The sequence below is a fragment of the Uranotaenia lowii genome, chromosome 3 (assembly GCF_029784155.1).
Source record: "Uranotaenia lowii strain MFRU-FL chromosome 3, ASM2978415v1, whole genome shotgun sequence".
Taxonomy (NCBI): Eukaryota; Metazoa; Arthropoda; class Insecta; order Diptera; family Culicidae; genus Uranotaenia; species Uranotaenia lowii.
Window position 1 is genome coordinate 174,570,596 of NC_073693.1, and position 136,948 is coordinate 174,707,543.

The following is a 136,948-nucleotide window of genomic DNA, read 5'->3' on the forward strand; positions in this document are numbered from 1 at the left end:
ATTTTTGAAGCCTAATAACTTTTTTATTTTAACTCAAATAGATTTGCAGTTTTCGGATAAAATGTTTGTCATAATTTGGACTTCAAGAAAATCCATTTTCAAAAGGAATCGGCCGAAAAAAACCAAAGTTATCTATGAAAAACTGGTTTTTCATGTTTCTCCCGAACAAAAAGTCTAAAAATCCCATACAAACTTCAGGCTCGTTGAGCGACCCCTTCCCGTGATCCGATCTGGCCCAAATTTGGCGTGAGATCTTGCACTAGGCTTAGGATTAATTTAAGCCTGTAGCACATAACTTTTTCAAAAGTCGGGTCATTTGGGGCACTCTATGGTAGCTAGCACGAGTATCTCCTCCCATCACCAAAAGAAAAGTTAGAGGATGCAATCAAATCTATCACTAGTTTTTCGTAGCAGTCATTACTAATTACATGCATCGAAGTAATTGATTACATAAATATGTCGTGAAATATGTTCAGTAGTTTTATTTGGTTGTGCTACCATTTAATAAAATACACATTTCTCATATGGACCCTTTCTTCCTCTCATTTCGCAGTGATCTTGAGTACAGGAAATACAAAGCTTGCACCTCACCGCTGATTCCGATTCCACCGGCGATCTATTCGGAAGTTCCGCGAGCGCTCAAGTTCATACTGTGCTGCGAATTTCCACTATACGATTCGCTGGACAAGCGGCGCAAAGAAGACGGCCCATTCGCCATGACTACCTCTATATCAGTGGCCCATTCGCACTCGACGCATACCTAGCAATCGGGAGGTGGCCACAATCATCCGGTGGTATCCTCATCGTCGGCTTACCACCACCATTACCACCATCATTCGCAGCATCATCACCACCATCAGCAGCAGCAGCAGCAGCATTACCATGAAGGAGGAGGAGGAGGGGCTTCCAATTCTAAAGATAGGAACTCGATCGGGCGAGCGGCCAGTTACTCGTCGAGCCATCGGAGTGGCCATAGTGAAAGGCGCGGAGAAAAGTCCCACCACAGCAGCCGAGACTTTGACGATATTATGCCGGAACGGATAACCTGCATCGCAAGCAGCGATGGGAACTATATCACCGGCTCAGCACAGATTACTACCATTTTGTGATCTCGTTCACTGTTCGACGTTAACTACTACTGTAAAACTGGTATACATTTAGGCGACAAAGGTATATAGAAAGTGTGTTACATTTCTGTTAATTAATGGTTGCAGATTCGCGTTTCAATTCGCCAAAAATTAATCCTTCCGTGGAACAAAAACGCAATTCTTGAATTGTCAGTTGTGTGCGCGCTTGTTTTAGTAATTGCCAAACACCTATGATGATGTTTAGGAAAAAAAGTTAACATAGCGTAAGGTGACCCCGGACACCGTTCGCGCTCATAATATAAAGTCGGTTGATCAACACTTTACCGAAGCCCGATTAATTTTGCCCACGAACAAGTGCTAATAGTTCTCACTTAACTGACATCTCTAGCGATGCAATAATCAAACCCTTTCGAATCTTTTCCTACGCATAGTTTTCTAGGCATTTAGAACTGACACATGAATCTGATTGAGTGAAGATTGAATGATTGACTAAACGTTCCAGTCATGAGTGAATATTTTAAATTCAGCAGGAAATAATGATTTTTTGTTAGTGTCAAACGTTTTGTACTAAGTCTGAAATATGACATAGACATGTTTTCTTAAAAAACTTTTCAACATAAGGGAATTTTATTAATGCTAACCTTTAAAAGCCTTGAATTTGAATCTCAAACCACTCAATTAGTTTCATGTGTATGTTAGCTCCAAAAATATACAAATGATATTACAAAAGTATTTAGCCCCGCATAGCATGTACACTCTACTAAAATGTTTAAATGTGATTTGAATGTTTCGAAAGATTTATGTAGGTACCTGTTATTAATAAACTTCGAATTGTTTCCTACCAGGCCTTTTTTTCTTTATTAAAAATATTCAAAATGCATTCAGTCAAATTAGAAATCCACATTATTATTTCCATAAAATTCTGTTCACTTCCATAAAGGCAAAATTCGAAAATATTCCAACAATTCATACCTTTTAAACGCGTTTGAAGAATCCTCGTGTTTTTGTTTCATTCCGACGGTTGCTAATTACGATAAAAATGCTAGTTTTTCAATGGTTTAACATAGCATAACATCGCAAGATCAAAAGATTTTTTTTAACACAAATCTTCCCTACGCATATCTTTTCCATTAAAACGCCACTTGATTGCCAAATAATGTTCTTAAGTTTTTATTCAACCATTCGGAATAAATTCGACTTTTATATCAAACTATCATAACATGTCAACCACGTCCACGTCTGAGTTTTCTCTATAATAGTCACAATTTATCTTGGCGTATGTCAATGTTTCCTGCTTCTTCTCGATAGTCTGGGTCTATTACCAGTTTATTCCAAAAAAACCTATGCCAAGCACTTTTTTAGCTTATATTTATAGTGAATTCATCTATTTTCAACTTTTTGCCTGATAGAATAATTCATATTAAATTCAAATAAACATCCATACATTCAAACTTTATCGCTGTCTGTGTCAACAGAAAATGGCTCAGTCTAGTTTCGTAGGATGTCGTTACGAATATTCGCCCTTCCAAAGGTTAAGCTCGTAAGAGCTCTCATTAACGTCGATTGTCGGGCAAATTGGTGGATTCACACACGTAGGGCTCGCTCGCTCCGAAGCATTCAAATCACAATTGGACTCAGTTGGTTGCTCTTGAAATCTCTCTTGTCTTTCTATCCATCTTTCCGTCAACTTCAGCACCTTTCTCAACAATCCCACCATAAAGAAAACCCTTAACGTAAGTAGAAGTTATAGTAGCATGTAAGGAAAACCATACTGAAACAACAAGCAAAATCAAACAACCAAACATTGCACCCTCATTGCAGAACAAAAATGCACAAAAATGTAATAGAATCAATCTGTCTATATAACCACAGGTTAACGAAAATGTACGTAGTTTGTAGAGCTATTCTATGGATCCTTTAACTACCAAAAGAAAAAGAAAACAAGTTGTACTACGAATTTACACTCACCTTATCCCAATATTTAGTCCAATCTATATACACTCTTACCTTCCGACTTTAACTAACAAATTCTTTCCTTAACTTGCTCCATAGTGTATAGAACGACTCGACAATGTTATATTAAATTGCAAAGAGGAATCAAATAAACTAAATAGTTAATTCTACAAAACAGTAACTAAATATATATTAAATTGAAGTAGTAAAATCGGTAAGAAAATATTTGTATAGCCAACTTTGCGGTGTTCAATATACAAACAATGTACTTGTTAAACTATAAAATACAAAATAAAGAAACAACAACTTATAATCCTAGCATACACAAGAAAATGAATATCAAAATCGCAACATAATAAGCAAGCAAAACGTCAAACCATGCTCAATCAAAGTGATTTTTCTTTGGTCAATTGAATGATAAAATTTCAGATTACAATATAAACCAATTATATCCTTGCACCTAACGGCGAACGAATGCAATAATGCACCGCAGCGAATGAATTTGCAAATTTTTGAACATCCCTGTCGTAGCGAGAAAATAGAACACGTGTCCTCAATTACCCTCATAGATAGGTTTTCGAAAAGTATGCGTCTGAAAATCAGGAATGGAACAACACAATACAAGTTAAGCCGAAGTTAGGAACAGGGCACAGGCCACTCAAGACAAAAAGATTGAGATGGCCAAAGCTACGCTTACACACTAGCTTGAAGACAGAAGTATTTTATTAAAGCCAAGAGGTATATTTCTTACGATAATAAGCTAAAAAACAACAGATAAAAAGATCTAGTCTAACAAAAGTAGCATAAAGATTGTGAGAGCTGATCATTCATTACAAGGGATACTGAGAAGCAAATGCAAGAATATATTATTAAATAATTTCAGATAAAATAATAACATTTAAAAGACTAATTGAAATTAACAATGTTACATTGACGATAGAGAGATGAATTATATTTAAATATAATGCGGAAGAACAAAATGTACCTATATAGTAGCATATATATTATGAATTAAAAAGGTGACTAAAGAAACTGGAGAATGAGTATATTGAATCAATTCCTGGTAGTCGTATGATGACTTTCCATTCTGAAGCCTCGAAGGAAAATTCCCTAGCAGCTGAACTTCTATTGAAGTAATTGCACCTACAGAACAAAAAACAAAGCTGAATATCGCATCATGGCCTTCTTGAGGTTGCTGAATAAAATCAAAAGCTGTATGATATATACGTAAACTCATTTCTTGGGAGCTGTCGCATAAATCTAAGCAGAAAGCCAAGACAAATTTTATACGCCACTAGCTGATCCCGTACGAACTCCGTTTCGCTTTTTATTTTTATTTTTGACGAGAAGTTGAGAAGTTAGTGTTTATATGGCAATTGAGATGCAATTTTTTCGACTATACATATTGTATTATGTGTATAGCACCAAACCGAATAGCGACAGTAGGACTAGCGACGCTTTTTTACTAGCGAGATTTCTGTCACTCGCAGGTTTGTTTTTCTTTTTTCAGTCCAGTAGGCGATTTTGCTGTGGTACTCGAACATTGTTTATGTTATTTACTGTATATTTTCCATAGACCATGCATGCTCTAGGTCTCCTAAGAAACTTGCGGTGCGCCGTTATTATTTTCAACGTCGCGACGTATGCGACGTGTCGCTAGTAGGCAAAGCTGCTTTGATTATTAGCGCTCATATTTTGGATTTTTTCTGCATGCATAATATAAAATACTAAACAGCATCGTACCTAGAAAACACGAAAGTTCTATCAGAAGTTCAACGCATCCCGCAAAGGCTCCATGTCGCAAGCCCAAATGTGCCGCGATAAAGACAGAGAAATCCTGACAGACAATCGTGAAGTGAATGAAAGGTGGAAGCAGCCTTTCGATGAACACTTGAACGGCACACATGCAGGAGGTGGTTAAGGCTGGCCGCATGGTTGGTCCGCACTTCTCAAATCAGACAGTGCGCTGTGTAAATCACACCGTTATCTTCTACGATTTATAGAGCACCACACTTTCTTCCGAAATGCTCTACACTCGTTTCCGAGTAGAACCGAAGCCGAGTGCCGAGCAAAACCGGTGCTCCAATAGCAACGCTACGGTGTGAGAAGGAGAAATCCCGAAACACACAACTGAAGTGCAATTTTTTCCTTCTCTTCCTACCACAGTAGGCAAACAAACAGCACGCAACGATATTGCTTCTTCTTCTTCCCTTTCTTGTTGGGAACGAATCAAACCTACTGAGTTGCTTTAGCGCTGCTCCCCTACACTTAATGTGATGATTTTTTTCTCTTGCTCTCACCCTGGCGAAGCCTTCTCTGCTCCTAGATTGGGTGTGCGCCTAGCGTCTTAACAGAGCAGGGTAAGTGTTTCAGAACGAAAAGTTCACTGAGTTGCACTTTTCAAGCCGCTCGGGGAGGAATGGACAACCATGGCTGGCCGAATACGTTGGGCAGGACATGTTGAAAGAATGCCGGACGACTGTCCTGTAAAACAGGTGTTCGCTGCCTATCCGGTAGGAACGAGACGAGCAGGGGTGCAACGAGCGAGGTGGTTAGACCAAGTGGAGCGTTATCTGGCGTATGTGGGTCACTCGAATAATTCGAGTGTGCGCAGGTCCTCCTCGTGCAATATCCACGCCTCGTGCCCTTAGAAAACAACCGGTCTAATGAGCGTCGTTTACAGTTTACCCTTTGTTCAGGGTCTAAGTCTTCTCGACCGCAGTTGCTTCTGGAGTCCATATTAGGCACGATTTTCGCTGATCATGGCTTCCCACGCTTCTGTTTGCTTGTGGCGTTAGGTGACGGAGTAGGATTCGGGACAACACTTTGTAGGAGACATTGAGCACATTGACCGCTCGGTAGTTCTCACAATCCAATTTATCGCCCTTCTTGTAGATGGGGCATATTACTCCCTCCTTCCAATCCTCCGGTAGCTGTTCTATGTCCCACATCCGGACCATCAACCGGTGTAGGCAATCGACCAACTTGTCCGGGCCCATTTTGATGAGTTCAGCTGCGATACCATCCTTCCCAGCCGACTTACTTCTATTCAGCTGGCGAATGGTATCCTTAACTTCACTCATCGCTGGGAGCGGCTCCTCTACGCCGTTGATGTAGCCCCCACCGTCTTGGTCTTCTGCATGTGTGCCGTTCCGGTGTTCATCGAAGTGCTGCTTCCAACTTTTGATCACCTCACGATTGTCCGTTAGGATGCCTCCGTCCTTATCCCGACACATTTCGGCTTGCGGGATGCGCTGGGCTCCTAATAGAACTTTTGTGTTCCCTGGAAACGATACAGCGGCTCCTCCTCCTCCTTTTTCACCTGGGAAATTCGGACTCGCTGCCTCTCCCGCTGTCGGTGAATTTCTACGTTTCAGCGAGTGCTTCTTTGCACTACAATTCACCCGATTGTGTATTCACAGTACATAATCCATCTGGCCTGCTGTGTTTAGGAATGTGTGATCAAAAGTCTAGCATGCTTCCTATACGAGTAGTCTGTGGAAGGCAAAGGCGTACCACAACACTTTCATACTTTCCAATACAAAATGCCCTTGACTTACAATTTTCAACACCTATCCAACGAAGCTCATCTGATGCTTGCCTATCCGCCTGTTCTTCATTCCTTTAGAAATTCTTCTACCTGTCATTTCATCTCGCCGCACTTGTCACTTAAATTGATAAATTTATCGGCGATAAAAACTTATCATCGACCGAAAAAACTTTCAATATGAACCCGTAGTTAAACGTACGAATTTTTTTTCGAAATGATAACAAAGGCAACATAAGTTTATCAGACTTACATTCCCAATCAATATTTTCCTCAGTTTATTGTTCTATTTGTCATTATTTTCTCCTCTGCATCAACAACTCCCAAAGCGAAAAAAAAATTGGATGAAATTCTACAACAATTATCTTAATATCTGTGAAGAAAGAAATAGAAAGGGTAAAGTTTCAACCGAGAAATCTACGAAAGTTTATAAAAATCTTTAAAGCCGTTTTTCTGGGTTCGTTGTTTTTGCATATGGGACAGCCTTGCCAGCAGCGGCAGTGAATTTATATTCTCGGGTTGTAATTTGCCAATTTTTTGATCAGGAAATTTCCATGCATATGAAATATTCATTCCACTTATTGCAATATTTATTTGTTCCCAAACAATAGTGGTCTCTATAGATGAAGGTAGTTTCGAACCTGTAATGGATGTTGTGATACTAATTTATGTACCTTCTTGAATAAAAGTAAAAAAAAACACATTTTATAAGAAAAAATTGTTGTATTTTACGTTTTTCATAGCTTCAAAAAGAGATATGCTCATCATTCTAATGTTAAAAAAATGTATAGCTTGTGAAAGAGTGGTACTTTTTTGATAAATTTCCATGCAAAATATACAATGCAAAGAGAGACTCTAAAAACTGAGAAAAAACTTCATTCAATCGAGGCTGGATGCTTTTTTCAACACAATTTTAATATCCATTGGAGGGAAGTTTTGCAGCAGCTTGACATTACAAGCAAAGTCATTGTCTAAAATTTGATCCCGAAGTAATCTGCAAAAAGATATATGCTTGAGTAACGAATGAGTTTTTTTTTGGTCTTAGATAATCTTACACTATCATCGCGCAGCAGACTTTTACCAGAAAATCGTAACGGTTTTCATCGGCAAAAACCGAATCCCAAATTCGTAGAACGTCGGGCAGTGGAAATTCTTGCGACAGTAACAGTGTTAGCCAACGGAAACTATAGTATTGCGGATAAAGCTCCTGATCCTTTAACCGGTTCCACACTTCGCAGTCTTTATCCTTCAACATGTTGGACAACTTGGCCATCATCCCTTTGATACCGCCTTCCGATTCGTCCAAAGTTTTGATGAAAAAGTCTCTTATTTCTCCCATGAGAGCCGTAAAACAGAAGAAACAATCAGCTTCCGCGTATTGTCTGTATTCGAGGTTTGGATCTGAAGCCATAACGTAGTAGATGGGCCCGATTATTTCATTCATACCCTGTACATAACCTTGACCTGGATTGAGCTTTGCATACAGAAAAAGAATTCTTTCAACAACTTCCCAGTGTGCTTCACGGCCTTCGTCCATAGCTTCGTAGCTCTCTGTTGCACGTTTCGTGATCAAGTTTATCTACCGGCCGAAAAATTGATTAGTTGGATAATTATTTCGCACGAGATACTATTTTAAAAAACGATTTAAACTTACTTGCTATAATTAATCATGTTTTGTTAATGAAAAATAAAACACGTGTTAGAATAATGTTAGCTGGTATATTGAAACTTTTGTTAAATGTACTAACCTTAGTGACGCCCAGGCCTTTTCGCTCTACATTTGCAGAGCTGAGTGTACTTGGAGCGACCCTTACATGAAGCTTTCGTTCTCGATTATAGTTAACGACAGATTCGCAAGGAAATTCCGTGGCCTTTAGAGTGAGAATAGTATGTAAGATATGATGGTTTTAACCCCGATTAATATAGCAATAACATGAATGAATTGATGATGACTTAGCATAATTTCAATTCATGATATTATAATGCACACCAAGGTTTAATTTGGTTCCTTCGAACTTTCTTGACCTTTTATTTAAGACGATGAATAAATAAAAAATAAGTTGATGATTTTTAATCGATTTTTAAAAAAGTTATCGACAGATAAAACAGAAACTCAGCGGATGGTTTTGTGCAAAAACAAAAGATAAAATATCGAACAAATTACACATTACCTGTTGAAAAAATGAAATATCCGGACACAGTCGCCTAACGTCCTTGTCGATCTGGAGCAGTACTTCGTTGTCTTTGAAAAATGTGTTCCAGTTACTTTCGGGTCCGTCACTAAGCGGATGATCCACACAACTTTCTCCATTCTGTTCACCAGGTGGAATGACCATTTCTTCTGCAAAGGGAACATAATTTGCCCATCGTGTACACCAGGAGATGCTGTTTTTGCAATAATTATTGTACTAACCTATAAACTGTTTGTACAGTTCACGTTTTTTAGCTAACGTACTAGACCAAGTGTTCCGTTTGGGTCCTAGATAACCTAACAAGAGCTTCCAGCAAAGCGATCGGAGACCGCTGCAATCCGGAATTCCTGTAATGAAAGGTTTAAAATGAGATCATTTAATCAAATAATTAATAGATATCGTGTTTTTTTTTAAATGAAATACACCAAAATTTTAGAATTAATCGGTATAAATCAAAATGAATTGTCTTCCAGAATCTAAATTTGACTATGAAAAAGGGGCGTTGATTTACTGGATGCAAGACAGGGTAACATGAATTAATCGAACAACAAACTGTTTTATAAATTGTCAATCAATTCAGATGAACACCGAGTATTGTAATTTACTTTTACCAAGAGATTTTTATAACAGCAGTCATCAATAAAATAACAGCAATTTGTGTTATAAATACGAACCATAAAAGCAAAAATCTCGGAGAGCTTTCATATCAATTTCATCTTGTTGAATGATGTCCTCCAGGCCAGCAACTCTACAACAAGAAAAAATACCGACTTTAATTGATCGATAAATTTGTTTGATTATTAATTGATTTACCTTATCTTGTAAAGAGACATTTTGTGAGACGAACATAAAGCTGGAATGTTTGACGAAATCTATATTTTCCTACAGTATTCACTCAAATTTCCTTTTGAGAAGCTAAATCAATAAAGCTTCATAGTCAAGATTTTTGCATAACGATTCTGAAATGTTTACAAAAGTATATTCTTTTATAAATCAAGTAATAACAACCAATTATAATCCGATTTGGCAATCAGCTGCTTCACTACTATAATAAACTTTCACGATACAAGGGATACAAAACACAAGTGTTGATCGTGTTGAGTTGTTTTGGTTCATCTGATTGTTCATTTTGAGAAAATATATTACTCACACTACTGCATGCCTGAATCTCCCGAATCGAATGGATCTTCTTTTCCTTTTTCTTGGCTGGAAATTGGTACGCAATTACATCACTCTAAGCGGCTACAACCCAAAACCAAGTTGTAATGCCGCAAAATCGGATGAAACTGGCTCCCGACGAAAATGAGTTTAAGGGGGTTTTCCCAAACTTGAGAATGAAGTCCTATTCTCACACCCCAAAATCGAGAATGCCGTTTGAACGGAAAACGATGTATATTTTAACTAGACAAACATACAAAAAGAGTAATAAATGTCTTCAATGCAAAAAATGTTTTTCGTTTAAAACATATGTTTATTGAAATATTAATTTTAGCTTTTCTTGTAAATATTTTCCGAAACATATTCTCTTCAACTTTTTTTAAGAAGATGGTTTTAATTTCTTGGCCGAGGATTCGGATGCATTTCCGGAACTTTCACTCCTTAGAACTGTTGCGCATCTTCCGGATTCATATTCTCGTTTCTCTACGAGACAGCTGGTAGAACATTCAGTTACGAATAGTCAACCCGGTTCTGGAAAAATGCCACCGTATGAAACCGGACGATTCTTCTCTTGAGCTGTTCTAGATACGGTTTTAAAAAGGAGATAGATGCCCGGTGGAAGAGTGATTTCATCGTTTAGTAAAACATCGAGTAGTTCCGCTCGGGTTTTCACAATTTTGATTCCCTCTAGCTGCAGTAATTCAGCATCACAAACCTAAAAATAGAATTCACATTGAAATTTATAAAGAATATTGTAAGCCAAGCAGTTCTTTACTTGTTCTAATGTGGTTTCGGTCGGCGAGTTCTTCATAATTCGTTGGTTGTGTATGAGTATGACCGTTTTTTAAAAAAATCATCAACTTGGTACTCAAATTGGAAATCTTCTAATGTTGTAGAGGCAGAGTTTATTCGATTATGATCTGAAAATACATCATATAACGTAAACTAACTGAATTAATTATACAAATTAAAATTTACGTACCTATTTCAATCGCAGTTTTTTTTTCTTTTTTTCTCCAGGGAGACTCAGATCAAACAGCAACCGATAAAAACAGCCAACAAAAAATATAACGTTTTTTGGGGTGTCGAGTTCAAGCTGTGAACTTTCGTTTTGGACTTTCTTCACCACACCAAAATCAAGAAAGCAAACTGAACTTTGTTTTGGTGCGTTGGCGTTCTTAATTTTGGGTTGTTTATGTTCTGAGTGATCCTCGTTAACTCATTCTTCTGCCTAAGCAAACAGTTTAAAAATAATTGTTATAATCAATTTGGTTTAAATCAAACCGTTTGAACAACATCTGTCGCTAGCTTTTCGGAGCACACTTTAGGCAAGTGAACGGACACTATCAAAACATCATTCATCCCATTCATCAGATGAATGTTCATTTCCAGAACTTTTAATACCGACCACCAGAGCAATATAAAACACGATTCGAACTGACGGTTGAGAAAAACTTGCTGCTTTCAATATCACAGAAAGATTTTTTTACTTATTTTTATCAAAACAAGTAAGGTACACCGGGGTAAGTGTGGACGCGGGGTAAGTGTGGACGATGGCTATAAAAACAATACTGTGCACTATTTTTTCAAACTTTTGATGCAGAATGTTCAATTTACTTGTAATCTATCCAATAACTGTGAAAAAGATACGATTCAGACAATAACGGTTGTTTACAGGGACTTTTTCGGAATTTTCTATTTTCAACTACGATGTCGAGTTGATGTGCATCTTTTTCAATTGCAAATTTCTCGTAAATTAGCTGGCTCTCGATGAAAAACTCTACATTGAAACAATCCTTACATTCCAAACAACCAGTTAGGAAAAGAAACGGCGATTAAAAATTAAGAAAAAAGAGTTTATTTACAAAAAACTAAAATTTTGTCTCCAACCCCTACCTGGGGTAAGTGTGGACGGCTTTAAAAAGACTTGATGTTTACACATTTTTTCAATTTTCTGTCCTTCATCCTTTATGAGTTGTATTATTTAGCTATATTAAGCATTCGGATCATGAAAATTTGAGCAAAGTACTTATTTGTTCTGTGTTTTTGATGGAATCGGATCTCGTGTGTTGTAACATAAATTACACACTATAATTATAGTATCATGAACTTTTTTCAAAATTTTGGACAGTTCGAGCAATAAAGTAACGTATTCAACGAAGAAAACACAAATTTTTTGAAAATTTCCTGAGAAATCAAAGGGAAAATCTACCGTCCACACTTACCCCATAAAGCGGGGTAAGTGAGGACACCAGCCATCCATAACGATTTGCGTGATAACTTTTTTCGCTTTGCTTCTATCGAGCTCATCTCTTCAGCTTTTGTAAAAAACATGTTCTGCATCACATTGATCGTCAATTTATCAAAATTGCTCCACTGCTGATTTTTTTATGATTTTTTAAAGTTGAACTATACGAAAACCCGTCCTTACTTACCCCGGTGTACCTTATTTCGTATTTTTCATTTAACCTTCGTTTAGTTAAAATATTTCATACTAATTATCATTCGAGTAAGACGCAAAATAGACATAAGTAGGTGTCTACTATATTTCGAATATAAATTAACAAAAAAAAGTTTAAAATTACGGATTGAGACTTCAGATTCACATCATATATGAGATTCTGACTTAAGATTTAAAGAAATAGATTTCGAATTCTGTAAGGGCGTGAAACACCCTACAACAAAACCGCTGGGCTCACTGCTGGCAGTCTATTGTCAGCTGATCGACGCGCCAACCAGCGGGATGTAAACACTAATTAATGTGCTTTTATTATTGTTGTCCAAGCGAGTCGCACGTCCCATTTTTAGTCCGTCAATAAAAGTCCATTTTTAGTATGTAAATCTCGCGTCTTTTTATTTCGTGTATCCGCATTTCCCGGTACATAACAGTGGCGACGAGTCGGTCGTGTAATTTACGCGAAATTCGTAAAATTATCGCGAAATTACTTCCCCCACGCGGAAACGACGTCGGTGTGAAATGAATACGAGTGATTCTAACCACACTCCCGATCCAACGGTTGGATCAAATGGGTCCCTCAACGGTCTCCCTAGTGGACAGCAGTTCCACCCGGCTGGCATGCAGCAAAGTTTTATTCGCCCCACACAGTTCGGTCAACAGCCACCGACGGGACTTCTTCTACAGTTTCCCGGGCAACAGCAACAGCAGCAGCAGTCGGTGCAATCATCATCATCACACCACCTCTCAGCATCCGATGCAATTCTCACCCAGCTCCTACAACAGCAACAAGCATTTGCCACACAAATGCTCAACCAGCAGCAGGAATTTATGCGACAGCAGCAGGAAATGTTCCTCCGTGCGATGTCATCGCTCAGCGTACAGGTGCCGTCCAATCCTGAAGTGATTCTTGATTCGCTGTCAAATCACATCAAGGAATTCAGGTACGATCCGGACAACAACATCACTTTTGCTGCTTGGTACGCGAGATATAACGATCTGTTCGAGCAAGATGCTTCCCGTCTCGACAACGAAGCAAAAGTCCGTTTGCTTCTCAGGAAGCTGGGTGCTGCTGAACACGAACGGTACGTGAATTTTATTCTCCCCAAACTGCCGAAAGATCACCCATTCGACGAAACCGTGCGAAAATTGGGAATCTTGTTTGGTGCGGCTGAATCACTGATCAGCAAACGATATCGATGCCTGCAGACAACAAAATTACCCTCCGAAGATTATGTCACGTTTTCGTGCAGGGTAAACAAAAACAGTGTCGATTTCGAGCTAAGCAAATTGACCGAGGAGCAATTTAAGTGCTTGCTGTTTGTTTGCGGGTTGAAGTCGGAGTGCGATGCTGATGTACGTACCAGACTGCTAGCAAAAATCGAAGACCGGGACGACGTTACCCTGGAGCAGCTTTCGGAAGACTGCCAGCGGCTGATGTGCCTCAAACGGGATACAGCCATGATCGAGGGAACCACCGGACCAGCAGTGCAGTTCGTGAAGCAGAGTAGGCAGCAATTTTCTAAAAACTCTCCGAACAAAGTGCAGAATCATAGTGCGAACAAAAACATTCCCCCAACCCCTTGTTGGAAGTGCGGCGCAATGCACTACACTCGTGTGTGCCCCTACAAGGACCACAAGTGTAGTGATTTTGGCCAAAATGGACACCGTGAAGGTTATTGTGTAACCGAAAAGAAAAGTGAGAAGCCCTATTGCAAGAACCAAAACAAAACTTTTCGGGCACAATCTGTGAAAATTCTATCAGTGCAACAAAAACGAAAATTCGTGCATGCAACAATCAACAGTGCTGAAGTGCAGCTCCAGTTGGACACTGGATCCGACATCAGTGTTGTGTCGAAGCGTGTGTGGGAGAAAATTGGGAAGCCTTCCACCACCCCAGCACTAGGCAAAGCATCCACTGCTTCTGGTGCCCCCCTTCAGCTGCTTTTCAAGTTCGCGTGTGACGTCAACGTCAATGGCCAGCAGCGCCGTGGCACATTCTACGTGGTCGACAAATCGCTCAACGTGCTTGGGATCGATTTGATCGACGCGTTTGGACTCTGGTCGGTGCCGATTTCATCTTTTTGTGACCAGATCACCAAACCGTTCACATCTTTGAAGCAGCATGAACCAGCACTTTATCACAGCACTTTTCCACCCACAATCTAACGGTTTGGCCGAACGATGTGTGGACACGTTAGCGAGCCATTCGGGAATTACAAGAGGGGAGAAGTTCGGTACCAATGATACCTCCAGCGACACCGAACAATCTTGGTCAAGATCCAGGGCAGTCTCCAAATTTTCCACCGATGTCCCGTTGCTCTTTACATCTCCTTCTCCTCACCACCAAGCTCTGCTGATATGGTAGGGTTCCAGTCAGCCACCGATCAAACAGCTGTCCAGGTGCCTCGTCGTTCTTCTTGGACCAGAAGACCGCCGATTCGGATTAACCCGCACCAGCTGTATTAAGGGAGGAGATGTAAGGGCGTGAAACACCCTACAACAAAACCGCTGGGCTCACTGCTGGCAGTCTATTGTCAGCTGATCGACGCGCCAACCAGCGGGATGTAAACACTAATTAATGTGCTTTTATTATTGTTGTCCAAGCGAGTCGCACGTCCCATTTTTAGTCCGTCAATAAAAGTCCATTTTTAGTATGTAAATCTCGCGTCTTTTTATTTCGTGTATCCGCATTTCCCGGTACATAACAAATTCAGTTTTCATAAAAGAATTGAGATTTCGATTTAATATTCCATTTGTCGCTTAGATTTCAGATTAAAACAAAATAAACAGGCCCATTATTAAAATTACAGATTCTTGATTCAAATTCAGAATTTGATTATAGTATTCAAATTTCAAATTTCCGGTTCAAATTGAAGATTGAGATTTCAGACTGAAATTTTGGATTTAGATTTCAGTCTTCTTATTTCAAAATCAAGAATCTAAAGATTCCAAAAATTTTAATTCAGATTTCCGATTTAAATTTCATATTTCAGATACATTATTCAAATATCAGATTTAGGTTCGAAATTTTAGATTGAAATTCAGACTTCAGATTCAGAGTCAGATTTTAAATTAAGATAACAGATTCAGATTTCATATTCAGATTTCAGACTTTGATTTTGGAATCGGATTCAGATCAGATTAACTTAGATTTTTAAGATTCCCTTCTAGAATTTCAGATTCAGATTTGAACATTCTTCTTTTATTTTTTCTGGATTAAGATTCTAGCTCTGAATTTCTAATTCAGTTTCAGATGTCGACATTTCGATTGGATTTTGTTGCAATATGAATAATGTATCTGAAAATTTCTGAATAGCTTTTATTCAAGCAAATCTCAATATCAACCAAAATTTTGTCGTCTAATGTACTTAACGCAGGAATGAATGAAGTTCTTGAATTCCGTTATGCAATGCTCGAAACATGTTGTTGGTTTTTATTTGTGTGTGCAGAAAACCGCCTATAACATCTATCACCTAATCCGTTTGTTGTTTAATCTTCTCTCACCGAAGAAGATCCATTGAGGAGCTTCGACGACGTGCTCTAGTTGTTCACACTGCTGCTTGCTAAAAATAATCCGTCGATTTTGTCCACGAAACTCTGTTTTTAATAGACGTGCACCATGACCGTCGAGAATCCAACATTTCTTGTGCTGCACCATCGGATCTGTTTTTGTAGTGTTATTTATTTTAATGTGTTCCTATTTATAACACAAGTTGTTGGAAGATCACGACGATGCTTGAATGTTTGAAAAAATTGCTTTCAGTTTGGGAGTAGTTGTTCACTTTTGGTTTTTTTTTTGTTGGGAAACTTTGTACAAACTAAAAATGCAGTAAAATAAATGTTTAAGACTTTTCGATAGTAATTTCACCCAAAAAAATGACCTTGAGCGCAAATCTTTCAAAATTCATAAATGTATACAAAAAGTGTCTACGTATCCAACCTCAGAATGGAACTTAAATTTTTAAGATACAGAATCATGAATCTGGAATTAGATGATACTGAAAGTATAGAAATATAAATGTTTAGAGAATCTCTCAATTAAATTCGCTTTTCAATTATGAGAGCGTTTTCTCTGATATTTGTAAATTATCTTAAAAGTTTTCTTTGATTATGATAATTTGAGAATGGTCATTTAAAGTATGATATGCTGAATTTAGGGCTTTTTTCTTAAGAAGAAGATAATGGAAAAAAGTACATCAGAATCAAAGTTTGAAATTTGGGCTTAATCAGATGGAAAAGTTTGAATTCGAATTTTAAATCTTAGATTCAAATTGGAATAAAAATTCAAAAACGGAACTCAGTTTTGACGATTGATCTTTTTTAGTCAATTACAGTTACCTTTTTTTAAAAAACTAAAAGCGGTGTAGCGCATTGGTGGCCAAACCATGGCCCGCGAATCTTTTTTTGAAAATATCAAATTTTTCTGGGCTAATATTATTTGGAAAAAAATGTACCTTAAGCTACATCAACTTAATTCGCAATAAATATCGGAGAAATCTACATGATTTGATATAATGTAATTACATATACAAAAAGGTTACCGTCACTGAATGAAGGAAATTATACACCTTCTTTGTAGTTACCGACACATTCTTGCAGTCTATTAAAATTTCTTGAAATTTTAGAATTAATTTCTTTCAAAGCGTTGAGATTCTGAAAAAAAATATTCAAGCAAAATCTCATCCTTCATAAAATAAAGAATAATACCTATATAGATTTTAAATCTGTTTTTATTTTAAACGTAGGTTCATTAGAATCAATTTTCAAAAAAATTCACAAAATTCCACATGCGATATCACCAATATTGAAGATGATAGGTAAAATCTTACAATTGATTTGATTTCAGGGCACCACAATCTTTCAAAAAAGCCAAAATAATCACCAAAATTTCTATTCTCTTGTTTAATTAATCTTTCAAATGACGAGCGCTGTTTTTTTTTATTTTTTTTTTAAATATCAAAATGGTAAACTTGACTCAAATCGACTGAATGCCTACTGTCATAATTATTTGACATTTACGGGATACAGAAAAAAGGTTTCAAATCGCTTGAAAAGAATGTAAGACATTTGATATATAATTAAAGAAATTTGTACTTTACTGTAGCGTAATTCGTTTGTTAGTTCATAAGCTATATCTCAACAAGTTCTTGACTAACTATTATTCAATAAAAAAAACTAATATCAAAATGCATGAAACTAAGATGAATCTGTACTTGAGGTAACCCAGGCATATGCAAAAGTTGTTAATTTTTCCAGAGGACTGAACCAGCTGTCAAATCGCATACAAACGCACCGTACCAAATTTTTGGTACCAGAACGTCAGTGTGGTTCCCGAAATTAAACACTTCACCCCATAACAGACTCGAAATAGGGTAACATTTTGGTTACCAAACGCACCTGTTGTTGTCATACTGCAGATTTAGAATCAATTTTAACAAGGATTATGCTGAAAACTCTGCATTTAGTGCCCAACCATAATTTATTAATGCTACCAAAGATCCCTTTGATTGACATTCCCGAGCTGCAGATATCATTTTAAGGATTATTAAAAAATTGCCTCTGGTTGAAATTTTTGCAATGAGGACGCCATGTTGCCTCTATACGTGTTTCACTCGTTTCATTTTTCTTCTTCCTGCGGGTTTCTTGACTGAAAACTTGGTACGGGAATTTTTGTTTTCTTCAGCCCCTTGAATTTTTCATTGCGTATTCACAAACCTGTTTTTTTGTTTTTCTTCAAAATAAAAAAAAAAGTTGTGTGACCCGCGAGTGAATCTCATTTCAAAAATTTGGCCCGCCTGTTGGAAATGTTGGCCACTCATGGTGTAGAGTGTATAAATCAACGCAGATTTCAATAATAATCGAGAAACTAACATTAATTTTGCCTTATTCATACTCATACTTATGTTTTTAAAGGGAGCATTCCAGATTGCCTGGTTTTATTCCTAACAATTCTATGTTGAAAAATTCAGAATTAGAAGCCCAGATATTGCCAAAAAATTGTGCTAGTTTGTCCAGCCAAAAATATATGCGAGAAAAAATCTGCAATGTTTACTCTAAGGGCGGGGCCATTAACTTATATTAGGGTGAAACTATTCAAATTATTTTTTCAAGGGAGCCGATTACCTGTTTTATTAATTTTGTGATAATCAATTAATTAATTATATTGCAGGGAAGATTTCAAGATCAATCGTTTTATACAATTTACTTAGTAAAATTGTTGTTTTTTTATGATTTCTTTTTTAAAGTTTTCAGTATTGTCTAAAAAGTGAAGTTTCCATCAACGAATTCCAAAATAAATATTCCAACAATATGTAGAATCTCAAATTGAAGATATTTTAGCATACCCTGTCGATCGGGACCTTTTTTTCCCATTCGGCAGTAAACAACACAAATTGAGAACCATAGCAACATACTTTACTACACGGAGATAAGCTGAAGTAGGCTGAAATTCCTATGTTAAAAATAAAACATAAACAAAATTTTCTGCGTGGTCATAGAAATGCAAGCTCCGACACGACTTTTTGTAGTTAAGACGCGAACCTACGGTTGATGAAAAGAATATTCAGAGTTGCCTCAATTCCTTAATGCCTGAAATTTCCTTCTAGTAAGAACTTTCTACAGGAGGTGGTGCTGATGTACATATCTATGCTGAAGTATATGAAACATGCTGAGAGTTACCAATGTTGATTATAATATGTTTTGTTTTAGTAAAATTACCATAACTTCTTCAATTTTCAACCGATTTTGATAAATAACCACTTGAAATCTTTGTTTTAAATTGACATTTACGGTCCATAGAGTCGAGTCTAAAACTGTCGATAAAACAAAGTTTACTGATGATCATACGCAAAAATGAAGTTTAGATGATCGATTGCCCCGAACCATTAATAAATACAAAAACAGATTTCAAATTAATGTTATGCAATTCGAGATATTTGAATATAAGTATAGTTTTTTGTATTTTTCCTACATTTCATAGCATAACTCAAAAACTGTTCTACTTAGATTTTTTTAAATTTCATTTTCAGATTCAACGCCCGATTTTACATTAAAAACTTGGGTCAGTCGATGAAGTTCAAGATTTAAAAAAAATTGTAAACCTATTGTATGCCTATCAAAATAAGAAGAAATAATAATATTTTATAAAAATCTGAAACAAATGTTTTTTGGATAATATATAAATTGCTCATTTTGATATGCTCTCCTTATCGGGGATATACACCCACTACTAACTGGTAACTAAACAATATAAAACAAAAATAAAAAAACATATATGCATACATACGTACATATCAACTTTAATCGACCTTGAATCGTCCAAGAATCAAGAAGTGGGGTAAAGATTCAAGAGGTTGATCTGCTCAAGGACTCGACATATTTCAAAGTTAGAATGCAAACGAACATGAAATTTATTCTCTCGCTCTCTTTCTCTTCAAAGATTAAAAAACGGAATGCTTAGTCCTGAAAACTTAAACATTTTCTCTACCCATCTCGTAAAATGCTGGGTTTAAATGCTCACCTAAATAATGATTTTCATTAAACTAAACTCTCGTTCAACATTTTTCGAGATCCTGCTAAACAGTACACATCCCATAAGCGTTAGCCGCTTTTCGAAAAAGAAAAGCTGCGCGCGTCTTTTCACACTTGTAAACCGGATGAGAGGTCCTCGCGCAAAAAGAAAATAACCCACCCCCTTCTCGTCAAGCAGAACCGTTTTGAGTGATCTCGTACCGAATGGTGAGCATGGTTGTTGAGAATCTACTAGCGAACGATATTCGAGCCCCAAAATGCTACTAACTGTATAGCAATCTGAGCTCGGTCCAAGCCATTCAAAGATACGGATATAATTTACTCTGTTTCTTCGGGCGCTGAGATTTGCACACAAAATCGCCGTTTTCGCGCTCAGATAGACGGATTTTTTCCCCGCTTGATTTCTTAGCGCCTATCCTTGTTTTTATTTCGTTACGCTTCCATCCATCAACCCACGTGTCTCCGGAGAAGGTTTGCGTTTAGTCGCATACGAATCGGCGCTTCACAAATCTTCACGCACGCGGGGCCTTCAGTTGCGGCTGTGTCGTATCTGAGCAGGTCGTTCGAAATCACGCACGTATCAGTATAAGACGGTCGGTCGTGACACAGTTCCCGGAGTGCAACGCATCGCTTACTGGGAATGATCCTGAACAGGTGTCCTGGTCCAGTGATGGTGATTGTGGATTATTGATATCGATTCAACGAGTTTTTCTCGAGAAAAAAAATTGCTTCAATCAAGCTGACCGTACGAGATATTTTTGACGTTGAGCCAAAGTGTGCAAGTGTGTTATAAAAATTGTAGAAAACGAAATTTGTGCTCGTCCACGAGCGAATTCTGCAGCAAAGAATTTTTGCTCAGTGCGACTAACGAGGGGAATGCGTCAACGAAAATTTTGCTATAAATAAGAGTGATACCATATAATTCAAACGAAGGTGAACATAAGAAAAGACCGGTACGATAGCCGTTAAACAGTTACACCTGATATGATTAGCTGCTAACAACTTTATCAAAAATGGACAAGGACAAAGGCGACACCGAAAAAGGTGAGTGATAACACTGCCGACTTTATTCTGTTAGCAATTACCCATCTCCCGAGAGAAAAAAGAATTAAACTTCCAACAGCAGTTCCCGCTAGTGTTTTCCTGCCCCAATCCCGATGCTTGATCCCAAAAATGAACCAACCCAGCCACCGTTTGAGAACTTCTTTAGTTCAAATGCTTTTATTAATGGCACCTGTTATGGGTAAATATAAGTAACGCGTAACGAATTTTCGATTTATTCGTTTCGTACTTTTCGTCTAACCGTTAACTGTTCTCATTTATTTTGTACAATTTTCAAGTCACTGACTGATTTTACCACTGCTCTTGGTGGTGTTCACATCACATATGTTCTAAAATTATCCCCGTTCTCTCGATCTGTTCACTGGTGTCAGTTTTTGTTTCGCGTTTGGTCATCCACCAGCCCCTACCCCACTAGAGAGGTTACATCAACCCTGAATTTGCTGATGCTCCAAGCAAAGACTGGGCAAGAAAGGCAGAATAATTTTCCCTCAACTGCAGATGCCCAGGATCGCATCATTTACAAACAACACACAAACACCCGCAAATTCAGATGGTCCAGATATGTTACGTCTTTGGCTCTTTCACGGTCTTTCGTTGGAAAATAAAACAGATCATATCATAATATTTTGGAAAGTGTTGTTCAATCTACTCTATTTCTAATTATATTGAAGTTTTCCGTATCCATTCAAAATTTAAATAAAAGAATAAAAAACAATTCAATTTAAAGATTTGAGGTTTTAAACTTTAGTGTTGTGAGGATACAAATTACGATATAGCTTTTTAATTAGTGAATAAAACATTCAGAACTTTTCCTTTTCATAATTCTTAACTTTGAATATTTTTAAGATAAGTTAACCACCGTTAATTGATTTTTGAAAATTTATTTTTCGGCATATCGGTGAGATTTATATTCTTGGAGAAAGGATATCTGGATTGAAAATTGATACGATTACGGACGATTACGAACGGATTACGCTAACTTTTAATAAGAAAATAAGAATTTCAAGAATTTTTCATAAATGTTTGAGCATAATTTTGTGTGTACAGGATTAAGAGAAAGATGTTGCACAAAATAAATCATCTTAGTATTAAATAAAAAATGCCAATACAGCAGCATGGTTTGAGGATCCCTTTCACGAGAGATAATTTAGAAAATTAAACTCTGGTTTTCGAACTTTTGAACGCTCATTGATACATCGACATTTTATGCGAGAACTAGGAAGAATCCATGCTGAAAGAAGTACTGGAGAGAAACCCAATAATCTGGCAAATAAATGATATGATGCATGTAACATGTGATCCGTTGATTTTTTTAACAAATTAACAAATGCATTTTGGGAGTGTGGATCGCTTTTTTCATTTGCTGCATAATTTCTTTATAATTTTAGGTTTTTTTTATGTTTTGATATTTAGTCATTTTAACATCTTTATGGCATTCGCGACTTTATATCAACGTTGCAGTTGGCCGACCGTTATTGAAAAACTTATCCGGTACGACTTTGATCGACTCGAACTTGCGGACAAACTGACTTGCCAACTGAGCTTTATAAGAGCCCATATAAGATAAAATGACCAAATTACATGCAAACTTTATGAATTTTTCTAAAACTGTTATTTCATGATTTATTTTGCTATTCCAAAACAATTTCAGTGAGCAAATGTAAAACAGAGTTGTGTACGATCACATAGTAGGGTAAAACTGTACAAAACGCACCAGCTAAGCATAATTGCTATTTATAGCGATACCAATCATTTAAGAACCAAATTGAAAGTTGACGACGATTCAAGGATGAAATTTACGTATTATTGAAAAGAAAAAATTTGATAAAAACTCGATCTTGACTATATTTTTGTGAAAAAACTAAAACAGCCAGAAAACAAACCACGGGGTAGAATGCCAGAACTAGTGGACAGAACGCACCAAACAGGAAGGGTGGTAAGAAATAGAACAATGATTATACGGAATGTAATTATTGAAACACCAAATGTTTAATTACATGTTCATCGTATTTTTGTAAACTACCATTCTTTGGCTAAAAATCATTTAGTATTGCTAAACTCATCGAAAATTTCGCTTTTCAAAATACACTTTTTAATATCCTTATATATAAAACGCCTTCAAGTAGGCAACGAAATTCAATTTTTTTGACTGATATAGAGATATCGCGGCAAACATGGCGGCCGATAATTTTTTCGAATCGAATATTGGTGCACCGTTTTAACTCGAACAAGGACGAAATTTGTTATAATTATGCATTGTTATCGTAATTTGGGAGTCAGCAAATAAACAGAGTGGCATTTTGTTTTGATATTCGGGTTTTCTCAAAAGTTAACAGCATTCAAAATTTGAGCGTAAAACACGTGGTCTTGTGGGCATTCTGCCCCAATTTTCATATGATTGATTTTTGATAAAATTTGTAGGAAGTTAATAAAATACAACAAAATATTTATAGTCTTCCGAAAGTGCACATGAGTGGTAAAACGATAAGCTGTAGTTTGATCAGATTGCGCAGGCTGTTTTACCATAAAACCTTATATGTAACTTATGAAAAATTACAAGTTTCACGCTGATTCCATTAATTCCTCTGTTTCTTAGAACTAAAGTACATTTTGTGAACTTTTCATCTATTGAATGATGAAAAAGCTTGTTTGCTACAATAAAAATGACAAAAAACATCATTCGAAGCCGTAGGTTAGTATATATTTGTAAAAGAATGACATGGGCCATCTTACCCCGCTGGTGCGTCTTGTACAGTTTTCCCCTACTTTAAATAACCTAACTCGAGAGCGTTTTTGGCAAAGTTCCTTGAGTAGGACTCATGTACGTCTCGATCGCCTACAATAAAATTGACAGAATGTTTCTCATAGGGGGAAGTGTTCCTAAATGCGCATATTGGGTAATATGCGCATACAGCCGATTGACGATATGGCTGGAGATTCATCATATCCAGGGTTGGCAAAATTCAACGGTCAACGGTAAAATGGTCCTTCAAACTCATTTGACTGTTCCTTAACGACCAGTCAATTCGTTTGCCAGTCATTCATTCCCCAGTCATTGGAAGCTAAAATAATGACCTAGTCAAGCAATCGCATTTCAACGACCGATGACGAAAAAGAAACGCATTTATTATTATTGTTGCTCCTGCCAGCAAGCCGAAGACGACCAAAGACGAAAAAGAAACGCATTTATTATTATTGTTGCTCCTGCCAGCAAGCCCGTTTTCAGTTTTTTATTGCTATTGTTGCTCTCTGCCAGCAAGTCGTTCAATTAGTTGTACCTGTCGACAGCAGCCGATCGAGGATGTGTAGGAGCTTCGCCAGTCGCATGACGAAGAAATGTTGATTGGTGTCGTGCTTTATCCGTCATGCGAGTAGTGAGGCTCCGTCAATTGAGTAAGGTGCCGGTCGTTTGATGAAAAAAAAACTAGTCGGGTCAAGCGTGACGGGCGAAATTTACCAACCCTGATCATATCTAATCTCTGCAGTTTGAGGGTAACACGCTTTTAACACATGGCATGAAAAAATTAAGTTGTTATATAAAGTCAAAAAAATTTAAAAATTCAAACTAGATTTTTGTCAGTTTTGTTACAATATATTGAACTTTAATTATCGTGCGTACAGATTCTGTAAACAAAAATTTTAATGGTTTATCTTTCTCATTCATCTGGAAATCGGAAATTTAACAAATCTAAGCTTTTGGCAAAGTTGTGAATGATAAGATATTGGAATAAGAGACATGTTCTGAATGCCCATAACAAGGTAGGTTAAATGCCTATATGAAGAAAAATAGTTTTATAATTTTTTTACTTTTCATCATTTAAACATCAAATCTACGCTCAAATCACGATCTAACAGCGAAAAAAGAAGAACTTTATACTGATCCGATAAAAATACGATATGAACAGGGCCGTAGGAAGAACTGCCTCATACGGGGGGTTTTGGTGGCTTAATTTTTCCTAGAACATTTTTGCTTGAAAAATGCATACATAAAGAATAGTGAAAAAAAATTGATAGTAAAAGTATCTCATTGGTCGGGTTTAAGTTCTTATATATTAATAATTATTCATTTCAAATCATTATTTTCGAAAATAAGTCCTTAAAGTAATAAGCATTTTGAAAGATTCAATTCGGCATAAGAATTAAGAGTAAATATTTCAAATCCAAATTTGAAAATGGTTTGTTATTTTAATCATTATTTTAATATTCCAGAATGATGAGTTTCGAACATGTCAAATGAATTTCATTTTAGTTTTAAATGCAAAACCAAGATTCGGATCATGATTATGTCCCAATGATGAACCAAACTGAAAATCAAGAACTATAAACTGGATTCATATTCCACAATCCGGTCACGGGCGATAAATTGAGATTTATGAAAAAAAAATGGTACCAGAGCATCGGAAGTGATTCAAACCAAAGCTCACCAGACATTTTTCCGCACCAAGGAACATCTTTGCAATTTCATCTAAAAACCTTGCAAAATCCGGGCACATGATTTCAAAATTTACAACCCAAAATCTGGGCAACATCTGGACAAATTTAGGAATTCTTCAATAAAAATCAAGAAAAAAAACTCGAAATGTAGTTTGTTTTCTTCGAAACACATCAGCCAATTTATTTGTATAAACTTTGTTAAAAAAAATATTTTGGACGCCAAATACAAAATTGTTATCACGCAATTTAAATTTTTCTTTGTTTGTACAAATAAGTAAAAACTTTCGGGTAAAATCCGGGCAATCAGGCAACCTTAGTGAGTCTAAAAATTCGATATTGGAGACTAAGGACTATACCCTAAATTTATGCACCAATTTATTATGCGAATAACTTTTGATAGCGTTTTTGGAGTAGAGTTTTTAAGATTCTAGCAACAAGTGAGAAATTTTTGAAAATCTATAGTAGAATTGTGGACCTGGGATAAGATTTCGAAGTTTTGGTCTTAGTTCTGAGTCGAGATTGTTACCCTTGATTAACTTGAGTCGTTCATGGAAATTTTATTATGAATTTAAAATTTCGGGTTTAGAAAAGAACATTTTGCTTGAATTTTCTGGACCCTCATGGGGGGGGGGGGGGGGGTCCCCCGTTCCTACGGCCATGGATATGAACAAAATATTACCATGAAATATGGCCATATGGCATACCTAACTATGTTTCATGCAAAAGAACTAGTGATGTAACAAATTTCACCAAAATTTCGGCCTTGACGTATGTTTAATATCCGTTTCTACCATTTTCAATTGAATAATATTAAAATATTGCAAGTGTTAATGAAATATAGCTGAAAAAATAAATATGCGCATTTAGCCCGCCAGTTTCGGAAATCGGCTATTTTGACTTCTTTTACTATTAAATTATTTTCACAAAAACTACAAGAGATTTTAACAGAAAAATTGCTCTAACGTATACAAAACAGATGTCCGCTCATGTGTATATAGTTTTCAGACTCCTACCTATTGCAATATGGGAGAAAATGAGTGCTTTCCTTAATATGCGCATATAGCCCGCCTCTCCCCTAAGTCTTAATTTGGCAAAGAAAAACAAAACAAAAAGGGAAACAAAATTAAGTCATGAACATGCACAAAAAAACTAAAATATAGGTGATCGACGGTACCCCACATGAGGTGGCCCATGACTTCCCACAAGACATGATTTGTAAATTGGTGGCGTTTGATTAACTTTCATGAAAAAAAACTTTTCCATATGATAGCGCAAGACAAAACTGTGATCATGAGCATAAAAGCACAGACAAACAGACAGGACACTTAGAAAAAAAATCATACAAATTTTCGCAAGAGATTACATTGCTATCTGGTGTCGGTATTGCCAACCAACAGTTTTGTCAAAAAATGATGATCAAACCAGCCTAAGCTATTGTGAAGTAGAAAAAAGTGTAAAAAAACAAATTTTTGATTTGTGCTCATAGTACTTTGAAATATTCAAGGTAGGCTTTTTCGCTCTCAATAAACGTATTGATAAGAGGTCCCGAAAAATAGTTATGAAAAAAACTGGCAAATGTAATTATGGAATTTTTCAGAAAATCACATTTTCCCCCAAATTGATAATTATAATCAACCAAATTATGAGAAAAATTTGCACTGATGCATATTAATGAAATTAACAATAATATGCTTTTCGGCATAGCTAACAGTGATATGCTATTGGCTTTTTTGACGATTTAAAATCACAATTTAATGATATTTCATTCATGTGTGATTTTATCACGCGATTTGAATAAAAAATCATTCAAATTGACTTGTCATCACAAAAATATGAGGTCTAGTAGAACATTTATCCAATCTAAAACATAAGTTAAAGAAAATATCACACTACTTGCTTTCAACATAAAAAGGGACGGCGATGAAAATTTATTTTAAATGCTCATTATCAATGGTTGAGATCCAAAAATTTAATTCAAAAATTGGTTTCCGATGAACCCGAAGAATCAATCTTTAATCCAATGCACTTTTCAAAAGAATCAAATGGCGAGCGTCAGAGGAATAAATAATTTTGGTTGCCATTCTATATAAAGTTGCCAAATTTTCATAACTATTTTTGGTTAGTATACAAGCCTGCTGTGTACATACACGAAGCTTTCAAGTGAGGTTAAGCGCAATGGCCTACCTATTATTTTATAATACCTACTACGATTTGTGCTGAGGTTTTCTCAATTTGATTTTTCGCGGGGATTTCAGGGCCTCCGGAAAATGTATTAATGTGTATTCACATTTCACAACTGCATTCATGAAAAATTCGAACTGCAAAGTGATCGTTACCTATGTATTTATATTCATGAAAGTTCTGGTGCATATTAGTGCTCTAGTTGAAATTGAAGGCTTCACGAGGATATCATAAATTTCATGAACGGCAGCAGCACAGTAGAAGGGAAGGAAAACGGAACTTCATCATACCTCACAATCAGAGTCTATGGATCCGGTTGATTTTAATTGCTGCCTCAATAGTTCGTTAGCGTTTTTGAGTTTTTAAAAACACAATTGTATTTTGCAGAGTCATATCATGTTTCCCCATGTCATCCCCGGAAAAATGATCAGTTTTATCGTCCGGGAAAAAGTAAACCCCTTGAATGCAATGAATCCCATCGACAGATACCTACCATTTATTTTTGAGATTGTTCGAGCCAATGAACAAACCAACTTAAAACTATTAAAACTGAAATTTGAGTTTTTTTTTAAAGAAAATTTATCTGTATTATTATATAAAAATAGGTCTCATTATAACAGGATTTGAATTTGTCCAGTACTCAGATTTTCGTCAGAATATAAATGTTGAGCCTCTTGCTACAATCCTTCAAAAGTCATTTAAGATGATAAACTTCATTTCAAAAATCTTTTCGTGAATATGAACATTTATTGATGGAAGGAGACGGAGAAAGGTTGTGTCGGGTTCCGGCTCCTTCCACCGTTTTGCCTCCTAATTGATCCACCTTGGCCGGATTTGAACCTTTCCGTATGGCAAAGCCAGCCGCAGTTGCTGGATGCGTGTATCTTCGGTCCGTGTAACCGTTGTCGGCATATCGTCGTCTTTGGTGACGCTACAGCTCCGGAACAGGTGCCGATCCTGAATAATATTCATAGAGGCATACAGAATGGCGGTCTTCTATATTCATTGATCTTTCTAAAGATTTAGTAATTCCTCTAGTTACGTTGAGTACTCTAAGCATCAAATGTAAAAAAAAATGAATCGGCTGCGAAACGGGATACGACCAACTGATCCGCACAAATCTTGGAAAAATAACTCCTAAAAATCAAATGCACTGGCTGTCAGAAGCTCGGTCCTGCACAAAGACAGGGAGTTTTGGTCCGATCATTCCTGCTGTTCGTTGATTTTAATCGATCAATTTTCATCGTTGTAACTTCAAAATTGATATCTCTCAAAGCGGGAATAAAAATTTCGCTATATAATAACAAACGTAAATAAACATTCTATTAGCACCATGGTGATGACTATTATTACACAACTATGATTATGAAAATCTCAGGTTAACCTCTTTAGAGCAAGTTCACTGGTGTTGGAAAAAAGTGGTAGAAATTTTAACATTTTGAAAATTTCACCATGCCAAAATGTTTTCAAGATCTTGGGGCGTTATATTTTTTTATAACACTGGTTCTATTTCAGCCGTATGTGATAGAAATATTGTTATTTTAGCATCACAGCATGCGAAAATATAACACGTGTTGTAAAAATCTAGAAGTACACAGATCTTGAAAATGTTTTTGCATGGGAAAATTATAAAAATGTGCCGTAAGTGTCAAAATTTCTCACTTTTTCCCAACACCAGTGAACTTGCTCTTAGTGATTCTAGTGCACTATGGTGTCGACATTTCCTAGCTTCGGAACAGATTTGCGAAAAAAATAAATCCGAGTGCCCCGTCTGTTTAAATGTGATAAAAGCATATTTGGTCACACCTTAAAACATATACATGGAACTTGTGGTCGATGTTTGATAACAAGATGAAATTTAATAATTTAATAAAATTAATAAAATCACCAGTTTCATTTGTCTAACAAATGAACAATTGACAATTATTCTTATTAGAAAGCACGAATAACATACAATGAAAGATATAATCAATACGTCACTTATTTAAGACTTGAAAAAATAAATTAATCAGATTATGCTGAACCTGGAATGAAAAATTGAAAAACGAGATTCCCAAAATCTGCTGGAACCGGAATAATTCACCGGAAACAGCTGATCTGATTTTGATAGGTAAGTTGCGCATAACGCGAAGTACATGCATTCCAGCTGGGTCGACGAGCATTATTAGACCGCCGAAGTCTTGTCCTGAAGCCAACGATTTCGTTGAACTTTCTGCAAAATAGACTTATGGATTTAATTATTAAAGGTTAACTCACACACAACTTATATTTCTGAGCTAGCAATTTGAATTCTAGCGGTTTAATCAACAATTCACTTCACAGAAAGCCTTCAACCTGATCCTAGAGAATGTCGTAGACCAACATTGATCGATTTATTCCAAACACACTTCGAAGGCCCGAAAATTGCTTCTCACAAATGAATAAAAATCTATTTATTTGTTTACACATTTTGTAGCATCACAATATCATAGGCAACCTAGATCATTTTTAAATATGCAAAAGTTATTGATAGACAATGTCGACACTAGGTGTCAGAGTAGGCACGTAGGTAGCCCGTAGCTTGCATAGTTTTGGTTCACCATATCTAGTAGTTAATTTTCGGCTTAAGTCTCCATTTTTTCCCTACTTCTTCAAAACAGACCCATAGAGCTGTTGTAGCTTTAGCGATTACACTTCTTCGTTTGCACGTTATTTGTTTTAAGTGCATAATTAGAGATGTATCGAATATTCGGCGCCGAATACCGCCGAAAAACCGTTAACCCTAATATTCGGCTCACTGAATAGTTGAGCTCAGTATTCGGCCGAATAGGCCGAATATCTACTACAGACTTGTAAATTTTTTCAAATGACTTTGGATAATTTATAAAATATTCAAAAGTAATGTTGTAAAAGCTACACAATCATTAAAAACTTATGGTTTCAGCAAAACATCTAAGGTGTATCAGCGTATTTTTCACTGTAGATCGTACAGGAGAATGCAGACAAGTATCGCTTTATAATTTGATTATATAGTTTATTCCAGATTTTCTGGATATATTCAGGCTTGCCCATAAATCCAGTAAAGATTGTAGAAAAGTCAAATCTGGCCAGGATGTCCAGATATTGTTTAAACTTCCCGAATTATGTCAGATTATTTGCTAAATCAAATAAAAAACTCAAATTTCTCTTTAAAAGCTTTCAACAGGATCCAACTTCACAGTAACTCAATCTCTTTGGGGATAAACGCCCTAGAAGCGACTAGTTATTTGATGTGAAAGTTTTTGACTTGGTCATCTACTTCCTGCCAGCTCAACTCAAATACTTACGTTCTCAGGGTCGGCGCACGTTCTCAGGGAGGACTGAAACGACCAAACACTGTCTACCAAGCGGACCAACACAATCGAACAAGACAAATCACAGGGCTCATTAAACATTTACTAATTATTAACAGATAGGATACGGTTTTACCATTTTATTTAACTTGCCATTTCTGCCGTCACCGGGGTTTTCCGTCCGAAGTTTTCGATGGCCATCGATGGATAAATCGCTTCGTCTTTTCTGGAGCAGCCTTCCACTTTGGTTCCAATACCAACCGATAGGGAACTGGGCAGCGTCCGCTGGATTCGGCTGCTACGGGCCAACCACGCTGTGGTGAATGTTGACCGGGAGCTGATAGACGAACCCCAACAAATGGAGATGTGGGCCGTGGTTCGCCTGGTGTATTCCGGCCTAACCGGGTGTTTTCGTAACGCAGGGGCGTCGTTCGGAGCTGCTTCAGTTGGGGGTCAAGCAGTGCGGTCGGGATAATAAAAAAACCGGGCAAAGCGTGTGGAAACGACGTCACGCTTTCCCAGACGGATGGGGCTGAAACCGGGTACTCACAGCTTACACCAAGTGACGAAGTGTAGAAGCTGTACCTCGACCAATAACGTGCCACAATTGTCGGATCGGCACCAATTATTCGCACCAGCGGTTTCTCCCTTTTTACAGGCCTTCCTGGCCGATCACTCCGCACAAAAACTCCGAAAAACTTTCGAGGATTTTCTTTAGGTAGATGTTCACTGTTTCCGTATCCCGATGTAAGTGCACGAGACATCCGCCTTCGTTCACGCATAAGCCTCCAGATTCCCCCTCTTTTCTCTCTCGGGTTTTCTGGATCCGGTGTCATATGCGTCAAATGACACCTGTCATTTGACGGTCAACCTCGATTAGGGCATATTGGGCAAGCTACTTTTTATGGCTAAATTTAAATTTAAATCTACTTATAATGAGCCAAAACCAAACAAAATAAAAAAAAACAAGACCGCGTAAACAAAACAAAAAAAATATTGCTCCATTGAATTGGTACCGAATGCAAACATTGTTTGAATCGGTAACAATCCTCCCCTAGATCGGCCAGGAAAAATTTCAAATGAAATTTTTCCGTGCAATGTCTCTTTCGATCAATTCCAAATTAAACTGCTGCCATCCATCCGCCTTGAAACCGGACCCAATGTTTTTAACAAAATTTCTGATTGAACCATCTTGTGCCCCCATTAAGCATTTCTTGCTGCCGTTCAAGTATTTCATTAGACTTTCCTTTTGAGAAAGTCCCCATTACATTGCTTTTCAACTGAGGAAAACATAATCTTTACTTTCCTAGACTTGTATTAATTGCATTAAACTCCTCCATTCTGTACAGAGGAAAACCTAATACCCTAACTCTACATTCATTCATCATCATTCACTCACTATCCTCAATCATTGGACGCGTCCTCCATAACATTCATACTAAGATTCACGCTTATCAATCATTCAACAAACTACACTTAACTTAATATAATTCTAAAGACAAAATACGACACTGCCTTTTAAGAAAAAAAAAGGAAAAGAGAAAGGCTCAATCGCCTTGGGTTGCAAATGACGGAAACGTGATTATAATCAAGGTTTGTGCGGGGTCATAGGGCATCAATGTTGTGAAACAACTCCGCTCAAATTTGGCGCATGGCTCAGGATCGAGCCACCGTGTACTGACCATCAGCGTCGCGTTGACTCCGGTCTCCAGCGCAGCCACCTTGAATTATAAACACGCCCAGTCGAACAACTGGCACACGATTGACCTGCCAATTTATCCAGTATCATTTGCCATTAAATAATTCAATGGAAAGTTTCTAACTCAACTATACAACTTTTATCACACTTTTATTCGAAAACTTTTATTCCGAAAAAGTGGACTACTAAACCCACGCCACGGTTGTATGGGGATGTGAGCAGCAGTGTTGGGCCACGTCTAAATGAAACGAACCATTACGAATGTAAACACGGGAAACTGTCATTCGGTTTTTTATGAACGACACCAGAAACGAAAAGTGAATTGAAACGCGTACTTTACTTCGGTTTGTGCAATTTTCCTGCATTTCTAAATCTATTTTGGGATTTTTAGACGGTATCCGAAACGACTGGGCGGAATAGCGAGGATTGCTGGCCAAAGTTGGACGATTTTCCGAGATTTTAGCTAGGTTTTGGTTGATGCTGGTAAGTAGAAAGGTAAACAACATTGCCAGAAAAATAGTTGAAATTTTGTGTTTTTCTTTTCAGATTCTCTCGGAAACCGGGAAACTTGCAGGAAACTGCAACAAGACGGCAATTTGGATCAATCGAGGGGTCCTGCCCACTGATTTCCTGGAGAAAATGGTGAGTACTCATGATATTGAGCAAGGTGAACCAACTAATGATAATATTATTTATTTTTTTTTTTTTTTTTTTTAGGGATTCTGCCGTACTCTGTACTCCCACGCAACCTGCTGGAAAGGTCTACGTGATGGAATGTTTGCGGTGATACCGGAAATTGAGCAGCGAAACAGGAACAAAGCAGCGGATGTCAAACGAGTTTTGACGATAAAATTCGGCAAAAAAAATAGAGGATTTCTAGTGCTATGATAGTGAAAAAAAAGGGAATAAACTACCCTGGTTTGAGGTGGGCCGCCGGCCACACTCCCAGGGATTTACCATTGGTATCCTCAAGCTCGTAGGACGAGCTACCAATGCGTCGTACTACTCGAGCGGGTAGAAACACAGGGCCGTATTTGGCATTATATTTCTCTGCGGCGTTTGATAGTTTGGTGTTTCGCTTATACACCAATTGGCCAACTTCGAAGGGCTTGGCATTCAGACGATGACGGAGATTATATCTCTGTTTTCCCGATTCATGGGCTTTCTTCAGATTAGTCTGAACAAGCTCGTATATTTTAGAGAATAGTTCTTTTCTTTCATTGATTCTTTGCTCGTTATTGGTTTGGTCAGCACTATTGACCCAGCGATGGTCAGACCCTTTTGTAAAGGCCTCGTGGCCATGAACTACAAAGAACGGAGTCAGTTCGGTCGATGAATGTCGGGTCGTATTCAGAACGGTTTCAATTTCGGAAAGTTTACTGTCCCAGAGTCTCTGATCTTCTCGGACATAAGTTCGGATTGCGGCATTGATTGTCCTATTCACCCTCTCAACCGGATTCGCCTGAGAGTGGTATCTAGAGTTCAACCAATGCCTCACTCCGAACTTCCCGAGAAAATCTTTGAACTGTTTGGACAGAAACACGGACGCGTTGTCAGAGATAAGTGTTTCCGGCGTGGAATAGCGGAAGAACCATTGGTCTCTGAGGTAAGTACAAAGTGAAGTACTATCAATTTTTCTCACCGGGATCAGCATACACCACTTACTGAATAAGTCAGTGGCCACCAGAATGTGCTGGTTCCCCTTCTTGCTTCGAGGAAGTGGCCCGATATAATCGACCGCGATGATTTGCCAAGGGTGAGTGGTAAGTTTCTGGTCCCCCATGGTCGGCACGACAGGAACCGATGCGGGTTTGGTTTCCTTGCAGATGGTACAAGCTTTGATGTATTCTCGAATTTCCTTAGACATCTTAGGCCAGTAATATTTTAGCTTGATCTTTGCCAAAGTTTTGTCGGTGCCTATGTGCATTGATTCGTCGTGACAATTTTTGATAACCGAAGCGCGTTTTTCCGGAGAGACAATTAATTTCCATTCAAACCGATGATCGTAGGGGAGGTTTGGGGTGGACACAAATTTGTATAGAAGTCCATCCTTCACCTGGAAGTCTACGTATTCGTCCGGCTGATTCATAACCTTCTTCCTCAGGTCGTCATACCACGTTGAGACCGTTTCGGCTGACACTGCAGCAACACACCTTGATAACGCATCAGCAACCACGTTGTCCTTGCCTTTCCGGTGCTTGATGGTTATGTCGTATTGCTGCAGAGCCAAGCTCCAACGACTGCAACGTGATGAGGTCTTCCATTTGGTACGAAGGATATGGGTCAGAGCAGACGAATCCGTGACCAAGGTGAAGTGTGATCCTTCTATGTACCCACGAAAAGCTTCGATGGACAAGAGAGCAGCCAAAGTTTCTTTTTCACAAGCATGGTAATTCCTTTGAGGAGTACTTAGCTTGTGCGAAAAATAAGCTATGACCCTCTCCTGGCCATCTTGGCTTTGCGTCAGTACGCCAGCGACCGCTACGTCACTGGCATCGGTTTGAATGGTAAATTCCTTATCAAAGTCAGGGCTAACGAGTATGGGTGATGTAATAAGCTTTTCTTTTATGGAACAGAAGGCCTCTTCCGCCTGGTCAGACCAGGTTATGGTTTTCCCTTTTGTTTTCAATAAGTCCGTCAACGGGGCCGTCGTCCCGCTGAAATCTTCGATGAAACGGCGATAATAGTTAGCCATTCCTAGGAACCTGCGCAATTTGGTGACGGTTATTGGACGTTCGTACTCAACGATGGGTCGGATTTTTTCTGGGTTTGCGCGCAAACCATCAATCGATAGTAGGTATCCTAGGAATGGTAACTCGTTTACACCGAAGTGAGATTTGTCCAGGTTAATGGAGAGATTGGCCCTTCTAAGTCTTTTGGCTATCTCGGCTAATAGTTGCAGATGGTGTTCCAATGTCTCACTAACTACAACTATGTCGTCGAGATAGACAAAGACAAACGGTTCCAATTCTCCATTACCTAATACTAAATCCATGGTTCTAGCGAGCCTACTGGGACTATTAACTAATCCGTACGGACATCGAGTGAACCTATACATTCCTGATCCTTGAATGCTGAAGGCCGTATAGTTCCTAGATTTGGGTTCTAAGGGGATTTGGAGGAAAGCCTCCGACAAATCTATAGTACTTAAGTACCTAGCTTTGGGTAGTTGCCCTAATATCCTTCCAGGATGAGGTAGCGGATATGCATCTCGAACGGTTCGCTCGTTCAACTTACGAGCGTCGAGGCAGAGTCTGACTTTTCCGGAGGGCTTGATTACAGGAACCACCGGCAGTGACCAGTCCGACTGACAACGTTCGATGATTCCTATATCTAGCATCCGGTTGATCTCCTCTACCACTTTCTCTCGTATTTTTGGGGACATTGTATACGGGTACTGTCTAACGGGTGGCTTAGCTTTCCATTCTTCAGCTATTTCAATGGAGTGTTGCGCTAGCGGGGTGATTGGTAAGTAACCAGGTTTGGCCACTTGGAATGTGCGTTTAATTTCTTCTAGCTTTTCGGCTTCTTCAGGGGTAAGTATGTATTCTGGGGTCCTAGGTTCAGTGCCACTCTCTTCATGCAGAAGGGCACACTGCACCTGAGGATAAATGTTAAATTTTGACCAAAATGTCATTCCTAAGAGACAATCAATCAGCAAATCTTTTATGACAAGTGTGGGAACTATTTTTATTTCATTTTGAAAACGATAAGGAATGAAAATTTCTCCTAAAATGGATAATTTACCCCCATCAGCCGATCTTAATTCCATCTTCTTCTGCAAAGCGTGCAATTTTGCATTACGCAAACGCGTGTGTAACGTATCACTAATTAAAGTCTGATTGCTACCGGAATCGAGCAAACCCTTGATGCGTATATCGTGAATAAACACCCAGGCGTATGGACGATTATCGCCTGAGTTTTGAATAGTTATTTCTAGTGTTTCGGATGTCTCGGTTGAATACCAATCTGGGTGAACTGGTTCGCAGTTGAGTAAACTTAGTTCAGGTGTGCGGGAGTTTACGCGAGGTCTTTCGACTCTCGGCGCTTTTCGAGTGTCGGACGACCGTTTTTTTGGCAGTAAGGACAGTTCTGTGTGTCGAAGCCTTTGAAGCCACAGATGAAACAAATTAGACCGTTGAGCGATCTGCATTCTTCCACCTGATGATTGACCTGTCGGCAATTCAGACACACGTTAGCGGGTGGCGGTGTGAAACCATCAACAAGGTAGTCGATTGTTCGACGCGGTCGCAACGGACCAGGTTGGTTCTCGGGTGTAGGAGTTTTCTTCGGTTCAGAAACGGATCTAGCGTTACCGGAATTCTTTTTGAAGGGGTAATTTTCATGGGATGTGTTTTTAGGTTTATCGCGCCAGTTTTCATTTCGATTTTGATTGGATCGTGGGTATCGTGAATGTTCGGATCGTGAGTTTACCGGGTTGTTTTGTGTTACTAAATTAATGGCTCGTTCTGGGGCGAATACTTGGTTATACATTGCGAAGTTTGAAGAATCGATAACGTGGCCTGCCTCAATTAGCTGGGGTAGATTAAAAATCGGTTGCCACAAAAGTGATTTCTTGTAATCGTTCCTAAGATTGCGCTTTACAATATCGAGCTTTTCGCGATCTTCCATAGGATGCATCATGCTTCGGAACATTTTGTCCATCGCAAAATAGTAATCTTGGAAGGTTTCATTTCTTTGTTGCCTTCTTTGATATATTTGAAACCGAAGAAGGGCATCTAGTTCCGGATGGGCAAAATTACGTTTCAACTCCCATACTAGATGATGCCAATTCATCAAACGACCGGGGTAAGGATGTCTCATGCTCATATACCAGCTTTTAGCTGGTCCCTCAAACAAATGAAACGCCGAATCGAACAGTTCTTGTTCAGACACGCGTTCTGAGAGCGCCAATTGCTCAACTAATGCTAAAAACTCGTTTAATTTTGTTCCTCGATCTGTACCGGAGTATTTTTCAATTTTCCATAACGAAACTGGAAGTGTTTTGTGGGCGACCGCGACATTTCGGTCGGGTAGATGCATGCAAGGTGGAACATTATAAGGTGGGTATGGGTTCGGATATGATACTGACGGATGTATATTCTGTGGTGGAACCGGAAACGAGACTTGCGGCATAGCTGTGGTTTGAGAAAACGTGGGTGGAGATTGGCTGAATGAATTTGGCCACTGTGACATTGTCACCTGGTACGAGGCAAGCGTAGTAGGTTCGAAAAGGGCTTGGCCGCGCGAATATGGTAAGTTGGGCCATGCATTCGGCATACTTTGGGGTGTAATAGAGGTGGGTACTTTAGTAGGTATCAATGACATCGAATTTCCGTTAATTGACGATCGGTTGAACCACGGCTGGGTGAAAGGGTATGGTGTGGGATCTCTAACACTGTCATAACTGGCATATTCTGTTAATTTGTAAGGGTATGGGGTCGTAGTATGATTGATCGATGGGCGCGGTACGCTTGAAACAGGATTATAATCCGACGTAATCGCGGGGGTGGTTATTGGTCTTGCATATTGATTGGTCACGACAGTGCACTCGACGGTGACGTCAGTGAGCCTCGGAATTGTTCCGGTGTAAGGTTCACTACTTGTATTTTGGTTGATCAACGGATTTGTAACGGTTGTTTTTTCAAAATGGGTTCGTTCATTCAAGGATGTTTTACTGCGAAGTTGGATAAGTTCTTTTTCAAGTGCTATTAACGAATCGCGAAAGATGTTAACATCAGGTTTTTCAAGGTCTGTCGAAATGAGGCCCATTCTCTTCAGACATTCAATGGCTTCTTGTTCCGGCGATGAGTTACCTCTTTCTCCCTCCTCAGCTTTGTCGAATAACTCATCAACTATATCCTGAATCGGAGTGGTATCTGGGATATTTGAAGGGAAATATTTGTCTAAATGGTCGCAAACACGGGTTAAGAGTTTACCAGCTTCTTCATTAATCGGGGCCAGAGCATTACTTCCTAAAACGGCCAACCGATTAGCTAAGTGCAGTAATGTATGTTTCACTTTAGGAGCAACTCTATTAGAATTCAAAACGGATTGTTCTAAATAAATGACTCTGTCTCGACAAACACTTATTTCCTCCTCTGGAGTACTCGGTACGATCATTTCCGGTGTACCTCTTTCTCTCTCCTGCCTCAATAAATCTCTTAAGATCCGTCGACGTCTGGTCAAGGATCGATCACCAGTAACTTCTACACTTCTCATTATCAACTCTGAATCTAAATCATTCCCTTCAAGCAATTCAGGGCGCAATTCTTGGTATCGGTTTTCGAATCTTTGTCTCAATCCTGTAGCATTTGTCGCCATTTCGGACGCACAAGTACTAAAAAACTGAGCAGAATGGAAAAGTTAAATGAAAAATAATACAAATCAAGAAAGTTAAGATCCTGTAATCCTGCTATGAAAAGTAACTAGGCGAAGTACTGAACGCAGAAATACTTAAACGGTTCTCCAATCTGGTTAAATCAGAATCTCCCAGCCCCCCTTACTGGTCAAACGGTTTCTTAGCGGACTTTTGGAAACAGCTGAAAACGAAATTGAGCTAATCAAGACAAGCGACAGTTGGTCTTGAGTCTCCCTGAGGAACGTTGGAAAAAATATTCTGGCCAAAGACTAGAATATTTTTTCCTTTTCGATGGATCGCCAATTGAAAGTTTTTGACTTGGTCATCTACTTCCTGCCAGCTCAACTCAAATACTTACGTTCTCAGGGTCGGCGCACGTTCTCAGGGAGGACTGAAACGACCAAACACTGTCTACCAAGCGGACCAACACAATCGAACAAGACAAATCACAGGGCTCATTAAACATTTACTAATTATTAACAGATAGGATACGGTTTTACCATTTTATTTAACTTGCCATTTCTGCCGTCACCGGGGTTTTCCGTCCGAAGTTTTCGATGGCCATCGATGGATAAATCGCTTCGTCTTTTCTGGAGCAGCCTTCCACTTTGGTTCCAATACCAACCGATAGGGAACTGGGCAGCGTCCGCTGGATTCGGCTGCTACGGGCCAACCACGCTGTGGTGAATGTTGACCGGGAGCTGATAGACGAACCCCAACAAATGGAGATGTGGGCCGTGGTTCGCCTGGTGTATTCCGGCCTAACCGGGTGTTTTCGTAACGCAGGGGCGTCGTTCGGAGCTGCTTCAGTTGGGGGTCAAGCAGTGCGGTCGGGATAATAAAAAAACCGGGCAAAGCGTGTGGAAACGACGTCACGCTTTCCCAGACGGATGGGGCTGAAACCGGGTACTCACAGCTTACACCAAGTGACGAAGTGTAGAAGCTGTACCTCGACCAATAACGTGCCACAATTGTCGGATCGGCACCAATTATTCGCACCAGCGGTTTCTCCCTTTTTACAGGCCTTCCTGGCCGATCACTCCGCACAAAAACTCCGAAAAACTTTCGAGGATTTTCTTTAGGTAGATGTTCACTGTTTCCGTATCCCGATGTAAGTGCACGAGACATCCGCCTTCGTTCACGCATAAGCCTCCAGATTCCCCCTCTTTTCTCTCTCGGGTTTTCTGGATCCGGTGTCATATGCGTCAAATGACACCTGTCATTTGACGGTCAACCTCGATTAGGGCATATTGGGCAAGCTACTTTTTATGGCTAAATTTAAATTTAAATCTACTTATAATGAGCCAAAACCAAACAAAATAAAAAAAAACAAGACCGCGTAAACAAAACAAAAAAAATATTGCTCCATTGAATTGGTACCGAATGCAAACATTGTTTGAATCGGTAACAATCCTCCCCTAGATCGGCCAGGAAAAATTTCAAATGAAATTTTTCCGTGCAATGTCTCTTTCGATCAATTCCAAATTAAACTGCTGCCATCCATCCGCCTTGAAACCGGACCCAATGTTTTTAACAAAATTTCTGATTGAACCATCTTGTGCCCCCATTAAGCATTTCTTGCTGCCGTTCAAGTATTTCATTAGACTTTCCTTTTGAGAAAGTCCCCATTACATTGCTTTTCAACTGAGGAAAACATAATCTTTACTTTCCTAGACTTGTATTAATTGCATTAAACTCCTCCATTCTGTACAGAGGAAAACCTAATACCCTAACTCTACATTCATTCATCATCATTCACTCACTATCCTCAATCATTGGACGCGTCCTCCATAACATTCATACTAAGATTCACGCTTATCAATCATTCAACAAACTACACTTAACTTAATATAATTCTAAAGACAAAATACGACACTGCCTTTTAAGAAAAAAAAAGGAAAAGAGAAAGGCTCAATCGCCTTGGGTTGCAAATGACGGAAACGTGATTATAATCAAGGTTTGTGCGGGGTCATAGGGCATCAATGTTGTGAAACAACTCCGCTCAAATTTGGCGCATGGCTCAGGATCGAGCCACCGTGTACTGACCATCAGCGTCGCGTTGACTCCGGTCTCCAGCGCAGCCACCTTGAATTATAAACACGCCCAGTCGAACAACTGGCACACGATTGACCTGCCAATTTATCCAGTATCATTTGCCATTAAATAATTCAATGGAAAGTTTCTAACTCAACTATACAACTTTTATCACACTTTTATTCGAAAACTTTTATTCCGAAAAAGTGGACTACTAAACCCACGCCACGGTTGTATGGGGATGTGAGCAGCAGTGTTGGGCCACGTCTAAATGAAACGAACCATTACGAATGTAAACACGGGAAACTGTCATTCGGTTTTTTATGAACGACACCAGAAACGAAAAGTGAATTGAAACGCGTACTTTACTTCGGTTTGTGCAATTTTCCTGCATTTCTAAATCTATTTTGGGATTTTTAGACGGTATCCGAAACGACTGGGCGGAATAGCGAGGATTGCTGGCCAAAGTTGGACGATTTTCCGAGATTTTAGCTAGGTTTTGGTTGATGCTGGTAAGTAGAAAGGTAAACAACATTGCCAGAAAAATAGTTGAAATTTTGTGTTTTTCTTTTCAGATTCTCTCGGAAACCGGGAAACTTGCAGGAAACTGCAACAAGACGGCAATTTGGATCAATCGAGGGGTCCTGCCCACTGATTTCCTGGAGAAAATGGTGAGTACTCATGATATTGAGCAAGGTGAACCAACTAATGATAATATTATTTATTTTTTTTTTTTTTTTTTTTAGGGATTCTGCCGTACTCTGTACTCCCACGCAACCTGCTGGAAAGGTCTACGTGATGGAATGTTTGCGGTGATACCGGAAATTGAGCAGCGAAACAGGAACAAAGCAGCGGATGTCAAACGAGTTTTGACGATAAAATTCGGCAAAAAAAATAGAGGATTTCTAGTGCTATGATAGTGAAAAAAAAGGGAATAAACTACCCTGGTTTGAGGTGGGCCGCCGGCCACACTCCCAGGGATTTACCATTGGTATCCTCAAGCTCGTAGGACGAGCTACCAATGCGTCGTACTACTCGAGCGGGTAGAAACACAGGGCCGTATTTGGCATTATATTTCTCTGCGGCGTTTGATAGTTTGGTGTTTCGCTTATACACCAATTGGCCAACTTCGAAGGGCTTGGCATTCAGACGATGACGGAGATTATATCTCTGTTTTCCCGATTCATGGGCTTTCTTCAGATTAGTCTGAACAAGCTCGTATATTTTAGAGAATAGTTCTTTTCTTTCATTGATTCTTTGCTCGTTATTGGTTTGGTCAGCACTATTGACCCAGCGATGGTCAGACCCTTTTGTAAAGGCCTCGTGGCCATGAACTACAAAGAACGGAGTCAGTTCGGTCGATGAATGTCGGGTCGTATTCAGAACGGTTTCAATTTCGGAAAGTTTACTGTCCCAGAGTCTCTGATCTTCTCGGACATAAGTTCGGATTGCGGCATTGATTGTCCTATTCACCCTCTCAACCGGATTCGCCTGAGAGTGGTATCTAGAGTTCAACCAATGCCTCACTCCGAACTTCCCGAGAAAATCTTTGAACTGTTTGGACAGAAACACGGACGCGTTGTCAGAGATAAGTGTTTCCGGCGTGGAATAGCGGAAGAACCATTGGTCTCTGAGGTAAGTACAAAGTGAAGTACTATCAATTTTTCTCACCGGGATCAGCATACACCACTTACTGAATAAGTCAGTGGCCACCAGAATGTGCTGGTTCCCCTTCTTGCTTCGAGGAAGTGGCCCGATATAATCGACCGCGATGATTTGCCAAGGGTGAGTGGTAAGTTTCTGGTCCCCCATGGTCGGCACGACAGGAACCGATGCGGGTTTGGTTTCCTTGCAGATGGTACAAGCTTTGATGTATTCTCGAATTTCCTTAGACATCTTAGGCCAGTAATATTTTAGCTTGATCTTTGCCAAAGTTTTGTCGGTGCCTATGTGCATTGATTCGTCGTGACAATTTTTGATAACCGAAGCGCGTTTTTCCGGAGAGACAATTAATTTCCATTCAAACCGATGATCGTAGGGGAGGTTTGGGGTGGACACAAATTTGTATAGAAGTCCATCCTTCACCTGGAAGTCTACGTATTCGTCCGGCTGATTCATAACCTTCTTCCTCAGGTCGTCATACCACGTTGAGACCGTTTCGGCTGACACTGCAGCAACACACCTTGATAACGCATCAGCAACCACGTTGTCCTTGCCTTTCCGGTGCTTGATGGTTATGTCGTATTGCTGCAGAGCCAAGCTCCAACGACTGCAACGTGATGAGGTCTTCCATTTGGTACGAAGGATATGGGTCAGAGCAGACGAATCCGTGACCAAGGTGAAGTGTGATCCTTCTATGTACCCACGAAAAGCTTCGATGGACAAGAGAGCAGCCAAAGTTTCTTTTTCACAAGCATGGTAATTCCTTTGAGGAGTACTTAGCTTGTGCGAAAAATAAGCTATGACCCTCTCCTGGCCATCTTGGCTTTGCGTCAGTACGCCAGCGACCGCTACGTCACTGGCATCGGTTTGAATGGTAAATTCCTTATCAAAGTCAGGGCTAACGAGTATGGGTGATGTAATAAGCTTTTCTTTTATGGAACAGAAGGCCTCTTCCGCCTGGTCAGACCAGGTTATGGTTTTCCCTTTTGTTTTCAATAAGTCCGTCAACGGGGCCGTCGTCCCGCTGAAATCTTCGATGAAACGGCGATAATAGTTAGCCATTCCTAGGAACCTGCGCAATTTGGTGACGGTTATTGGACGTTCGTACTCAACGATGGGTCGGATTTTTTCTGGGTTTGCGCGCAAACCATCAATCGATAGTAGGTATCCTAGGAATGGTAACTCGTTTACACCGAAGTGAGATTTGTCCAGGTTAATGGAGAGATTGGCCCTTCTAAGTCTTTTGGCTATCTCGGCTAATAGTTGCAGATGGTGTTCCAATGTCTCACTAACTACAACTATGTCGTCGAGATAGACAAAGACAAACGGTTCCAATTCTCCATTACCTAATACTAAATCCATGGTTCTAGCGAGCCTACTGGGACTATTAACTAATCCGTACGGACATCGAGTGAACCTATACATTCCTGATCCTTGAATGCTGAAGGCCGTATAGTTCCTAGATTTGGGTTCTAAGGGGATTTGGAGGAAAGCCTCCGACAAATCTATAGTACTTAAGTACCTAGCTTTGGGTAGTTGCCCTAATATCCTTCCAGGATGAGGTAGCGGATATGCATCTCGAACGGTTCGCTCGTTCAACTTACGAGCGTCGAGGCAGAGTCTGACTTTTCCGGAGGGCTTGATTACAGGAACCACCGGCAGTGACCAGTCCGACTGACAACGTTCGATGATTCCTATATCTAGCATCCGGTTGATCTCCTCTACCACTTTCTCTCGTATTTTTGGGGACATTGTATACGGGTACTGTCTAACGGGTGGCTTAGCTTTCCATTCTTCAGCTATTTCAATGGAGTGTTGCGCTAGCGGGGTGATTGGTAAGTAACCAGGTTTGGCCACTTGGAATGTGCGTTTAATTTCTTCTAGCTTTTCGGCTTCTTCAGGGGTAAGTATGTATTCTGGGGTCCTAGGTTCAGTGCCACTCTCTTCATGCAGAAGGGCACACTGCACCTGAGGATAAATGTTAAATTTTGACCAAAATGTCATTCCTAAGAGACAATCAATCAGCAAATCTTTTATGACAAGTGTGGGAACTATTTTTATTTCATTTTGAAAACGATAAGGAATGAAAATTTCTCCTAAAATGGATAATTTACCCCCATCAGCCGATCTTAATTCCATCTTCTTCTGCAAAGCGTGCAATTTTGCATTACGCAAACGCGTGTGTAACGTATCACTAATTAAAGTCTGATTGCTACCGGAATCGAGCAAACCCTTGATGCGTATATCGTGAATAAACACCCAGGCGTATGGACGATTATCGCCTGAGTTTTGAATAGTTATTTCTAGTGTTTCGGATGTCTCGGTTGAATACCAATCTGGGTGAACTGGTTCGCAGTTGAGTAAACTTAGTTCAGGTGTGCGGGAGTTTACGCGAGGTCTTTCGACTCTCGGCGCTTTTCGAGTGTCGGACGACCGTTTTTTTGGCAGTAAGGACAGTTCTGTGTGTCGAAGCCTTTGAAGCCACAGATGAAACAAATTAGACCGTTGAGCGATCTGCATTCTTCCACCTGATGATTGACCTGTCGGCAATTCAGACACACGTTAGCGGGTGGCGGTGTGAAACCATCAACAAGGTAGTCGATTGTTCGACGCGGTCGCAACGGACCAGGTTGGTTCTCGGGTGTAGGAGTTTTCTTCGGTTCAGAAACGGATCTAGCGTTACCGGAATTCTTTTTGAAGGGGTAATTTTCATGGGATGTGTTTTTAGGTTTATCGCGCCAGTTTTCATTTCGATTTTGATTGGATCGTGGGTATCGTGAATGTTCGGATCGTGAGTTTACCGGGTTGTTTTGTGTTACTAAATTAATGGCTCGTTCTGGGGCGAATACTTGGTTATACATTGCGAAGTTTGAAGAATCGATAACGTGGCCTGCCTCAATTAGCTGGGGTAGATTAAAAATCGGTTGCCACAAAAGTGATTTCTTGTAATCGTTCCTAAGATTGCGCTTTACAATATCGAGCTTTTCGCGATCTTCCATAGGATGCATCATGCTTCGGAACATTTTGTCCATCGCAAAATAGTAATCTTGGAAGGTTTCATTTCTTTGTTGCCTTCTTTGATATATTTGAAACCGAAGAAGGGCATCTAGTTCCGGATGGGCAAAATTACGTTTCAACTCCCATACTAGATGATGCCAATTCATCAAACGACCGGGGTAAGGATGTCTCATGCTCATATACCAGCTTTTAGCTGGTCCCTCAAACAAATGAAACGCCGAATCGAACAGTTCTTGTTCAGACACGCGTTCTGAGAGCGCCAATTGCTCAACTAATGCTAAAAACTCGTTTAATTTTGTTCCTCGATCTGTACCGGAGTATTTTTCAATTTTCCATAACGAAACTGGAAGTGTTTTGTGGGCGACCGCGACATTTCGGTCGGGTAGATGCATGCAAGGTGGAACATTATAAGGTGGGTATGGGTTCGGATATGATACTGACGGATGTATATTCTGTGGTGGAACCGGAAACGAGACTTGCGGCATAGCTGTGGTTTGAGAAAACGTGGGTGGAGATTGGCTGAATGAATTTGGCCACTGTGACATTGTCACCTGGTACGAGGCAAGCGTAGTAGGTTCGAAAAGGGCTTGGCCGCGCGAATATGGTAAGTTGGGCCATGCATTCGGCATACTTTGGGGTGTAATAGAGGTGGGTACTTTAGTAGGTATCAATGACATCGAATTTCCGTTAATTGACGATCGGTTGAACCACGGCTGGGTGAAAGGGTATGGTGTGGGATCTCTAACACTGTCATAACTGGCATATTCTGTTAATTTGTAAGGGTATGGGGTCGTAGTATGATTGATCGATGGGCGCGGTACGCTTGAAACAGGATTATAATCCGACGTAATCGCGGGGGTGGTTATTGGTCTTGCATATTGATTGGTCACGACAGTGCACTCGACGGTGACGTCAGTGAGCCTCGGAATTGTTCCGGTGTAAGGTTCACTACTTGTATTTTGGTTGATCAACGGATTTGTAACGGTTGTTTTTTCAAAATGGGTTCGTTCATTCAAGGATGTTTTACTGCGAAGTTGGATAAGTTCTTTTTCAAGTGCTATTAACGAATCGCGAAAGATGTTAACATCAGGTTTTTCAAGGTCTGTCGAAATGAGGCCCATTCTCTTCAGACATTCAATGGCTTCTTGTTCCGGCGATGAGTTACCTCTTTCTCCCTCCTCAGCTTTGTCGAATAACTCATCAACTATATCCTGAATCGGAGTGGTATCTGGGATATTTGAAGGGAAATATTTGTCTAAATGGTCGCAAACACGGGTTAAGAGTTTACCAGCTTCTTCATTAATCGGGGCCAGAGCATTACTTCCTAAAACGGCCAACCGATTAGCTAAGTGCAGTAATGTATGTTTCACTTTAGGAGCAACTCTATTAGAATTCAAAACGGATTGTTCTAAATAAATGACTCTGTCTCGACAAACACTTATTTCCTCCTCTGGAGTACTCGGTACGATCATTTCCGGTGTACCTCTTTCTCTCTCCTGCCTCAATAAATCTCTTAAGATCCGTCGACGTCTGGTCAAGGATCGATCACCAGTAACTTCTACACTTCTCATTATCAACTCTGAATCTAAATCATTCCCTTCAAGCAATTCAGGGCGCAATTCTTGGTATCGGTTTTCGAATCTTTGTCTCAATCCTGTAGCATTTGTCGCCATTTCGGACGCACAAGTACTAAAAAACTGAGCAGAATGGAAAAGTTAAATGAAAAATAATACAAATCAAGAAAGTTAAGATCCTGTAATCCTGCTATGAAAAGTAACTAGGCGAAGTACTGAACGCAGAAATACTTAAACGGTTCTCCAATCTGGTTAAATCAGAATCTCCCAGCCCCCCTTACTGGTCAAACGGTTTCTTAGCGGACTTTTGGAAACAGCTGAAAACGAAATTGAGCTAATCAAGACAAGCGACAGTTGGTCTTGAGTCTCCCTGAGGAACGTTGGAAAAAATATTCTGGCCAAAGACTAGAATATTTTTTCCTTTTCGATGGATCGCCAATTGAAAGTTTTTGACTTGGTCATCTACTTCCTGCCAGCTCAACTCAAATACTTACGTTCTCAGGGTCGGCGCACGTTCTCAGGGAGGACTGAAACGACCAAACACTGTCTACCAAGCGGACCAACACAATCGAACAAGACAAATCACAGGGCTCATTAAACATTTACTAATTATTAACAGATAGGATACGGTTTTACCATTTTATTTAACTTGCCATTTCTGCCGTCACCGGGGTTTTCCGTCCGAAGTTTTCGATGGCCATCGATGGATAAATCGCTTCGTCTTTTCTGGAGCAGCCTTCCACTTTGGTTCCAATACCAACCGATAGGGAACTGGGCAGCGTCCGCTGGATTCGGCTGCTACGGGCCAACCACGCTGTGGTGAATGTTGACCGGGAGCTGATAGACGAACCCCAACAAATGGAGATGTGGGCCGTGGTTCGCCTGGTGTATTCCGGCCTAACCGGGTGTTTTCGTAACGCAGGGGCGTCGTTCGGAGCTGCTTCAGTTGGGGGTCAAGCAGTGCGGTCGGGATAATAAAAAAACCGGGCAAAGCGTGTGGAAACGACGTCACGCTTTCCCAGACGGATGGGGCTGAAACCGGGTACTCACAGCTTACACCAAGTGACGAAGTGTAGAAGCTGTACCTCGACCAATAACGTGCCACAATTGTCGGATCGGCACCAATTATTCGCACCAGCGGTTTCTCCCTTTTTACAGGCCTTCCTGGCCGATCACTCCGCACAAAAACTCCGAAAAACTTTCGAGGATTTTCTTTAGGTAGATGTTCACTGTTTCCGTATCCCGATGTAAGTGCACGAGACATCCGCCTTCGTTCACGCATAAGCCTCCAGATTCCCCCTCTTTTCTCTCTCGGGTTTTCTGGATCCGGTGTCATATGCGTCAAATGACACCTGTCATTTGACGGTCAACCTCGATTAGGGCATATTGGGCAAGCTACTTTTTATGGCTAAATTTAAATTTAAATCTACTTATAATGAGCCAAAACCAAACAAAATAAAAAAAAAACAAGACCGCGTAAACAAAACAAAAAAAATATTGCTCCATTGAATTGGTACCGAATGCAAACATTGTTTGAATCGGTAACAGATGTCTTTTCAGTTATTGATGACATTTTGAAAATGAGAAAGATCCCTACTTAAAAAATATCTTGTAATACATCATCCGATAATATCATCTGGTTGAAAATAATCGACTAAAAACATGAAGGGCATCAATATGTAGAAATAGAAAGCATTGAAATAATCGCTAAAGTTTTTTTTCATTAAAAACTCAATAGAATATTCAATCGAATATTCGGCCGAATATTCGTTTGGCCGAATAGCTCAAAAGGCCACTATTCGGTACGATCTCTATGCATAATATTGAAAATTCAAAAGTAATCAAAAAGTTGAAAACTTGAGGCATATTTAGTTTTTTTTACCATTTTTTCCAAATTAGTTAAACCATTGAAATATGAGTGTAAAGAAGTGGTTGCTCAAAAATAAAGTTTCCTTGATATTTAAATACGTTTCTCAAAATCCTTAGAGTACAAATAAAGTTCTACAAACTAAAGACACTTGAAGTAATTAAACAAGTCCAAGTTTGTGGAATTCGGATAAGTGATTGACAAGTTATGGCTGTTTGAACTTTTAGGAACGATTTTTTTTTTAAGCTGGGCTATAAAGTGTTAACATTTTATTTACATACAAATGTTGCCAAACATAGCTGACCGCAATGTATTTTCAGCCTTTTTACACATGATTTACCTGAGAAACACTGACCACCGCGATTATTTAAATTAGAAGGCAGAGCGCATCCCGCATTTAGGACGGAACACATGTTACTGGATCCATGAATAGCGTGGCGACGTCAAATCAAAACACCGATGCTGTAAATATTTTGAAAGTTTTCCACCCCGAAGTTTATCTCCCACCCAGTGCCAAGTTTAGGTTAGAAAAAGCACTTGAATCGGAAACATGAAAACAAATATTTAAACGCCGCATTTAATAGTGAATTGGGAAAGATTGTTGAAAATTCAACCAATTTTATTTTGAATTAATTTAACTGTTAGGTTCTTACATAATTGACCTCAATATTTTTATCAGGAAACTCAAGTTAACACAATTGATTTGAAGAACTTGAAAATAAGAGACTGACAATCTTATTGTGAAATAATGACAAATTAAAAACTGTCCTAGTAGAGCATCTGCATAATAAATCCACATGATGTTCAATAAATATAGTATATTAATTTTTTTTCTTCTGAAATAAATCATCGCTAAGAAACTGTCACTTGATTGATACCTTCATAGGCTATATAAAAGGCCCCCTTTTGTATATAGAAATCAGTTGAACAAAATGAGTTCGTTTAATTTTTTTCTTGTTTCGTTATCAATAGCTGTTGTTTTCAATTCAATCCCAATTAGAGCATATTACACAAAAAATTATTGCGAAAAGCATATTTGTCCATCACCGACCATGACGCATATCGGCTGCGACACGGACAGAGTAAGTGGAAATTATTTAACAGTTTGAAGAGATTATTTTGAACAAAATATTTAAAAGGGTAGATGAACACTTAATTTTTCAGCAATTTGCAAAAACATGTACCGGCCATCGACTGGTTCCAATGTCTACCAAAAGACAAAAAGTCATTCTAATGACACATAACCGTTTGAGAAACAACATAGCTAATGGCGAAATTACTGGATACCAAAAGGCAGCCAATATGTCAATGCTGGTAATTTAAAATTATCTAAATTTATCAATTTATCCACAAGATTTCTTACAACAGCTTTGGGACGATGAACTTGCCTATCTGGCAGAACTGAACGTCAAACAATGTGACACCAAACATGATCAATGCCGCAGTACAGGTGGTGTAAATTCCATAGACATTTAGTATTTAGAACGTATTTTCATAAACTACATGTTTACAGAGCGTTTCAAATATGCTGGACAAAACATCGGGCTTAGCTGGAACAGCAGACGTTTGGCTAATTACGGTTCTCTGCTAAAACGAATTGTAAAGAAGTGGTTTTTCGAACATAAAGATGCCTCCATGGAATACATCAATTCGTTCAAGTTTCGCAGCGATAAAAAGCCGTAATAGAAGCTCTGTGAGTTGGAAGTTTTGAATATATTTTAATGCAAAATAACCTCTTAAAGGATCGGTCACTTCACTGCAGTAATTCAAGATCAGTCGACCCACATTGGATGTGCGACCGCCGTTTACGATAAGGTACGCCACGTAGATGGAGAGGATCTTTCAGGAAAGGAATTTCTACTCACCTGCAATTACGCGATAGGGAACATCAATGATTATCCCGTGTACATCACTGGGCAGCCCTGCAGTAAATGTCCGACAAGAAAGTGCCACAGTGTTTACAAATCACTTTGCGAGTCCTAGAGTTATTTAAAGTAACTATTTGAAAAAAAAAATCAATTTCTTGAAAAATAAAGTTTGAACTCGCATTTAAAGGGTGTCTAACATAAAATTTCATCATTTTGCAATCGCTGTAAAAATCACCCATTATTTTTCCTGTATTTCTTAATTTGAAGTAAAAAATTATCACATGAAGAGCAACGGCGCAAATGCATGATGTGCAAACTTCAGAAAAATACTCAACTCTTTCAACTGGAAGTAGGAAAACAAATTGAAGTCGGGCTGCAGCTGTTGGTTTTGTGATTAAACGTAATAATGCAGTTCTGAAAATCCAAAAATTAAAAGAATAATTCTTATTAAGGTTCGACTGGTTGTTTGTTGTTATGACCCACAAGATTGTGAATACAGTTTGAATCCAAAACTCTATATTTCTATCAGGCAACGAGTTTAGACTCTATATGAAAAACTTCACCCACAGAAGAAAGGTTGCAAAATTTCAATACCGCTCTACGTTAACTCTGTGCCAAAAATGCGCTGAAACAAGCATTGTACCAAAGATGATATGGTTGGAAAAGCAATACTAGCATAATGCCTCGAGCTCCAATGCAAAATGATGCATGACCACTACATTCAAGCGAAACAAGAAAAACATTTCATGGGAAAAAAAGAGTGCCGTCGGGAAGCACATCCTGGCAATGCTATACAAACCGTATGGAGCACATCTCTCAGATTTCCCCTCAGATTTCCCCTTTTTTGACAGATTTAAGCTTTTTTCTTCAGATTTGAGCTTTCATCTCCTATGCTCTCAAGGCAAAAAAAGCTTAAATCTGAGGAAAAAAAAGCTTAAAAACGAGATTCACCAACACTTAGTTAAAAGATGTTGGTCACACGATACATAGACAAATCCTGTATCATTGCAGGGACCTGTCGGGAAGTGAGTATCGAGATCGCAACACTATTTCTATGTCGTCTTGCCAATCCGATATCTTAACCAACATACTACTTCTGCTAGATGAAGAACGAGGGATAATTGTCATAGTCTTTCTGCCACGCAACGGTCAATCCTTCGTTGGTTTTTCCATCCTCCTTTCTTGTGATGGGATGGGAAGGGACGTGAAAACGTTTTTATTTTGTTCCTTTCAGCCAAACGCAATGCTATCGCGCTGGGAGGACATTTTCAGCGATAACAAATCGTATCAGCGCCAATGGCGTTCACACCTTAAACCAATAACGTTGAAATATAGAGAACTCATGATTGGAGTAAAGGTAAAGGTTGAATCGTGGGTGTACTGGGCCAATTTTCATCAATTTAATTCGAATCATCTTAATATGTAGCTACTCTTTTGTTATCAAGTTTGTATACTTTTGGTGGCATCGCTAAATTTGAGATCAATAAAAATTGCTCAATAATGATGTTGATTTTAAACAGAAACCCGTAAAAATTGCTGCTAAAGCATATCCGACTGTACTGGAATGATGTAAATATACCAAAAGATCACAAAAGTTTGAAAAAGATCATACATTTAAAAATATCGAAAGTAATATAAATCATACGCAAAATAAACGATAGCAAAATTAATCAATTGAAATCGATAAAAAAATGATTCGGAATTGAATTTCTCTAGCCGAAATAATATCGATATATGTACAAGCACTTTTAAACATTTAGCAAAATTTCAAATTTTGACTAAAACTTAAAAACTGCTCTACTAAGATAAAAATTTGGAATTATATATTCGGTTAATGCAGTTCAAGAACACTGTGAAATAGTGGTACCGGTTAAAAAAATCAAATCAAACATCAGAACACATGTTCGTATCCATATCAGAATATAAATGTATAATTTTGAAAAAAAAACTAGCTTCTTAAACATTATTTTTTAAATATTTTTTTCACAAAATTCATTACTATCAGCACACAAAAGGCTACTCAGGACGATTTTTCAATGCATATTATAAAACGAATCAATGGGAGATCGAAGCAACCAGTTGTTGTGAAATGAAGTGTTTTTGTCAAGCTGCAGCAAAAAGCCTCGAGAATTTGTAAACGGTTGAGAACAAAATGCATATGAAACCTGCGAAACAGGAAACAGGAAAATATGTGTTCGTAGATTCTTACCAGAGGATATGGAAGCACCGATGGGAGCCAGGACCAGGACGAATGGTGATGCAATTATAGCATCTTTAAATTATTTAACCGGAACTCTCCCTTGGAAAAACATTATCGTGAACATGTGGTGAGCTCGTTCTGTTTTGCATTTGTTTAAGATAAGTCTGAAGTTGATGATGATGATGATGGCCCTCCAGTATCCCCCGTACATGGGAAATTGGGATGGACGAGTTCAACGAAGCTTGAGTTTTTTTGATAGGAAAAAAAATCACCTGATTTGAACTTTAAAATCGTCTACTACCAAAACAAAATGATTCAAAGCACTGAATCTATCGTAACATAGTCATTAGGTGATATGAAAAAAACCTAGCAATTGCTTTTGCTAAACTAAATCGAGCAGTCGAGCAGTGGCTTAAAGCAATTGCTTCGGTTGATATGAATAAAGTTTTTTTTGACAGCTGTTTTCTCTGTCAGGAGCTTTTACTTTTAGAACAAGCTAATTTGGTATGAATAAAGCCCAAATCTAAAGTAATCGCTCGACAAATCTCCTAGCAATTGCTTTATTTTCTAAGCATGCTCGGTAGCAGACTTTTCCAATAAATAATTCTTTAGCAATGTCATGAATTTATTAAATTAGCAATATTACACTTCAATACAATTCAAAATGGAATTTTCAACATGGATAAAGAAAAGTCGAAGTGATAACCCAGCTTTTTTCATATTCCTGTCGTTGTATGAAATAATTCGTCTAAGATGAAACTAAACAAATCAATTAGTAAATATTCCAAATTAAAAAAATCCGGCTATAGTGGAAGAAGTCCCAATCGGCTCGAAGTTGGAAGAAAATTGTAATAATTTAAAACATAATTCAGACTTCCATATTTACATGATTTTTTCTTTCTAAGATTTAAAAAAAAATATTTAAATTAAGATGCACGCCTATTGCCTATTTTTTATACATCGGATTATCCCGATCCGAGTACGTGTGGGAGAGCTATGATAAATGTTAAAGTTAGGCCATTTGTTGTTTGACTATATTCGAATACATATGTATTCATTTTTCTTTAAACATCAACATACGAGCACGCATTAACCAAAAACTTTCCGGTCGTTCTTACACCCACCATCCGCACCGTCGACTTCATGGCTATTTCAGCCGTACTTTTCAATTTTCTTATCGTCTTCTTTCATTTAACTTTAGAAAACTTCAGATTCTGCTGGTTGGATAGTTCTATTTTTCGAAGCAAAAGCTATGTTCTAAGACTTTAGTACACATCCGCTAAGCAAATGTTTATTCATACCAAACTAAGCAAATGCTTTGGGCTATCGCTTTGCTTGATTTCGAGCTAAGTAAAAGCTACCGAAGCAATTGCTAAACCTTATTCATATCACTAATTGTTATTTTGAAGCTAGATTGTAGAGTTTTGGCTGACATTATTCATCTTATTTTTCAATAAAATTTTTTGAAAATATTACAGTCCTCAGCCGGAAGTGAAGCAAAAAAAACCGATTCTATATATTCTATATATTGATTGTAATACGACTAAAACTCCAAATACTAGTTTTTTAGAGTACATTTATAAGAATATGATTTGACGATTTTTTCTGAAAATATTTTATCAATTAACGTGAAATGCTGACAAAATCAAATAACTTAAAATTTTGACGTCAAGCCTCACTGTTGAAGCTAGGAGTTTCAGTAGGAAACTTAAGGAGCCTATGAGGTTAGGACGAAATGGTCAGCCACAATGCTGGCCTAGCAAATCTAAGGGTTTACCCTCCCCAAATTCCCCGTTACTAAAACTCCCCGCGTTTATGGGTGGATCTTAGAGATCTTTGCATCTACCGGTTAAGTAAACGTTGTTGCCAGCGAATTTTCCAGTAGGCTCCATATCAAGGTTATTGAAATAGAAGGTTTGCTGACTTTAACAGTTAGTAGGCGTGGAGTGCGCGTGGGTTGGTGGCGCTCGTTATCTTTGTTTATAAACATAAGAAAGAAAAAAAATATAGTGAGGCAAGATGGTTCAATTTCATCCAAATTGATTTTCAGTGTCTCGAAGCCAGTTTCCATCAGCCACCGGCTGTTGTTCGTATTAATTATATGAAGCCATCGATAGTCGGTAACCAACGAACCCGAAATTCCAAACCAGCTGATCTCGCTTGTGCTGCATGGCGTTTTCAATACGAGCCAGTTGCCAAATATCCAGCGTCAACCAGGTTATTCTTTAACCGGTGATCACCCAACCATCGAATCAAACCCGTGAAAACCAGAACCCATCAAAAGCCGGCAATTATTAGACTGGATCATTCGCCGGATGTTCAATCCCAGCTCATCCTCCACGAATGCACCCGCCGTTATTTTGTCTGGCTACAAAAGCAGTGTCGGTGAGGATATTCGAGCAAATCGGAAAAAACATCGCAGTCTATTTCTACGGAAGCAGGACTCACCGCTGGAACCAGTCGAGTTGAGCCTACCTACCATTCCGGATGTTCCATAAAATTTCCTTTTCTGTTTTACTTGTGTGTTGGAATGAGAAAAAAACATTCATATGTATTCAAGCTATACCCGAAAATTAGGTTTTATTAAATGTAAGAATTTAATAAAATGTTTAAATTTATAAAACAAACCGTAATAATTGTCCATCATTTTAACAAAAAGACCGGTCTGTGTGTATTATACATTTATTGCAGTTGAACTGCCAGAGAATTCTGTTGAGAAAATCGCCCACCAGTTGCACTCTACTATGAATTCTTGAATTGATTTGACGATGCCGATAAACCATGGATTGGTAGACTGCACCGAAGGAAGTTTGCAAAATTTCGTGCGTGTCCCAGAGCTTTACTTCCTTCTTGGTAGGCAATGAAATGATATCAATCAATTTTAGTAACACCGAACGGCCATTTCCTCGTTGCTCAGCCAGTCAGTCATCTCGTCGTAGTCAAAGCGTTCCTTCATCAGCCGGTTCAAGCCACATTCTGGAACGCGAAATTGTCGCAGAAAATAATGTTCGTCGTGGTTCGTCAGTGATCGAATCTGATGTGTTTTGGATCTGGATGGAAAAAGGAATGAGCATCATTGTTACGATTTTCAGCAGTATAGGTTATTGCTGATTACAGTACCTCCGGAAAGGTATCCTTTAGCCCTTTCCATAAACCTTCCATCAGGCTGATACTCTTGCGAATGCCTTCATCGAACAGCAAGGTCGAGGTAAACCAGTGAGCACTAAGTGGTTGCTGTTAGCCAATAGCAGCTGAAATTGTGTATCAATCTCCGCCGAAAAACACTGTTTCGGAGGCCTTAGCCTGCACGTCCTGCCCGAAAGCGTTACATAAAAGCTGGGCATCAGCTTGCAGCGACTCGGACCGGTGCAAGTAGGTAAGACAACAGATGATACATAGAAAGCCAAATTTGCACTTCCCGTGTTCTGGAGAACTACTCCGAAAAAATGTCCAGATTTTAAAGCAGAATCCAGATCCTCGGGAGTTTTTCACGACCATGAACTAAACAAGGCTACCGGGAGAAGCTTTTAACAGCATCTCAGCTCGAATCGAATAACACGTAAACTGAGTGCTTTGCTGCCCATATTTGATAAACGGTCTAATATGCCAATTTTTTCAAAATTGAGAAAATTGTGCCATTTGATAGCTTATACTCTATATAATATCCCTACTTCATTCATTTTTCAAAAAATCCATTGGTAGAGGCATACAACCCTAAAGAAAATTTGTCTAATGTGCAATATATTTGATAAATTGTCTAATGTGCATGATGTGTTGAATCATCCTTCGCAGCAACCGGTGTCTTTGTATGGAAAGTTTTTCTAATCCCTTCTTGTTGTTATCTTGTGGCTTGGTGGTTAAGGGCGTGAGCAATCGCAGCAATATTTGAAAACGTATGCACATCAGGCAAATTCAGAGCTATTTGTCAACTTTAGTTCACGTTATATTTGATAAAGTGGCTACTGAGATTGAAATTAATTTTTTTCATAAATTCTTTATCTAAATTTGCGATTTAACTCAACCGCCTATGTCCTACACCTACAATGATTGTTATGCACATTAATCTACTTTATTTTGAGTATCAGGATGCAGAAAAATTGTAAAAACATTGATTTTGCGTTTTTCTCGCATTGGTGTTCATGGCACATTAGACCGTTTATCAAATATGGGCAGTTTGTTGGTAAACAAACGCAACGTGTCCATGGTAGCCGATTTGAAAAACCAGCATGGCTGATTCGGAAATTGGGCAGATCAGAACACCTACTATATACCCGCCTTGCTCCATATATTGGCATTTCATTTGCATTGCATGAGAACGAAATATTCAAGTAAAAACGAAAAAGTTACATTCTTCGAACAAATTTACGCGTTTTTCCATACCAAATTTCAAATCAAAACCCGGGTACTCACACCTTATTTTAAAAATCTGCAAAAACTCTGTCACTTGTTTTGACCAAAAAGACAACTCTTTAGATTACAGGGTTTTCGAAATTCGAAAAAAAAAATTCAAAACGCCACTCCGGAACAGAAACTTGCCGACCAAATATTTGTATTTTGAATGAAAATAACTCAGAAATGATTACATTTTTTTTTCATGGAAAATTAAAGTTATTGTATTGTTTTCTTTTAAACATCTTCTATAAACACAGCGTGCAATTCGCACAGTCCCGCAATTTTGTTAAAAATGAATCAAGATTTTTACAGATGGTACCAAAATTTGTGTAGCACAAAAACCCGAAAAAAGAGGACGATTCTGTATATGCCAATCTTCCTCTCTTCGAATGCCGCAAATGATGTTTACTTTGAACCGAATTCGACGTATTCGTAAGGTACAACATCTATTTTGAGTGCATGACCTTTAAAAATGAAGTTAAGAAAGGAAATTTAGAAGATTTTTTTCCAATTTGTAATAACAGTAGGTGAAAAAACTTGGAATTCAAAAAAAAAGATGAACTTTTTGTTATGTTGCAATTGAGAAAAACTCATTGAAATGACAGCTAGATTTAAGTATTCCTTCAAGTACGACGAATACCACAAAAAGTGTCTTTGAACGGAATAATTTACATACAATGTCACCATCCATCGTTCATTCATGGCAAATTCGACAAGAACAAAACGCGTTTTCACGGATGGATAATCACACGCATTGTTCCTGCTCAGTGAATGTTTCCTCGTCTAATGTGCATAATGATGGACACAGTACCATACTTCAAACAGTACAGTTTTTGCCGTATGGGTCGAATGTTCAATCGGTAGTAGGTATGTCTGGAGACCAAACCGAGCAATGCTAAAGTTTTCCAAACGATCAACAAGGTGCTAATCACGTCTAGTTTGTGAGCTCCGATTAGTGTCTCACGTGCTCGGCGTAACGAATGAAAGGCGCGAAAACAAATCATTAGTCACATTCACGTATTACATTTACCGGTGAACGTACCAAGTCGTAACAATTTACCATGGAACAAACCTCGCAGGAGAGCTCGAATCAAATGCACTAGTGGCCGGTGTGAGTTTGGTCAGACCAGTTCCGAAATATTCTATAAATACTGTCTATTTAGTTGCATAACATCCGAAAGAAGCCGTCAGCTTTGACTAGACACAGGCCATCGTCGTCGTAATGATGGCACTCGAAAAACCAGAATATACTGAAATATATAGCTACACGTATGTATATTGCTCTTAACGATGGCGGGATTATTTGCGTTTACTCATTCAAAAAATTTATGCTTGGCTTGGTTCGATTTTGTGTAACCGTATGGCCGTTTCAAGTTCAGCGATATTCGCGCTACCGTTTTATCCGCGTCATAGGACACACAATTAGAGATATTCTACCGAAAACCGCAAGACTGGCGTGTTCAGCAGAGATCGTGGCCCACCCTCATAGTATTATCATCATGTAAACAGAGCGGAAGCCGCTTTTCGTTTCATCTAACGATAGTATTTTCCAACTTGTGATAATAGAATAGATAAAGTGTAGCGGATTGTTGTAAAAAAGTTTTCCTAATACATATTATAACCAAACGGATTGTTCAACGATTATCAACCACGCCACTTCGAGAGGAGACGCGTATCAAGGAAGAGAAGTTTTTCCGGACAAAAAACCTCGATTGTCGAGAGCATGAAATGATTGTTGCATTTTTTAGTGTAATGGCAAACTACGGTAATTTGGACTCATGCGCATATTGCATTCCAGCCTCCACTATCTTTCCTACCATAGATGAAAATGCATTCCACAGTCTGGCTCGATGCTAGTAGCAATAGTTTTACTTACGTAGTGAAAAAAGTTGATTTTAATTGTCAGAAATGGCCCCGAATATCAAGCATCGTGTGTTTCGACTTTTCCGCAGACGTAATGGTAATCTTCGATTTATATTTGGACAAGTGCAATAATATTTATTCGGCATTGGAAACATCCGGCGGCTGAACAGAAATGGAGCGAAAACGGCACCCAGTTTAAAGAGGAAAAAAAACACCTTAATCCTCATCGCCACTTTTTCGATGAAGAGATTTTTCCATTTCAAGATTGCTGTCAACAAATGTTCATATTTTTTCCGAATAAATACAAAATGTCAGTATTTTGAAATGATGGCAGTTCCGACATTAATTGCATTATAAATTCACAACAACGCAAACAATATTTGATCTGACATAGTGAAGAAAATGGAACGCAATACACAGTGAGCGAAACAAGAAGAGTACCACTATGTGTTTTGCTTGTTAAAATGTGAATGATTGAAAACCATTTAAATTTTCTTCTACAATACGTATTAAATTGTCCAACGGATAAATCAAGTACAGGTTTACTTTTTTTAGATTAAGTAAAAGTATGAAAAAAAGGTGCGAAATAAGAATAGTATCACTTATGTTTTTTTTTACAAAATTCAAGATTATTTGTTAAAATTTACAGTGTAAAAGTGAGTAATTATACTTCTACGAATTAATTGAATAGATAACTGCATTTTTTGGCTGTTTTTAGCATTCCAAAGGTTTTAAAAGGATTTCAACGAGATTTTCCTATAAGGAGTGTATTCGAAAAAAATGCAACACTTTGTTTTGTGAATAACTTGACTGCATGGATGGAAATTATTGAAATTTTCAGTGAAACTGCCTAGTAACAAAATGTTTAATTATGCAAGTTTTTGGGACATTTTGTTAAGTGGTTTTTGAAATAGCATCCATTGAAGAAGTTCATCGGCTTTAATTTTTAGGCGCCACGTGCGCCATATATAATGCATACTATGAACTAACCTTCTTCCAAATCAAGACTTATTTCGATTATTTTTTCTGTTTCCTGCAGCTTGGTTTTCAAAACTACTCCAAAAAATTAATTTTATCGAAGTTATGGCAAATTTAGCAGATTGTCCTCCTTCGGCAGAAAAACATCATATTTGATGACAAGTCACTCCATCTCTGATTTCCAGTTATTCAGGGTGGCCACAACTTTTTCATTTTGAAATTCCCGGTTTTTTCCCGGTTTTCCCGGACAAAAATTTAAGATTTTCCAGACTTTGATTGTCCACATCCTACCCAAAATCGTTATGGGGTTTTAAATCATGTTTACAAAAAAATATAAATGGTGTGTTAAACAGGACTTTTCAGTCAATCATTCGTTATGTGAAATCTATAATTTTTTATGCGTTACAGATATCAATTGTGTTACTACAGCTCACAAAATCCACATCTTTTGAATTTTAAATTGTTCTGAGGGCGTTCAATCATGTAACTCCCTTGTCACCGAAACTTCAGTAAAAATGTTGTTTTCAGACGTTTTACAGCCAGTAATAAATGCATCTTGGAGTGTATTATAAATTTTTGCTAAACATTTATCATCCTGATTCACAAAGGATTGTTTATAATTATCCTTGTTTTTCAAAACATGGAGTAATTATGAACACTTGTTTTTAGGTACTGTTTGATTATCTATACTTATCTTTAGTATTTAAAATACCAATAACTGTCAAGACCTTGAAAATAAACCGTTATACAAGGCTTTATCAGTTTCTAAAATATGTGAATATAAGATTGCAGGACAAGATTCCTTTTCCTTTGTGAATACAAAAAATCCCTATGACTAATTAAGGGTAAATTTTTAAAGACAACAAATTGTATCTAGACGCAGTGTTTAGATTCTTCCAGAAATATTGCCATCACTAAAGAATTTTACGTAACAAGAATCTTAACAGTGCTCATTACTACGCCATATTAACCTGGGAAATTATGAACAGATATAAGAACAAAAAAGAATGATCTTTGTTCATGATAACTTTAGTTGACCCTACAATTTTACGAAGAACTTGCCTTCTGTTTTAGCTTAGTTTTAAAAATATATTCTTTAGAATTCAGAACAGATTTTTAATATATTGAAAAAGACAATTATCAATATTTGCAAAAAAAATCTTTTTCAATTTTCCAATGTATTTTATGCAATTCAGGACTAAAAAATTGACTTTTAGACACTGAGCAAATTATCGAAAAGCGATCATTTGCAATACAAACTGTTTTTCGCCTTCAAAAGTACAGTCCACGATCGACTTCATCGCAAATTTTTAGTCATTTGGTATAGTCATTGACATGTGGTTATTTACAAAATGCACTTCTTGAAAATCAATAAATGGGTTTTGAAAGTATTTTTCAAACTTTCATAAAATTGTGTATGCCACTCGTTGCAAAACTCGATTTTTACAGCCCTCGATGTAATTATCTAACTCGCCAAGCCTCATTACGACTCGTTCTAAAGAAATAAACTTTTTGCAACTTGTTGCAATGAATAAATATAATTAGAAACCATTCACCAAACATTGTTTTTGCATCTTGAATTCTCACTTTAAAAGTTGAGAAAAAATATGGGCAACAAGTTAAGAGTCTGAAAGACTGTTTTGATGATAACAGCATATAAAAGTGTGAGATATAGACAAAATTTAAAACATTTATTCAATTCAGATTCTACCATAGTTTTTTTTTATTTTAAACTAATGAATTTCAGTTTCGAAATGAATATTTTAAAAAAATTGCAAATGGAATTGAAAATTATGATATTTTGATTTATTATAATAAAATCAAAAGCATCGTTAATCAATAAAAATAAGAAACATTTATCTATTTTTGATTTTCAAAGCGTAGTAGAATTGTTATTTAAAATTTTGCAGTTTAAATTGATTGATACTCGAATCAAACCACTGTACTACTTGATTTTGAGTTCAAGATAGCATTTTGATACATTGAAATTGCAAATTTCGAAAGAAATAAAAAAAAAAAGGAACAATGTAATTTTTTGTAGTAGCCATACAAAGTTTTAATAAAACATTTGTAAATCCCCTACTACATACGACCTCATATTCGGTTTTTAACTTTTTTTTAAAAATATTTTTAGCATCATTCAATACTGAAATACATTGCAAACTATACTTATAATTTAAAAAAAAAACTGATTTCGTACATTAAACTATTAAAATTATTGTGGATTTTATTTGAGTTACAGTTAGTTGTTCAACAGGGTAAAATTATGTTCCGTTCAATATCATTATTAAACGGAACATAATTTTACCCTGTTGAACAATTAACTGTTACTTTTTTCACTCAAATCAAATCCACAATAATTTTAATTGTTGAAATAATGTACGAAATCAGTTTTTTTTAATTATAAGTATAGTTTGCAATGTATTTCAGTATTGAATGATGCTTAAAATATTTTAAAAAAAGTTCAAAACCAAATAGGTTAGTTATAACGTATTTTATGATGTTTGCATTGTGCCGTCCTGAATTTGAATCATTTTCAGATTTTGTCAAATCTAGTTCTGGTGAAATTAGGTTTTGACATTAAAAAATTGCCAAGTATGAGTATTATTTATAAATCATTGATAACTAATAAACAGACAACCCTATATAAAAAACAAAAACAGATTTCGGATCTATTTATTATTCTCCATTTGATAGAGGATTAGGACATTACCTAGCTATTCTTGATTCAAAGAAACAATGCTGAAAAATAATCCTCAAGTTTTAAAAAAGCAATAGAAAAATGTAGCTATTTGTGACATCAGTGAAGTACATTTATGAGCTTTCGATATCAAAGACTTAAATTCTATTGACAACTTTTTTGAAGACTTCAATTTTTTTTTACTTATGCTTTTAAAAGAATATTTGATTCATTTTGATTAAAAAAAATTCCAAAATATCTATAAATTCTCATATTTTCACAGACTGTGAAAAATAAATTTAAAAGACGCCTAAGTCTTCTCACAAGTTTCAACTACTCGCATCTTCGTAAAAGTTGATCATTGATTCGAAACCTACGATTTGAGAATCTTAGAAAAGTTCTAAAATGTTGTTTAAAAAATTATTAAGTTGACCCTTGATTCTCGAAAACTAGAGCTAGCAGAAAAAAAAACCAATCTGCATATTTGGATATGTCGCCCTCAAAATATTCAAATAAGCTCTCAACCCCGGGCAAACGAAAGAATGTAAATTTGGTTGACTTGTGCTATCAAAAAGAAATAAACTAAAAATAATCAATATTATTGCAATAATTTTGTTATTTTTACATGGTTCTTTTTTTAAAGTCAAATTCAAGGATTGTTTACTTAAATGCTTTACTCAAAACACAAATATGTATATTTTGAGGAATGTAACATGCAATGTTGAATCACTTTAAAATTTTTGAAGAATTTACATAGTGTCTTTTATCTACATAAACACACCCTTATTAAAAACGGAAAATTTGTCACTGGATTTTCCTAAATTTCATTTCAATTTCGTCACGGATCAGGTTAAAAATTAGTTCATTCGAAATATTCGCAAAATTTCAAAGGAATCTTAACATATTCAAGCTTTAAAAAGGGTGATTTGAAATTTTTCTGGATCAATTATAATCAGTGATCGAAAAAACTTAATTTTCCAAACAGTGCGCTTGATAAAAGCTGGTTTCCTTTATTACTAGAGAAATTTCCAGAGATGCCAAATATATTATTATTAAGCTACAAAAAATACCGTGTCATGCATAAAGATAATTATCATGTGTTCAACTCTTAAATTAAACACAATTACTGGATAATTATAATACATTTCCAAATTTGCAACTAAGAGTTTTGGATTCGAAATTTAACTTAAATTTGCTTGTTTTTATATGATTGATAGTTTTTTTAAACTATTTTAATGATGTGCGATACTTGAACAAATTTTAAGAGACTTTGTTTTAAATTTCTCATCTTATTCTTCGAGGCAGTTTTAAACTCTAAGTTCCGGAAAAATTAGTTAGTTTTTTTTTTTTATTTAGAGGTAGTTGAAGAGAAATCAGAGAGTATTTAAAAAATTCCAAACATATGAAAATTTTTTCACACATTTTTGAACTGTTTAATTTTGACTTGGAAATTAAGTTTTGAGATTTGGGTTGAATCTCTGATCTTAGAACCAAAACTCAATTTCGGTTTCCTTTTGTTAATTTTCCCGGTTTTTGGTCTGAATTCCCGGTTTTTTTCCCGGTTTTCCCGGTTCCATTTCCAATTCCCGGTTTTTTCCCGGTTTTCCCGGTTTTCCCGGTTCTGTGGCCACCCTGAGTTATTGCACCTCTCGAGATCCAACCAAAACAGAGTAGGTATCAACTTTGTAGTACCTATGGAAGAGTTATTGAGGGAAGAAGGTCGAATTTGGAGGCAGCATTCTTTGTATTTTTAGTCATTTATTGTGCCAATAGTTATGTAATACTATCTGATTTGCAGCTTTCACAAATCGTCAGGCACCTCAATTGCTAGACATCAAACTTTTCAAAGTCAACGAAAAGTTATTGGCTGCAAACCTGCCAGGAGTCCGCTAAAATCATTTTTGCTGACCATAACGTAATTTTTCAAAACCTCGCCCCGCTAGCGATTCCAATATTTTGAGCACGATTTGACCACCTTATTTTGTTTATATCAACGGCGAGTAGCTTTTTTACCTTGCAGAAATGAAGTAAAGCCTGTTTATAAGTCAGCTAGATGAGCCAGTAAAAAAAATGTGACTTCCCTAATCGAAATTTTTGGTTTGCGCTTAATAAAATCTCTAACATTCACTACCTTCACGAAATCATTCATCTTCACTTCATAAATAGTAAAATTTGGAATGAATTAGCTCACCATTAGATCATCTAGGACTCTATGAACAATTTACCACATGAATTTTGGTCGAATAGTTGATTTTCAGCTTTTGGGTCTCTTACAAAGACTTTCCAGAATTTTTCGCGATCCTGCCCAAAAAAAAAAAGTCAATGACCCTCTGTGTTAGACGATATCTCAAAAACTACTCGACATAACGACATAAAAATTGCACATGTAAACAATACACCACTAGCTAGCTTCACTGAAAATTTCATGAAATTCCATCCATTCATGAAGAAGTTACTCACAAAACAAAGTGTAGCATTTTTTTTTCGAATAAACCCCTCAGAACTAAGAAATTTGGCATTTGAGCTATAATCAAACTGTTTGATTTCTTCAATAACATGACGTGAAATGATGAAACACAGATTCTAGGCTGAATTTGAATAAAAAAAACACAAGCTTCTCATTCAAAAATACTAAGGTTTAATTAAAAATAGTGTTCAATTAAACACTATTTTTCCAGTTTCAAGTCGTAGATGGCAGTACTATCTTGCTGTAAATAAAACGGAACTTAGACCCATTTTCACTTATCCGGGATTAATTAAGGTGTGTGGGATGATTTTGATCAATAAATAAGAACTTGGTACTGGGAATACGCCTTGAAAATTCTAACATCACTAAGACCATGCCCACCAACGGTTGCTAAACCTCGAATCGAGTACATTCAGCAACATATCTATCAATTCATCATCGCACCAACAGTCGCTAACTTCATTCGAGAAATAGCATTCGAGCAGTAGGTTGTTACAGGATGCGTTTATGTAGCAACCCGGTAGCAACGCAGCCGGTAGTCGCTATCAGAAAATAAACAAACACAAATACCTACCTGGATCGCAACAATGGGTGCGAAAATAAGTAAGTAGTTAAAAACGCAACCAATCAAAACATCTAAAATACCGACCGAAATAGCAACTTGCGGTGGGCTTGGTCTAAATAAAATAAATAGTTATTTTGACGGAGGGGAGTGTAGAGCTGTAAAATCCGGTTCCGTAGTCCTTGAGGTCGGACACTAATGTCGATTGATTCCAGAAGCGAAGGACAGTCAATTTTCGATGTTAAGATATCGGAGACAAACAAGGCCCTTGTGACTGCTCGACGGGCTTGTAACGTGTCTAGGCCAATGAGGCCACAGCTTTTCTCGTAGCTTGGTAGGTGGAACGGATCGGACCAGTTCAAATGGCGTAGAGCATACCGCATGAAACGTCGTTGTAAAGCTTCGATTCGATCAGCGCCATTCTGACAGAAGGGGCTCCAAACTGCCGATGCATATTCCAGGATGGAGCGAACGAGGCTGCAGTAGAGGCTTTTCGAGCAGTATACGTCTGCGAAGTCCTTAGTCACGCGGAAAATAAAGTCTAAATAACGAGAAGTTTTATCCACTATTAATTGTATGTGTCTTAAAGTCAAGTTTTTAATCAAGAATCACACCTAAATCCTTGATGTGGTTCACACGAGCAATTAAGTGGTCCGAAAGGTAATAATCGGTGGAAGTGGGATGCCTTTTGCGCAAAAAAGTTATGACGGAACATTTATTGCGGGTCAACGCCAGGCAGTTGTTGTTGCACCAGTTAGCAAAAAGGTCGAATTGTCTTTGTAGTGAAGCAGTGTCTTTGGGGCCTTTGATTGCGTTGAACAATTTCAGATCATCAGCGTAGGCAAGTTTTGGTCCGTCAAGCAGTAGAAGAGCGTCATTAAAATGAATAAGGAACACAATCGGTCCTAGATTGCTCCCTTGGGAAACCTCGGAAGTAGCATGGAATTGTCTGGAATACGAATTGTACGGCCTTCAGGTTAACTTTGTGAATACATCTCTTGATTCTACCAACCAATTATTTGCTGTTCTTGGCTCTCTAACTATTTTTGTACACCAATGAGCACAAAATTCCGAAAAATATTTAGATTGGGCGACACTGAGGCAGATTTGTCGAGTTGTGGTTCTTGGGTACAAATGGGATCAAATGGGTATTTAGGAAGGATTGTGGTTTTTCTTTTGGCATAATGCGATGACGCTTTATCCGGCCAAGACACGTATTGTCCATCTGCATGATGTTTGTGTAGAAACGGCGTCACAATTTTCTTCAAAGATTCATTCTGGTACACATCTTGATTGATAGCCAAACCAGACGACTTGAACCACGGCTTAGAAATACCTCTCTCGGAAATGGCGATGAACAGCATCACTTTCTGTTCATAATTATGTTTGAACTTGTATTTAATGTATGGAGATGTAGTACAACTATCCTTGGAATAGTATCGATCGTTTCCGGGGATGTTCGTTTTCAAAAGAGGGGGAAGTAAATTTCTTCGTCAAAAACAAAACATTTTCCGGAATATTTTCTATCGTCCAGCGGCATTGGGATTCAAGAGTCGAAATCTGTATTCTAGGGCTCTTGCCATCTTTCGGCACTTATTCCAAATATTTTCAATGTCTTGCCAATGAACTGATGAATACAATTGAACTTTTTGGCGGAATGCCGTTGGTTAAGTGAATCCTTGTGGTAGAAGGTACGAGAAAGAGAACGAAGTTTTTTTTGCGTCAATTATTTTCGCTGGTCTGCCATTATCTTGCTTGCGAGTAGTTGTTGGGGATTTGAGGCAATAGCCAAAATAGCTGAATCGGGAATTTGATATTCGGGAACACCTCCTATATATATACACACCTTGTGCGGGATGATTTTGATCAATAAATAAGTACTTGGTACTGAGAGAACGCCTTGGAAATTCTAAGATAACTAAATAAAATAATTAGAATTGCACCAAGGCCACTAAAAGTAAATTTCTTGGACCTATAATCAGAATAATGTTGCACTTTCCGATGGATTTTGATAAACCAGATGGCTAGCAGTATTTTTATTTTTGGTATAATTTGTAATAGAATCGGAATTTAAAATGAGTAGAAACTTCGGCGGTGGTACATTCTGGTGCTGGTGAGTTTTTGCAAATCCAGAAAAGCTTTTTCAGCGTGAACTCCAACAAAGCTGTGTTAGAAAACTATCTCGAAATGCTGAATATGTGCTTAAAATAGACCCTCAAAATCAATAGTGCTGCCATCTACGACTTAAAACTGGAAAAAGTGTGGTTTACTGGAAACAAATTTTTGAATTCCAACCTTTTTTTCTGATTCGAAATTTTTCCAAAACGTTTGTTTCATCATTTCACGTTATGTTGATGAAGAAATCAACCAGTTTGATAGAGTATTTTAGCAAAAATGACAAAGTTCTTAGAACTAGAGCCAAGAAAAACTTTTGGGATCGAATCCCATAAGTGGTTAGGTGGCCGTGTGGGTGATAACCAACATACATAAATACATACATTCATATCCGTTGAAATTCATGTAGAACATTTAAAGGAGAATTCGTCAGCTTTGTTATGCATTAAAAAAAATGAGACTCGGGATATCAAGGCGTTTGAAGCTTATAATTTTGGATTTATTGAGAGTTGGAAAAGGGATATTTTTAAAGATGTAACGCAACGAAATTTAGAGGGATTGTTTTTTACAAGGATGTTTACAACAAAATGTATTGATACATTGTAATGAAAATCGGATTCTCCTCAAACTTTTGAACCCATGTTCAATGCTTTTTACAGAATTAAAAGCGGCTGAGAAATAAAGAAGTTACAACGGGGAAAATTAAATAACCTGACGCAACGAAAACTGTGATGTTGAACAATACTGCGGCAAAATATTCGAAGCAGTATTTCTCATTAATAGTGATGAATATCACCATTAAAAAAGATAACTATTTTTTGAAGCTTAATAACTTTTGTGTCTTAACTTGAATCGAAATGCAGTCTTCGGATGAAATATTTGTCATAGTTTATGCTTTAAGAAAAACCGATTTCAAAAGAAATCGGCCGAAGGAGGCCAAAGTTATTTATGAAAAACTGGATTTTCGTGCGTCCCGAACAAAATGTCTCAAAATCCCATACAAACTTTAGGCTCGTTGAGCGACCCTTTCCCGTGATCCGATCTGGCCCAAATTTGGCATGAAACCTTGTACTAGGCCTAGGATCAATTTAAGCCTGCAGCGCATATTTTTTTCAAAAGTCGGGTCATTTGGGGCAATCTAGGCACCATTTTTAATCGCGTTTATCGATTTTGACAAAACCTGGCCAGGTACTAAGTAGATCATACATTTTTACATCTTTGGATTTCGAGTTTTTCAATGAAAATTGTCAAGATACAGCGAATTTAGTGAAGCAATTCCAAATTTTTCATTTTTTACAGGAACATCTGTAGGTATCTTTGTTTCTAGTCATTGTAAAGACTTCAAATTTTGTAGAGCGTTAGTTGGAACCAAATTGTGTGAAAATTTCTCGAGAAAATATCAAGCAAGAGAGAAATGGCAGCTTGTCAAATTTGGAAGAGAGTGCGCAATTCCACGCGATTTCTGTCTGTCTTTCTGTCTCTTCCCTATAGACTCGAAAACCGATCTGCGTGAAACTTGGCAGATGGGGGTATTGGAGGCCGGGAAAGGTTTCTATAACAGTTTAGGACCTCTCCCATATAAAAGTAACCAGTCTTCATAGCTCGAGAACTGATCATGCAAATGGAACCAAATTTGGCATGGGAGTGTATGCGGGCACGAGAAATGTTTTCTATGATGATTTAGTACCCTCCTTCTCTCCAGTGGGGTGGTAGGAAGGAGGAAGGGGACTCTCTTACATTTATTTTTCATAACTCGAGAACTAATCAAGCAAATGAAACCAAACTTGGCATGTAAGGGTATTTCAATGCGAGAATTGTTTCTATGGTTATTTGAGACACCCCCCTCTCCCTGTTTCTTCTTTTAACAACTATACCGAATATTCGTTTGGCCGAATAGTAGAAAAGGTCAATATTCGGTATTCGGCCGTTCTCCGAATACCACTATTCGGTACATCTCAATTTTAAACCATTCCTTTCTTACAGTAGAAGCATAGGATTGAAGCTATAGTAAGGGGAGACGAGGGGTTCCATACTTTTTTTTGCATAACCCGAGAATTCATCTAACAAATGGAATAAAATCTATATGGGAAATTATTTTGATATCTATTATGTGTTATGAGCCTACTTGGTTGAATAATTCTACTGAATCGAAGCAATCGAATTTCTTATACCGTGGTTTGATTTAAAGGAAACTTTCGATTGCTTTGATTCAGTATTTTGATATGGTTCTATGATTATTTGAGACACCACCCTTCTTCATTCAGTGAGCAGGAACGTAGGAAGAGGGGAGAATTGCCCAATACAATTTTGTTAGCATAGCATGGAAAGGTATTTGAGTACGAGATATATTTCAACTATTATTATAAATATCTCATAGATTTTTTTCTGACTACGTCAATTTGATGTCCCATTCTTCTCTGATTTTTCTCTTGGCATTGAATTTTGAAAACCAAAACAAACATTTGTTATGAGTTTTATTACTGATAAATATAAATTATAATTTATAACAAAATACCAAAACAAATTTCGTTATTCTGATTCTAAGATCCGTTTCTTGAAATGAATTTTTGATTTGATTCTAAGTTGAAGACAAAAAAGGAAGTGAAGAATGAAGTGTTTCTTTCACTTCTATCGTAATCCGTGTACTTCGCATGGTATTTTGATAGTTGCTTAGTTCGAATTTCAAAACCACATCAACACACTGCTATCTAAGGATTTTAACAACTCAAAATAAGCTAATTTGAACAAATGATGTTTTTTATTATAACTTGTAATGTTTCCTTTTTTATTATTTACATACTTGTGTTGTCATCATGATGTTATTTAAATCATTTTCAATATCATTTGGAGATTCAATGAAAATAAAGATTCTTATTGTCTTTTTGTTTAATTTTCTCGAATAGTGTCACTACGAGGTACGGATGAAACCGATTCCACAATTTTAGAGACTCAGAGGCTCGGAATCAGAGCCCGTTTAGCTGGTAAATCGGATGCGAAGGAACCGGACTTGGATAAGTCAAATGTACCAGCGAAACAGCTAGAACCAACAAAACAGGAACCTCTTGAAGAGGAAGAGGAAGCTGAAGAGGAAGAAGAAGAGGAGGAAGAGGAAGAGGAGGAGGAAGAGGAAGAAGAAGAAGAAGAAGAGGAGGAGGAAGAGGATGAGGAAGATAAAAAGGAAGGGAAGAAGCCAACAGGCGAAGAAGTAACGAAACAAGCACTTCCTGAACCAAGCACAACTGTAGTCACCGAAACAAAGCTTGAAAAGACTGAAGAATTACCAGTAAGTTCCTGTTCTGAAACTATTGCTGATCCCGAGCCAACTGAGTCAATAGCCCAAGAATCTCACGCCAAAGAAACAGAGTCAATGGAAGATAGCCAAGCGGGGAACCTGAGATCAACTACTGGGGAAAATAAATCTTCCCAGGATGACATCGTCAGCGGTGGCGGTGGCGACACGAAGAGTGATCATTCGCTTGGCAAACCAGTCGTTCCGCCGCAGACTTATCTGTGGGAGGAAGTGAAAAAATCCAAGGAACAGGTAAGTGATGTAAAGTATCGGCCAATTTTCGCTCTAGCAAAGCGAATGCGCCACATTAACAAGGGCTGTCTCTGTATGTGAACTAAAACTTATACGATTGGATTGGTAGAACGTCTAACGATGCAAAAATATCGTTATGCAGTGATAGTAATAAATGCCCAATTCATCCATTTCTTAGAAATAATTTCAACAATAGTGCTTAAGCTTAAGCTAACAGCTTTAATGTAAGGTATAAAATTAATCTTAAAACGTTTTCGGGACTCTAGATATAAAATATTAATGTAAAACACAACCACAAGGTTGCCAGACTTTTTTACGATGCGTATCCGGGACGGAGAAATCCAGGCAATTTTATATTAAAAAACCTGCCAGAATCCGGGTATTTGATTTGAAGTTGACGACAAAAAATCCGGGCAATATCCGGTCAGATTTGATGAAAACCCAGAAATTACTCATCATAAACCAAGAAAAAAAAATGAAAAAAAAAAATTCATCAAAACTCATTGACAGATTTTGAATTGTATTTAAGGCTTCCAAAAAATCTTTCATGATTCACATTTTCAAGGGTGATGGGAAGTATTAAAGAAACTTGAGGTATCAAAGGAAGAAAGATCATAGCCGTAAATATCATAAATTTCTCGAAAAAGATACAACGGCTTACAGGTAGAACTTGAACCCGCAATTTCCGCTTCAGTACAAAGGCGCGTTAGCCAATTACACCACGGTGAACGTGACGAAATAGGCTCAAGTACGCGTACATGTCGAGTTCCGTCGTTCGACCCCTGGACCTTCTATTGATACTAGAGGCTATTTCGTCACGTTCACTGTAGTGTAATTGGCTAACGCGCCGTTGTACTGAAGCGGAAATTGCGGGTTCAAGTTCTACCTGTAAGCCGTTGTACCTTTTTCGAGAAATTTATGATATTTACGGCTTATGTTCTTCCTTTCTCTGATATCTCATGTTTCTCTAATATTCCCATCACCTTTGAAAATGTGATCATTTTCTGGTACGAAGATGTACCAATAAGAAATTAAAAAAAACGTTAGATTTGACTTTCATGATTGTTATTATAAAACTTGCTCAAAAAATTTCGTTTTGGAGGCCTAAATGAAAAATTTTTACAACACAATTTGTTTTTATAGTTTGGTTAGCTAAATAAAGTAAAAATCGGAGCATTTTTAAATGAAATTCGGGCAACGGTTCCCAAGTTTTGAATTAAATATCCGGGCAGAACCGGGCAATCTGGCAACCCCTAAACAAATATATGTGTAATGACATTAAAAATGTTGCCTGGTAAAACAACTTTAATTTGTAGAGAGAATGAGGATACTTGTTCCCTGGAGTGACTTGATTCCATAGCACTGACCACACTGACATGACACTTAGAACAAAAATTCAACCATTCTCTGTCTAATTTTTTGTTGTCTGATTTTGCAGGTTCGCAATACCGACGGCAGGTGGCGAACCTGAAAAATTTGACAAAAAATGCCCTGTAGGAAAAATGGTCCTGTTTAGCCCGATTTCATCGTAGAAATTGCGTGTTTTATTTTTAAAGTTGAGTGGCATTTCCTAACATAACTTATATTCATCCAATAATTGCTTGATAAAAAGAACTAAAAAAAGTGCTTTTATAAAAAAAATTAGAAAATTGCGCCTTTAAGTATGCAATGACTATTGGATAGTAGACTTTCTAGAATTATTTTTGACTGACACTTATAAACTGAAAAAGAGAACGAATATGGCCAAAATATGTATATGGACCAGTTATCTTTAGATTTTGCTTGATTTTTGCCAAGGGTTAGGGCACATCGAATGAAGGATCAACTTAAAGCATATAATGTTTTAATCGTCCCAAGAAAATGCTTCTAGATCATCTATGGGTTCATGTATCGTTCTAACTTATAGAGCATATAAACTTGAAGTTAAACTAAGGTTGCCAGAAATTTTTCAGGATGTATCCGGGCCGGACAAACCGGACAATTTTATATGAAAACCTGACAAAATCCGGGCATTTGATTTCAAAAGTGACGACCATAAATCAGGGCAATATCCGGGCTAATTTTCTCAAAACCCAGAAAGTACTCAACAAAAATCTAGAAAAAAAAATAATTGAAAAAAAAATTGTGTTTCATCAAACTCATCAACAGATTTTGAATCGTATTTTAGGCTTCCAAAAAACTTTCATGATTATTAATATAGAACTTGCTCAAAATATTTAGCTTTGGAGGCGTTTTAGTTTTAGTAGTTCCAATAATCAATTGAAATCCATTTTAGGATCAACAAAAGATCCGGTGGAACTTTTGCATAGATCCGGTGTGTACAAGATCAGTTGTTCTGACTGTGATAAGGTATACATTGGACAAACAAAAAGGAAGTTAATAGAGAGATTCGAAGAACATTTGGCAATTGCCAAATCAGATTCGAAGAAAAAAGTTCCCCCTTCACAGAATCCTAGATCTTCAGTAGCATTACACATCTGTGAAACAGGCCATTTGATCGATCAAGAAAATATTTCTTTACTTCGATCGTTGAACAGTAATTCGCTGAAGTTAGATGTAGCGGAAAGTATTGAAATTTTCAATCAAAATTCAGCTAAACTGTTGAACGGAGACAACGGACCAGGTCATAGTTGGCTGTTCAAGTTCTTAGGTAGGAAGAAATATAATTTACCTGACAACGCCCAAAATAGGGCGGGTAACAATAATAATCTACCTGACAACACCCAGAAAAGGGTAGGTAGGCCCAAGAAACTGACAACGGCACATTTGCCGAGCATTCGAAGGTTCTTTTTACCTACAAATAATTCAGAGCTACCTAGCTTGGACAATTTAAGGGAGGGATATGATACACTTTCTTCAGTCGATAACCCACTGAGGATGCTAGCAAGTAGCTAGTGAAATACTAGTATTTGGGTCTTTCAAATACTGTAGCTGAATTCAAAGGAATCTTCGACTACTTTGAAATAATAGTTTCATTCAGCTAAGAGGTTCTTCAAACCTTTGATTATTAGTGACAATGGCATCCACGCCTAGTGAACCAAACAAATTTATTAGATTGAAAAAGTGTATCGCGGGGTTGCAGAAAAGCATTTCTTTTCTTAAGGAATGTTTACGTTTTGGGTTAACTCCTGTTAGCCATAAAATAAAAGTGAGTGTTCAAGTGCCAAATAAGTTAGTGAAAAAGTTACAGTGTGAGTTCATCAGGGACAGCATCCAAAAGATGTATGCCCAGTTGAATTCTAAAACTCTGGAGTGTTACGCACTTCATCTTAAATTAGCGAAACAATACGAAGCAGAGTTTCCTTCTTTTTTGATGAAAGTGAAAGTAGCTGAAGAGTGTGAGGCGAGAAGAAAAAAGTTGACGCTTGACAAAAAGTTGAAGCTCTTGAAGGTGAGGCAACCGGTCAAATCGAGGGAAATACCAAGTGTTGTCGATTTGGACGGGTTTGTTGTGAATCGCTCTTCGGAACAATTCACGGATAAACAAATGAGCCTACTGAACAAAGGGCTGAACTATGCGGTACATAGGAAACCGCGAATGGACCAGGTAGTCCTGGACGTCGAGACAGCTATTAGGTCTAGCAAGTTGTCCTCAACCCAAAAGGACTGTGCGAGGGCTGAAGTAGCAGAAGTCTTGAGGAAAGGTATCAAAGGACACTCGAATAAGGATGAGCTTGATGTGGTGAAAGAGCTCAAAAAGAAACCGGTGTTTTTTGTGAAAGCGGATAAGGGTAACTCAGTAGTTATTTTGGATAAAACTGATTACAATCAGTTAATTCAAAGTAAGATCGATGAGGGCCCCTATCGAATTCGCAGAGAGGATCCTTTGCCAGAAATGGTGAAGGAAGTAGAAAAAACACTAAAAGAGTGTGGGCCCATTCTGGGGTTTGCGCCGATCGCATTGAAAGTATCAGCCCCTATCGTCCCCAGAATCAAAGGTTTACCTAAGATTCACAAACCGGGGAATGAAATGAGGGAGATAATTTCAGGTGTAAACGCACCCACAGAAAAAGTGGCAAAATGGTTACTAGAAGAGTTCAAAAGGATGCCAAAACCTTTTAGAACTAGATCGGTAACCAACACTTTGGAATTTGTCAAGAGACTTCAAGCCTCAGGCAACATAGAGGAGGATGATATCATGGTTTCTTTTGATGTTTCAGCACTGTTTCCAAGCGTCCCAGTTAAAGAAGCTTCTAATCTGTTAGAGGATTGGTTGCTTCAACAACATAGTGGCAGCGCTTGGAGACTCAAAGTGCGAAACTACAAGAAACTTGTTGACTTGTGTATGGGACAGACATATTTCAAGTTTAGGGATCTGTTCTATAGACAGACAAAAGGGGCTCCAATGGGAAACCCGTTGTCTCCGTTTCTTTGTGAACTGTTTATGGCTCACTTGGAGGAAACTCTTGAAAAACAGGATTTACTACCCGAAAAATGGTGGAGATACGTCGACGATGTTTTCTGTGTAGTAAACAAAGATTTTCTTGAGGAACTCCTGACAGCCATAAATGGTTTACATAAGAATATCAAGTTCACTTGTGAAGTGGAAGAGGATAAGAAAATCCCTTTCCTGGACGTTCTCATAAAGAGAGAAGATAATCTTTTCAATTTTGAGATTTACAGGAAACCAACCAATACTATGAGGGTTATCCCGAGCACCTCTAATCATTCATTAGGACATAAGATGGCCGCTTTCCATCATATGATCCACAGAATGAATTCGATTCCTCTCTCAAAAGAAGGGGAAGAAAAGGAACTTCAATATATCTTCCAAACGGCTAATAAGAATGGATACCAATCCAGTTCTATTCAAGCCATCATCAACAAAAAACAAAAAATTCTTCAGAGAAAATCCTTCACTACTTTAACTCCAATTCAAAACGAGTTTCAACGGAGATCGATGGAATTTAATAGCTTCAATGCTCTTGAATTACGATCCAAGTTAACAAAATTTGATATTGAATTGGTTTTTAGTAGTTCCAATAATCAATTGAAATCCATTTTAGGATCAACAAAAGATCCGGTGGAACTTTTGCATAGATCCGGTGTGTACAAGATCAGTTGTTCTGACTGTGATAAGGTATACATTGGACAAACAAAAAGGAAGTTAATAGAGAGATTCGAAGAACATTTGGCAATTGCCAAATCAGATTCGAAGAAAAAAGTTCCCCCTTCACAGAATCCTAGATCTTCAGTAGCATTACACATCTGTGAAACAGGCCATTTGATCGATCAAGAAAATATTTCTTTACTTCGATCGTTGAACAGTAATTCGCTGAAGTTAGATGTAGCGGAAAGTATTGAAATTTTCAATCAAAATTCAGCTAAACTGTTGAACGGAGACAACGGACCAGGTCATAGTTGGCTGTTCAAGTTCTTAGGTAGGAAGAAATATAATTTACCTGACAACGCCCAAAATAGGGCGGGTAACAATAATAATCTACCTGACAACACCCAGAAAAGGGTAGGTAGGCCCAAGAAACTGACAACGGCACATTTGCCGAGCATTCGAAGGTTCTTTTTACCTACAAATAATTCAGAGCTACCTAGCTTGGACAATTTAAGGGAGGGATATGATACACTTTCTTCAGTCGATAACCCACTGAGGATGCTAGCAAGTAGCTAGTGAAATACTAGTATTTGGGTCTTTCAAATACTGTAGCTGAATTCAAAGGAATCTTCGACTACTTTGAAATAATAGTTTCATTCAGCTAAGAGGTTCTTCAAACCTTTGATTATTAGGCGTTCGTTGTTTTTTTTTTGTTTGATTTGCCAAATAAAGTGAATAAATCCGGAAAAAATCCGGGCAACCAGGCCATACCGGACTTTTTTCAAATTGTGTATCAAATATCTGGGCAAACCCGGATAAAACCGGGCAATATGGCAACCTTAAGTTGAAAGCTGTTAGAAAACTCAAAGACAACGAGTTGCTAACTTTTCCCAAAAGAAGTAGAAAACAAGAAAAATAGGATCAAGTATCCACATTCCAAGATCAAGTATCCACATCCATCCCCCACCTATCTAATGTTAAAATATAAGAAAAAAATTCAAGTTTGAATAAGCTTCAGCGATATTGTATGTTGTGATAATAATTGAATATTATTTAAAGATAATTTAGCCAACCAATTCTGGCGTACCGTAATTTATGCGTTTGATATTGTTTCGTCGTGCAAATTTAATATTTTTAACACTACTCGCTATTGATATGTTACATGGAACGTTTTTCGTTGGTACTTTAAAAATACACAGCTAGTCATTTGCTTTCATGTGACACTTGATATAAAAAATCGTGATATATAGTGTGAAGTTTTCATCTCAACTTTTGTAATTAAGTTTGTTTACCATTTTGTTATGTTCAAAAATCAACCGCAATTTATTTTGAACTTAGAAAGTGCCTTTATATTTAAATAACCAATGAAACAACATAATCAAAACGATTGTTCGACTAACTTAATAAAAAAAACTACTACCTTTATAGTCCCGAAAAAATTAAACCATGCCCAGCAATACAATATTGACTGTTTATTTTCCTTTCATCATTCAGGGTGGTTATCCATGGACACATCTGTACAAGGAACCACTGGGTCCCGATGACGAACCGGAGGTCATTTTGCGATACAGTCACTCTCCTGTCAATCGGCGTCGAAAAGTGGAGGAGCAACTAATAGAAGGAACTTCTCAGAGTGAGAAAAAAGCAAAGACAGACAACGGGGCGGGCGATACAAACGGCATTGAAAGAGCAATCGATGCCGAAATGGAAGTTCCTGAAAGTCCCAGGCAAAGCAGAGCTCGAACAACATCCCATGGAGCACACAGTTTGACTTCGGAGCTCAGAGCACATGCCAAGCATTTTTTGGATGAACATCCAAGTATTCGTAGCTTCAGTAACAGCCTTACGAGAAAAGGCAAACGAACTAGAGCTCTTATGAGTAGATCGCTCGAGCGTGCAAAGTCCATGGCTGATAAACAAATCGATAGGGCTAAAGTTCAAATGAATACTCTGCGACGACGAAAAGCTGCATCGGAGCCGCCGAGGGATCTGCCAGAGCATAAAATTTTGAATCTACGTGAATCTCCCAGACTTGGAAATCGAGAGATACCAGCCTACGTAGTCAGACAGCCCAGTGATGAAGTTGTCAATATTGACGTTGAAGATAACGAAAAGGCAGACCTTGGCGAAAGCACTACGTTGGTGCCAGATGAAATTATCGAATTACCTTCTACAGCACCTGCTGTTTCTACCCAAGAAAAAGATTCTGCTCCCGAAACACAGCCAAAAGAACCAGAGCCTGAGAAAATGGAAGTCGAAGAGGAGCGATATGAAATTATCGAAGCTCCCAAAGAACCGGTGAAAGTAGCACACATCGAAACTAGTCCTGCGGAAATTCCTAAAACTGATATCAAGGTTGAGGCTCCACAAAAAGCACCGCGCAAGAAAAAGGAACATCATTATGAAGACATAGAGGATTACGAGCCCAAGAAGGAAGAAATACACAAAACTTCGTCCACTGATTTGAAACTTAAACGTCAAGACGAAATTGACGGATTTGATCCGATCATTGGCGAAATGTTAGGAAATGATAAAATTAGAATATCCTTACAATTGCAGGACGAGCAGGTTGCACACGACTTGTTGAGTCGCAAGAAGCGCCTGGATGAAATTCTTCAACATTCCTCGGAAGACGAGCGCGAAACAAAGGAGAAAATCCCAGTGTTGGGTCTTTTGGCACCCATTTCGTCGATCGACTCAACATCCTCGGATGAAGAAGCCAGAAGGACGCATTTGTCTCCACTGGCTGAGGAAAGTGACACTGGAAGCATTAATGAAACTCCCAAAAAATTAGAACTTACTCCCGTTCAGGAGAAATTCATCGAAGAACAGGAAACTGCTGTTGAGCCGAGAGCTGAAGAAGACAAGCAGCTGGAGCTTACGCCGGCCGAGGAAAGAATGCTAGCAGAGGCAGAGAAAAAAGAACAAGCCAGCCAAGAAAAGACAAAGGAAGACGTGGAAGATAAAACTGCAACTGCGAACAAACCGACGACCGATGATCGTTGGTCAAAAATGAGGTAAGTTTGAATAAATGCTTACAACACTAACATTTTTACACCTATAGCTTGTTGTGGGAATAGTAGTGAATTGACAAAGCAATGCAAAAATTATTCAAATTTTTAACAAAGTTTTCTATATATCTACCAATGTTTGAAAGAAAAACTTATCCGCTTTTTTATTCCTTTACCAAGCTTGGTTTAGATACTTATAAAAAGTATAAGATTTTTAAAACTATCTACCAAAATTCTTGCTATAACTTAATTTCTGTAGGTAGCAGTAGCACTATAAAACCTCTAAATAAATAGAAACGAATTCTTCTGCTAGAAAGGAAGAAAATCAATCAATTTACCTTTAACTTAACTCGTCAAATAAACACTTAAAAATTGTAGCTGAATGGTCAGTTCCAAACTTTTAAAAGCGTTAAATATTTTCATAACAATTCGGATTTCCTGGAATCCGGACTTATATTTTTCCAAGATTTTTAACGTTATTTAAAAAAATACGAAAAAAAATCTGGAAAAGCCCTGTCTTACGAAGAAGCTTCCAATCACCCCACAACTCCAACGATCTACCAAGGCTTCCGTAAACTTTAGACTTAACAGCAGCTCGCACCGGAAGGCAGAAATCCGTTCCAGCTCCTTCAGCCAACCGGTTCAAACGGATTACGTCAGCTGAATATTTTTCGACTGAAATAAGAAAAACATAATCAAACTAATTTCCAAAACAAATTTAGTCCATCAACTCACATCCGACACCGGTAAGGAAAATTCATTCAGAAACTGACCCACAGTGAGGGCAGTGGAGTTCGTCGCGAGGCCTCCATCGGCATCATGAACACCTTCAATTCCGTCTTCAGGCATGAATCCAAGATTATGTAGTTCAGAAAAAAAAATCAAATTTTCCTTTAAATCAAAACCATAATCCATTGATTTAAAAAATAGGAGTTTTATTTCAAATAATGAAAGCATTGAATCGAAGTCAGTTTTGTTTTGTTTCAGATACCAAGTTTTCTCTGCTTGTTGAAATTCTATTATTATTATTATTATTATTATATTTATTCATCGAACATTTTGTTTAAATGAATTAGAATATAGAACAAACATCAATCAGATAGAATTAAATAGACTGGACTGGCGAACACGACGAATAAAACGACTAGCTGGTTCATTGAACTGGTGCAGATGTTCAGCGTCCTGGAATACTCGCATCATCGCACTCAATGGCTCATTATAGCCGTAGGATGTTCGGTGGACTCGGTTTGATAGTAACGAGTGAGATCGTAAGGTCCTTAATGGCGCACTAAAGCATATCATTTCCAGCAAGTGTGGTGACTGGACCTCACCATTCAATACTTTAGCGACGAATGTTGCTTGTTGAATCCTTCGGCGGCGTTCCAGTGTTTCAATACCCAAAAGCTGGCAGCGATTAGGATAAGCGGGAAGATCCTCAGGATGGTGCCATGGCAGATGTCGTAGGGCGAATCTTAAAAAACGCTTCTGGATGCGCTCAATTCGTAAGATCCAACACAGCTGGTAGGGGGCCCAGACAATTGCAGCATGTTCTATTATGGATCGGACGAGTGCACAGTAGAGCGACTTCAAGCACAGCGGATCAGTAAATTCTCGTGCTATTTTTTGAAATGAATCCAAGTTGTCGATTGGCTTTATTTATAACGGTTGTTCGATGGCTGTTGAACGTGAGCTGTGCATCAAGGGTAACACCTAGATCGTCAACTTCCAATACCCTTTTAAGATGCTGATGATCGATGCTATAGTCGTGTAGAATGGGTGATTTTTTTCGATGGAAGGTTATTACATAGCATTTAGGGACACTGACAGATAACTTATTCAGTCTACACCATTCACTAAACCGATCGAGCAGCGATTGGAGCTGGGCAAAATCCTCGGTGCATTCTATTGGGACATATATTTTCAAATAATCAGCATATGCAATCTTAGTTCCATCATCCAAACTGATTATCAGATCGTTGAAAAACAATACAAACAGCAGAGGCCCAAGATTGCTTCCCTGAGGCACCCCAGACCGATTTTTGAAAGGAAAGGATATGCTATCACCAAATTTAATTCTGATGCACCGATCTGTGAGGAAGGATTCCAACCAAACAACCATGTTCTCATGAACACCAAGTTTAGATAGTTTGGCAAACAATATTCTGTGATCAATCCTGTCAAATGCAGCCTTGATGTCGGTGTAAACAGCATCTACTTGGTTTTTACACTCCATCTGGTTCAGGCAAAACGATGTGTATTGCAAAAGGTTTGTACTCACCGATCTACCAGGCATAAACCCGTGCTGTTCGGCCGCAATATATTGGGATGAAGCTCGCAATAGAACGCCACTCACGATGATTTCGAAAAGTTTAGAACCTGCCGACAAACTGGTTATACCTCGATACTGCTTTACGTCTCTTCGATCGCCATTTTTAAACACTGGAAACATAAAAGAATTTTTCCATTTTTCAGGAAATTTACGTTGCTGAAAAGATCTGTTGTAAATTCGTGCTAAAGGCATTGAAAGAGCTTCGATGCAGCGGCAGTAAATTACAGCTGGAATTCCATCAGGTCCAGGAGCGAATGAGGTTTTCAATTTCCTCGCGGCGTGTACAATTAGCTCTTGGTTTATCACAAAAGTGTTAAGCTCGATAGCATCGACTGGGACATGATAATTGGCTTCGCTGCACTCAGTTTCGGAAGAAACAGTGTCTGAAAACACCGATCGAAAATGCTCTGCAAATAAGTTGCAACAAGTATCCGGAGAGTTACCAACAGCATCATGATAGAAAACGGAAGTAGGTAAAGAGCTCGTTTTACGTTTTGAGTTTACGAAAGTCCAAAAACTTCGCGGATTACTGCGTAAACTAGATTGTAAGCGTAGGACGTGGAGCTTATATAACGATGCGTTTAGTCTACGGTAAGCGAAGCTTGCTGTTTTGAACTGTTGTTGAAAATTCTCTGTTCGATGTTTTCTCAGTCTGCGAAGACAAGCATTTTTTTCCCGTCGTAGTTGCCGCAAGGTGGGCGTGCTCCAAGCGGGTGTCATAGGCGCTTTGAATCTGGGAACGTGCGAATCCAACCAGGTGCAGAACAAGTTGCAGAACGATTCTGTCATAGCATCAACTGATGAGTCTCCGAAAACTGCATCCCAGTCAACACTGTTCAAGTATTGAAAGAGCAACGAAAAGTCTATCTTCCGAAAATTTAAAGGCCTATTCTTAGGTTCGGAGGTTTTTCGAGAACCGTAATTGGTAGACATAGTAGCAGGTAAATCGAAGACGATAGGTGAGTGATGCAAGTCTATCGGTACGAGTACATCGGGAGCATTTCTAATTACAATTAGTTCCTCACTAGAACCAAAAACAAGATCCAGTATCCGACCGAGGTGATTGCTGATAGCGTTGAATTGATTCAGATTGAGCGAATTCATTCCATCGATCAATGAGGCAGCGGCAGCACTGATGGGTGTAACATTCAAGAGAATCGCACCTGCATCACTCGCCTCCCACAACAAACGAGGTTGGTTATAATCGCCACATACCAAGACGGACTCCTCAGCAGAAGCACGGGTGCACAACTCGCGTACGGTGGCCACATGGGACTCCAAAATGTGCGTACAATTGCTTTTGTCAGGAGGCACGTATATGGCACAGAAAATAAATTTTTTCCCGTTGATATTCGCTGCAACACAGACTTGTTCCAAATCATTCCCGCTATCAGTAGTGACAAAGCTGCTCACGTGGTGTTGTTTAACAGCAATCAAAACTCCACCAAAGCTTTTTTTAAAACTATTTCTGGAGCTGCGGTCGCAACGAAAAACGGAATACCTATTGCCGAATAGTTGGGCAGCATTGATTGAATCCGTCAAGCCAGTTTCGGTCAGTATGATGACATCGTAGCTACAATCGGTGGTTGCCAAATAGAAGTCCTCTGTTTTGGTGCGTAGGCCCCGAACGTTTTGGTAATAGCACCAAGCTGCGTCATTGCAAGGAATCCTGTTTGATGCAAGGCTAGAAGGCAAAAATGCATCACTGGGTGAAGTGCTCGAAGCAGACGAATACTTGCCGTGACATGGCAATTGGAAGCCTCCCTCTGAACCACCTGACCGATCAACGGGACGACTTGTAACAGGAACAGTCGGTCGTTGGTGGCCAGAGAAGAGAACTTCCGAATTGGCATGAGAAATGGTGCGTACCGATGATTAAATACTGAAATTGGTCACCTTAAAGATATCTTCAATATTAATTCATCACGATCGGTTGGAGTTGAATTAATTGAACAGAACGGTAATTTTTTCATCAAAATTCCTTGATCCTCATATTGTTATTGTTATAAAATCATTGAAATTGATTGATTGGAATATCGTTCACTGATCCGGAATTGTTGCTTCGGAATCCGGAATCGGAACCTTCTGCAACCGAAGTTTCTGAGGTTGAATAGTTTCTTCTCACATCCTGCTGTTTTTTTTTATTCGATTTGATATTAGTTCTTCCTTTTTTTTATTTTTTACTTCTTTAGAGCAAGTTCACTGGTGTTGGGAAAAAGTCGTAGAAATTTTGTCACTTTTTGCACATTTTGAAAATTTTGCCATGCAAAAACATTTTCAAGATCTTTGGCCTTCAAGTTTTTTAACCTTCCAAAGCCGTTCGCTAAATATCCGTTTCCTGGAAATATGCGTTGTAATTTGATGTCGTTCTCCTGGCTGTAAATGTTAACCGATTTTGATGATATTATATTCATTGTGTAGGTAATTTATTCTAATTACTCATCATTTCAAAATAAAGTCGATATGTATTACCAGGATTTTAGAAACTGGTACAGAAAGTTAAAAGTCCGAAAAATTAATTTTATTTTTAAAATACTCATAACTTCTGACAGCTTTTCTGTATTTAATTATTTCATTGATGTTTGAAATTGTCAAGAATCCATCTATCCGACAATGTATAAATATGTTGGGGTCCAATGAATGTTGTTACCGCTATGACAGATCTTCCAGTGTTGTAAAAATATACAACGCCTAAAGATCTTGAAAACATTTTTGCATGGTAAAATTTTCAAAATGTTAAAATTTCTACCGCTTTTTCCCCACACCAGTGAACTTGCTCTTAGTTAGAACGAATTTTTCTAGGAGCGAAAAATTTTGACGTTCGCGTGTGTCAACGCCTACTCGAACTCCTCCCTAAATGCTTTTCTATTATTAGTTATTCATTTAATATCATAACTTTCTAAAAGATTCCAGTTTTGTATGAAGCTTTAGAAATAAATAAGGGGTCTTGAAGGCATTTGAAAGAAAACATCGGTGAAAATGTGTCAAAAATTTAAAAATAAAATTAAAAGGTTAAGTTTTCGGTTCAAATCAGGTTTAATTTCAACTCTTGTAAACTCGATTAAACGGACGATTAAAGTTTGAGTTTTATGTTTAAATATTGTTTTTAAAGTATTTACAATATAAATAATGTTAAACAACAAACCAATAAATATATTTCCAGCTGAATTGTCACCTGAAGATTAAGTACAAGCTCTTTCATCATCAAAAATTAGAATATCAAAATGTATTTGTTTATTAAAATCCTGCAAAAATAGTTTCAATTTAAATCTAGATTTTTCAAAGAACTAAATATTTAAACTCAATTTAGATCTTATTTTATAAAAATTTTATGTGTTTCAAACTGACTCTGGAATATGAATAATCAATCTTTTTTTTTTTAATTTAAACTTCGAGCTAAATCTGAATCTTATTTTTAAATTTTAATTCTAAATTCTGCATTTTGAACCAGAATTCAAATTTTGAATCCCTGAATTGAAATCGATTTCATAATCATAACCCGACGAAACATTACATCTAGCGGTAATCTAAATGGCCGTGAAAAAACCAAAATTCGTATCAGGATTTTGTCTCAATGATGATCAGAATTCCGTAATCCCAAGGCAGATCGGTTACTGCGGATAGTGCGACTTCTAAATCTTCCCTGACCAGAAAACCAGAAAATCTGTCTAGTTCAACCCACAAGCTGAAACATGATAACACCTTTAAATAACTTTTTCTTACATCACGTTTAACACAAACTACCGCCAAAATCGCCTAGTAAAAAATTGGGAAAATCCGAATCCAGCATAAGCTTTAAACGCTGCTCTTTAGAATTTGCCATTTTGAACTCTGAAAATAAACACAATTACAACCCGACATTCACTTGAAATTCAAGTGATGGGGAAGTGAATATTTTTTCTCACTTCAAATTCAAATGACGACTGAAGTGAATGTGGATGAATTCACTTGAAATTTAAGTGAATGCCAAGTGAAATGTATATGTCGCACTTGAATGGAAGAAAATCACTGGATCCTTGTTTTTAAATGAAAAATCATGTGTATTTTAAGAGTGAATTTGGGTTCAGTGTAGGGTAACATTTTACAAGTGCAAAAATAACAGTTAGCTCGAACCGCTCGAACCGAGAAAACGCGTTTGAAATTTCGGAACATATCTAGAGTTTGTTTTGATTAGGTCGTATGAGCCACTGAACATGTTTTGAGAAAATCGATGTTAAAGTTCTGAACCACATTTTCAATTCTCATTTTATGAATGCTTGTCCAGTTCATCTGTAATTTTTTAAGTCAACGTAAAAATGGACACAGAACATGCCGACATAATAGAAATCGATGTTATTTCACTTTTAATCAATGAAGATGTACTTACGACCTAATGTATTTATCATTTGGCGCATACGTCCTTTGGTTACTCGATAAATTTGATTCCAAAAACCGATTCGATTGCCTTAAATTTTCAATCATTCATTCGGATTTGATTGAGGAAATACTTTAAACAAAAAAAAATCCTTCATCCTAATCGCGGAAATTATCCTTTCAAGGGAGCCTGATATTTTTGCTTTCTGGATGTGGCCTTTGGGAACCACTTGGACATTTCCGGGAAAAAACTGACCCTCTCCTGGCCGATCGAGGTGTGCAAAAAGCATCCATAACCTTCAACTATTTCGGCTGCTTCTGTAATGACAAAAAAAATACTATGGCTATTTACAAAGTGAAAATTGCTATTTATTGTACTCACCTGAGACCAATTTGCAGCGTCAAATCACCCTTATATCATCGCTTGTATCACCCATGCACAGTTCTTTCTCCTTTAATTTAAATTAATAACACTAACCGAACTTTTCGTGACGATTCATAACGTCGTATAACCAACTCGACGAACTGTTTATTTTGCGACCATTTGCATCCCGGCAAAGCACGGCAAGAGCAAAACGACACAAAAACCAAATTGCACTCAAAAATTAGAAAGTCATCATACGTCCTAAATTCAAATCAATTTGAAAAAGTTATTCATTGATCGAATGAAACCAAATTTTTACCGATCATACATTACATCTTTGTCAATTGTTTGCAGTAGATAACTCAGTTTTGTTTATATTGGTTCATACGACCTAATCAAAACAAACTCTAGATATGATCAAATCCTATTTCAAAAATCGACCACTTTTTGTTCATAAAAAATATTCGGATTCTGTAGCTCAAAACTAGAGAACTATTATCGAAAAATAGTGTGTAATTTGTACATCACTTTAATTGCCTTACATATAATATGGAAAATTTCAAAACATCGATTAACTGAAATTAATTTCAAACGAAAGCAGTTTTAATGCCATTAATATAAGGTACAGAATTGTTAATTGTGTTTCCTGTCATTCGGTGTATTTTTTGGATTGATTTATCGATGAATGAATGAACATAAAAATATAACTATCGGCATCCCCAAGTAAAACTTTAAGTTTTATAGCATACTACTAGACCAAGTTTAGGTTTCATAAGAGGATTAAAGAGTCTAACAAAACTATCGGTGTTACTTGGGTCGTACACACAGGATATGTAAATACTGCATACATGGTTCAAAAACGCATTGAAGTAGACAAGCCAAATATTTATATTTCTTTCCCAACAAAGTACATAGGGAAAACTTAAATGAATGACGCAAACTAGACCATCGGGAAGGTTTAGTAAAAAGTTTATAAAAATTTAGTGTTGAGATTTTTGCTCGGCAAAAAGTGTCGAGAATATAAAGCTTAGTTCTTTTAGTAATGGGACAGTTACGAATGCCTGTATCTCAAAAACCTTTCGTTTGATCTAAAAACTTCGTATGCAGAAAATGAAGGTAATTTTATGATAATTCATGAAAAAATTTGAAAAAAAATATTTGTCGTTTTTTTGTAAGAATAAATTCTACTTTATTCTTGGTACCTCCCATCGACTAGCGCACACTTTTTTCAGTCATGATATTGATCAGTTTTTCAAACTAATACTTCGTCTAATCTATATTTTAGGTGGCTACACCCTCTTCCTTCAGTTTCCGCTGCTTTTTAAAAGAAACTGAGGGCAATTTAGTGGATGCAGATGTTCCGAAATTAACAAATTTGATTATTTTTGAGTCACATTTTAAGCGTTTTTAATGGAATTTCTGCTATCAAAATCTGGCAATAACGAAGTAAAACCATCATGAGATTAAACTTAAAGTATAATCGGTTAGTATAGATCGTAGTTTGCGAAGAATCCATAAAAGATTACTCTTTTTAGGCTTTTAAAAACAGCAAAAACCATAGTTTTCGATTTGAATATTGTTATTTCTTTCCACAGGAGCAGAATTTTGGCAAAACATAATATTTCATAAAAAATAACCAGCAAATACATACTTTATATACTCGGGACCTTGCCACGAGCAGACATGATATAGGACTCAACCGCTGGAATTTGTTTAAAATAGGGTATTTCATAAGTTTTGTCGTTCATCAGAAATCATCTGTCCCAAAGCCTCGGAACCGGCTATACAGCTTACGAGCTCTGGAACTAGCAAAAATTTAGTGTTTGAGGTGTGGTTGAAATGACTCATTACCAGGCAACACTTTCAGCTTATCGGAGAAAAATTTTTTTTTGGAAATTTCAGCGATCTACCCTTAGTTTTTCGCTTTTTGAAAATTAAAAATGCTGGTATGAGACTTGATTCTCTGATGACCCTTAGCCGAAGTTGCCGATCATATGCTTCACTCCAATGCTTGATTTGAACTTTGTGGACATTTTTGACAGTATTTGCATACTTTCGACCACTCACATACAGTAATTCTTCGAATAATCAACGGTTTTGTCAGCTATCAATTTGATTATGATGGATTTTGAATGAAACTGTGTAAAATTATTTTTTCCTTTTTCTCTTGCATCGTTAATATTTCAAAAACGCGTAATTTTTAAATTTTGAAAAAAATATGTCGGATAGTACTTTTAACAGGCAACAATTTGCTGCCAAAATTTTGAAAGTCCAATTACTAGTAAACGAGTTATCAGCAAAAGAAAGTGTCCCATTTCTAAAAGAACTAAGCTTTACAAGATAGTCATTTTCATAATATTAATCATATTTTAGCACAAAAACACTAGTCTAGTCAGTGATTTTTTTGCAAAGGTTTTTATTTCCAAGAAAACAAGTAAAAGCTGTCGAGAATCAGATATTTTACTAGTCTAAATTGTTTTGCAAATAGCCAAAACTGTTTTAAATGTACCTATCATAAAATCACATAAGATACAATTTTTTGTTTGGTAGGTGAATACACTTGACAAAAAAAACCTTCGTGGCACCCTTCAAAAAACACCGAAAGAAATTTGAATCCAACACGTTTCGACCGCACAATAATGGCACTCGCCGCAATATGTTTTTGTCTTATTAAGACGATCGCTCAAATCCGGCTCTAAGAATAGCGAACAACGGAAAGTTATTTTTGCAACCGAGAATCGTGAAAAACAAGCTTTTCAACAACACTTGCTCGATTGAAGACGGCCAACCAAGCGTATAGCCTCTTGTGACAAAAGTATAAAGAATGAAAAAACCAACCGCCCGGTAATGAATTTTTCATTCACATTATTTCATTGTATCGCTATGTGTGTAGTATTCAGGGTTGCTAGCGAGTTTTCGTTTTGAAATTCCAAAGTTTTTCCCGGTTTTTCCCAGGTTTTTTCCCGGTTATAAATAATGGTCTTCTCGATATTTTTTATACTCGTCTTATATATAAAAATGAAGGCGTTTTCTTTGTAACAACATTACGTACAAACGGACGGTCGGAATGAAGTGAAATTTGGTATCCGAGGGTTTTTCGGGCCAGAGATGGTTTGTATTTTAGTTTCGAGAATGTCACATTTTATGGAAGGGAGGGCTCCCATACAAAACCAACCAGAAATGGGACACAACTCGAACAACTTGAAGACGATTTTCATGAAAACTGATTCCCGAGCACGAAGAAATTAAAGATGTGTTGATGAAACATTTTCTAACGATTTATTGAGTAACAGGTGAAAAGAAGTTTACCGGGTCAGCTAGTTTTCATATAAAATCATGGTGAATAAAAAAAAATCAATATACAGGGCTTCAAATTTCTAATAAATGTATCCCAAAACTTGTAAACCGGTTAGAAATCATGACAAACACACTTCGGCGTCTTCTAACACGTAGTCTTTTCGTATCAATTGACAGATTTTCATGATTATTTTTAACAAATCTAACGAACGGGGCATCTATTCGTTGTTTTGCTCCGCAATTTCATCAATTTTGCAAAAATAAGTCCGATTAATTTATCTTGAAACTATGATGTAGTACTTACAACCAATATAATTTTCAAGATTTTTTATAAAGTTCTAGAAAAAAAAGGTATAATTTGTATAGAAATCTGTTTAAAAGACATCCAAACATACTATAAAATCATTATTTTCCATATGCAGTTATATTTGTTGGTACAAATACGAAGGCATGTTTTTGAAAAAAAAATTTTAACTGAATTGAACAATGAATAACTTTCGTAATAGTCATTTGAACTAAAGGTTCGTGAAAATATAGAAATCTCGCCTGATCTTTCATTACGTCGTTTGAAACATCTTAAGAATTCACAGAAAACTGCTGAAAAGTTATCAAAACAACTTTAAATTCTGTATTTTACATATAGAATATGCTGTCCAGGCTACAAATATTCTAAATGGAAGAATTGCGTCCGCTCATTTTTTTCATACGACGTAATAAAAGCTCATGCAAGAAATCGTGTATAATACAGGGCTGAGCTTTAATTGTTTGAGTGTAGGATATTATTTTTGATCAGGTTTAAGACCTTAGATTTCGGACACTTTAAGCAACAGCTTAACGTAGAATGAATTCAAAATTTAACACTTGCAATGTAATGCTTCCTTCCTCAGGCCAATTCAAAAGAAATACAGAACAACAATAACATTGGAACACCAATATCTTTTTCTGGTAAAAAGAAGTATAACTCTGCTCAAAAACGTCTCACGCTGCCAAATTATTTGGCTTTTGCATAAATATTTTCATGAAATATGTATATCGAACACTGAATAATTTGACGTCGAAACTAAAACTAGTACAGCCGAATCTGGATGTGCGAGAAACCTCAATAGTGAGAGAAAACATCAAGTCTCAAGCTTTGCAAAACACAAAACCTCTTCAAATGAGAGTGTAAAACCTCTATAAGCTAGAGTCGTTTTCCTGACTAGACCAGGGAAATTGGAGAAAATAACACTTTTGTACCATATTGAAACTTACTCAGAAACCTTCGAACTGATGCATCAACTGGTGTCAGGTGCATTTCTAACAAATACACATTGAATAGTTGCATTTCTAGATCACTTTTAAGCATTTGTATGTTGCTGACCCATTATAAAATAGAACCTGGTTAAGTTAGAATCCTCTTCAAGCGAGAAAAAAAGTTCAGTGCTTTGGACTTTAACTTATCCAGGATCGACTGTAGTTAGTTTTGTCTATAATAGTTTCATTGTTAAATTTATAACATTTGAGTTATGCTTGTAAGTGTAGCACACTTGCGGAGAGCGAAAAAAATGAGATAACTCATATTTCTCCGCAATTTGTTAAAAAAGCGATTCAAACTTCGATTGTTTACAAATGAACGAATAAGCGTTTATGAGATAATTCTATATCGAGACTCTTAAAAAATACTCCCAAATTTTGAAATAATTTTAAAAATATCTTTGAAACTCTGTGAAAAAATTTCAAAACATGTAAATTTTCCCGGTGAGGTGCCGAAATTCCCGGTTTTTTCCCGGTTTCCCGGTGAGATGATGAAATTCCAAAGTTTTTCCCGGTTTTCCCGGTTTTCCCGGTTCGCTAGCAACCCTGAGTATTGCAATGGCAGTTGTAATAACTCATTCTTTCCTCTACGTCCATACAGGATTTTTTTCATCTAATAATTGTTTCTGAATATATCCTTAGTTTATAGCGTAAACAAGTCTTCAAAGCTAACCAAAAACACTTGAAAATTTATTAACGATTTTTAAACTCCTACCTACCTACCTAAGGGTCCGACGCATAGGGCTGAGATAAAAGATTTTTACTGTTCTGGCCATCCGGAGCCAGCGTCTTCACTTGCCGCCAGCCAAGGTTTTAGTCAACTGTGCGGATTTCAGCAGCGATTCACAAAAACTTGCAGTTTTCGCGTCGTCACCGCATATGTGCACCAAGTTTTGCACCCGTACAAGAATACGGATCTAACATTTGGGTTGAAGTTTCGAATTTTATTTCATAGAGAGGTCTAGCGAGACCACCAGATATTTCGGAGACTTGCAAACGCAAATCTGGCTTTTCTGATCCGGGGTTCCATGTCTTTCTTGATACCACCATCAGGAGTTATCTGATTCTCAAGATACCTCCTGATACTCCACTAATCTTGTTGCCCAGCTACCACGAAATTTTCTGTTCCTTGTTGCTCAGCTACCAAGGATTTCCTGTGTTGATTTCCATCGACTTGATCTGGAAAAAATGGTTGAAAGTTTGTCCAGGAGGAGAAGAATCTATCAAATCCTTGGTGGATCAAAGATCATCAAACCGGTCAAAGCCATTTACTCACTCAAGTTTTCGATGTTAATGAACAACCCAAAGTTGCTGTTTAACCTTGGAAGAAAGTCGGTAATGCCGGTAATGCAACGTTCTGTGTAAAGAAACATTTTTCCCAGCAAATTGTTTTGTAAAATGTTTCATTTATGCTTCCTGAACGATTTTTTTTTATAAAAATAATCTTGAAAAGTTTTTTGAAAGCCTGAAGCACGATGTAGAAACGGCTGATATTAAAATTCAAGTTTTTTTTCTTGATTTGTGTTTGGTCGTTCCTGGGTTTTGACCAAATTTGCACGGATTTTTACTCGAAATTTTGGAATCGAATGCCCGGATTTTGCCAGGTTTGGTTTTAGATAAAATAGCCTGGATTTGTCTACGTGCTGGAAAAATTCTGGCAACCATTGCACAGTGGTGCAGAACATCAATCTAGCTGTACGAAATTAATAACGCCCAGGGATGAAGAGATAGACATTTTATGTCTTCAGCAACATTGTTCAGTTTTACAAGGAGCATATTCTAGTGTCAAAATTTTTGCCGAGGGGTCCACCGATAGCGAGATAAAAATGCTAACTTTTTTGTTTTTCAAATTAGGGCTTTGATGTCTTCGACAAACTTGTTTATCTGATCAAAATACATAAGTTTGTTGAATATGTCAAAGTCCTGTCACATCACCCTTAGGAGTTACAGTCAAAGTAAAAAAAATCTGTTGAAAAAACAGTTTTTTGAGCCTAACACGTTATAGATTGGATAAAATGGTTCGCTGTCTTTGAAACAAAGTTGTAACAAGCCACGATCTTCAATTGTCTCATACATTATGATGGGTTTAGAAGTTGCTGAAGTTCTATAGAAAGCATTTAGTGTAATTTATTGGCAATTTTGGAAGGCTCGTTCATCGAAAAGTGCACATTTTCGCAACACTCCCTTTTTTGTGATTATTTTTTATGATAAGCGGAACCATTTTCATTTGGAATTAGCGCGGAAATCGGTGGAAATAGTAGAAATTTGAATGATTGAAAATACGCATTTTATGTAAAAATTACCTGTTTTACTTAGGCTGGAACAAATATCAATTTCTTCTTTTGTCACCTCCCCCTTCGAAATTTCCAAAAACCCGAAGGGGGGAAAAAATAAAGTTTGAAGTATTTTATGTTAATTTCGACGAAAAATTCAAATATCCGCAAGATTACAAGACCAACATACAAATTTTGAAAGATGTGAGTTTTTCCACCTTTTCTAATCTTGATTTTATTGAATTATTCGATAGTAAAAGTACTTGATTTATAGGTTTTGTTCAATGATGGAGTATGGAATTTGGTTGCATACAAGCTTTCGTGCGATTTATTCCAATTTATTTGTTTTTCGCATTATTTTTTATTGTCCCCCCCCCTTACGATGTTCCAACTCCGAGTGACAAAAGAAGGATTTAAAATTTGTTCGGGCCTTATAGAAAAAACGTTAAAACATTTAATTTATTAATAAAATGTTGCAGTTTTCTTTTATATATTTTGTTTTGTTAAAAGGCATTTAAATTCGATTAAAACTTATGAATCAACGAAAAGACAAAAGCGAATTGCTTGTAAGATTGGATACTTGGATACAGTTACTTGGAACCTATATTGTAATGGCAAAATTCTATTATTCAAATACTAATTAAGTGCTCTACCAAATTTAACAGATAAGTTCCATTCATTTTTTTGGGGTTTAAATTATATGAAAAATCGAATTTAAATGTCTTTTAATAGAACAAAATTTATAAAAGAAAACTGCAACACTTTATTAATAAATGAAATGTTTTAACGTCGGCAGTCATTCGATCTAATCCATTACGATGAGGCAAAGTTGCGGTCATTGTCTCACTCCAGCAGTCACCGGAATTGGGTTAGAACAGACACCGTCGTGCAGAACCTTGCAAGAAAATGCCTCGTACTCGATGAAATAGACTAGTTTCAGATGTTTTAATGGTTTAGTCGATGGAATGTTTTTCCGAAATCGATGAACACCAGCAGAAGAGAGTCCTGGAATTCGTTGATTTGTTTTAGTTGTACAGATCAAAGGTATACCACGCCAGTTACCGCACTCTGTCAAGTCTTTTTTCTTCGGGACCTTTACGAGGATACCCTGCATCCAGTCGGCCGGGAATGTTGCAGTATACAAGATGTCAGCTAAAAGACGGTGCTACATTTGTGCTGACAAGGCAGGGTCGGCTTTGAGCATTTCAGCAGGATTGCAATCGATCACAGTCACTTTGTTAGATTTTATGACTTTGATTGCCGCTTCTATTTCACCTACTGTTGGCGCTTCGAGCGCTTCGGTTTGGAGATACTCTTTTTGGTGTAGTTTCGACGTCATTGTCTCATGTGTAACGAAAACTTTCGTGTTTTTGCCACAGTTGCAAATGCCCTGCTACATCATAAATTTTCGTGCAAATTTGTAGGCAAAAACAAATTTAAATTTGACTGGAAAAATTGTTTGACCAGGGATTTGCCCCAAGTCAGCCTTGACAAAGGTTTCAACCTCCATCAGAAGACATCAGAATTTGGTCACCAGCTGGTCGTATAGAGTATAGTCGTATTTGAAGTTTTGCGGCTTGTAACTTTATTCGGGTGCATCCAAATAAAAAAAATCTACGGAGACCCTCAATGACCTTTTGAAATCTTTAATTTTGCATCATTACTTGTTTATGGACGCACCCTGAAAGCACTGACCATCAGGTTTCATTTGGCTCATCTTGCCCGAAAGGAGACAGTGAACTTTTTCGCTCCTAATAATTGTGAGGAAATTTTAAATGAGCATTTCATCATCTGCTGCTGAGAGAGCCAAGAGAAATTTTTTCTCTAACGAATGATCACTCTTCTACTGTCAGAGCACTGTTGGTTTGTGACTCTGAAAACACCTCATTAGCGCTACGTGTGATCAGTGAAATGAATTGCTCAGTGAAGGCAAGGGCATAGTTTTACTATTCTCATCGCTCCTAAGAGAAAAAGAAATGCAAATCGCAAATGAAATTTGATCGTTTCACCAAATCACGTGGACAGCTTTAATGTGTGATTGAACCGTCCTCTTTCTATATGAAATTATGGAACATTGGCCTCAGCAAGTGCTGAAATCAGACTTGTAAACCATCGACATTTTCTCTGACAGTCGCACAGCCTGCTTTTATCAGTATCATTGTTCGTGCCATCAAACGAATGCGACCGAAAACTTGCCGAACAGTCGACTACCATCAAACGAAACGACATTCATTCTTCTTTGTGTGATTGTCGAACGAAATTTCGTGTCTTGGTACACGAGAGGGATAATTTGATGGTCAAGCGACCATCATTCCCGACAGTTTACGACATCGCCTATCTCTTTCACGCAGCAGAATTTACAGACTCAATAAGCAAATGCAATCTTTTCTATTCACTCCCTCCTGTTGAAAAAAAAATGCGTCACTCTGCAGCGCCGGGTGATGTTTGGATGTGTTGGTCGAGCAATATGGAATGATTATCTCGATTATCTACGCAAGAGGGATGACAGTCAAACAACTAACCACAAAAAAGATCAAAATTTCGTTTGACATTTTTTTGCTCTCCGATCAAACGATTGCGCTCTCCACGATTGTCACGAACGATGTGTGGTGATGGTCTCCGGAAAAATTCAAACGATGGTGACCAATTACAAGCCTGGCTGAAATAAACCACAACCGAAGCGTCCTTCCCTGTTTGGTCGTTGATTTCTCAGCCAGTAACTGAGAAGCTGATGAACATTTCTCCCTGCGAGAATGAAATTGGGTGACTGCGTTTTTTAAATGCTCTGCAACAAAACGTGGGGTGCTTGATCGGTTTCAGTGTGAGAAAGCATGTTTCTCTTAGGAGTTTAACAAGCAGATGAGAAAAAGTGAGCAAAAATCAAGAGAATCGAAGAAGCCTGCTGACCATAGTGACTGGACACTCGATTTCGTTTGTTGGATAATTTTTCCAGCAGTACGCAATATCGATGCCAGAGTGCGCATCGATGGCTTTTGATGGAATGTCATCCCAGTTGGAAAGTGCCACCCAAATTTCAAGGAAAAATAGGCGGTTTCGACGATATTGCGTATTCAAAGAAAAATTGGATTTATGTAACGGTAGTTAGACCAAGCCCACCAATGGTTGCTAAACCGCGAATCGAGTACATTCAGCAACATATTTATCAACCCATCATCGCACCAACAGTCGCTAACTTGATTCGAGAAATAGCATTCGAGCAGTAGGTTGTTACAGGATGCGTTTATGTAGCAACCCGGTAGCAACGCAGCCGGTAGTTGCTATCAGAAAATAAACAAACACAATTACCAACCTGGATCGCAACAATGGGTGCGAAAATAAGTAAGTAGATAAAAACGCAACCAATCAAAACTTCTAAAATACCGACAGAAATAGCAACTTGCGGTGGGCTTGGTCTTAGACCCGAAATTTGACAACCCTAATTTGACAGCTCTGCTGATAGGTTGCATTTTGGTCAGTGTAGCCGAGAAACACTAAAGCAAATCATCATATGATGTGTATATCGTTATTTCCAAGATGCACTAAATTATCATTTGAATGAATGGATCGACTTTCTGGCGAGTTTTGTAAATTATTAGATATCGATAAGAGTCGGTTACTTCAAAACATCTATGACTTATTTGAAACATTCTTTGTACTGTATATTATGTGCTAATGTTGAATGTTTGTGTTAACTCAACTCATTCAAATTTAGGATTACAAGTTTTGTTTAGTTTCAATATTTTTATCGCGCAAGCACTTTAACTTCAGAAGTCGGACTTCCGACGAGGAAAAATTATGTTTGTACAAAATTGTCGGAAGTAAGTGTTGTCAGTTCCCAAACGATTCACAATATTTGTTTGTTTGAATCGAATGGCGATTTGCAACAAAGCTGTTTGATACGTTGTTGGTTTTTACTTAATATTTAAATATTTATTTTCACGGCTCCAGCATTTTTTTTTCTTAAAATGTTTTTGAATCTTCTAATAAACATGTAAAATACTACGTAATCTATAAGGTTGCGTGCCAGCATCCTTTTTCAGTCGTTTTGTTTTTGGATTTTCATCCGCAAGGATGATTCATCGTTCAAGATTTTTCAGTCTTTTTTAATTGTTTCGATTATAGTCGTTTAAACATCTTTATGTCATTCGCGACTTGTATCAACGATGCAGTTGGCGAACAGTCATTAAAAAACTTATCCGGTACATCTTTGATCGATGTTTACTTTTGGGCTCGAGCTCACGGACATCGGCTCAGGAAGCAGCTGACTTGCCAACTGAGCTATATCACAAGTCGTTATTCAAATAACGATTGAAAAATCTTGAGAAATGAATCATCCTTGCGAATGAAAATCACAAAAAAATCAGCAACTAACAAAAGTAATTTGACTACTTTTTGGCATTTTTACCGAAACTAAACTCTGTGATAGTTTTTGACAATTTGCTCCGAACACGAAAATTTGCCAAAAAGATTCAAAGTTTGAAAGAAAAATACCATTTTTTGTATGTTAATCCCTCGATTTTGTGTATGAATATACGAAGAAAAACAAAAACAAAACTTCCTTCTGAGTGAAGTTTTAAATCAAGTTTACTGAAGTTCTTTAGGTAAACAATGTTCCAATCAGAACGTTACCATGTGCAGTAATCATTTTAATTGGTTTCAAATGTTGTTTGGCTTAGTAAAAAACGCATGAAAGTGTTCTGAAGATTTATTTCAGTTTGAAAGTGAAAAAAATGTTTCGAAAAAAGCCTGTGCATAGATTAGCTACGGAAAAATGAAAAATTTAAGAAAGTTGAAGTTAGAAGCTATACGTTGCCACTTAGAATATATTTTTTTGGATTTTTTTAAGATCATGACAACAAAAAATGTAAAAAAAGTGATGCAAAAACTGTACTTTTCAATCAATGAATCGTCAGAATTGTTTAAGTCACTCCAGATAAATTTTGTGAAGAGAATTGCAAAGTTGACGTAATTTGGCATATTTTCGCATCTTCAGATTGTGAAAATACGGAACACAGATTTTTTGACGAATTTCTAACAATGGCCGTTTTTCGAACTTGCTATGGATTTTGAGTATTCTAACGTAAGATTTCCGCAATAAATTTATATTCACCAGAAAAGCAATTTCATACCGATTTTAGTGGTGTAGTTATATTAGCGCTGCAATACTTAACACAAATATGATTAACACAAAACTAAAAGCAAATCTGAAAAATTTACGTTTCAGACGCTGCACGAGCTTTTGAACGGAGATATAGTGCCTTTTTAAACCCTAATATTTTGTAAACCATTAAGAAAAACGCTGATTTGGACTAGACAATTTAGAGCAAAAGTAGACCTAACTTGTTCGATTTTTTTCTGAGGAATTGAATGGAAACTGTTTGAGCTACAGCTGATTTTACTCTCAATTTACCAACGTTATTCAATTTATTCAGAAAAAAGCATGTTCGGACAGGAAAATTTCGGAACAAATGAGAACTAACTGGTGTATTTTTTTTCCGAGGAATCGAATGAAGACTATTTGAACCATCGCACGAATCGGAAAATGTAGTTGTGACTGTTTTGCCTTCAATTCCCTTACAGTTTTCAAATATTTCAGAAAAATGCATGTTCGAACTTGAAAATTTAAAACCAAATGAAACATATGAGGCCCTTGAAGCCAAAGGGGTATAAGTGCATAAAAGCTTATTTCGAGAAAACAAGCTTTTAAATTGATGTGTTTGGCAATTTTCCATATATTTTTCAGGAATTTGTATTTTTCATTCTAATGTAAAAGTACGTAAATAAAATTCTAAAATTCCAAAAAAAAAATCATCAAATATAGTTTGTAATGTGAAGAATCGTTTCGCATCATTTACTCAAAATCGACCATTTTGTCACTTATACCCCTTTGGCTCTGAGAGCCTCATATCTTATGTGTTTTTCTTAGGAATCGAATGAATGCTGTTTGAGCCAAATATTTAAAAAAATGTAGGGGAATTGAGGGTAAAATCGGCCATTACATTAGTTTCCGATGCGTGCGGTGGCTAAATAGCCTTCATTTGATTTCTCGGAAAAAATCACATAAGATAAGTCACATTTGGTTCAAAATTTTTAAGTTCGAACATGCATTTTTCTGAAATATTCGAAAACTGTATGAGAATTGAAGGCAAAACAGCCACAACTAACGTTAGGAGAAATTTTTCACATTTTTAAGTAATTAAAAAAAGCATTCAAATTTTGTTGCAATCTACTGCGTACCACCCTCAAATTCCTATCTTTAGCTGAAAGCAAAGTATCATCAGCAAATAATCTTCTACATTTTCCTTCTGGTACATCAGGAAGATCAGAAGTAAAAATATTGGATAAAATTGGCCCAAGTATACTACCCTGAGGGACACCAGCTCTAATGGGTGTCCTTTCAGAGCATGAATTTATAGCTTACTTGTAAGGTTCGGCTAGTCAAGTAATTTTGAATAATTTTTGTTAGATATACAGGAAAATCAAGTCGAGCTAATTTAGCTACTAAACCTTTGTGTCAAACACTGTCAAAAGCTTTTTCAATATCTAGAAGAGCAACACCAGTTGAATAACCTTCAGATTTGCTAGCGTAAATCATATAAGTTACACTTAAAAGTTGATGTGTAGTAGAATGTCCATGACGAAAACCAAATTGTTCATCAGGGAAAATAGAATTCTGATTAATGTGAATCATCATTCTATTCAGAATAACCCTCTCAAATAGTTTACTTAGAGAAGGAAGCAAACTAATTGGTCGATAACTTGAAAGCTCTGAAGCACTTTTTCCAGGTTTCAAAATTGGAGTTACTTTGGCATTTTTCCATTTATTGGGAAAATGCCAAGTGAAAACATTTATTAAAGATTTTCACTAAAAAATCAACAGAATATAGAAAGTCCCATCTTCCCCCGGTGCTTTCATATTTTTAATGTTTTTGAAAATCAATTTAATAATTTCATCAATATTTGTCTCACAAGAACTTTGAAATAAATTTTGCCTAGAAAGAATATTATTCAAGGGAAATTTGAGCATCAATTGGACTAACAACGTTTAAATTCAAATCATGAGCAGACTCAAATTGTTGGGCTCCTTCTGCATTAGTTAAAATAAGTTTATCCCCATTCAAAGTAGGAATTGGCTTCTGGGGCTTTTTCAGAATTCGAAACAGGGTTCATTTGGGGTGCTATACATGGATTTGTGAATACTAACTTGCTAGTAATGAGTTAGTAATTTGTATCTTTACAAGCTGTATCGGAGAGAAAAAAAACTATCTTGTCTATAAACTTCAGTTTGCCGAATTGTCTCATCCATCATGCAAATCTCTCACGACCGGCTCTCATCCCAGATCATGGGGTGATGGGAAGCTCTTTGAAAAGTGGTTCGTTTTTTTTTTTTTGTTTCTTCACTTTGCACCGTCTCTCGTCAAAACCCACAGACAACAACCGTTCAGTCCAAGAGCGGAGCAGTAAATTTAGCCCATTCGGAAAATTCGTGATCGAGTGAAAAACACTTGCGCTAGCTGCCTTTCAGTGTCCGTTCGAAAATGTTGGCGTTCGCATAGTAGCGGTGTCTCCGGCTTTTTTTTCGTACTTCCGTCGCGATTTTTCTTTTTTGTTTAAGTTCTCGTCGATTTTTATCGTTTTGTGTTACGCGATTACTTTTTAATACTTTTAAAAAAGTTCTAACTGTTTCTGGATAAAACGAAGATTTTTGAATTTTAATACTAAATTTTTGAACGTTGGTTTTTAACAACAACGAACGAAAAAAAAATCGAGCAGTGATTGACAAAAGGTAGCTTCACGCGGAAACAATAACCTGCAGTTTTTTTCTTGGTTCTGACAAAATTGACCTAAATTACCGAATCGGCTGTTACCAGATCGACTTAATATGGCTATGGAAAATATGACACTTTTCTCATTTAAACTGACGAATTGCATTTGCACACCGTAGGGTGTTTTGAAATACGCATCGCTGTTGAAAAATCGTGCAAAAATTTGCCGTGACAAAAAGAGCTCTTGCTTAAAAATACGTCGCTGTTCGTGCCCTGAGCTGCTTGAAGATCCAAAAATAATTCGTTCCTTTGGCCTGTTTGAACCTGAGTGACAGATACGGTTGCCTGGGATTATATATCTATAATTTCGTTTTGCAGTGCAGTTCATAAAATTTTCTGTTAACAATCATCACAGCAATTTTGAGCAGAATTTAACTAATTGATTCGAGTTTCAATTTCTAAACTGACCAAGGTCTACAAATACAAGAATTCCAATAATCGTTATAGTGAAGAAAAGTGACATATTTCTCAACTAATTTGTCAGCTGGTAAAATTAAAACACATAATATGAATTCGGACATCTAGTCAGAACGAAACAACGAAAAAAGTGAAAAGCAATAAAGTGGCAACACAATAAGTGAAGCAAAATGTCTACGCAAGATGTACGTGGTCGTCCGTCGACACTTTTGCAACGATATCAACCCAAAGGTGGATCACAAAATCCACTACAACAACCGATGGACAATAGACCTATTAGCAGATCAACAAGCCAGCGAAGTCTCCAGAATTCAACACTGCTCCAAAAATACTACAATAAGGCACCCTCACAAGATTTGCAGAGTGAGAATATACCACCACAACCTGACCAGAGCCGTCAAATGCCAACGAAATCCAGCAGTCAACGCAGTTTAGATCAGTCTAAATTTCTCCAGCGTTACCAAAAGCAACACTCTCAAGATTCACAGGATGTGCCGAAACCCGACCCACAGCGTTTCAGTAGCCAAAAGAGTTTGGAAAGTTCAAAATTATTGCAGCGTTATAACCCTGTCAACAACTCTCAAGAATTTAGTGGGCTGGCTGCACGCGAGAGTACACCGGTGGCTCGATTTGCACGTAGTGGTAGTTTAGATCACGACAGGTTGGCCCGGCCATCTCTACTGTCCAAATACACACCGAGGTTTAATCAATCACTGAATCGACACAAAACGATGGGAGTAAGCGGCTACAGCAACTACAGCAGCCAGCAAAGCTTAGAACAATCGGAACCACAACAGTCAACCGGTGATTACAGCAGTGATCATTTCGATCAGTATTCAGCCGCTAATATTCGAAGTCGGTCGTCGAGTATGGCCAAGGGTCTGTCCCGACGAAGCGCACAAAGGGATTTAGAGCCGAGTAGTCAGACCATGGAAATGGAAGTTGATCAAACTCCACTCGAGCCGGTAACACCGGAAACCCTACCTGTGGTTGTAGCTTCCGAGCCCGTTATGGGAAACATAGCGTCCGCTCTGCCTATGCCGATGCCGATGCTAGGATTGATCCCTCCAACACCAACGGTCGAGATGAATTTGCCATCCGCTCCTGAACCTATTCCAGCTGTACAAACTGTTCAGCCTGAGCCGGAGAAACCAAAACGAAAAGAACCACAGAAACCACCTCGTAAAGATCTTGCCTCTTCTACGACCGTGAGTATTCCTACCATTCCCACCATCAAAACAACCATAACCGTCGATCCTCCGAAGCCCATCATCACCTCAAAAAAGGCCGCACCAGTCGTTCCAAAAGAACCATCACCACCATTGTTCAGCAATAGGGACCACATGGAACATTACGGAAGCGCTTCCGTTCCCAATCCATTAACACCTGATCAAACCCCAGCGCATTTACGATCACCACTAACACCACGACCCGCGGCACCTGCAACGCAAGCGAAAAAGGACACTCTGCTACTACCGATCAGCGATTTTAGCAGTCGCCGTAGCATGACAGATCTGAGGAATTCAACAGAACTGGAACCCAACCCATTTGACATGGACATTGATGAGTTCAGTGATAGGCGAGAGTTACGCAGCTTTACGAAGAAGAAAGATCCTGTAAAAAGTACGCTAGCTTCGGCGTTCGAACAGATTGCTGTTCTGTCCGTTCCACAAGCCATGACTAACATCGAGAATAACGACGATGCAATCGAAGCCATGCCACCCGATCGGAAGTTGAAAAAGCGTGATCACACATACCATCCTTCTTTTACACCCAAACAAACCAAACAGGAAGAAAATGAAAAGAAAAAACTAGAAGAAAAGGAAAAACGAGATGCCTTGAAAGCTGAACAGGATCGTAAGAAAGAAGAGGAGCGACTGAAAAAAGAAGACGAAAAGTTGAAAAAAGAGCAGGACAAACTTAAGAAAGAGGAAGAAAAACATCGTAGAGAGGAGGAAAAGTTGCGCGCCATCGATGAAAAGCGTCGAAAAGATGAAGAGGGCAAGCATATCAAAGAAGAACAAAAGAGGCTAAAAACTGAGGAAGATAAACGGCGAAAAGAAGAAGAAAAATTGTTAAAAGAAGAAGAGAAACGCATGAAGGAAGAAGAAAAACGTATCAAAGAAGAAGAAAAGCGAAAAAAAGATGAAGAGAAAAAGAGACAAAAAGCAGAGAAGAAAAAGGGAGCAGCTTCCAAATCGCAAGCTGATGAACAAGAACAAGAGGCGGCGGAAGAGGAACCAATCGATTTTGGAAGTCATTTTGAACAATATAATGCCCCTTCATCGCAACCAGTTCGAAGCTCTTCAATCGGACGACCAAGATCGGGAGGAACCCCTCGAGGAAGTATCGGTGCACTCAATCGCAATACACTACCAACATCAGCATCACAAATGTACAGCAGCCAACAAAGCTTGGACCGCAACACCGGCGTACAATCGAAAATGCTCCAAAGATACGCGAAAAGAAGCGGCTCTCAGGACATGACGCATTCCGAAGAAGCACGTCAATTCATCAGAGACGTTCACAGAAGTCAAGGCAGCCTCGATCAGCAGCGTGTTTCACGTTCGACCTTGCTTCAAAAATACACTCCAAAACCACTGAGCGCTTCGATGGGCAACAGTCAACCCGCACCGGTGACAGCGAACGAAAGCGCTCCAAAATCGACCAGTCAAATCAGTTTGGACAAAAATCGAATGGAAAAATCGGCCCTTTTGCAAAAGTACAAACCCAGGAACGAAACAGTGTCGATAACCATCACAGACACTTCAACGCTGGAGGGCGAGGAGGCTAATCAACGCATGGCCAGCGTGGCTTTCCAAGCCAAAAAACGCACATCGAAAAGCAATACGTTCGATTATCGGTAAGCAAAACAAATATGTACCAAACCCTGTGGGTACCACCATTGATTGATTGGTGATACCAATGTTCACGTTGATTACCTTTTTTATTTAGTAAACTTAGCCGAATTCTGAACTTGAATTTTGTTTTTGGACTCTGATTCTGAATTTGTATTCTATGCTTAATTCTATAATTTGAAAGTTTTATTATGGTTTTACTATGGCATTTTATAAACAGCTAGTTTCATAACAGTTTTATTGTGGTCATAAAAAAATGCTTAGATTATTTATAAGCTATTGGTTTTCAGGTAAATCTGAAAACGCTTATAAAGCTTTTACTAAATAAACTGTTGTTTTTTTTGTAAATAAGTAGTTTAGAAAGAGCTTTTTTTGCATGTTTTATAAAAACCCGCAGTGCTTGATTTTGAAACCGTAATAAAATTATGTGACATTTCTCGATCAAGATGTCAAAACCGGACACGCTTAGGCTAGATTACACATATTTGAATTGGAATTCCCATTTTTACACATTTTTGATAAGTCATGTGCGTTGTTTTTTGAGTTAAATAAAAAAATTGTATAGAAATGCTTGAAATATTTCAAATCACCGAAAGTGGTATGAATATCTCTAAAATGTTAGTATTGAATGAAAGGGCCCATCTAGTATAAGAAAAAATTTGTTTCTTGATGCCACCATTAATACAAAATGGCGGCTTCAGCTATTCTTTTCAAAGCTTTTAATGACTGGAAATTTCATGAAACATCCACAATATGGATATTGGGTGAAATAGCTAAACAAGTAGAAGTCGAAGTTCGTTGTCCGACGCCATCTTAAAAACCAAGATGGTTTCATCCGCTCAACTTTAAAATGCTGTAAATGACTGAACATTTTGATTCGCGGACAAGTGATTGATCGAAGCAGACGTGTTTTCGGGATTCGGGAACCAAAAGTGAAACTCTCATTGTTTCAATAGCCTTGAAGGCTATTGTGTAGTTTCTTTTGTATAAACGGAATCTTTCCCAGGAAAGATATAAAGAAAAATGGCAACAAGCATTCGAAAGAACACCGTGAAGTTGGTTTTCGGACCAAACAGCAAAGTTTCCTCACATTTGGAAGTGTTAACATTCGTCATGCACGATCTTAACCTTTCTATTGCTAATATACACAGCATATATAAAGATGAAAACGGTGGACAGTTTTACGTGAAAATAATGGACGAGCCTGCATTTGCAAATTTTATTGCTAGTGTAGATGAGGAGTACAGTTTTGAATATGAAAATGGTACAGTGAATAAAGTTACAACCGATCAGGCTTCGCGTATTTTACGATACGTTCGCATATTCAATTTACCTCCAGAGATCGAAGATCGTGAAATTCAATATGTGCTCGGACAGTATGGGACAATTAGACAGCATATACGCGAACGATTTCCAAGTGGGGCTGGTGTAAACATTAACACTACTATACGTGGTGTCCACATGGAGATTGTGAAGGAGATTCCAGCAAGTTTTTTCGTTGGACATTTTAAGGCTCGTAGGCTTAAAAAATAATTGTTTTTTTTTTGTAAAGAAGACGGTCTTATAAAGTCGAATTGCCCAAAATTAGCCTTACTCAACGACAAGAAGAACGATCATTCCACTGCATCCACCCTCGGACGACCCGCTAGACCCGTCGTTGATCGCCTGCTTCCCAACACATCGAATATGACGACTCTAAAATCCAACATTTTTCCTGTTAAAACGATCAACACGAACACGTGCTTCAGCGCCGCGAGATGGTATTTCCAGTCTCGCACAAGCAATACAGTCTCCCATGAAATCAGCCCAACTCGATTCTTCACCCTGCCTCCCATCATCAATCGCTCCAAAGCTGATTGCACCAACAGAAACAACAACGAGTGATAGCAGCAGAGACCGAGGATCTGCCGAGGTATTCAAAGTACCGTCATCACCCGGCGCACCGATCGAGATAGAAGAAGAGACAAGCGAATTAGATCGTCGTGCTTCCATCAAACGCACGAAACCAGATTCTCCTGAAAGCTCTGAACATGAAGATACGAACCAGCAGGTCACCGCCGACGTCGAAAGTGGAGAAAATATTGTCAATACCCCTTCGGGTATGATGCTTCGTGGACGTCCTGTAGAAGCGATGGTTCAAGTTAAAAATAAGAGACGGTTAAGGGGTAAGAAGGCTAGGCGGTAAATTTTCTGTGGTGGTCAACATCCTTGAAAGCTTTTTCCTATTAGCTACATGAGGCAAGTTCAGGAATTCAGTTGTTCATAGAAGTATTTGCCAAAACATTTTTTTTAAATGTTCAACATTGTTGATTAACCAGTGTGATCAGTAGATAAAAGTAGCAGGAAATATATATCATATGCAATGAAAAAACGATAAATTACCCGAGCCATGAAAAAATGTGTTAGAAAACATTGAAATTGATCATTGATTAAATGGATTTTTTTTATTTAAAAAAAAAACATCGCACGAATATCTGGGCTTGTTGAAAGGCTCAACGAGTGCAAGTCAAATTTCACTGTCTGACACCATCATGGAATCTGAATTCTTTTCGAACCTGTATATCACTGATAATAGCTTCAAACTCCTAAAATATTTGATATTCTGACGCTATCTAGAAATCCAAGATGGCGGCTAAGGTATTTCTTTTCAAACCTGTTTATTATAGTCAATCGCTTGAAACCCCCATAATGTGGGTATAATTTGAAAGTGCTAAACTAGAATTTCGTTATCTGACGCCATCTTGGAGTACAGTATGGCGGCTTCCACTTAACTTAAAAATGCTGTAAATCACTGAAAATGGCATGAAGTTTAATGAGATTTTCGACTATGAGCAGCATTATGAAGATCAGCCAAAGCGGTGGCGTCGGGTAGCCGAATTTGACTTCTACTCGTTTAGTCCTTTCGTCCAAAACCCATTTCAAGTGATTTTTAGTCGTCTTGGATTTAGTCGGCGGCGGTGGCGTCAGAAAGCAAAATTTAACTGCTTCTAGTTTAGCCCACATCCAATATCAATATTGTAGAGATTTCATGCTATTTAGGTGATTAACAGCGTTTCAAAATGCAGGGGAATCTTGGATTTTAAGGAAGCGTCAGATAGCGAAATTTGACAACTTCTAGTTTAGCCCTTTTATCCACTACCCATATTGTAGGGGGTTCATGAGATTTTCTTAGCTTAGCTTAGCCTAGCTTAGTTGACTACTCATTATTTACATAGTACTCTATGTAGTATGAATAGTAGTTGACTACTCATATCCACCTTAAATCATTGAACTTAAAGTGCTTAGATATGATATTTTATTTAAAACTTCAGATAAAATATTTGATAAAACTTTGTTCAACTTACGCACTTCATATTCCATGATCGCTGGCGTGGCTAAGCAGAACAAGTTCTACCTCGCCAATGGTTGCTACTCCGTGATTGATCGAGGCCATCAGCTCTACAAAGGCGAATACTTGTTGCCCGCTTCGCATGATACTCATTACACTACACAACCGATATAAAATACCCTCGCTGGTAATACGTTTCATTGGAAAGCTCAGTCCTGGTTCGCCAAGTTTGACTTATCAGAGAGCAACCGGAGTTTAAGTGGGACACATTCCCGATTCGACTGGTGTATTGCGGTCTCCTCGCAATTCCTACCCATTCTATTTACCTAGCACCCCCGCAGTGAAAAATTTTGGCCTCAAAAGGGTCGTGTGATTTCTCATAAAGCTACCGCATCCCAACCACTGGAGATAAGCTCCTTCCAAAGCCTATTCTCCAACAGGCACAAAACCCTATCAAAACAGTTTGTTTACAATGTTGTTTTCACAGAACTTAAGAGCATTCAAGTGAGTAGTATGCAATGGAGTATGGAGTATGTAATTATTTTTCAATTTTGTGATAATATATTGGAAATATTTGCACTTGTGTTTAACGTAGGTCTGGCAGCATTCTGGCGGTGTTAGCGAGTGTTGAGGGTGTTTTGGTAATCGATTGTCGCGGCTAAATAGTTGAGGTGGCTTTGGGCGGTGGTGACTAGCAGGAGGAGCAAGAAATATAAGATAACATTTTTGTAGCTATGTGACACAGGGATGCTAATGGAGAAAGCGATTGAAGTTATGTTTGCAAATTGATAACAATTGGGATTCGAAACGAGAGGGCGATGAACACTGTTTTAGGATGTCTGGTAGATCATTGTAGAGTTTACTTGCGAAGGAGATACTAGGTTTTTTCTCCCCAAATTCAGATTTCAGTATAAACAGGCGGATATGATTCGCATTTCTGGACAAGCGGTGGGAAGTTATTCTTTCGAAGCGCGTGTTGTAACCAGGGAAACAAATCGAACCGATCTGATAATGATAACTGGTTTATCACTTGTGTAACACTTAGCGATAAATTTGAAAAACTGATGACTTCTCATCCCTTTCCAATGCCGATCAAGATAACTCGTTCGAACTTTGCTCTAGTGGGCATCAGATTTCTTGATGTGCGCCCCGTGCAATTGTTGGTATTTTTTATGGTGCGTCTACCGCTCGGGCCGGCCCGGCACCTTGTGTGTCATCAAGCAATTGTTGGTATTTTTGGTATTTTTTGCTGGTGCATCTACCGATCGGTCGGTCCGGCCCGGCACCTTATGCGTCGTGAAGCAATTGTTGATATTTTTGGTATTTTTTGTTGGTGCGTCTACCGGTCGGGTCGGCCCGGCACCTTGTGCATCAAGCAATTGTTGGTGTCCTCCTTGGGTGCCAGCAAATTGTTGTTGCTTATCCTTAACGTTACAAGAGACGATAAATTTGAATCGGAAAGCACAACTTATCGGGAGCAAAATTGAAGTTGATAAGCACTAGGTATAGTGATCTTGAGGATGAAAATATCTCTCACGGGTGTTTTGATCGGCAAATTCTATCGGAGGATAACGATTTTTGGATTCCCTGGTTGTAACTCAACAACTTGTGAGGAGTATCCCTGTTGTCACTAGTTTGTGGGTGAATAGGGGGTTTCGAATTCCTGAGCATCCTGTATGCGAAGCACTGAATTGTCTATAACATATAACTGTTTTTGAGGGTATAGATACGGCTATCTAAATACAGCCTTAAAGGCTCCATTTTGCATAGTCTACAGCTCTCTTAAACGATTTTTGCAGGCTTTGTCCCATAGTGATACAAGGTATTGCAACCTCAAGTGAAACAATCCAAAGTATAGGGGAGAATGGGGATACTTGATCCTTTTTTATTATTTTCATCATATCTTTTGAAAATTGCAGATCGGCTTTTTTTGTATTTTCTGACAGCGTGTAATTTCAAGTTTATATGCTGCTAAAGTTAGAACGATACATGAACCCGTAAATGAACTAGAAGTGTTTTCGTGTGACCTAAAAAAATGTGATGTTGTGAAAGTTAAAGGAGACTTGATCCTTTATTAAAGAAGACTTGATCCTTTAATCAGGGTGCCCTAAGCTTTAGCAAAAATGATGCAAAATCTAACGATAAAAGTTTAATTGATTTCTTTTTTTTTTGGCGAAATTAGTTTTTCAGTTTTCATAGTTTATAAGTGTCAGACAAAAAGAACCCTGAAAGTTTGTCTTCCACCCTATTTTGATTGCATACTTAAAGGTGCAATTTTCTAATTTTGAGATAAAAGCACTTTTTAACAGTGAGCCACATCTATCCAGAAGAAAAATATATCTTTTTGGACTCGAGGAATCAAATCAATCCATAACATAATTTTTGGAAAAAAATTATTGAAAAAAATAAGAGTTTACTTTTGCTTTGAAAATATGGATTTGAGAAGTTCATATACTATAACGATTGACGTACTGGAATACATATTTTTATTATAATTTTTTCGTTTGGGAAACATTTTAAAGTGATAAAAAAAGAACTTCAAGTCACAATTTGTTAGATTTTTCAAACAAAGTACAATAACTCAAAAAATTAATATTTTAAATTTTTTGACATAACAGGTTTATTGTTTTCTTCTATTTGGCAAATTTTTTTAGAACATTTGATCTATGTAATATATTCCAGTTTCGAGATATAGCTGAGGAATCAAGTATCCCTAGGGATCAAGAATCCCCGTTCTCCTCATAAGCCAGTGAATGGGAATGAAAGCAGGATTGGAGCCAATGCTCTTTGAAGTGCTCTATGTGGGCTGTCCAGCTAAAGATATCGTCTAAATGTAATCCTAAATATTTAAACTCTCGTACACGTTCAATTACCGTGAAGGGCATCCAAATCATGTCCAATCCATTCCACTATCTGAAAGGGGTTGACATTGTTGTACGAAATTAAGGTATCGTCGGCAAAGGCGGAACTTCGCCGTACATGTTCATCGGCGAGAGATCGCTGAAAAACCACGAACTTCTCATTTTACGAAAAATCAGAAAGTATAAAGTTTCTAGTTATAGCTGATTCTATAGCATCGAAAAAAATCAGTTCAGGTCATATAGAACCTGACCGAGAAGGAAGGTTAAGTGTGGTGTCCAAAAGTTGTAGTTTTATTTACTTAGTTCAGGTTTTATAACAACACAACTGTAGGATTTCGCCTAGTTTCAAAATAGTTATTTATGCAATACGTTACCAAAAGTAGATTTTTTCAGCGCGAGTCGTAATTTATAATTACGTCGTGAGATGAGAAAATCGACCCTGTTTTGAAAACTGTATCGAATAGTACTAATTTTTGGTATATTTTTATCGATAAAAAAGCAGCTCTTTTCAAAACCCAATTTCGTAACAAATAACAAACATTCCAGTACGGAGTTGCAAAAAAAATGTGTTTAAAATAGAATGCAATTTAAAGTTAACTGCCCTAATTTAAAATTTGTTTCAACTCAAAATCAGTCTATTAAAACCACCGAATCTTGAAAAATCCATTAAACAATCTAAAAAATCTCATCTTTGATGAGCTTTTGTCATTTTTATTGAGTTTTTTTAAAAGATGTTTAACTTTAAAATTTCCAACATACATGCCTCTATATCGAAAAAAAAATTACTCATTGACATTTGGCTAACCATATTAAATCGGCTTTGAATTCATTTCTTTTCAGTGATCACGAATATGAACCTGTTGGAGAGCCGATTGAAAAAGATGCTGCAACTCAGGGTGCAGCAGCAGGTTTGGCTCCACCCGGCAACAACCAGCAGCGAAAACCGTCCAACGCTTCTCTGCGCGCAACGGGAGAAGAAGTGGACACAGTTAGCATGGCGGAACTGCAACGCGACATCGAAGACCATCTTTTCACCCGTCAAAGCGAGGAAGAGGCAGCCGAAGCAGTGGAAACCGGACCAGAGAAAACTAGCAAAATGAAAGCTGTTATGACAAGAGCACAAGAAAGTGGAAAGAAAGCAATGGCGATGGCACAGGAAAGCAGCAAAATGGCAATGTCGCGAGCTCAAGAAGGGGGCAAGAGCTTACACCAAAAGCTTCGCAAACAAACCGATAAATTTAAAACCAAAATGTCAACTATCAACGTCAAAAAAGATAAGGATGCTGCTCCACTGGCCAGTCCAGAGATTGTGACTACACCAGAAATAGAAAAACTTGATTTTACAATTGCTGAACCGAAAGAAGAAAATGAAACAGAACAAACTGAGCCAACTGAACCAACATCGGACAATGCAGAAGCTGCTACCCAACAGCCATCTGCTGAAGGCAATGGCACAGCAAAGAGACGCTTCAAAACAGCCGAGTTTGCGAAGCTGAAAAATATTCACATGCCCAAGCTTCAAAAGCCAGAATTTAAGCGACCTGATTTTAGTAAAATGTCTCTAGGTAAGGGTACCAAAATCAAACGCCCAGAAATACCAAAATTCTTAACGGAAAAACCAGACTTTTCAAAGCTTAAAATGCCTCAAAAGATAGGAGCCATCAAATTGCAGCGTAGCAAGTCGATGAAAGAATCATCCCCATTGGCTAATGCAAGTGCTGCTTCCCCATCTGACCTGGAAACACCCTCGGTTATGGGCGAAGATGGCACGAAAAAGAAAATCAATTACACCGATTTCAGCACATATCCACGCTTTTTGGATAAATTCAAGCGACAAAAATCTGCACCAGGCAACGCAAGTGTAAAAGCTGCAACTCCTCCTCCACTGGAATTCACAAAGACGACAAGAACTACAAGACCAAAAGGTCCCTCATTCATATCCCGGTGGGCTGAAAAATCTTCCGAAGACACTGGTAGCAATCGATTCTTTTCCGGTAGCGAAATGGGTGAACGAGAAGGATCAGTCGAAAGAAGAATGCGTCAACGCTTGGAACAAGCAGATTTCGACATCCCGGAGCTGCCGGTCACTGCTGAGCAGAAACAATTGGAGGAATACGATAAGGAAAACCGAGAAATTCATCTACTCTCGGCAGCTCGTCATGACGAATTCTTAAAACGTAAACCTCCTATGGAACGGCAGGAATCTGATCTGGCGTCTGAAGAAGAGAAACAATTCTGGGCTAGCTCGCTAGGTCAGAAAATTCGGCACAACATCGATATGAATAGTAACGATTTCGATTTTCTCGATGAAGAAGACCGCTTACGAACAGCACGTGAGAATGAAACCTTAGGTCTGAGCGAACGAGATCGTGCTAGGTTCTTGGGAGAAAACACAGAACAATCGGAGAGAGACTATGACATGCGATCTACAACTCCTTACTCTAACAAAGAGTGCCAATCATCTGGCGGAAGCTCCGGTATACGACGACGAAAAGGTGTGTTAGAAGAAATTGACGATGACGAATTTTTCCTGCGCCAAAAGGGAATATCGAAGGACAACATTCAAATGGGCGAATATATAAGCACCGCCATTAAGGAAGGCTTAAGTACACCAAAGAACGCGCTAGCCGAAATGGGACGATATGATTCGTACTACGACGAAGATATGGACGCTAGCGAAAGAATGAGTGCAAGCGGTCTTCGTTATTATCAACCAAGCTTCGAATCCGATGATGTCTCTAACAAACAGAGCTTCACTGATGAATTCCAAAGAAATGCAGAATTTTTCAAGACTTTTCCACCAGATCGCCCATCAAGAAAACATAAAAAATCGTACAATGAAGAACATGACGATGATCAACAGAAGGTCCCTTATGAATCTCGCCAACAGGATGACCCTGATGTAGCTTTCTATCATTCAGATCGTAAGTATAACGACGATAAATTGCAAACACCGTTCGAAAAGGAACAGCAGTACATTGATGACGAATCTGCTGGCAATGGATTCACACGTACGGGAACTGCCGTACCTCCAACACCACCAAGACGCCGCAAGAAGCGCTTCCGTGATGTTACTCCATCGGTATTAGAACCTTTCGGCGAAGGTTTGACTACAAAACCCATTTACAATAGCTTTACCATTGGACCCGAAACGGTACATATCATTTTTATTCACTGATGTCTTATAGTAGGGCGAATACCGTTTTGATACTTGAAACCGTCTTACATTTTAGCACTTATATCGCGCTGATGTTCCACTGGCCCAGGAAGAAAGTTTCACCACACCTCTACCGACTCCAAGAAGGTCACTTTCACGCTCTCAAATGTCTAAAACCTTTGATGACGACCGCACTTCTCGTGGAGCTGAGTCCTTCATTTTCGGAGCGGATGACAATGCTCTGGTTAAAAACTCTCTCGATATGTCGGAATCGAATGGGTGAGTAGAAACTTTACCAAATATTCTTCATCAACTAAACGAAGTGATTTTCTTTTATTTATTTGGATTGAAAGCTATGCGACTGTAAGGAAAGAACCTCCGCCACGTCCTCCAGCTCCGATTCGCCGTAGACGATCTACGCGTTCACTAACGGATCAACGCCAATTCAACACGCTGCCCAACTTCCACTCGGTTTCTCCCATGAGACCATCGCGCAATTATAGCACAATTAGTCCTAACAGGCCACCAAGAGGTAGATCAATCAGCAGTTTGAATGACAATCAATTGTAAGTACAAAAGTTAACCACAATAGATGATATTGATCTAAATACTTTTATTCTTTTTATTTAAGAAACACAACGATTATCAGCAAGGAGGATCTTACACAATACGAATATATCGAAGATACCGAAAACAATGCGAAAGTGCACCAAACTTTACAATCCGGAGCGATAGTGAATAAAATGAAAGACAGACCTTTGCCACCACCGCCGCGTCCTCCGAGGGAACATAAGAAGCCTCGAAAACCTGAACCGGACGACGATAGGTATGATTTCGATGGCGGTGCCGAACGTATTTCCAGCTTTGGAGCAATCGAACCGAGAACAGTAGAAGAAGTGGAAATAGCGATTCAAACTGATCCTGTCTCAGAGGATTTCGAATTGGATGCCGAAGTTTCGGAAACCATAGGCATCGCAGACGAAGCTGAAAAGCCACTGAAGACGCTGCAGGACATTTTAAGAGAAGAGCAACAAGCGGAAATAGATCGCGCACGGCAGTTGGCAGAAGCAAATAATTTAATGAGAGACATTCAAAAGTTTAGAGATTCCACGTCATCGCTTTCACTGCAAGGAAGTCGGCCGGAAACACCTTCGGGAATACTTCTTGAAAGACGAGTGTCGACACCTTCATTCAATGGACGTTCTAATAACATTTTACTTCGGCCGTTAAGTATCGAAGATCTGACGGAAGCTGATCTTGCTAACGCTGAGGATGACAAATATATCGCAGAATTAGTTAATAAGTATGTTTCTGAAGAAAAAGTTCCAGAAGTGAAAAGAGCTGTGAACAAGGTTGAGGCTGACTCTGGTGAGAAGATGGAACAATCTAGACTACAGCAGATCGAATCCATGATAGTGCAGGATAACGTGGTGAGGGTAGAAGCTCCCATAGTCCGTTCAGACCCAACAGCTCCACCAAGAAGAAGATCGCTTGTAGCGTCTAACACAGATTTGCCACGAAGTGTTGAAATTCCTTCAAATGTAATTGAGGAAATTGTAGAGCGACTGAGAACAAATGAACAACAACACATTGCTGAATTGCATCAATTACATCTACAACAGTTGGAAGATCTCAAGAAACAACAGGAAGAACAGAAGCATCTGCAAGAGCAAAAACTTGAAGAACAACAAAGACAAGTGCTCGAACAACAAAACCAACAACTGCACGAAACACAACAGCTCAAAGAACAAATTCTACTTCAACAAGAACAGCAGAAAGCACTTTTACAGCAACAACAGCAACAGCAGCAGCAACTATTGATAGCACAACAGCAACAACAAATTCTACTTCAGCAACAGGAAAAAGAGAGAGAATTGCAACGAGAACGAGAGCGTGAACTTTTGAGAGAACGAGAGATCGAACTAGAGAAAGCAAGAGAACGCGAAAGAGAACTCCACCATGCCCGTGAGTTGGAACTTCAAAGGGCTCGCGAACTCGAACAGCAACGTGCTAAAGAACTAGAACAACAAAGATTGCGTGAGATGGAACTTCAGCGAGCGATAGAGATCGAACATCAAAGGTTAAGGGAACTCGAATTGCAAAGAGCGCAAGAAGCTGAAATGCAACGTGCCCGTGAAGCCGAACTCATGCGCGCAAGAGAAGCAGAACTGCAAAGAGCAAGAGAAATGGAACTACAAAGAGCACGAGATGCTGAACTCCACAGAATACGTGAGGCAGAATTGTTAAAATCTAAAGAATTGGAACTTTTGAAAATTCAAGAAGCAAAACAAGATATCCAAAGGGAACGAACAACTGATCCAGCAGCACAAGAAGAAACTGTTGACGCGGTACTCAAGGAAACGGTTGATGCGGTGTTGAAGCTCAAAGAAGTTACCGAAGAAATAGCGGTTGAAATAACCGAAGCTTCCGAAGCTGTTCAGGAACCATCGAAGACTGGCACTATTCCGAAGGAACCCGTCAAAGAAACGGCGCCAGCTCGACCTCCTCCACCACGGATAAGTCCTCAGATAAGCCCAGATGCGACAGCATACCCTGAATACGTACCATACACCCTTCCTCCGCAGCCTTACTATCCTGTGCGAAACTTCTCGGACGATGAAGCGGCATTCCCACAAGCACCTCAACGACGTCGAAGACATCATCGCTCTCGAAGAGATTCCACATCGGAGGAAGAGTTCCAACGAGAGCAACGAAAACAGCGCCACGGTACACGTTCACCTGAACCTTCTATCCCATCCCTCAGCGGGCAACTTATTCGTGCGTGTGGATCATCGATCATGCAAACAGGTGACGACCTGATGACTATACTGAGGGCCAGCAGTAAAGATGAGAACAAACGCGATCTTCACATAGCACTGATAATACTTATTGTCATTGTTGCTGGTCTGATGGCGCTTGGTATGAGCGGAGAAAAATCTGTCCACCATCACCATTGGGATTATTTCAATCCACCTGGGAACGCTAAATAAAGATATCTGAGTGAATGTGATACGGTCAACTGCTCCTATTCAGCATCCTACATTCTAAGGCGTTTTCGCTAGGTTCTGGAATTTAGAGGAGGAAATTTTACTGATGAATAGAGATCGAATATATCTACTAAAAATAATCTCCTATTTGTTGAATTGTGTGGAATTCTTTTTTCTTTTAATTTAATTCTAAATCACTTTCAGCCATCTGCATTTGAGCGTTTGCTATTGAGCTATAGAGAATACGAATTACAAAGCTATATTAACATTTTACGGTACTCAGCCAACAGTAGAAGCAAATTTTATTTAATGCACGTCGTTAAAGTTTCTAGCACATTAGACACATTCAAGTAATTTCTAGTAGAAACATTACACCAATGGAAACCAACGATGGCTATTTTGTTCAAGATTGTAAAGTAGGTCAACATGAAGTCCGAGCTCTAGTTAGTGGATTCGGACAATCGCGAGTTTCGGTGCTAGTCAGGTAATGTGTAGATAGGTTGCAGCCAGAAGATCGGATTAAATTTTCCACTATTCGTCGTTATCAATGATTTGGTTTTGTAGCATAATTTCAATATTAGACAAATAAACGAATGAAAATCAAATGAACTGTTTTTTGTAGAGCAGACTTTGGGTTTGGGTTCCTTTTTAAAAGGTTTGGTTTAAAACTAATCCTTGACCTTGATTTTTTTTAAATTTTTGCAGAATTTCAAAATAAAATCCAAAGTAAATGGAGTAGGAAGAGTAGGCGTTTGCTGAATTGTCAAGATTTGTTTTTAGGCTGTAATTTTTTTCCAAAAATTAAAATGAAAATTACATATATTTTTAAGATTTTTTCATTCAAATTCGGTGAAATTGATGGTGGTGCGGAAGTCAAATCGATTGTTGAGTGAAAGAAAATTACGGGTAGTCTGGTGAAGAGTTGTTCTATCTGATTTGGTTTGGAAATATTTAAATTCAGCGGCTGATGCGCTGTTGCTGTAAAAAAAATGATGAGCTAGATAATTTATATTTGGTCTGTATTTTATGAACATCTACAGTTGCTGTAATTAAATGATAAATAATCAGTAGTTGTAAATCAAAGTTGGGCGTTAAGTTCGATGATTTAAGCACTGATAAACTGATATAACTCTGCACCACATTTCCATCAACCAAAGGTTCGTGTCTTAACTGCTTAGTAAGTGATTAATACACTGTGTTACGTAGTGGATATTTTACCTCTTTAATCTCAATAGTCGCGAATATTACTACCAGCACTTTTGCATCATCTGCGAATGCAGATGTGCTAGCAGCCAAGATACTTTGCCCGGACTCTTACCCCAGGGGGGGACAATTTTGTTTTCACGCTCTACTGAGGGAAGAAGCAAACTGGCAATATCGTTGGGAATATAGGTCGGCTCATTGAAAATCAATGCAAGCGCATTTCAATCCCAAAGATCTCAAAGGATTCAATAAAGTACAACGACTTACCAACGAATTGCCAACTACGTCTTCCGGGTGTCCAAACATAGGCCGCCGGATTGCCTCTTCAGTCAGACAGGGGTTAGTTTTGAATCACCACACTTCCGTCGACTCCCGATACTATTACGAAGGCTATCGTTTTTCAACTCGCAATGTACTACGGCGACAATTCCAAACCATGGCGATTTTCTACTTCCGTTACAACTCTATATAGCTACGACTCTTTAGCAACATCCGACTCATCAAAAGGTTCCAGGAATAGAGAGCTGGCTCATGTCTTGCCAGCTTTCAGGAAAACTTTTCCCACCGCCCTTCTTCTGAGGTTTTCCTCAAACCCAATGCCCAGACAATGCAAAAAAGACGCGCGAGTAGTTTAAGCATTTTTTTGGTGGTCGTAGTCGACCATCCCTTAGTTAGCCATTGCGCTTTAAGGACGCCCTCTCGATCTTAGGTCAAGAAGCGTCGCTTACACTGAGTAAATCTAGATCTTCAAAGAGTTTCACTAAAATTACTAACGATATTGCCAATAAGCTTCGGGAGCATTTGTTGCCACGCAACAACTGATTGTGATGGGGCGCTAGCATTCAAAAATTACTCTAAGTGTTCTAATGACACGTAGAAAAATAAATAGAAATTTCATTATCTACCAAGCATTTGTAGCCTGCTTCAATTTTTCTGCGTGCAAAAGTATAAGTTGCTATGGTGTTCAATTTTTGTTATGTTTTCCTCCCAGTGAAAAAATGTCCCGATGGTTGATATGTACTAGATTCATTGAACTTTGAAATTTGAGGAACCAAATTTGAAACGTGCCTACATATGAAAATCAATTCTTCATATTTATAAAAAAAACTATTCTAATTAAAAGGATATTCAAGTTTAAAAAATAATTTCATAATATAATTGTATTAAAGTTTAACAGTGTTTGAGAACAAGTTTAAGCAAATGAAAAAAGTTATAGATTTAAAGGCTTTCAAAGCGAAAATGTTCTTTATCTTATTGAGGAAAAAATCGCAGTTCTTTAAAAAAAGGATCTTCTGGTGAATGATTTAGTCTAGACATTTTACTAGAGAATATACTTTTTAGATAGTCTAAAATTTCTTCAAATTTCCCCTTTGGATAAAATTTTCAAAAGATCATACACTCTTCTTTAAAAAGAATGGAATTGATCCGATACATTGAAACTAAAATTTTAACTAACTGAGTTACATAACTCTTCATAAAAAATATTTTCGAATTGTCAAATGAAAATTTAATGATTTACACAAAAATCGAAATTAAGCTACTGGTATCATTACACGATCGGGAAACGAAGCTTAGGGAATGATGGGCTAGTTGGCGCCAGAAGCTCTGGACGATGGATATTTTTCTCCTATGCAGGGGTAGTTATATCAGCTTATCAGTGATTTAAGGAAGGTGCAGTTGGTTGCAAGGTAAGATGATAATAATGAAAACAAAATTAGCTCAACTCTATTATTGGGGATTAGTGGAGGGTAGGACAGTGTGGGAAGCACTTTTTGACCACCGTGCGGAACAGACGGAAAATAGAATGCATTAAAGGAAAAAAAAACATTGAAAATGCTAGATGTTTATGCCCATGGTCGCTGATATGTTGGAAAAAGTTTGTTTTGATAGAATGGTGAATTTCCCATTTTGAAGACAGACAGTTTGTTATAGAAATGATAGCATAAAGAGTCGGTGCAAGAATTTCTTTGTGACCGTGAAAATTGTTTATTGTGACTTGCAAGAGAATTGTAATACCTACATTTCAATTGGTAAATCGTATGAGTTATTGATAACAGTTTTTCTAGTAGGTCCGATTATCGTTCCAATCCAACTGTTTTTGTTCGACTTCTTGGGTCTTGACTTGATGACCAACTAATGAAAGACGTACCGTGAGTAGATGTAAAATACGAACAAAAATGTATAACTTCAGATAAAATCAGTAATTCGAATAGGTTGATGACTGAGAACTGAGAAAACTGTTTATTGACAACATAAGTACAGTCCCCCCACAATCATGGGTCACACACAATCATTAGTCACCGAGCATTTGAACAGCTGATTGCCGCTGAACAGAATGAAATTATTTTATATTATATTTTTTTAATTTATCGATAGTATCATCAAAATGCATTAAAAATATTATGTGTGCGCTTGATAACAGAAAATCGCTGTTTGAATAGTTTTTGTCATACGTTAACTATTACCTGTTGAACTATCGCACAAATTTCCAATGTTATAAGGTTGACATCTTGAACCATTAAGCCCCTTATTCGGGTATTTCAAAAATTCCAACAAAATAAACAAAGGACGAGTTAACATTTTACAAAAGAAACAGAGCGAATAAAATGCGAAATTTAAATAATATTTGCAAAATAAAATTGACCCATAATTGTTACAGCATCTACCAAATTTCACACAATCATGGGTCGCTTTTTTGCTAGCAAAGCAAAACATTTCTTGGTTGCTATAGCTCTACCCAAATGCCCCTGGAATTTATACTATCAAAGAATGCCCCTGAATGTTTGCCGGAAACATGATGATTTCCATGTTGATTTTCGGGTGTTGCCATGGACTTCTATGTGACTAATAATTGTGAGCAATTTGACTAATAATTGTTACGGTCTTCAATATTGACCCATAATTGTGGTTTTGAAAAACGTTCACTGTTTCGGTAAAATATGTAATTTTTAAACAAGATTTCAATGAAAAACATATTTGAACTCAAAGAGGAAGCATTTAATGACTGAAATTTATTCAATGCTTGATATTTGGTCTACTAACACCCGAATAAACGAACATTCTGCGGTGGAGGGATACGTTAAGTGACTAATGATTGTGGGGGGACTGTACATCCCATCCGGAACTTACCGTAAGTCGATTTTACTTTGTACAATAGAGCAGAATATGGATTGTATATTACAAAGACTGGAAATACATTAAAAAAAATTGTGGTGTTGGATTGAAGAATGGTAGAATCAGAAAGAAACTTGTATTTTAAGTTAATGTAGTAGACATCTAAAATTTTATTATTAATACCACTCAATAAATTGTAGCTTCAAATTGTCCTAACGATAAACTTTGAGGATTTGTTTACTGAGCCCATCTTCCGGAATCTAAAGGGTTATACGGTCAAAATTTGGTCAAGGGAAAACGCGTGTAAATCGGTGAAATCGTTTATTTAAAAAATCAAATTAAATTTCTTTTTCAAGTTTAATTAGCCGAAAGTTTCGAAAGTTTCTCGTCGTTTCAACTCGGTGATCGTTTTCGGAAGAAGAATAAATGTACCATCAACTCCTTAAAACATGCCGATAGAACACTAACCAATCACGTCGAAATAGAAAATTATGTTGTCGCATACTTTAAAGATCTTTACTCTGCTCGCAATACAACACCACTTAATGTTTTTCCTTGCAATAGAACTATTTTGTCGGAATCGATTTAAAATAACGGTATTATGGATGAAATTACCACTGAGGAAATATTTTTTGCCATCAAAAGCAGTGCGAGTAGAAAATCCCCAGGAAGCGATGGACTCCCCAAAGAGCTGCACTTACATATTTTTGACGTGATTCATGCCCAACTTAATCTTGTTTTAAATGAAGCCATCAGAGGAAACATTCATCCAAATTTTGCAGATGGAGCTATAGTATTGACTAAAAAGCAAACTACAGATGAAACAATAAAATCTTTCCGCCCAATATCCCTTTTAAATTTCGACTACAAAATCTTTTCAAGAATACTCAAAACACGACTTGAGAGGGTTATGTCAGAAAACAATATTTTAAGTGATACACAAAAATGTTCGAATGGGAAAAAGAACATTTTCGAAGCTGTGACTGCCATTAAAGACAGAATCGTCGAAATAAACTGCCGAAGAAAATCCGCTAAAGTCATCTCCTTTGACTTAGATCATGCTTTTGATCGTGTAAATAAAAGCTTTCTTCTCAATATAATGAGGGACATGCACTTCAATCCAAGTTTTGTATCTCTTTTGAATAAAATTATGTGTCTTTCTTCTTCTTGTGTTATTGTTAATGGAAATTTAAGCCAACCTTTTCCTATTCAATGTTCCGTCCGGCAGGGGGATCCTATCAGTATGCACCTCTTTGTATTATACATCCATCCTCTCCTTGAAAAACTTAATACCATTTGTAATAACCCTTTGGACTTAGTAGTAGCCTATGCCGACGATATCTCAGTAATAATATCAGATCCACAAAAACTAACTTTAGTTAAAAGAGCTTTTGACGACTTTGAATCTTGTGCGGGTGCAATCCTGAATGCAAACAAAACCGTAGCAATGAATATTGGACAGTCGAAATCATCTTTTCAAAATGATTGGACGATTCCAAAGGATTCAGTAAGAATTTTGGGTATTACATTTTTCAATTCTCTTAAGACCACTATCGAAATAAATTGGGGAGAACTGATTCAAAAAACATCTCAACTTATGTGGATATTTAAGCCCCGAGGGTTGTCTTTGCGACAGAAAGTCGTTATTGTTAATACTTTTGTAACATCGAAACTTTGGTATTTATCATCTGTTCTCAGCATCCCAAATGCACAAGCCGCTAGAATAACCTCGCAAATAGGTTCATTCATATGGGGACGATACCCTACAAGGGTGGCAATGGAAAACCTTTCCCTGCCTCAAGAGGATGGTGGTCTTAACCTGCATCTACCTATTAAGAAATGTAAATCGTTGCTCATTTCAAGATTCTTAAAAAGCCTGGAATGTACATCTTTTGCTGCTTCATTCTCAGCACAAATGGATAATCCCCCAAATATAAGTGGTATTCCAGCTCTGTATCCATGCCTGAAAATTATAGCCAAAGAAATTCCATACATCGAAGAACGATTAAAATGTCATCCTTCAGCCACAGCTCTCTACATAAACTTCAGAAAAAAAAACAAAAAAGTTGAAAATCGTCGAAGAACATCCACATGTGGCATGGAGACTTGCATGGAAAAACTTACGAAAATCAACTTTAAACTCCGATGAAAAATCCCAAATGTACCTCCTCATACATCAAAAAATTCCACATGCTGCTCTTATGGCTAGAACTGGTAGAGCAAACAGTCCCAATTGCGATCATTGTCAGAATGCGGTAAAAACGTTGGAACATAAATTTTCATCATGTACCCGAGTTAACCACCTATGGAATTACCTGAAGCTACAATTGGAACCGTTTTTAGACAGAAATATTTCTTTCAACACGTTTGCGTTCCCGGAACTAAAATTAATAAGTCGAGTATCAAAAAATAAAGCTCTAAAATTGTTTATTACCTATGTAAACTTTGTGTTAGATGCTAGAAATTTGTTTACTACTGATAATCTTGATTTTGTTTTTGAATGTAACTGTTCTTAAATTATAATATTATGTACAAATAAAAACGTTTTTACAAAAAAAATTACTATGAAATTCAGGAAAAATATTCAGTTAGGCTTCCGCTTTTCCAAATCCGAATTGCCGGGCCTTAAGCTTAACCCCTGCCATCAGATTTTGTACAGCCACCTTGTCCACCTTCTTCGCCGCAGAAAGCCAGCTTGCCTTGAACTGCTGCTCGTCCTTAGCAATTTTTTTGGTCTTCTTTAGGTTCCGCTTGACAATAGCCCAGTATTTCTCAATTGGGCGGAGCTCTGGCGTGTTGGGAGGGTTCTTGTCCTAGGGAACCACCTACACGTTGTTGGCGGTGTACCACTCCAAATCGGCAAGATGCCAAATCCGGCCAAAACAGTACGGAACAACCGTGTTTCTTTAGAAAAGGCAGCAGACGTTTATTCAAACACTCTTTCACGTAAATTTCTTGGTTGACAGTCCCGGAAGCTATGAAAATGCTGCTTTTCAAGCCACAGGAACAGATGGCTTGCCAAACCAGATATTTCTTCGCGAACTTTGACAGTTTCATGTGCTTGAAAATATCTGCTATCTTTCCCCTTCCTTTTGCCGTATAAAACTCCTGTCCCGGAAGCTGCTTGTAGTCGGCTTTGACGTAGGTTTCGTCGTCCAATATCACGCAGTCAAACTTCGTCAGCATCGTCGTGTACAGCCTCCGGGATCGCGCTTTGGCCGCCGTATTTTGTTCGCGGTTTGAATTCACTACCTTCTTGATAGTCCGGCTCGTTTTTTGGCTCGATGCACGGTTGTAGACGATACACCCAGCTTATTTGCGGAATCTCGGAGAGATGTTAGGGTTTCGCTTGAAACTACCGGCAACTCTCTTTGTCGTCTGCAGCTGCCGGTTGCAGCTTTGCCCCAACAAAAATACTTTTTTTTGGAAACACATAACTTTTTTTAGGATTCCAGTTTGTATAAATATATTAATTTTGTGGGAAATGGTACTCCTGGCGAAATTTTTTCTGAAAATATCAATTCCAGTGAAAAAAATTCTGGAGAATGGTTCATTCTGGGGAAAATTCTCGGAGAAACGGGGTTCAACCCATATTTATACGTAATCAAGAAAATCCGGTAAATGGAATTCCGGTAAACAGTATACAACCCAAAAACATGCTGACTTCATACTGACCAAGAATCAAATTTAGCGTTTATTCTTCCACTGATCGCTGCCGAACTTGCCCCTTAACCGGGCAAGTGTAAACTTAGACATTTTTCACAAAAGTGCCATATCTTTCACCAATATTATTGATTTTTTTTTTTATTTTCAACAAGGATTTGTTGCAAACTAATAAAGCATTACTTTACAACATGCAACGAAAGATCTAATATATAAAGATGAGTTGGACTATATATGTTTGTTTGTATGCACCTTATACAAATCCACACCGCTTAACCGATCAGCCTGAAATTTGGTACAGTTATGTGTTTAGACCATGGTAAGGTTTTAGTAATAGTTTTGAGCCCCTCCCACTTAAGCAAAGGGACCCTCCCATACAACTTTCGTTTTTTTTCCCACGAATCAAAAGTCATGGCACCCATTTTGTCGATCAATTTTCGTTTCCTTTGGCGGGGTTGTTTTCACCATCACCATGGGCTGGGCATTAGAAACGATCAACCAGAGTTCACCTGTACTGGATAGCAAATCGAAGCTTGCTGAGCATTAAAAATTTGAAAGGGAAAATTTTGGCGGGTGTTTTTTGTCCTTCTGTTCAAAGCACGTGGTACCGGTACGAGGTATTGGGATGCAAAATATGGCTACATTTTGAATTGAAAAATACAACTAGCCTGTTAGGAATATATTGACTAAAATTGTAGTGGCTTTCGAAGTGCATTTTATTTAACGCCACTGGCGGGACTACAAAAACATACAGTGAACTGAACAGTGTTCAATAAATTTACTTTTTCAGCTGAACAGCTATTTTGACTGAGTGTTGAAAAACTTATGAACCGATTTTCATAAATTTCAGCTTTTAAGAGCCAACCATTTTCATATTTTTGGGATTTTTTATAGAGAAAGATAAAATAATTAGATTCAGAGTTATAAGTCCAAGGCTGCGATTTTAACGCTTCGATAGCCTTCGAGAAATTCAAACGAAGGTTTAGAAAATTGATTAGGAAATTAAATCTAAGGTTTCGGGTTATATACAATTCAATTTCATTGGACAATTTCTAACTTCTGAGTCATTTTTGGTCATCAATGTGACTTGACCACATTGATCACTTTTCGCAATAATTAATGGGATGATTGTTACCAACAATGCAAACATTGAAATATAAATCAAATTAAATCTATTTTTTTAAATTATAATGGTAACTTCGGGTCACAGATAGTTTATTTTCGATAGCTTCAAAAAACGATTAGTGAAACTTTCAACATTTAAGAACAAGTACTCATAGCGCAGTGTGATTTTAAAAAGCACACATACTATTGAAAACATGCAGTGAGTTTTAAACATGGTTCAACAATATTCGAAAGTCTTTTTTGAAAATTTCTAAGTAAATAAAACTTGAATATACCATTCTACAGGGAGATCATCCAACTTGAAAAGTAGGATGATCTCCAAAACAATATTTTTATCAAATGGGGGATGTGAAAGTTTAACAAACGGTTTCAGCAGCTGAAGATAAAAAAAAATTAGATAAAAGCTATTCAAGCTTCCTTAGAAATGGTGGGTGAAAAAAATGTTTGATATGATAGGATGAACAAGCAATCAAGGGAAATTATTTTAAATTTCTTTAAAAACAAACCTCATAACTATAAGTTTTTCAAAATTATGAACACGAAAAAAACAATAAATAATCTCAATCAAAACTAAAAAAAAAAACAACAAAACTTACAAAGCTAACATGGCTTAAAATTGGCAAAAGTTTTTATATCTAATGATGAATTCAAGCTTCCAAAATTTTGAGAAGTCCAACGAATCATTTTGATTTTTATTTTATGCGAACCCGAGCAAGGCCGGGTAAAATCAGCTAGTAACTGATAATTTTCAAAGATATAATTTTTTTCTAGGACGTATGAAAATTGAACTATATCAGGCATGTCAAATTGGGGGCCATCTCAGAAATTATATTTAAAAAATACCATAGATTTTCATGTGTCACCACACATTACATTTAGCGTTTCAATAATAAATGAAAAAACTTACACATAGTTTGCTACGTTTTTTAACTTATTTTGGCTGCGGCCTGTCATACCACATAAAATTTTTATGCGGCCCGCACACCTCAACGAGTTTGACATGCCTAAACTTTAGTGGAAACGTGGTGTACGTTAAGGCCAAAACAATGTTGTTTTCTTCGCACCTTCTAGTAATCGGACGTTTTTCGGTAGTCTTACGCACCCTTTGGTCCCAGAAGCTTTCAACTAACGAGCGAATACTTTATGTCAATGAGCCAACACCTGTTTCAATAAATCAAACTTCTCTAGAAATTGAATTGCATTTCGTTTGGTGTTTAGAGTAATTCTATTCAATTGAGTAAAATCTAAAAAGCGAATAATTTTTCCAATAAAATATCTCATGAGAGTTTATTTATAACGGTCGAGTACTGAACAACTATGAGGTATTAGTACAGCTAAAAACGGAAAAAAGAGAAAAAAAAACTATGTTTTTTTTTATTATAATTTTTGCATTGTAAAAACACAGAGCTTAACCTTTCAAAGCTTTTCAAATCATCAAAACTATTCGAAAAAAATCACAGAAATTTTATTTTGAAAACTTTCCTGAGGAATCACAAAATACACAATCTGTAGTACCAGGCAACTTCCTGTGACCACCGGAAGTGCTCCCTAAAAAAACCGTAATTAGGCAGTTCGAGTCAATAAATATGACTCGAGAGTTCGCGAGCGTTCACCTAGCCGCAACTATTGACCGATTTCGATGATTTTTAATTCATTGTATGGATAATTTATTCTAGTTTCTCAATATTGAAAAATTAAGTCAAAATGTTTTACCAGTTTTACCAGAGCAGCAGCAGTTGCTTATGCTGATGGGTTGTTAATTTAGTAAAACAAGAGAGCTAAAGGATTTCGTTTCTCCTGCGGCTACAGAGGGGCGCGAGATTCGTACACTAACTTACTGAAAATGTGGACCAAACTGGTTGGAATCTGACAGCTTTTAGTAAATCAAAAAAACATTAAATATTTTGTGACTCCTATGTAAAAACTATATCGATCGAAAGAGCTGATTCTAATGAATCTCTAGGTGAATAAAAAGTGCCCAATTTGAGTTAAAATTTTAGTAAAATCACGATAACAAAATCCCGCAAACCCACCGAAACAAGGTGGAGTTTGAAAAATGACAAAGAGGAGTGAGTTTCATTAAAATATACTGAAAAACTGGGATTTATGAGAAACCAAGTATGTTCTATGAAAATAATAATCAGATTAACAAAAAAAACAATTGAAATTTAGAAAATCGGTTCATTGGTAAACGAAATACAGCGATGCAATGCCAAAATTGGTGAAGTTCCGAGATAGCGGTCAAAACTTCCTTTGGATTAGATTAATACCTCCGTGGATAGATTTATTGTTGGCAATTAAAAATATTATAAAATCACCGCAATATATGAAAACTAACAGAAGTTACAAACATTTAAATAAAACCTCTTTTTCGGGACTTTTTTCATCAATCAGATACATACTGGTAATCTGGTAGAACGAAGACACCGATTAGATGCAGCCAATTCTTTGACTTACCGTGAATTTTGACCACCAAAGTTTTTTTTTTCTGGCCCACTATGCGGTGAAATATTCTTCTCTATTTAAGAATGGCTAGCTTTCATTGTTTTTTTTTTTGTAAATTATTTATTTGAAACGGCTCATACCTTTAGGCTTTAAGGAGCCAAACTCGTTTTGTTTGATTACAATTGTGTACTTAGATCTAGTTCACTTTTTTTTTTTTTTTGAAGAAAAAGAAAGATAGAAAGGGAAATATGAAAATAAAGAGAATTATAGTCGAAGATCGATAGCTTTTAGGAAAAGGTATATCTCGAACATATAGTCCAAGTCCATCATACCTAATACATCCCTCACTGGAACGTCGGGTGGTTTTCCTCGGGCCCGAAGGGAATCTATAAAGTTCGCTCTGGCGAATAGGTGGTCCTCACACGACCAAACAATATGCTCGATGTCATGGTAACCTAGACCACATCCGCATAAATTGCTGCCAGCAATATTTAAACGATAGAGTACCGCATTCATGGAATAATGATTGGACATGAGACGGGAAAATATACGAATAAAATCCCGAGTCAGGTTCAATCTATTAAACCAGGGTTTAAGGCTTACCTTTGGGATAATCGAGTGGAACCACCGACCCAACTCATCCTCGTCCCATCTACGCTGCCAGTTGACAAGAGAGTTTCTTCGAGCCAAGAAGTAAAATTCGTTGAATACGATTTCACGCTGGTAAATGTTGCCTTCCATCGCACCCACTTTTGCAAGGGAATCTGCCCTCTCATTGCCTGCTATTGAGCAATGTGAGGGGACCCAGATAAAGGTGATAGAAAAGCAACGTCTTGATAAAGTTGTCAATATATCTCGTATCATTTCGAGGAAGTACGGCGTGAATTTTCCTGGTTTTATAGAGCGGATTGCTTCAACAGAGCTGAGACTATCAGTTATAATATAGTAGTGTTCAATAGGTCGTGTGGCGATACTATTCAAAGCCCAGTGAATAGCTGCTAACTCTGCAACATATACAGAGCATGGTGACTGGAGACTGTGAGATGCGCTGGATATTTCGTTGAACACTCCAAATCCTGTTGTTTCCTCTATAAGTGATCCATCGGTAAAGTACATTTTATCAGCATCGACGTGTCTATATTTAGCTTCGAAAATTCTTGGAATCAGAAGAGGACGATGCGGATCCGGGATTCCACGAATTTCCTGCTGCATAGACAAATCAAACTGGACAGAAGAATGATCGTAGTCTGGGCTACAAACACGAGTTGGAGAATACGAAGAAGGGTTTACCTGCATTGACATGAGGATATGGTATATAGACATAAATCTGGTTTGAACATTTTGCTCAAGTAACCTTTCGAAATTTACAATCACCAATGGGTTCATGACCTCACACCTGATGAGGAACCGAAGTGATAGTAAATTGAATCGATCTTTCAAAGGGAGTATTCCTGCCAAAACTTCAAGACTCATGTTGTGTGTTGAGGGCATACAGCCCAAAGCGATACGGAGACAACGGTATTGGATACGCTCTAGTTTGATGAGGTGAGTTTTGGCAGCTGACTGGAAACAGAAGCTACCATATTCCATAACGGATAGAATAGTTGTTCGATACAATTTGATAAGATCTTCTGGATGGGCTCCCCACCAGGTGCCAGTAATTGATCGGAGAAAATTGATTCTTTGTTGGCATTTTCCTTTCAGATACTCAATGTGGGCTCTCCAGGTACACTTGGAATCAAACCAAACCCCAAGATACTTGAAACTCCTCGATTGAGTGATCGTTCTGCCTAGGAGTTGAAGCTTAGGTTGAGCAGGTCTACGTTTCTTAGAGAAAACAACCATTTCCGTTTTCTGAGGGGAAAACTCAATCCCAAGCCCCAAAGCCCAGGAAGACAATCTGTCTAAAGTATCTTGTAAAGGCCTGTGTAGATGAGACTCAGTAGATCCTGTGACAGACACTACTCCGTCATCTGCAAGTTGTCTTAGAGTGCAGCCTTCAGAGAGACAGCTGTCGATGTCACTCACATAAAAGTTGTACAAAAGTGGACTCAAACATGAACCCTGTGGGAGGCCCATGTAAGATGTTCTTCTAACTGCAAAATCTCCGTGAGCAAAGTTCAAATGTTTCTCACAAAGTAAGCTGTATAAGATGTTGTTCAATAGAGGAGGCAGACCCCGGGAGTGCAACTTGTCTGACAAAACCTCTATTGAGACTGCATCAAAAGCTCCCTTTATGTCTAGAAACACTGAAGCCATTTGCTCACGTTTTGCGTACGCCATTTGTATCTCTGAAGACAGCAAAGCAAGGCAATCGTTTGTCCCTTTGCCCCTTCGAAACCCAAATTGAGTATCTGAAAGGAGACCATTTGTTTCTACCCATTTGTCCAAACGAAACAATATCATTTTCTCCATCAATTTGCGTATACAAGACAACATCGCTATTGGACGGTAAGAGTTGGGATCAGACGCTGGTTTTCCGGGCTTTTGGATAGCAATGACTCTCACTTGTCTCCAATCTTGGGGAACAATGTTATGCTCGAAGAATTGGTTAAATAAATTTAACAAGCGAAATTTTGCAGCATCCGGAAGGTTTTTCAACAAGTTAAATTTGATTTCATCAATTCCCGGAGCTGAATTGTTGCAAGAGAGGAGGGCAAGTGAGAATTCGACCATCGAAAAGCTTGAGTCTAGACCACTATCAGACCTATCAGGAGGCACGTTCCGGATTATTTTTTGCACAGATGTAGAATCTGGACAGACTTTCCGTGCGAATTTAAATATCCACCTATGTGAATATTCCTCACTTTCATTTGTAGATGATCGATTACGCATGCTTCGTGCCACTTTCCACAAAGTACTTAAGGATGTTTCACGCGATAACCCACTAACAAAATTCCTCCAATACGCCTTTTTCTTCCCCTTGGTTAACTTTTTAAACTGATTTTCAAGGGAAACGTAAGCTTCAAAATGGACAAGAGTTCCATGTTTTCGAAATTCTTTAAATGCTGTTGATTTGTCCTTATAAAGCTTAGAACACTGAGGGTCCCACCATGGATTAGGAGGCCTTCGATGAATAGATGATTCTGGGATGGGTTTTGTTTGAGCGTCAACTGCACTATCGTGTATCAGACAAGAAAGAAAGTGGTACTCCTCCAAAGGAGGTAAAACGTGCATAGAGTCGATGGCGGTTTTAATTGTGTCCGAGTACTTTTTCCAGTCGATGTGTCTTGTAAGGTCATATGTCATATTTATTGTGTTCGAAGAGCTGACCCCATTGGTGATAGTAATTTCGATAGGTAAGTGATCACTACCATTCGGATCATGGACTACCTTCCACTGGCAATCAAATGATAGTGAATTTGAGCAGAGTGAGAGGTCAATTGCACTTTGTCTTGCAGGAGGTTTAGGTACCCGTGTTTTTTCACCCGTGTTCAATACAGTTAAATTGAAACTGTCGCAAATGTCATAGATAAGAGTAGAACGACTATCGTCAATTTGTTCTCCCCAGACAGTTCCATGTGAATTGAAGTCACCCAGGATCAACCTTGGCTCAGGGAGCACTGAGCACAGGTCCTCTAGGTGATTTCGATCCACTGCAACTCTCTGAGGCCAGTACAAACTGACAACACATAAGTCCTTACCTCTTATTGTTGTATGACATGCAACAGCTTCAATTCCGCCTGATAAAGGAAGGTGAATTCTATAAAAAGAGTGGCACTTATTGATCCCCAAAAGCACCCCACCATAAGAATCGTCACGATCCAGACGGATAATATTAAAATTGTGGAATGAGATGTTAGATTGAGAAGATAGCCAAGTTTCGGACAATGCAAAGATATCACAGTTTGTTTTATGAAGTAAATAATTCAATGAATCCAATTTTGGAATAAGACTACGACAATTCCACTGTAGTACAGTGATATCTCCGACCTCTCGGCGTAAATTAGCCATCGAGAGATACAAACACTGAAAGGAGGGGCCAAGTTTGCATCAATTGCTTTAAAAATGTCTTTAATACAGGAAGCATTGCAAATACAATGTCTTTCACGGGTTCTGATACATTAAAACACGAAAAAAATCCGTTCAAAATGTCAGTCAACTTAAAGAGCCCAGACTGAATCGTTGATTCTGGCATCACGTTTGGGGTTTGGGTTTGCGAAGCTCCCGCAGCTGTTGGAGGAACTTGTTTTTCCTTTTCAGCAGCAGTCGACTTTTTCTCGTTTCTATTTGAAGAGACAACCGTAGCTATTTTAGCTGGTATTTTCGGAGAAGGCGCCTTTGTTCGCTTCCGAGAGCCTCCTGCAACGAAGACTGGCTGAACTTCATCAGCCGTATCTGTGTCTTCATTGTCAACTGACAGCACAGAAAAAATGTTACAGGTCTGAGGTTGGACCGGTGGAGAGGCGCTCTTTAATATGGCGGCATAAGAACGCTTGGAGCGTTCTTTTAAAGAGCGCCTCTGTTTATCCCAGCTTGCCTGAAATGCCTCGCAGGAGGAGATATCATGGGGTGAGCCCCCGCAATAGACGCATTTTTGCTCAACTGCTGAGCATGCTCCTTCCCCATGATTCTCCCCACAATGCAAGCATCGCTTCTTGTTGCAGCAATGCGAAGCAGTATGCCCCAACTTGATGCAATTCTTGCATTGCATTGGGCGAGGCACATAAAGGCGTACTGGAAGCCTTAAAATTCCGTCAATCAAGACGTAATGAGGGAGGGCTGTTCCTGCAAATGTAACCCGAATCGAGGCTGAAGGCGAATACTTGGTAACGCCATCAACGACGGAGGCAGTCATGAGTTGGCGACAATCCAAGATTCCGACCGAAGTCGAATCAAGGCTCTTGAACTTACCTACGCCGTGAGACTTAACGTATTCAGCCTCCAAACTCGATTCGGTGATCACACCCTCGATCTCTACGTCTCGAGATGGAATATAGAGCTGATACTCTAAATTAAAAAAATTACTGGCAAGAATTCCGTTTGCGGCCTTCCGGTCGGCCACAACAACGCGCAATTTGTTCGGACGTACTTTGGAAACACTGGTAACGGAGGGCCACCTAGCCAGATCTTTCGTGATCTGCACTAAATTTAATGGTTTTCCGTTAGTTTTGGGCCGGATGAAAACCACCCCCGGCCCAGAAGAGGATGAATTATCAGGATAAACTCGGAGTCGGGTTGTTTTTCCCGCAGCTGCAGATGGAGTAGCAATATCAACTGGCGGAGAAGGATGACCATTCGAAGAACCAGCTACAGCTGAATCCTCCAGATGCTCCTCATCCTCATAGATGATTTGCTCACCATCCACCTCTGGCGGGTCCGACCCCCCGCCTTCGCTCATATTTCATGAAAATAAAAGCGAAGCTCAATTTGATCGAAATATATAATAGAGAAAAAATAGAATTAGAAATAGAGAAAAGTAAGAAAAGTATAACAAACTTGATTTTTGTTTTGATTGGCTCCTTCAGTGGTGATCCCAACCACGTGGTCCTTCTTCGAAGATGGCTGCCACGTCAAGTCTCGGCTCGAGCAAGAACGACCAGATTGATGATGATGATGAGTCAAACAATGGCGGCGGCCCTCGTGGTGACCAGTTGAGGGCAGTCAGCTAGCCAGAAAAAAACCTTTTTTTTTGTCGACCAACACTATAATAGCACCACTTTGGCGAGCTGGGGTCTGCCTTTGGCAGAAAAACGTATAGCGCGGTACAAAACACCGTATTAAACGCCCGAACGGAACGAAACACCCGGATATATTGGACGAAATCTCGAAACGCGACTGTTCACTATGAGCGATACGAGACCTACCAGCTTTCATTGTTAAAAAGATAAAGATTTTATTTTGTATCGTATTACAATATCTTCTTGTTTGGAAGTAAAAAGATATTCGCACGGTGTCAGCAAAATCGTATTTGCGTATTGCTCAGAAGATAACATTTCTGAAAGATTTTAAAGAATCAACCAGTTCGTCAACTTGTGATGGTCTGAAGGTCATTCAGCCCAAAAGGTAGGTAATGTGAAGAAATGGGTTTCGAGTTTTTTCGTAGGGAAATTGAATTTAACTCACAAACTCTTGGTCAAGTTTCTCCCTTCTAGTAAGATTAATTAGAACATTAACCGATTTATAAATGCTCGTGTTTTTTGCGTGTTTTTTTATACTTGTGGTGATATTGATCAACTTCCAATTCAAACCATATAATTTACATTCACTTAAACTATTGTATTTTCTTTAAGAAAAGATTAAAAAAAAACAGTATAACTTACCATTTCAGAAGATATCATCGTGATCATAACATACTAATTCACGGTTGTCTTTATGCTTTCCTTTTTGAGATCGGTTAGTGGCTGCAAAAAGTAAAATCGGATGTAAGTTCAAACGAACCAAAAAAAAATTATATTCGATAAGTTTATATGAATTTGTAAAAAGGAATTAGAGCTTACTAACAATGTGACAAAAAAACTTGCTAAATACGAATTTAGACTTGGTCTTACCTAACGCCGACCAGGCTGCAGATGATCCAGCATCATTAATGGGATTAATCTGAGGCTGTCTGCGTGCTAGCTGCACTTGTAACTGGATACCACCAACGGTTTTGCTATGAATCTGCAATAATTATAAAGACCCCCTTAAGCACATTTTATTTCTCAAGCAAGTAAAAAAACCAAACCTCAGTAATTGCCCGATCAGCTGATTCTGTTTTTGCGAATGTAATGAAGCCCCGTCCTTTTTCGATTTCCATAGAAATGTTAAGAATTTCTCCAAAATCGCAGAAGTGCTTCTTGAGAAATTCTTCGGTCACCTTATTGCCGGACACGTATATGGTGTTACCGGATCGCGGTTTATCTCTGGGCGAGTCCCCAGCTTTTGTAATCTGTTCTTCTTTATCGCGTTCATTAGCAAACTGTTGATATAGATTGGGTGTAGGTTGATCAGGAGTGGTTGGCGAGGGTTGTGGGGGCGGCGTTTCAACCGACGAAAACGACTGAAATTGTGCTCCCGGACTTGATTCTTGCTGAGAACGTTTCCTTTCCTGGACTATACATTTAGTTTAAATTTAATGTTTATAAAAACCGTTAGAACAAATTATTATTAACTACCTTTTGGTCGTTTGAAGGAAGTCTCCTGTTTAGACGGTGGCTTTTGGATGGCTTGAATAGCGCCGCTCTTTAGCAATTTACGAGCTACTTCTCGAGCATCTCTAGCATCAGCAGGGCGCTTTAATATCAAATTCTTCTCTGGTTCCTGCTTTGGAGCTTTAAGAGCTTGCAGTGCTTTTTTCTGAACAGAAAATAGTGATAATTGGAAATAAAAAAAAAAACATTAATTGAATGGAATGGACCGGAATGGCCATTATTGACAATTAATATTATTTTACCTTTTTCTTTAACTTTCCGTATTTTGCTTGAAGCATTAGCTCTTCCTCAGTTAGATTGGATGGAAAATGTATGTACACCATTTTCTATGTGGTATTTTCAGATTATTTTATATAAAAATTCAGAAATTCGACAAAATCTGAACAGTTTCACAAAAATCAAACAGTAAACAAAGTTTTGTTTTGTTGCTTTCTACACACTTAATCGAAAATATGTTATATCCATCATTTTTTAAACCAATAGCAGCGAACTAAACGAAACCTGGGCGACTACAGCTACGGGTGTAAGCAAATTGAGAAAAAATAGGCAAGGGGTATCAAATTTTTCTCAGTGATGGATGGTGGAGACGGAGCGCTTTTTGACAGTCAGTTTTTTTTTTTTTTTATAACTAGTTTATTAAAGGCCTTTTACTTTTACAAAGTTTAAATGTGCCGAGGGTATTCGTTTCACTGGTTAGTAAGGAAGGGGGCCGTAATAGTCGCGGCGACTCAACAGTTAGAAAAAAAAACTTTAAACAAGGAAAAAGGAAGGGGTTTATAGGGGTTATTCTTCAGTATCAGTGACAGTCAGTTGTTTGCCTACTAATGCATACCATTAGAGCAAGTTCACTGGTGTTGGGAAAAAGTGGTAGAAATTTTGTCGTTTTTTGCACATTTTGAAAATTTTGCCATGCAAAAACATTTTTAAGATCAGTGGCCTTCAAGTTTTTTGACAACACGTGTTGTAGTTTCGCATGCGGTGATGCAAAAATAGCAATATTTCTATATCACATACGGTTGAAATAGAAACAGTGCTGTAAAAAAATACAACACCCAAAGATCTTGAA

General features: G+C 37.9%; 6 protein-coding genes and 1 long non-coding RNA gene across 14 annotated transcripts in view; 4 read left to right on the forward strand and 3 right to left on the reverse strand.

Annotated features, from left to right (window-relative positions):
* Window positions 1-4,072, forward strand: part of LOC129754200 (uncharacterized) — a 99,118-nt gene extending 95,046 nt beyond the window's left edge. The window contains exon 5 of the mRNA XM_055750094.1: window positions 554-4,072. Coding sequence (XP_055606069.1) covers window positions 554-764 — 211 coding nt within the window. The 3' untranslated portion in view covers window positions 765-4,072. The remainder of the gene's footprint in view (window positions 1-553) is intronic.
* Window positions 4,073-7,314: 3,242 nt separating this feature from the next.
* LOC129755540 (TBC1 domain family member 13) lies at window positions 7,315-9,853 on the reverse strand. 2 transcript variants are annotated; one of them, XM_055752087.1, is made up of 7 exons: window positions 9,594-9,853; window positions 9,455-9,528; window positions 9,002-9,127; window positions 8,760-8,926; window positions 8,337-8,459; window positions 7,644-8,167; window positions 7,315-7,582 (listed from the first exon to the last, which is right to left on the reverse strand). In XM_055752087.1, exons 1-7 carry the CDS (start codon window positions 9,611-9,613, stop codon window positions 7,468-7,470), a joined length of 1,149 nt encoding a protein of 382 aa, XP_055608062.1. In that variant the 5' UTR covers window positions 9,614-9,853; the 3' UTR covers window positions 7,315-7,467. The 2 variants fall into 2 exon arrangements, with proteins under 2 accessions (XP_055608062.1, XP_055608061.1); XM_055752086.1 differs by having other exon boundaries at window positions 8,760-8,929; window positions 9,594-9,851.
* A 424-nt stretch (window positions 9,854-10,277) lies between these two features.
* On the reverse strand, window positions 10,278-11,147 carry LOC129750528 (uncharacterized). Its single transcript, XR_008738398.1, has 3 exons — window positions 10,921-11,147; window positions 10,714-10,858; window positions 10,278-10,653 (listed from the first exon to the last, which is right to left on the reverse strand). It is a non-coding gene; the product is annotated as an uncharacterized LOC129750528 (long non-coding RNA).
* Window positions 11,148-12,915: 1,768 nt separating this feature from the next.
* On the forward strand, window positions 12,916-14,562 carry LOC129752860 (uncharacterized protein K02A2.6-like). Its single transcript, XM_055748647.1, has one exon. The coding sequence runs from the start codon at window positions 12,916-12,918 to the stop codon at window positions 14,560-14,562; it is 1,647 nt and encodes a 548-aa protein (XP_055604622.1).
* Window positions 14,563-20,245: 5,683 nt separating this feature from the next.
* LOC129758040 (trichohyalin) lies at window positions 20,246-117,804 on the forward strand. Of its 7 annotated transcripts, none has more exons than XM_055755462.1 (7): window positions 20,246-20,970; window positions 71,158-71,804; window positions 78,340-79,862; window positions 111,896-114,209; window positions 114,289-114,491; window positions 114,566-114,778; window positions 114,844-117,804. In XM_055755462.1, the coding sequence occupies exons 1-7, from the start codon at window positions 20,940-20,942 to the stop codon at window positions 117,200-117,202; spliced, it is 7,290 nt and encodes a 2,429-aa protein (XP_055611437.1). In that variant the 5' UTR covers window positions 20,246-20,939; the 3' UTR covers window positions 117,203-117,804. The 7 variants fall into 7 exon arrangements, with proteins under 7 accessions (XP_055611437.1, XP_055611436.1, XP_055611433.1 ...); XM_055755461.1 differs by lacking the exon at window positions 20,246-20,970 and adding an exon at window positions 59,204-59,354; XM_055755458.1 differs by lacking the exon at window positions 20,246-20,970 and adding an exon at window positions 59,404-59,549.
* LOC129758042 (antigen 5 like allergen Cul n 1-like) lies at window positions 50,064-51,183 on the forward strand. The gene is made up of 5 exons (XM_055755464.1): window positions 50,064-50,211; window positions 50,294-50,443; window positions 50,498-50,579; window positions 50,643-50,808; window positions 50,872-51,183. The coding sequence occupies exons 1-5, from the start codon at window positions 50,182-50,184 to the stop codon at window positions 51,110-51,112; spliced, it is 669 nt and encodes a 222-aa protein (XP_055611439.1). The 5' UTR covers window positions 50,064-50,181; the 3' UTR covers window positions 51,113-51,183.
* A 17,151-nt stretch (window positions 117,805-134,955) lies between the features above and the next one.
* LOC129758041 (negative elongation factor E) lies at window positions 134,956-136,297 on the reverse strand. The gene is made up of 5 exons (XM_055755463.1): window positions 136,125-136,297; window positions 135,847-136,027; window positions 135,417-135,784; window positions 135,241-135,352; window positions 134,956-135,093 (listed from the first exon to the last, which is right to left on the reverse strand). Exons 1-5 carry the CDS (start codon window positions 136,203-136,205, stop codon window positions 135,017-135,019), a joined length of 819 nt encoding a protein of 272 aa, XP_055611438.1. The 5' UTR covers window positions 136,206-136,297; the 3' UTR covers window positions 134,956-135,016.
* Window positions 136,298-136,948: the final 651 nt, after the last annotated feature.

Bases quoted from the DNA above. Each gene is read 5' to 3' on its own strand.
- LOC129755540 (XM_055752086.1), bottom strand. From the start codon at position 9,613: ATGTCTCTTTACAAGATAAG. The intron at 9,529-9,593 runs GTAAATCAATTA...TTCTTGTTGTAG, and splicing joins ATGTCTCTTTACAAGATAAG to AGTTGCTGGCCTGGAGGACA. The intron at 7,583-7,643 runs GTAAGATTATCT...ATCTTTTTGCAG, and splicing joins GTCTGCTGCGCGATGATAGT to ATTACTTCGGGATCAAATTT.
- LOC129752860 (XM_055748647.1), top strand. From the start codon at position 12,916: ATGAATACGAGTGATTCTAACCACACTCCCGATCCAACGGTTGGATCA.
- LOC129758042 (XM_055755464.1), top strand. From the start codon at position 50,182: ATGACGCATATCGGCTGCGACACGGACAGA. The intron at 50,444-50,497 runs GTAATTTAAAAT...TTCTTACAACAG, and splicing joins CAGCCAATATGTCAATGCTG to CTTTGGGACGATGAACTTGC. The intron at 50,809-50,871 runs GTAATAGAAGCT...AACCTCTTAAAG, and splicing joins TTTCGCAGCGATAAAAAGCC to GATCGGTCACTTCACTGCAG.
- LOC129758040 (XM_055755456.1), top strand. From the start codon at position 102,179: ATGTCTACGCAAGATGTACGTGGTCGTCCGTCGACACTTTTGCAACGA. The intron at 114,210-114,288 runs GTACATATCATT...CTTACATTTTAG, and splicing joins TTACCATTGGACCCGAAACG to CACTTATATCGCGCTGATGT. The intron at 114,492-114,565 runs GTGAGTAGAAAC...TTGGATTGAAAG, and splicing joins GATATGTCGGAATCGAATGG to CTATGCGACTGTAAGGAAAG.
- LOC129758041 (XM_055755463.1), bottom strand. From the start codon at position 136,205: ATGGTGTACATACATTTTCCATCCAATCTAACTGAGGAAGAGCTAATG. The intron at 136,028-136,124 runs GTAAAATAATAT...TTTTCTGTTCAG, and splicing joins ACGGAAAGTTAAAGAAAAAG to AAAAAAGCACTGCAAGCTCT. The intron at 135,353-135,416 runs GTTTGGTTTTTT...TAATTATTGCAG, and splicing joins CTGATCGGGCAATTACTGAG to ATTCATAGCAAAACCGTTGG.